Here is a 119,654-nt window from a genome sequence, read left to right as displayed (position 1 = left end):
CCGTGCCCCGTGTCCTCGGCTCGCGACGACCACCTCGTCCCTGGTGTCCCCTCAGGGCCACGGATCGCGGCCGGATTCTGAACGTGTGTCCAGACGCCTTTGCCGCGCCCGTCACACGGGATCGAGGCACTTTTTCCACGTGAGAATCTATTTTTAATTTGTGACGCTTTTTCTACAGGGTCCGCTGTGTCTGAGCTGAGAGTGTTCCCCCCCTTAGGGAGACGCGAATGCAAGCTGGGGGGTTGTTTTCTTTTCTGTCCAAATCAGTGAAAGGGAAAAATAAAAGTCTATTTAGATGTTGAGTCTCTGTCTGTATGTGAGTTTGTGAAAGGTCATGAGGGGTCACTGGCTTTGCTCTGAGACCTCCGCGGCCGGGAGCTGGGACGGCTTTCGTTAACGAGGAACAGCTTCACGTTCGGTGAGACGTCGGGTCCCGCGGTCCGGGTTCTACACGTCACTGCAGGGGACGAAGGGCCGGGGAGCCTGTGTTCCGGCCGAGGCTGTCTCAGCGCACGCCGCGAGGTGTGAGGCCAGAAGCCCAGCCATCCCCGGGCGCCCTCTTAAAGCTCCAGGGATTCCGGGTCTTTGCCCACCAAGCCTTGCAGTGCGCGCTGCGCTGACCTTGGCAGTGGCCCCTCTCCCGGTCGCCCCAGCCCTCAGGGCAGCCTGCGAGGAGCCTGGGGGCCTTTAAAATATACATGTATTGTTATTGATGTCAGACAGGGAGGGAGAGAGAGAGAGAGAAACATCTGTGATGAGAGGGAATCATGGATCGGCTGCCTCCTGCACGCCCCACACTGGGGATGGAGCCCGCACCTGGGCATGTGCCCTGACCGGGAATCGAACCCTGACCTCCTGGCTCATAGGCTGACGCTGAATCACTGAGCCACACCGGCCGGGGGAGCCTGGTGGGTTTTTATTCGCATTCACCATCCAGCACGGTGAGGAGTCTAGAGATCAGTCGGAGGGAATACTCGAACCCCCAAAGGGAGACCCACAGCCTGGAGAACGGAGGATTGTTGCGTGGATGGCGGGAGGGCTGGGAAGAGGGGAAGGTGTAGACAACAAGACAGCCATGTCTGTTCCAACAGTGCTGGGGGGGCGGGGAGGGGAGAGAAGCATTTAACAACCTCAGGTAAATCATCTTCACACCGAAATGTGGGGTCTGGTCTTGTCTGTCCGCCTCTAATCTGTCCACCCCTTTGAGATGGTGCTTTTCCGTGTCTGCCCAGCAGAGGGCAGCAGACCGCACCTTATGAGCCTCAGGTGTGCGGACAGCGTGTCCCTTCTCCAAACGCGCTCTGGGCCCCCGTGGATGCAGCAGGAAATACGGCGGAGGGGGGAGAGGGCACAGGAGGAAGCCAGCGAGACCAAACCACAGTGACCGGCTGAGCGGGAACAGACGGCAGCGGCTCGGGGAGACCCGGCTCTGCGGGGCCTCAGCGTCCAGGGTGGAGAGGCCGGACCACAGAGCTGGCCTGAGGGGGCGGGGGTAGCGGGAGGGAAGGCGTGAACCCCTCCCGGGTCCTGCAGCGACCCCAGGACACACGTGTGGCAGGCGTGTTGGCTGCAGAGAGGGCGGCTCCCCCGGGGGATGGGCCGAGACCCCAGCGGGGGCCTGGCCTCCGGTGCTTGCCTCTGTGTCTGCTGCCCTCCTTCCCACGGTCACGGTCATGGTCACGGGATGACAGGGTGACAGCGGGGATGGGACGCCCAGCACGGGGTGGGGTGGGGTGGGGTGGGGGCGGGGCTTAGCCAGCTGAGTGACAGCCCAGTGCACGTGGGTCAGCGCGGTTCCAGGCCACCTTTTCACGGTCACTTTTCTCGATGGGGCGGGAGGTGGGTGTGGTCCACTCGAAGGTGTTTGCAGGTGCTTCCCGGGTGGGGCACGTGCCGCCTCGTTAGCTCAGGACAGGCTAGGCCCGTGGTCGGCAAACTGCGGCTCGCGAGCCACATGCGGCTCTTGGGCCCCTTGAGTGTGGCTCTTCCACAAAATACCACGGCCTGGGCGAGTCTATGTTGAAGAAGTGGCGTTAGAAGTTACGTTAGAAGAAGTTTACGTTTAAAAACTTTGGCTCTCAAAAGAAATTTCAATCGTTGGACTGTTGATATTTGGCTCTGCGGACTCATGAGTTTGCCGACCACTGGGCTAGAAAATGAGGCATGAACTCCCCCGTTAAGCTTGCTGTACCTGCATGCCTAGCAGGTGAAGGATAGGCGATGGATAGAGATGATGAGAGATGGATGACATAATAGACGGATAATAAATAGGTGAGGGGTGGGGGGAGTCTTTTTGCTGTGAGGCCTGGACACCCCGTTTGGACCTCAGTCTTCCCGAGGCCTCTCCCTCAGCTCTGGGCATCCGTGTGTTGGCAGCATCAGAGGGCCCCCCAGGAGAGCCGCCTGCACAGGGAAACCTGGGGGGCCTGCGTGAGTCCCCGTCCCGCGGGCTCCTGGTCCCCGTGCCCCGCGGGAGGGCTGAGCTGGCCCAGCCGCTAGGAGGCCCGGCCACACCTCCATCAGCAGCCTCCCCACCCTCTCCCTGGTCCCGGAAAGTAATCAGGGCTCTTTAAAAAAATATATATACATATTTTTTATTGGTTTCAGAGAGGAAGGGAGAGGGAGAGAGAAACATCAACGATGAGAGAGAATCATCGATGGGCTGCCTCCTGCACGCCCCCCAATGGGGATCAAGCCCACAATCGGGGGGTGTGCCCTGATCGCGAATCGAACCGTGACCTCCTGGTTCATTGGTTGATGCTCAACCCCTGAGCCCCGCGCACATGGCTCTTTAAGGAAGAGAACAGCCCAGGTGTGGGTTGTGGAGCGGCACGTGGCCTGGGCGAGGGCTGCCGGAGGGGGAGCTGGGGGAGGCACAGCGCTGGTGGGTGCCTGACCCCGAGGACTCGGCCAGTGTGGGCCCCCGAGGCTGCACGGGGCTCCTTCGGAACAATCTGAGGAGCTGTCGGGGGGGGGGGGGGAGACAGGCCCCCTCGCCTGGGCCCCTCCCGCTGGCCGGGCACACCAGCCCCAGGCCGCGGGGAAGAGGGAGCGCCTTCCGGAGGAAGGACATGATCCGGGAAGAGGCCGACTGGAGGGGGAGAAGGTGGACCCCGAAAAGGTGAGGGCGGCGGGCAGCGGGCTCTCCCACGCTCCCTTTCCTCCCCGCGCCCCACGCAGCACAGAACCAGACGGAGCCCAAGGACACGCGGTCCAGCCACAGGGGGTGGGTGCGGGGGGAGCAAAGGGGCTGCAGCTCCGGGGCTGGGGCTGGGGGTGGGGTGGGGGGCAGAAAGGGGCCGCTGGCCCCTGGGGAGCCCCCTCTCTAGATCTGAGGGCCTGGGGGGCAGTCCTGGAGCTCCTCCTCCCACCTCCTCAGCTCTCAGGCTTGAAACACCCCTGGAACCCACGCGTGGACCCCAAGAGGCGAACTTGGAGGTTCGGGCAGGAGATGGCCAGAAGGCGGGGCGTGGCCTGGAGCAGCCCAGGAGGCGGCAGGTGAGAGCCAGGGGGTAGCTGGGGGGGGAGAGCGGGGAGGGGTGGCTCCCAGGTGCGGAGGGGGGGAGGGTGTGAGGAAGGGGGAGCGTGCACACTGGGGTGGGAAGCGGAGCCTCTGGAAGTCGCTCGGCATTGAGTCAAATCCCTCCTCCTGGGCTTGCAACTTGGAGAGGCCCGTGGGCCTGGGCATAGTCTACGTGTCGGACATTCGACGTCCTGCCGGTTAAAGAGCACACGGGGTCCGGTTCAGGGCCGTTCCTGTCACGTCGGAGGCAGGGCTGGGCTCCGTGTAGGCGCGGTTTTACTCCTAATAATTCGAACAATTCGCAGTGGGTTGCGCCGCCCGCACGGCTGTGACTGCCGCCGCTGAACGGCGGGTGGCGGGTGTGTGTCCCAGGCCTGCCCTCCAGGAGCATGAGGAGGGTGGGCTTGATGGAGGGTGGGGTCCACTAGGACCCCGGGCTCGTCACTCTTCCTGGACGCCACGTGCCGAATGAGCGTGAAGCCGAGGAACGAGGCGAGGCGTGCAGGGGCCTCCACACAGGTGCCTGTCTCCGGCCCCTCAGGATGACGCCGCGGGAGGTTTAATGATGCCGATGTCAGCAGCTGGGGGTGTTCTAAGGCCGCCCAGTAACTGCCACAGGCTACCCCACGTGCCGCGCACACAGTCCCTCTCGTCCTGACAACAGCCCTGTGACGGAGGCACGAGGGTGACCCCTCCCTCCAGATGTAGAGACTGAAGCACAGAGAGGTTAAGTAACTTGGTCAAGAATCACACAGCCATGCCCTGACCGGTGTGGCTCAGTGGATAGAGCGTCGGCCTGTGGACTGAAGGGTCCCAGGTTCGATCCCGGTCAAGGGCATGTACCTTGGTTGCGGGCACATCCCCAGTAGGGGGTGTGCAGGAGGCAGCTGATCGATGTTTCTCTCTCATCGATGTTTCTAACTCTCTATCCCTCTCCCTTCCTCTCTGTAAAAAAGCAATAAAATACATTTTAAAAAAAAAATCACACAGCCAGGCAGTGACAAAGCCCGGGTGTGGATCGAGGCAGCCCGACCCCACGGCCCACACCCTCGGTGATCGCACCGCGTCGCTTACTCCCCGACTTCAGAGGGTGTAGCCCTGACAGCCGACAGCTGGTGCTGTCCACGGCCGGACTCTGCCACGCACTCACTCGCCTTATCCCGTGGGGTCGAGTCCGTGAAGATGCTTCGCGAAGGACTGCAGTCGTCTCCTAGGGCGGCTGTAGCAGGTTGCCCACATCTGGGCGGCTCAGAGCATCCGACACAGACTCACTCAGGTCCCCAGGCCCGAAGTCTGCGGTCCAGGGGTCGACAGGGTCACGCTCCCGCCGGGGTTCGGGGACGGTCCGCACCTTGCCTGTTCTCACCTCTGGTGGCGGCTTGTGGCCACGTCACTCCAGCTTCTGCCTCTGTCTTTATACGGTCTCATCCGAGAGCCAGAGCTCCCTCTGGCCCGAGCGGTGTGGCTCAGTGGTTGAGCGTCGAGCGTTGAGCCAGGAGGTCAGGGTTCGAGTCCCGGTCAGGGCACATGCCCGGGTTGTGGGCTGGATCCCCAGTGTGGGGTGTGCGGGAGGCAGCCAATCAATGATTCTCTCCCATCATTGATGTTTCTCTCTCTCTCTCTCTCTCTTCCTCTCTGAAATCAATTTAAAAAAATTTTTTAAAGCCCCCTCTGCCTCTCTGGGACACCTGTGGTTGGATTTGAGGGCCCTTGGATAATCTAGGCCAGTGGTCGGCAAACTCATTAGTCCACAGAGCCAAATATCAACAGGACAACGATTGACATTTCTTTGGAGAGCCACATTTTTTAAACTTAAACTTCTTCTAACGCCACTTCTTCAACATAGGCTCGCCCAGGCCGTGGTATTTTGTGGAAGAGCCACACTCAAGGGGCCAAAGAGCCGCAGGTGGCTCGCGAGCCGCGGTTTGCCGACCACGGATCTAGGACCATCTTTCCATATCAAGACCCAAATGTTAATCACAGCTGCAGAGACCCATGTTCCTCAGCTGACACAGGCTCAGGACGTAGGACTAAGGCCTTTGGCCATTGTCCCGCCTGCCACCCCCGGCCCATCCTCTGGGCCGAAAGGTGCATGTCCATCCCACGGACAACATACACTCCCCCCCCCGCCCCCAATGTCCGCCCGTCGCAGCCTCAGATCTCATCTGTCGCTCCTCAGTCAGCTCACAGTCCCCACTGGCATCATCTAAACGCCATCAGCGAGCCACGGCTGACTCATCCGGGGGATGTCCGCCCCGTCTGTGGAGCTGAGAGACTAGGAAGTAACGTCATTCCCAAAATACAAACCGGGGGGCGGGGGGACAGGCGGTTGCACGCGTTCTCATTCCACAGGGGAGAAGGAGAGGAAAAGGGGGTGCTGGCCTCAGGCACCTGGGGGCCCAGCAGGCAGATGCGAGGTTTTGAGGACGGGGCGGTGGGCTCTGCCCTGGGCCCCAGTGCAGGTGCCAGGGGTCGGGGCCGATGAGATTCAGGTCCTCGATGGTCTTGGTGGCTGTTACTGTGTCTGTCCCAAGGGCTGTGCCTTGGTCCGTTGACATTGTGGTATCAAAGTGTTTTCTGAAAAAACATATTTTTATTGATTTCACAGAGGAAGGGAGAGGGAGAGAGGAACATCAATGACGAGAATCACTGATGGGCTGCCTCCTGCACGCCCCCCACTGGGGATGGAGCCCGCAACCCCGGCCTGTGCCCTGACCGGGAATCGAACCGTGACCTCCTGGTTCACAGGTCGATGCTCAGCCACTGAGCCACACCGGCCGGGCCGAGTGTGTTTTATTAAGAGCGCGTTCAATCCTTTGCAGCGTAATTGCATCTCAGTGATTGAATCTCGGGCCGGGCGGCTCTTGTTGAACTGAGCTTCCTGGCCCTTGGTCTTCTCCTGGCCAGCAGGTCAGCCTGGCGGTGCTGGCGGGAGTGGGTGAGGACGGAGACGGGCAGGGCTGGATCTGGCTGGATCTGGCGGGGGGCTCCTGGCCGCGTCCTCGGCTGTTGGTCTTGTTCCCTCCCTGCCAGGCCCTCAGCTCCGCAGCCTCCCCAGCAGGGTCAGGCCTCCGAGTGCCCAGGAGCAGGCCAGGGCCGCCCGCCTGTCCCGGAGCCCTTGACGGATCTGCTCCCAGAGGGAACCTCTGCTTTTTCATAGACAGAGAGACAGAGACAGACACAGAGACAGAGAGACAGAGTGAGAGACAGACAGAGCCAGAGAGACAGAGCCGGAGGGAGATAGAGACAGACACAGAGACAGAGACAGACAGACAGGCAGAGAGAGACAAGCACAGAGAGACAGAGAGACAGACAGAGACAGAGGGAGATAGCGACAGAGAGACAGACACAGAGACAGAGTGAGAGACAGAGACAGAGTGAGAGACAGAGACAGAGTAAGAGACAGAGAGACAGAATGAGGGGCAGTGAGAGAGACAGAGACAGGCAGAGAGACAGAGAGAGAGTGACAGAGAGACAGAGTGAGAGACAGAGACAGAGTGAGAGACAGTAAGAGACAGAGATGCAGAGACAGAGTGACAGAGAAAGAGAGACATAGAGAGACAGAGAGATAGAGTGAGAGACAGAGATAGGCAGACAGAGACAGGCAGAGACAGGGACAGAGAGAGAGAGAGATAGAGAGACAGAGACAGACAGGCAGAGACAGGGACAGAGACAGAGACAGACAGGCAGAGACAGGGACAGAGACAGACAGAGAGACAGAGAGAGACAGGGCCAGGGAGAGGGCGAGCCTGGCTAGTGAGATGCCCGCCAGGCCTGTGAGACTGGAGCTGTGGCCCGAGAGCCTCTTTCCCCAAAACCATCCTGAAAAGAGACTCGGCGGACACGGTGCTTGTCCCGGTGGCTCCTCTGTCCCCTCCTCCTCCTCCTCTTGGAGGGAGCCCCCTGTTGGCGTGTAACACGCCTGCTCCCTCCCGGTCTTCAGGACCCTCAGGCAGCACAGAGCTGCTCAGCAAACACGTGTGGAATGAAGAACCTTTTCCCTGTTGCCAGAGCAACACACACACACACACACACCACCACCACCAAAGAGAGCCAGCTGGCTGGAGTCCTCATCACACAGGAGGGGTTGTTGAAAGGCACAAAGTTTACTTTATTGTTAAAGTCTTGATGGTTGTGTTACACAGGCCTCATTCCTCCCTGACGCCTTCTAGCCCGCTCCTGCCCCGCCCCAGCCCCTCAGCACCCCACTGTCTGTGCCCACGGGTTATGCATATGTGCATAAAGGTCCTTGGTTGGTCACCTCCCACCCTCCCACCCTCCCCGCCTTCCCTCCGAGATTCCGCACTCTGTTCCGTGCCTCCATGTCTCTGGATCCACTCCGTCCATCCGTTTATTTTGTTCATTGGAGTCCACATGTGAGTGCGATCATGGGATGCGTGTCTTTCTCTGACTGGCTTATGTCACTCAGCCTGATGCTCTCCAGGGCCCTCCATGCCGTCTCAGAGGGTAACAGACCCTTCTTTTTCACAGCCGCATAGTACTCCACGGGGTCCATGTCCCACAGCTTTTCTATCCACTCGTCTACGGACGGGCACTCGGGCCATTTCCAGATCTTAGCGATTGTGATTGTGCTGCTGTGAACACAGGGGTGCAGATATCCTTTCTGATTGGTGTTTCCGGTTGCTTAGGCTGTATTCCTAGACGTGGGGTCACTGGGTCCAATGGCAGCTCCATTTTTAATGTTTTGAGGAAACGCCACACTGTTCTCCACAGCGGCTGCCCCCGTCTGCATTCCCACCAGCAGGGCGCGAGGGTTCCCTTTTCTCCGCATCCTCGCCAGCCCTTGCCGTTTGCTGATTTGTTGATGGGAGCCATTCCGACAGGCGTGAGGCGGTACCTCATTGTCGTTTTGATTTGCATCTCTCGGATGATCGGTGACTTTGAGCATTTTCTCATACGTCTCTTGGCCTTCTGTATGTCCCCTTTGGAGAAGTGTCTATTTAGGTCCTGTGCCCATTTTTAAATTGGATTATTTTCCTTCCCTTTTGTTAAGTTGTATATTTTGGGTATTAACCCTTCATCAGGTGTATCATTGGCAAATGTTCTCCCTGCAGTGGGCTCCCTTTTTGTTTTGTTGATGGTTTCTTTTGCTGTGCAGTAGCTTTTTATTTTGATGTCGTCCCATTTGTTTATTTTCTCCTTAGTTTCCATTGCCCTAGATCCGTGGTCGGCAAACCGCAGCTCACGAGCCACATGCGGCTCTTTGGCCCCTTGAGTGTGGCTCTTCCACAAAACACCACGTGCGGGCGCGCACGTACAGTGCGATTGAAACTTCGTGGCCCATGCGCAGAAGTCGGTTTTCGGCCTGGACAAGTCTATTTTGAAGAAGTGGTTCCAACGCCGAGCCACACTCAAGGGGCCAAAGAGCAGCATGTGGCTCGTGAGCTGTGGTTTGCTGACCACTGCCTTAAGAGATGTATCCGTAAACATATTGCTATGAGAGATGTCTGAGATTTTGCTGCCTATGGTTTCTTCTAGGATTTTTATGGTTTCACGACTTACATTAAGTTTTTTCACCATTTTGAGTTTATTCTTGTGCATGGTGTAAGTTGGTGGTCGAGTTTCATTTTTTTGCATGTATCTGTCCATTTTTCCCAGCACCATTTATTGAAGAGACTGTCTTGACTCCATTGTATGCTCTTGCCTCCTTTGTCAAATATGAATTGAGAATAATGGCTTGGGTCGATTTCTGGGGTCTCTGTTCTGTTCCATTGATCTATATGCCTGTTCTTGTGCCAGTACCAGGCTGTCTTGATTACAGTGGCTTTGTAATATAACTTGAGATCTGGTATCGTGATTCCTCCAACTTCATTTTTCTTTCTCAAGATTGCTGTGGCTATTCAGGGTCTTTTTTGGTTCCATGTAAATTTCTGGAGGATTTGTTCTAGATCTGTGAAATATGTTGTTGGTATTTTAATTGGGATTTCATTGAATCTATAGATTGCTTTGGGTAGTATGGGCATTTTTATTTTTAACATATTTTATTGATTTTAGAGAGGAAGGGAGAGATAGAAATATCAATGATGTGAGAGAATCATTGATTGGCTGCCTCTTGCACGCCCCCCACTGGGTATTGAGCCCGAAACCCAGGCCTGTGCCCTTGGCCGGAATCGAACCTGGGACCCTTCAGTCCGCAGGCTGATGCTCTATCCATTGAGCCAAACCGGCTAGGGCAGTATGGGCATTTTAATGTCAATTCTACCAACCCATGAGCACAGTATATTCTCCCACTTGCTTATATCTTCCTCTCTCTCTTCATTCAACATCCTGCAGTTGTCTACCTCTTGGTTAAGTTTATTCCTAAGTATCTTCATTTTTTTGTTGCAACGGTATAAGGAATTGTCTGCTTCGTTTCTGAGAACTCATTACTGGCGTATAAGAAAGCCACCGATTTTGGGGTGTTGATTTTGTCTCCTGCTACGTTGCCAAATTCATTGATGAAACCTAGTAGTTTTGGGGTGGAGTCATTAGGGTTTTCCATGTACCGTATCACGTCCTCTGCGAATAATGAGCGTTTTACTCCCCGCTTTCCGATATGGATGCGAAGGGCAGTTACTCTAAAAGGCGGAGGATGAGGGAGAGCCGTAGCCAGCCTGGGACGGAACGGGGGCGCTCAGATAACGGGGAGACAGGTGTATGGAACTTAAATACTTCAAAAGCTGTGCAAGCACTGCCCCCCTTTCCCCACTCCGCTTTGGACTGGACGCGCGGGGTCTGGCTGCCCAGACTGACTCCAGGTGAGTGCCTCGGAGTGGCGTGACCTTGAGGTTAGCCCCTGACCTCGAGCAGGTTAATGGCTTCGAGCACCAGCCTCACCCAGCCAGCGGTAAAATGCACCCCCAAAATCACCTCACCCGTGACCGTGGGGAGACCATGAGAATGGATCTCCGGGCTTGGCCTGGCGCCTGGGACACCATAAACCCTCTACGAGCGATGACGGTTATCCTCACAGATAAGAACAAACAACAGAAGGTCAAGGGTGGATGCATCCTGGACGTGTGATAAGAAACGGCCTCGAGCAGGGCTCCCCAGGGGCAGACAGACACCCCTCCGTCCTCACACCTCCGGTCCCCCAAGAGCAAGGACAGCCGCGGCGGCCCCGGCGCCTTCTCTATAAAGCATCGTCTCTTTATTTTAAGTTAAAACAATTCTCGAGGATGGTTTCCATCTATAAAATGGACAAAGCACAAGCTCTGTACAGCAGTTCTTTTAAAAAAATCAACCGGGAAAAAAAATTACCAAACTATATTTTTGAATTTGCAAAACAGACCCACAGACACCATCGATGGAGACCCAGGAGAGACGGCCACAGGGGGATGGGGAGCGTCGCCTCGCTTTGTTCAGGGGGCTCTGGGGGAAGAACCTTCGTTTGTAAAAAGGGGGTGGGGGGGAGATGGGCCCCAAGACGACAAAAGACGCCGCCACCCACCGCAGGAAGTCGCTTTGGCACGCTGTGTCCTGTAAACATGGCTCGCCTGGGGGGGAGGGGGTGGGGGCCCAGCCGCCTCTGCTCCCAGCGCCCCCGGGGGCCAAGGCCAAGTCCACGGGGGCCTGCCCGCTGGGGAGGGGCAGGGCGTCCCCATAGATCCAAGGGCGCCGAGGCCTCTGGGTTGGGGGGAGGTGTGTGGGCGGAGGATCGGGAACCTGATGAGAATGTTTCCCGTCTGAGCCGGGTCTGTTTTCCGTCGGGGACATTGTTTTCTAACAGTAGTAACAGCTCAGGTGACAGGTCTGACCAGGGGACCCAGGCGTGGGGCCGCCCCATCGGCGCTCAACAGCCGACACGGGTACCCGACTCTCCAGGAGCCTCTGGAGACGTAAGTGTGCGAGGCCACCCCTGGCACTGCCTGGCAGGGGGCGAAAGGGAGAAGCCGGAGGTGGGGGGTGGGGGGGAGCCCCCAGCCACGCTGCCACGCCCCATCCACTGTCGGGAGCAAACACACGTGAGGAAGAGAGACCAACCGTGCTCCCTCTTCCAAAAGAAACCATCAGGCCCGGCCGGCCTGGCTCAGGGGTTGAGCGTCAACCTGTGAACCAGGAGGTCGGGGTTCGATTCCCGGTCAGGACACATGTCCGGGTTGCGGGCTCCATCCCCAGTGGGGGGCGTGCAGGAGGCAGCCGATCCATGGTTCTCTCTCATCACGGATGTTTCTCTCTTTCCCTCTCCCTTCCTCTCTGAAATCCATTAAAAAAAAAAAAAAGATGAACTTTGATCTTAAAAGAAAAGAAGGAACTGAGCAGGAAAGAGGAGCCCGTGGCAGTGTCGACTGGCAGGATCTCCCGGGGCCACGTCCCTGTCCCTCCCAGAGGGGCCTGGGGATGTCCCCTCAGGAGGCACGAGCCATCCTGTGTGTGTGGGGGGGGGGGGGGGGGGGCGCTGCGGGCGCGGCCGGCCTGAGACCAGGCGGGTGTGGGAGGGCGGCCAGGGGGGCGAGAGGGGAGCGTGGCCAGGTGACCATGGCGCCTCCTTGGGGCTGGGGCTGGCCTGGAGGCTCCACAGGGCACCCCGCCCTCCAGGGGACGCCTGGCCTCTCTCCCTGTGGTTACTTTCGTTCGTCACTGTCCCTGGTTCACACTGACGCCTGCTCCCCGACCCCCGACCCCCGGCCGCTGCTCAGGCCCCGGGCCTCCGTGTCACTGAGCAGGCAGGGCCGTTCCCACCGTCCTGACAACGACCCAAAGCCCCGAGGCGTCACCTGGGTCAGGAGGGCCGGACAGGCCGCCAGCTGCCAGGACACGCACCCTCAGCCCGTCGCCAGCCTGTGACGGCCCCCGACAGCTGTGGGATCAGTTTTTCTTGTTTGTTTTTCCTTAGAGAAAAGAAATTTCATTTAAAAAGACCTAAAGCAACATTTGTCCAAACAAGTCCAGGTTTACAGGTGCCAGGGGCACGCCAAGTGGACGCCAACACGGAGCAGTGACTCCCGCGCTAGAGCCGGACAGAGTGGGGGCCGCGGCTGGCATCCAGCCTCCGGGCACAGCTGGCTCCTGGCGGCGGCAGGAAAGGCCCCAGCCGGCCCCGGGCACGGCCGCTGCTCCGTGGGGCGTTTACGGGGGAGGACCTACAGAGACCACCGGGCACGCCCGTGCGCTCTTTCTATCTATTTATAGTGAGTGCCCGCACACACGCTCACGGTCAGATACGGCAGGTCCTTCGCGGCGTGTGGAGGCGGCGGGAGATGGACCTGCAGGTGGCCGTCGGCGCCGCGGGCTTGCGATGGGGCAAACGGAGGTTTCCGGAGAGTTCTCCCGCCGCGATGGATGGAGCCACGTGCCCCTTCCCCCTCCCGTCCTCCAACCGCACGTCTCGGAGCCTGGGCTGTGACATCCCCTGGGGATGCTCCTGGGCATCCGGGCAGGACCAGGAGGAGGGAGCCGCCAGGAAGGGGCAGGGGGCCAGGCTGGGCCCGTGACTGGAGATCAGTCCTCTCCCCTCGCCGCGGAGTCCGCCGCCCCGTCCGTGCCGAGGAGCCGGCCGCAGACGGGATGGGATGCTGAGGTATATGGTTTCGCGGAGAGTTTGAGAGACGCCACCGATCCACGTGACCCCGACGGCCTGCGGGCGCGGCGGCGCCTACAGCTGCAGGTTCAGCGAGAACTTCCACTGCTGGGACAGCGCCGGCCCGCACACCTCCACGCTCAGGCCGCCCGCCTTGGCCCCGCGGCTGTCCAGGCACAGGTTGCTGCCCACGTGCCGCAGCTTGGAGTTGCCCTCGATCTGCTCCCATTTCTGCAAAAGACAGGAGAACGCCTCGCTGTGAGCGCCGACACGACCACAGACAGCCCGGCCGGCGTGGCTCCGTGGCTGGGCGTCCACCTAGGAACCAGGAGGTCACGGTTCGATTCCCGGTCAGGGCACAGGCCCGGGTTGCAGGCTCGATCCCCAGTGTGGGGCGTGCAGGAGGCAGCCGATCCATGACTCTCTCTCATCATGGATGTTTCTCTCTCTTCCATGATGAGAGAATCAACCAACCAAGCTCAACCAACCTACCAACCAACCGAACTCAACCAACCAACCGAACTCAACCAACCAAGCTCAACCAACCTACCAACTAACCAAACTCAACCAACAAACCAAACTCAACCAACCAACCTACCAACCAACTGAACTCAACCAACCTACCAACTAACCGAACTCAACCAACCAACCAAACTCAATGACCAATCAACCCCTCACCCAACCAGCCAACATCAACCCATTCATCCACCTACCAGGTCAGAAAACCAAGCCCAGAACCAGCCCGAATGAAATCTCACCCTGCTGTGTACCCCCATGTCAAACTCTCTCCTGCTTGTTCCTTAAAAAGGGGGTTTCCTCCCCGAGCTCTGTGATGCCGGCGCCCATGCCCCTTCTGAAGTCCTGCAAATCTGATAGCGTGGAAGGGAATTTCCTTCCTCCTGCTCCCTTCTCCCCCCGTCCCGACTCTGCAAATGTGCTCACCACACGAACACGCAGACGTGCCTGGAAACCAAATATTCCAACTGGCAAGACGGTGCGGCATTGAGATAAAAATAGCCGAGGAACCTCTCCTCCAAGGGCAAAGGGGTGAGGCCTGGAGGGGGGTAGGGGGCAGGGGGAGCAGAGCAACGAAGAGCCCAGCACCCCAGGTCTGGACCTGCCACACGATCTGCGACCCTGAAATTCAGGGCGATCAGATGAGCTGGGGAGGTGACTGCTGCCTGCCCATCACCCCTTCACTCTGGCTCCCTCTCGGCTGTCACCCCCCGCCGCCCGCCCCGCCTGCCCCTGCTGTTCTCTCCATCGTCATGGAGAGTGAGTGGCCAGCCATCAGCTGGACAGAGAAATCGGATGAATGAAGTCTGATTCCCTTCTCGGCAAGGGCCCCTGTCCCGTGCCTGCTAACCGGAGGCCTTAGAACGCCGGCCAGCCCCCTGCTGTCTCCGAAGGCCCTTCATCAGCTCGGACTCCGTCTGGGAGGAGGACGGGGAAATGCGTTCAGGAGCCTCACCTTCTAACGAGGAGCATCCCTCCCTAACGGGCTGAGCCTCGGGCTGAGCGGCCTAACAGGTCCCCCGCTCGCCACACTTCCAGGAAAGCCCAGTTGGCAGCGCTCTCCCATCCACGACCTGGGCCTTTAGGGGTGCCCTTAGGGTTCCCGGGAACCGGGGTCCCGCAGCAGCAGCGTCCCCCGCTGCGATAAAGCAAGCCCTTCCCCTAAGGTCACGCCTCCCTAGACGACGCAGCCCTGGTCTTTAAAAAGGGTTGGAGACCCACTCCCGCGGCCGACCCGCCGGACGCCCGGGCCGTGCTGCAGGCTCCCGGTGGCCTCTCTGTGTAACCGTCATTTCCTCGCCACACAGGTCCCACCCGTCAGAAGCCGCCTCGTCGACACGGGTGAGTCCCCGGGACCGCCGGCCGCAAGCAAACGTCCAGGCGCCACACACGGGACGGGGCACACGGCGCCAGAGAGAGCTCTGGAGAGGGACCACAGCACGGCCCCCGGCGGACCCCGCGAGGGCGGGCCCTCCCCCTGCCCGGCCCAGAGCCAGGCTCACCAGCCTCCACAGGAGCCCTGCCTCGTCAGCCTGACGGAGAGGACGTGGGAAGACTCGGCCCCGGACAGTGACCCCAGGGCAGGGGCCGAAGATTGGGGGGGGCGGGCAGAGGGTGCTTCCCAGGGCGGGTGCCGCGGGAGACCCACCAGCCTTCAAGCGCCCACGCCCACCGCTCCGCCCAGGCCCACCGCTCCCCGACATCAGGATCCACACCCGCCCGGCACAGACCTGTGTGTCCCCCCCGCCCCCCGCCAGGAACCCCGCCATGTGGGGGTGCAGGACACAGAACCCCGCCATGTGGGGGTGCAGGGGCAGCAGGAGTTGAGTCCAATGAGGCGGCTGGACATCATCATGGGAGCGGGCGATGCGGAGCCCGGGCGCGGGCGGGGGGAGCTGGGCGGCCCCTCGGCGTGGGCACCGCGGGGGGTGGGGGGGGGGCGCACCTGTCTGCTGTCGTTCTCCCGGCAGCCCTGCAGCTTGATGAGCGAGCCGGGCGCCCGGTCCACCACCGTCAGGCACAGGTCCATGTGCTTCACCGACTTCTCCTTGGTCAGCGCCCACTCCTGCAACACACGTGGGTCGGGGCGTGCGCCGGGCCGGGGGGGGGGGGGGGGCAGGTGTGTGTGTGTGTGTGTGAGTGTGTGTTTGTGTGTGTGAACCTGACCAGCCCAGAGCCATCAGATGACTCTCTGCCTCAAGGCAAGTCTACCACTGGGGGGCATCGGGGAGCCACAGTCGGCACTTGGAGAACCTGACTGAGAGGAACTGCTTTAGCCCTGGAGGGTGGGCAGGGCCTGGCGACCCCCATAACCTCCCGGCTTCCTTCCCTCCTGAGGGGACCTCAGGCTAGGCCAATCCCCTCACCCCTGGACTGGGCTCCAGGCACCGGTCAGAACCTGGGACACCCCGTCTGCCCCCCAGGGCTGCAGGAGGGTGGCCAGCGGGAGGGTGTGGCCAGGAGGAGGAGGCCAGCGGGAGGGTGTGATCAGGAGGGGGTGGCCAGCAGGAGGGGGTGATCAGCAGGAGGGGGTGGCCAGCAGGAGGGGGTGGCCAGCAGGAGGGGGTGGTCAGCAGGAGGGGGTGGCCAGCAGGAGGGGGTGATCAGGAGGAGGGGGTGGCCAGCAGGAGGGGGTGGCCAGCAGGAGGGGGTGGCCAGCAGGAGGGTGGGGCCAGCAGGAGGGGGTGGCCAGCAGGAGGGGGTGGCCAGCAGGAGGGGGTGGTCAGCAGGAGGGGGTGGCCAGCAGGAGGGGGTGGTCAGCGGGAGGGTGTGATCAGCGGGAGGGTGTGATCAGGAGGAGGGGGTGGCCAGCAAGAGGGGGTGATCAGGAGGGTGTGATCAGGAGGAGGGGGTGGCCAGCAGGAGGGGGTGGCCAGCAGGAGGGTGTGATCAGGAGGAGGGGGTGGGGCCAGCAGGAGGGGGTGGGGCCAGCAGGAGGGGGTGGCCAGCAGGAGGGGGTGATCAGGAGGAGGGGGTGGGGTCAGCAGGAGGGTGTGATCAGGAGGAGGGGGCGGTCAGCAGGAGGGGGTGGTCAGCAGGAGGGGGTGGTCAGCAGGAGGGGGTGGGGTCAGCAGGAGGGGGTGGTCAGCGGGAGGGGGTGGCCAGCGGGAGGGGGTGGCCAGCGGGAGGGGGTGGCCAGCGGGAGGGGGTGGTCAGGAGGAGGGGGTGGTCAGCGGGAGGGGGTGGCCAGCGGGAGGGGGTGGCCAGCGGGAGGGGGTGATCAGGAGGAGGGTGTGATCAGGAGGAGGGGGTGGCCAGCGGGAGGGGGTGGCCAGCGGGAGGGGGTGGTCAGCGGGAGGGTGTGATCAGCGGGAGGGTGTGATCAGGAGGAGGGGGTGGCCAGCAAGAGGGGGTGATCAGGAGGGTGTGATCAGGAGGAGGGTGTGATCAGGAGGAGGGTGGGGTCAGGAGGAGGGGGTGGCCAGCAGGAGGGGGTGATCAGCAGGAGGGGGTGGCCAGCAGGAGGGGGTGGTCAGCGGGAGGGGGTGGCCAGCGGGAGGGGGGTGGCCAGCAGGAGGGGGTGGCCAGGAGGAGGGGGTGGTCAGCGGGAGGGGGTGGCCAGCGGGAGGGGGTGGCCAGCGGGAGGGGGTGGCCAGCGGGAGGGGGTGATCAGGAGGAGGGTGTGATCAGGAGGAGGGGGTGGCCAGCGGGAGGGGGTGGTCAGCGGGAGGGTGTGATGAGCAGGAGGGTGTGATCAGCAGGAGGGTGTGGCCAGGAGGAGGGGGTGGCCAGCAGGAGGGGGTGATCAGCAGGAGGGTGTGATCAGGAGGAGGGGGTGGCCAGCAAGAGGGGGTGATCAGGAGGGTGTGATCAGGAGGAGGGTGGGGCCAGCAGGAGGGGGTGGTCAGCAGGAGGGTGGGGTCAGCAGGAGGGGGTGGCCAGCGGGAGGGGGTGGCCAGCAGGAGGGGGTGGCCAGCGGGAGGGGGTGATCAGGAGGGGGTGGCCAGCAGGAGGGTGGGGCCAGCAGGAGGGGGTGGCCAGCAGGAGGGGGTGGCCAGCAGGAGGGTGTGATCAGGAGGCGGGTGTGATCAGGAGGAGGGTGGGGTCAGCAGGAGGGGGTGGTCAGCAGGAGGGGGTGATCAGCAGGAGGGGGTGGCCAGCAGGAGGGGGTGGTCAGCAGGAGGGGGTGGCCAGCAGGAGCCACGAGCTCCCTCCCAGACCTCCCCCAGGGCAGGAGAAGGGGCAGGGAGGACGCGTCGCCTCAGGCCCCGCCCTGCTCCTCGGCCCGGGTGCCCGAGCTCCGCGTGCACCGACCTGGTTGCCCCCGGCGTTGTGACACTCGTACACGCCGACGACGCCGTTGGCGAAGTGGCCCAGCGTGTCGAGGCAGTTGGTGCCCTGCTGCAAGGCGCCGAAGGCGATGTCCTGGTGGTCGGGGACCCTGGGGGCAACGGGGGGTCGTCCGCTGAACCCCGAGGGACCCCGGCCCCACGCCCGGCCCGGGCTGGTGGCTCGTCTCAGGCGGCAGGAACGGGAAAGGAGGGAGGCCATGGGCAGGCCCCGCAGCCCCCAACTCCCACCGGGGGCCCGCGTCTGCACTTCTACCCTCACTGAAGCACAAACCCCAATCTTTTCTCTTTTTTAATTTTAATTTTTGTTGTTAGTCCTCATCCGAGGATATCTTTCCATTGATTTTTGGGGAGAGTGGGAGAGAGAGGGAAAGACACATGGATGTGAGAGAGACCCGTCGATGGGCTGCCTCCTGCACGTGCCCTGACCAGGGCCCGGGCCGGGAGGAGCCTGCAACCGAGGTCCGTCCCCTTGACCGGAATCGAACCCGGGACCAATCGGTCTGCAGGCCGACGCTCTGTCCACGGAGCCACACCGGCCGGGGCACAAACCCCAGTTGACGGCGAGAGCCTGCCACCTGGCTGACCCCTGCAGCCCCCCAAACCCGGAAGGGGAGACCCCGGCCCGGCCCCGGGACCTACCGCAGCTCGGGGTACACGTTCTCCAGGTACCAGCGGAACGGCTTGCAGCTGAGCTGCTTCCTCAGCTCCAGGCGGCTCTGGATGCTGAGAGGAGGGGAGCGAGATGCTCGCACACAATCCGGAACGCGGGGGCCCTCCCCGTCCCCCCGGGACACCTGCCCCGAGAGCAGGGCCGGGCAGGCGTGGAGCCGGGATCGCCCGCGTCCCTGGGGCCCCGCCCCCGCTCCCCACGCCCTCCCTGCAGCAGAGAGAGGTCCCCCCTTTGTCACCGGGGCGGCTGTCCTCAACTCCGTCGGTTCTCGGGGTTCAGGCTAGCCCCAGCTCCCCCGCCACGCCCCTCCCAGGACCCCCAGCCGAGCACGTACTTGCCGTAAGGGACGTTCCTGGCGGAAGGCACGGCGGCGTAGTAGAAGTTCTTGTATTCGTCCATCCACACCTCCGCCGCCCGGCGGGTGTTGCTGGGGACAGAGCGAGTCTCCGTGAGCTCGGTTTGCTCTCCGGCCGGCAGCGCCCCTCTGCGTGTCTGCGTGGGGGGCCACGCGGGAAGGTCCCCGGCGCGGGGGGCGGGCTGGCCCTGCTCAGCACCGACAGGGTGCGGCCTGGGCGGGTCTGTGTCCCCCGCCCCGTCCCCCAGGCTCCGGTCACTCCCTGCCCTCCTGCCCCGTAGGCGTGCCCCGGACCCCCTTCATCTCAGCGCCTGGACGCGCTGTCCTGTGCCCGCAACCCCTCCCTCCTGCTCCGGGCACCCCCGTGCCCGGCCGCAGGGCCACCCCCACCACCTCGCGGCCGGGCTGACCGGCGTGCACACAGCGTCATCGTTAGCGTCTATGGGTTCCCCAGGGACAAGCGTGGTCCCCGGACGTCCGACCGCCTTGCTATGTTTCTTCTAAGGCCCCCAGGTCGGTGAAAACGGACCCATTTTCTATCCCGGGTCACAGCTACAGAGCTCGGGGTCCTTCTGGCTGGAGTTCCCTGTGGCTGGACGGCCGTCCTACCCACACGTTGTTCCTTGAGGAAGAGCGTAAGTTCTCTCCCCTAACGGGGCTGGCTCTCCCTGACCGGCCCCTCGGGCATCGGGACAAAGGACATCCCGCCCCCCCATTGTCACACGGGCCCCACCCCCAGCAAGTCCCCATCGCCATGGGCGTCGGCAGAGACTGCCCTGCCAGTGGGACGGCACGGGACGCACCCCTCCGAGACCGGCCCCCGTCACGCAGCCCCGTGCCCCGGAGAGGCGCCCGCGGGGTCTGTGGATGGACAGCGTCCCCCGTCCCCGCCGACGGGCCCGCCGCTGAAGGCCACGCCTCCCCAGGGCCACGCTGGGCCCCCGTCCGGGTGGCGGGCCGCGGGGTCCCGGTTCCGCTCCCGCTCCGCCTCGCCGCCACTTACCGGGCGAAGATGGTGCCGCTGCCGCCGGGGAAGGTGTAGGGGTGCTGCTTGCGGAACACGTGGCCCACGCGGCTGCAGGGGATGATCTCCAGGCTGCCGCCACACTGCCACACGCGGAAGGAGATCTCTGCGGGAGAGACGGGCTGACCCCGGGCTCCCTCTCCCTTCCTCGCCGACACCAATACAAACACATTTTAAAAAGAAACTACGGCCCGGGCGGCGTGGCTCAGGGGTTGAGCGTTGACCCAGGAACCAGGAGGTCTCGGGTTCGATTCCCGGTTGGGGCACAGGCCCGGGTTGGGGGCTCCATCCCCAGTGTGGGGCGTGCAGGAGGCAGCCGGTCCATGATTCTCTCTCATCATGGATGTTTCTCTCTCTCGCTCCCTCTCTGAAATAAAGTGTGTATTTCACACACAAACAGGATAAAAGGGCGGCCGTTTATACTGACGTGGGGACCAATCATGCCCGAGGAACGGTCCCTCTAGTTTTTTCCAACTGGCACCCTGCACGCCACAGGGTCTCTTCGAGGCCGCCCTTCGCCAGAACCGGGAACCGCTGGGTGGCGGCAGACGCGCGCGCGTAGTACGTACCCAGGTTCTCTCCGCCCCACACGTCCATCATCATGTCGTACTTCCCCAGCTCCTCAAAATAGACCTTGTCCATCACGAACAGCCCCCCGGCGATCATGGGGGTTCTACCGAGGCAGAGGGGGGGAAGGGGACAGAGGGAGAGGTCAGGGTCAGCTCAGCGGCGCTGTTACAGATGCCTCTACGTGTCCAACCCTACACGCTGGCCTTGTCCACAGCCCCACGGCACGGCTCTCTGCTCAGAGCCCTGGGTGCCCCTCGCGGCTCTGCCACGGTCTTCACGCGCCTCCCCGCCCGCCCTGCGAGGCGCCCCGCAGAGGGAGGGCTGGTCCGGGCCGCGGAGAGCGTGACCGCGGTGGCTGGGCTCTCACGGACCAGCGGCTCCAGGCCCGTCCTCGGCCTTCCTGTCCCAGTGTCCCTGGAGGAGCACAAACCCCACCAGCACCCTGGTCTGGCCACGGGGTCGCGGCCACGGGGTCAGGGCCTCTGTCTGACGGACCTGCCATCGTCTCGCTCCCAGGAGCCTGGGAGGGGCTGACGTCCACGGAGCCCTCCTCCCTCCCTCCCTGCAGAGATGCCATGAGGACTAGCCCAGCATCCTGTCTGGGAGCCCCGGGAGAAACGCTGGGCCCCAGGGAGGGTCCCTCACACCTGCTCGGAGGGGCAAAGGGCACCCCGACTCTCAGCGTGGGAACCTCAGCGCCAGGTGTGACCGAGGACACGCTGCCTCCTCTGTGGGCAACGGGAGCGCCGATCGGACAGGGAGAGGCAGCGGGGCCTCCGCCAGGCCCTCCCCTCCTCCCGGTCCCTGAGGTCGACCCCGCGACCCGCCGGTCCCTGAGCACTCGCATTGGGAACGGCGGGCACCCGGAGCGGGTGGGCCTGCCCGGCGGGGCCTCACGGGGACAAACATCTCCACGTACTGCGCTCCGTGCTCTCCGGCAGGTACCGCGTGAGCTCAGCGGGGGACACGGGGCTTGGGGGGGGGGGGGGCAGAGGGCGCAGAGCTCGCTGGGTCTCCAGGGCGGGGCCGGAGCCTGGGGACTCCCCTGCGACCCGGCACTTACTTGATGGGGGCGACCGGGTTCCCCTGCCGCGCGCGCCTCTGCTCGGGCGTCATGTAGTCCCATTTGAACACCAGGTTCCAGTCGAAACCTGCCAAGCACAGACGAGGAACACGGCGCTGACGAGAGCCGGCCGCCGGCTCCGGCCCCCGGCCCCCTCGGCTTAAAGATGCGAGATGTTTGGATAAGATTCACTGAAAACGAAACAACGCCACACACGCAACAAAACACGCGAGGGCGCCGCGGGAGGAGAGGGAGGCTGGGGTGGGGGAGGGGGCCTTGTCCCCGAAAGCTCCCCCAGAATGCGACCCGCGGGCCAGGCGCTTCTCAAATTAAAACGCCCGAGAATATACGTGAAATGGGAAGAGGAATGGGGGACCCCCGGCGCATCCAGGGGCTGGAAGGAGGCGAGAAAAGAGTGGGGTAGTCTGCCCCCTGCCTCCAACTTGCCCCAGGGCAGGGGGCAGGGGGCAGGGGGCAGGGGCCGGTTCCCCGGCCTGCAAACGTCTCTCTGCAATCTCTCTTTATATTTCATTGATTTTTTACAGAGAGGAAGGGAGAGGGAGAGAGAGCTAGAAACATCGATGAGAGAGAAACATCGATCAGCGGCCTCCTGCACACCCCCCACCGGGGATGTGCCCGCAACCAAGGTACATGCCCTTGACCGGAATCGAACCCGGGACCCTTCAGTCCGCAGACCGACGCTCTATCCACTGAGCCACACTGGTGAGGGCTTCGATCTCTCTTTAAAGAAGAAAATCACTTGTGGGTGGGAAGAGAGTAACGGAAGCACGTGTAAGCGTGACTCATGGAGCCAGGTCACCGGACACCGAGCGGGAGCGCGTATGGACGCCGCGCAGACGGGGGGGGGGGGACCCTGAGCGCACCTACCCCCTTTTAAGTCGGCGGACGCCCCCACGTACTGGAAGTTGTCCATGTTGATGACATCGATGATGGGCGACACGACCCGGGTCCTATCCTGGAACAAAGACAGACAAGAGTCGGGGTCAACACACACCGAGAACCCGGCCCCCCTAAGCGGTTCCCGTCCCTCCGCCGTCAGGCGGGGCGGCCGCCGGGTGGGAGGTCATGGGCAAAGTGCCCGGCACGGGGTGAGTTCTCGACCGGCAGCCGGCGCTGCGAGGACCGTGATGCCCGCGGCGCGTGGCCCCGGGCGGGTTCCGGGACGTCCTGCCCGACAGCTGTCCGCAGAGAGGACGGCCGGGGCACCGTGCGGCTCCCGGGACCTCCATCCCGCCTGCCTCTTCCCTCCGAGGAGGCGCTTTGCTGGTGGGGAGGGAAGTGGACAGACAGGCCGGAGGCCGGAGGCAGGAGGTGGGGCAGAAGGCCCAACACAGTACCCGTGGTGATGTGTGCAGATGCCCCACATGTGCCCGTGGCCCCGGGACAGCCCCCCCGGCCGGCACCGGCCCTCCACAGCGGCCGGCGCTCACAGGCGAGATGCCAGGCAGGGTCCACGCACTCTGCCCCTTTGACTCAGAGCGCGGCGCAGAGGTGCACGGAGTAGATCCCGAGACGAGGTCCTACCCCACCGGGTGCTCGCCCCCTGCGCATCCCGACCCCCCACCCCCGTCAGGTGAGCTGGCCCTGCTGAGGGTCCCTGGTGAACACCTGTCCCCGCGGCCCCGCCCTCCCAGCACCCAGGAGAAGCCCGCCCGCACCTCGGCCGCCCTCCCAGCACCCAGGAGAAGCCCGCCCGCCCGCCCGCACCTCGGCCGCCCTCCCAGCACCCAGGAGAAGCCCGGCCGCCCGCCCGCACCTCGGCCGCCCTCCCAGCACCCAGGAGAAGCCCGCCTGCCCGCCCGCCCCTCGGCCGCCCTCCCAGCACCCAGGAGAAGCCCGCCTGCCCGCCCGCCCCTCGGCCGCCCTCCCAGCACCCAGGAGAAGCCCACCCGCCCGCCCGCCCGCACCTCGGCCGCCCTCCCAGCACCCAGGAGAAGCCCGGCCGCCCGCCCGCACCTCGGCCGCCCTCCCAGCACCCAGGAGAAGCCCGCCTGCCCGCCCGCCCCTCGGCCGCCCTCCCAGCACCCAGGAGAAGCCCACCCGCCCGCCCGCCCGCACCTCGGCCGCCCTCCCAGCACCCAGGAGAAGCCCGGCCGCACCTCGGCCGCCCTCCCAGCACCCAGGAGAAGCCCGCCCGCCCGCCCGCACCTCGGCCGCCCTCCCAGCACCCAGGAGAAGCCCGCCCGCACCTCGGCCGCCCTCCCAGCACCCAGGAGAAGCCCGCCCGCACCTCCGCCGCCCTCCCAGCACCCAGGAGAAGCCCGCCCGCCCGCCCGCACCTCGGCCGCCCTCCCAGCACCCAGGAGAAGCCCGCCCGCACCTCGGCCACCCTCTCCAGCAGCGGCTCCAGCCAGTGCTCGTTGCACTCGCAGTGACTGTCCAGGAACGTCAGGACCTTGGCCTGGGCTGCGTCGGCGCCACGGACCCGGGAGCGCATCAGGCCTGCGGGAGAGAGTTCAGACGCACATCAGGGAGGGCGGGGAGGGCGTCTGGAAAAAAGGCAGGAACTGCACAGCCCGCACCTGCACCCGCTCTGCACCCACTCCTGCATCTGCACCCACTCCTGCACCCACATCCACATCTGCACCTGCACCCGCTCCTGCACCCACATCCGCATCTGCATCCACATCTGCACCCACTCCTGCATCTGCACCCACTCCTGCACCCACATCCACATCTGCACCTGCACCCGCTCCTGCACCTGCACCTGCACCCACATCTGCACCCACTCCTGCACCCACATCCGCATCTGCACCCACATCCACATCTGCACCCACTCCTGCACCCACATCCACATCTGCACCTGCACCCACACACGGCTCTGCAGCCCCCCACACTGGGATTCGAGCCCGCAACCTGGGCCTGTGCCCTGACCGGGAATCAAACCACGACCGCCTGGTTCACAGGTCGACGCTCAACCATGGAGCCACGCCGCCGGGCAGGGCGCGGCCGTCTTGTACGTCCTCCGGGGACCCCAGTGAACTGCCGGGCTCAGGACGGCCGGCACAGGAGCCCGAGCTCTGACGGAGCCGGAGGCGCCCCTCCTCTGCCCGGTGTTTTAGGCAACCGGCGTCTCCGTCTCCTAGTGGCACCACTCTGAGCCCTGGCGTAGATGGTTAAATGCATGGGCTCCACATACATGCACATACACACACACATGCACATACACACACACATGCACGTATGTTGTGTGCGCATTTTCTCACCGACCATCATGCACTTCATCCGCTCCACAGACACCCCGCCCCCCCATAACCTGGCTTCACACAACTACGCATCCTCACCCCTTCCCAAAACAATGCATCCACGTGGGTTCTGACCCAAAGGAACGGCCGAACCTATGGCAACAGAGAGCTTGTGTTTGGAAACTTCTTATTTGTAAGAGGTTGAAAGGGACTAACGTGGCCAGCAAGTGATGTCTCAGTTATAAAATGCAACATGAAGAACATCTTTCTGTCTTTTTTTTTTCCCCCTGCGCCAGCATGCACTTTGGGTTTAAATTTACAAAGTTGTTATGGCCCTGGCTGGTGTGGCTCAGTGGATAGAGCGTCGGCCTGTGGACTAAAGGGTCCCGGGTTCGATTCTGGTCAAGGGCACATGCCTGGGTTGCGGGCTTGATCCCTAGGAGGGGGCGTGCAGGATGCAGCCGATCCATGATTCTCTCTCATCATTGTCTCTCTCTCTCTCTCTCTCTCTCTCTCTCTCTCTCCCTCTCTCTCTCCCTCTCCTTCTCCCTTCCTCTCTGAATCGATAAAAATATATTTTTTTAAAAAGTTATTATATAGCTCGTTCAGGGCCAAATGCAAATCCAGCAGGCAAGATTTTGGCTGGATCCCAAGATCTGCGTTGAGATTCTGAGCTTGGCAGGCAGACGGGCCTCCAGGGAACAGCGCTCCCTTCGGGGCGAGGCTGAGGCCGCGGTGGGTGGGTGCGCGGGTGGGTGGGCCAGCCGGGAACATCTGGACGGATGATCTTGGCGTTGGCTACAACGCGGGGCTGGTGACGTGGCCCCACGGGCTGAGTCACTTTATCGGCCGATTAGATTCCTGCTACGAACACCCGCATCCCTCGCCTGCCGCTGGACCACACGGACCAAAGAATGCAGCCCGCCCGGGCCAGTGCCGCTCAGTGGTTAGAGCCAGTCCGCACACCGAAGGGTCTCGGGTTCCATTCCCGTCAGGGGCACGTACCAGGGTTGCAGGTTCGATCGCCGGCCCCGGTTGGGGTGCATGTGGGAGGCAACCAATCGATGTGTCTCACATCGACGTTTCCGTCTCTCTCTCTCTCTCTCTCTCTATCTCTCCCTCCCCCTTCCACTCTCTCTAAAAATACCAACGGAACCCGGACAGCGTGGCTCAGTGGTTGAGCATCGACCCATGAACCAGGAGGTCACGGTTCGATTCCCAGTCAAGGGCACATGCCTGGGTTTCAGCCTTGATCCCCAATAAGGGACGTGCAGGAGGCAGCCGGTCCATGATTCTCTCTCATCATTGATGTATCTCTCACTCTCTCTCTCTCCCCCTTCCTCTCTGAAATCAATAAAAATATATTTAAAAATATCAATGGAAAAAATATTCTCGGGTGGATAAAAACAAAACAAACAAAAAAACACAGCCACCAGGCCAGGATGGACCGTCGGCCATGTATGAAGGCTCTGCCGTGTCTCCGAGCAGAAAGACTTTGAACTCCGGGCCTCGCACTCACACCCTTTCTTTTTTAAAATATATTTTATTAACTTTTTACAGAGAGGAATAGAGAGTTAGAAACATCGATGAGAGAGAATCACCGATCAGCTGCCTCCTGCGCACCCCCTACTGGGGATGTGCCCGCAACCAAGGGACATGCCCTTGACCGGAATCGAACCTGGGACCCTTCAGTCCGCAGGCTGATGCTCTATCCACTGAGCCACACCGGTCAGGGCGACACACCCTTTCGATGAGCTAAGCTTTCATGTCTTTCCTGTGTTGGCAGGAAAGGGTCCCAGGAGGTGCTGGGAGTGGATGGACAGACAGCAAAACTACGTGGTTCATTGTTCTTTTAGCTGTAACCTTTCTTTCTTTCTTTTTTTAAATGTATTTTTATTGATTTCAGAGAGGAAGGGAGAGGGAGAGATAGAAACATCCACGATGAGAGAGAATCACTGATCAGCTGCCTCCTGCACACCCCACCCTGGGGATGGAGCCCGCAACCCGGGCCTGTGCCCTGACCGGGAATTGAACCCTGACCTCCTGGTTCCTAGGTCACTGAACCACGCTGGCCGGCCGGGCTGAAACCTTTTTTTTTTTAAGTCGTTCCCGGGCTCAGGAAAAGTCAGAATTGGTTCCCAAGCGCCTCACCTTCTCGCCGATCGTTTCTGAGAACCCGCACTTTCTCGATTTTCCCCAGGAGCGCCCCGTCCTCCGCTGGGGAGAGAAGAGAGGAGAGCGTTGGGCCCTCACGTGTATCGGGGCTCGGCGTTCGGCAGGGATGCTGGGTCACCTGCGGGCGCCACAGAGGCAGGCGCCCCTTCCTCCCGCGGCCCCGGTCCCGCCCTTCCCGAACCCGCCACCGGCACGTTGGCAGCCGCGCTGAGGAGGGCTTGGCGCCCGGGGCAGGGCCCGGCCCGGCCAGCGCAGGGGGCACACGGCCCGGTACTCACGGTCATCGCTGTAGTCGTCCACCAGGATGATCTCCCTGATGAGGTGGGGCGGGCTTTTCTTAAGCACACTGCGGAGAGAGCCACACGGAGGCTGTCCCTTGGGGTGGGGAATTCTGTCTCTGCCCCCATCCTGGCCGGCCCCTCCTTGTTCTGCACACTCAGGGGATCTGCCTGCAACCCCGGACGGCCCCGCCCTGGCCGTGCAGGGGACACAGCCCGCGTGCAGGGTCCCTGCGAGGGAACGTCACGTCCCCCCCCTCCCCCCGCACCGGGACCTGCAGCAGGCCGGCCATGAGGGGCCGCTTCCGCCTCACCTGACCACGGTCCTGAGCAGGGCCGACCGGGCCTCGTTGTGAAAGGTGATCACCACGCTGGTGGCCGGCAGGTCCTCCCGCCACTGCTTCCGCTGGCACCTGAGGGAGAGAGAAGCGTGTCCTCTGAACCAGGGACCGGGCCAGCCGTGCCAGGCCTCCGGGGGGCACGGCGTCTGCAGGAGGCTCCGGCCATCCCGAGATGCGGAAACAGGAAAACGCTCCTGGAAGTACGTGTGTGTTTGTTTTAAATATGTTTGTATGGACTTCAGAGAGGAAGGGGGAGGGAGAGAGAGAGAAACATCCATGATGAGAAACATCGACCAGCTGCCTCCTGCACGCCCTCTACTGGGGATGGAGCCTGCAACCCGGGTGTGTGCCCTTGACCAGAATTGAACCACGGCCTCCTGGTTCATAGGTCGATGTTCAACCACTGAGCCACGCCGGCCGGGCAAAGGTGTCCCCGTTTAATGGGAAATCCATGGGAGAGGGAAGGAGATGCGTTAAGATCTCCGGAGCGCGGCCATGGCTACAAGCATTAAGCAGCGAGGACGGAGGGGGAGGCTCAGGCGGCTGCGGACAAGGACCAGGGGGTCTGTGCGACCAGCGCGCTCCCAGGGAAAGGGCCAACAGACACTGGTTTTCCTTCCTGGCTGAGAAAACCGCTCCCGAGGAGCAGATCCTGCAAACGAGCAAGAAAATCGGTGCAACTGAAAAGGTCCGAGGCCCAGCAACGGCCTCGTTTGTTGATCTGAGGTGTATGCACGGCGTCGCTTAAGGAATCGCGAGGACGCGGCGTGATGTGCCGGTCGCTGCGGTTGGGGAAGAACGCATTCTGGAATTAACGTCATCCTTCATCTCAGCGCCTGAGGCCAAGTCTTCAGGGACAAGCAGGCCGACGGGACGGCATTTCCTCCCGGGTTCAAGAATCCGCTGATGGTCCGACGGAGGAAGATAATCTACAGGGTCAACTGTACACAAACCACCGGAGAACGGAGAACGTCGCCCCAGAACTGGGTCCGTGATGTGAAGCCTCCTGTTGGGAGGCCGCTGCCCCAGCAGGGAGTCCCTCCCCGCACAGTGGGTGCGTGGTGGGTGCACAGCGGGCCTGCTGGGCCCGGCAGACGCCTCCATCGCGTCCCCAGCCCTGGGGGAACCAGAAAAGGGAGGAGGAAGCTTTTTTTCAGGCTCACGTCGTAGTCAGCTTAACCGATCCAATCTCGCCCTGTTCTCTCCTTTTCCTTTTCTCCGTGGGAAGCCCGGTTTCCCGGTCTCCAGAGCCTTCGGGAGCCTCGGGGCCGGGCGGCATTCCTCAGAAGGCACGTCACACGTCACGTCGCTCCATTAAAATTCCTCCGCGGTCCTAAGGCACCGCGTTGTGCCCGGAATGGGCAATCAGGACATGGGGGAGCCATCCTTCTCATTTTTTAAGTAAAAAAAATAATGAGGAACAGGCTCCGGCCCATGTGGTCAGAGGGAGTGTGTGTGTCTGTATGTGCATCCAGAGCCTAAGTGCTCCCCGGGAGCCAAGCAAGGAAGGCAGAATTTCTTTAAAAGAAACAATAAATCTTACGTCTAAAAGAGCCACATCCGTGCCAAGCAGTCTTGACTGCCCCAGAGCCAGTGAGAGACGCCCAACATAGACATTCGCGGGGGGGGGGGGGGGGGGGGGGAGGGGGAGGGGGGAGGGAGGGCAGGAGGGGGGTCTGGCGGCCGGGACTTTCCTACTTCCCTCTTGGGGAGCTGAGCACAAAGTGCGGCTGACCTGAAGTCAGCGGAGGAGGCGCGTGCAGGACCGGGCTGCGGGGTCAAGTTCACCCCCCTTTCCGAGGCTCCGGTACGGCCGCGGCCAAGCTGCTGACGTCTTGTCCAGCAAAATGAAGACTTGAAAAGCCGGGCACACAAATGTGTGTGGGTGTGTGTTTTTTAATCCTTAATTTAGTTTTAAATTCCCCCGAGAGCACAAGGCCGGCGATATCCGACCTCTCGGCTGGATGGAAAACGAGCCGATCTCCATGGCAACGTGGAAGGACGCTCTGGGGCAGGCCCGCCTCTGAGGCCGACGTCATCCGAGAGGTGGATCAAGACCCCGAATGAGCCAATCACCTGTGTGTCTTCGGACTGGGGGGCTGGGGCTCTGTGTAATGACGCCGAGGGCTGCCCGGCCGGCGGGGGTCAGGGGTTGAGCGTCGACCTAGGAACCAGGAGGTCACAGGTTCGATTCCTGGTCAGGGGCACAGGCCCGGGTTGTGGGCTCGATCCGCAGTGGGGGGCGTGCAGGGGGCAGCCGATCCATGATTCTTTCTCATCACTGATGTCTCTCTCTCTCTCTCTCTTCCTCTCTGGAATCAATAAAACTGGAAAGGCCCCCGTGACTCTAACACAGGTTGTAACACGCATGTGGCTGTGTGTCCCCGGTGACAATCGTCACGAAGTCAGAGTGAAACTCTCAGTCCCCCAAGGCTGCGGCCAACGGGACGGGCTGAGACGCGCTTCCACGCACACACGGGTCCGCGCGGAGGACGTCTCGGTCACCGCCAGGGCGGGACGCTGCTGGGTTTGCAAGAAGCGCTCACGTGATGGGTGGGCGAGGGGAGCGGAGGAGCACACGCTGCCACAGGAGAGAGAGTTCCAGAACCAGAGCCTGACCACAGAGCAGGACCGCACTTCCTGCCAGAGCCGCAGTGACCGGCGGGGCCCCCGGGAGGCAGAGCCAGGCAAACACGCCCTCCCCCCGACACGCCCTCCTCCCTCAGCCTTCGCCGGGACACGTCTAAGCGTGTGATTCGCCGTGAAGGCTGCTATTGTGGAAATGCGCGCTCACTTTACATACGTGAGTGAGTTTCTCCGCACGACGGACCTACATAGGAAACGGCGGGTCCCAGATCATGCATCTCTCTCTTTTTTTTTTTTTTTTTTTAAATGTATTACCTATTTTTTTAAATATATTTTATTGATTTTTTACAGAGAGGAAGAGAGAGGGATAGAGAGTTAGAAACATTGATGAGAGAGAAACATCGATCAGCTGCCTCTTGAACACCCCCTACTGGGGATGTGCCCGCAACCAAGGTACATGCCCTTGACCGGAATCGAACCCGGGACCCTTGAGTCCGCAGGCCGACGCTCTATCCACTGAGCCAAACCGGTTTCGGCTCACGCATCTCTTCCACGTGACGGGATGCAACCCCACTGCCCCCCCCCCAGCCGTGTCTCAGGGCCACGCCCACCCCAAGGACAGGAGGTCACACGTCTCCCCGTTCTCGCCCCTCCTCCCCCTCCGACGGAGTCAGATTTCTTAATTCTTCCAACCGCACTGGTTTGCAATAGCCTCTCGCGATTCTAATGTCCGTCCCCCTGGTTTCGAGAGGGGCATCTTTCCATAGGATCATGAGCCGGCTGAATTGTTTGTTCCATGAACTGACCGCTCGTATTCTGTCCACTTTGTAATGAGGTTTTTGCCTCCTTGTTATTATTTTTTTTAAATATATTTTCATTGATTTCAGAGAGGAAAGGAGAGAGGGAGGGAGAGAAACATCCATGATGAGAGAATCATGGATCGGCTGCCTCCTGCACGCCCCCCACTGGGGATGGAGCCCACAATCTGGGCCTGTGCCCTGACCGGGAATCGAACCCTGACCTCCTGGTTCACAGGTCGACGCTCCACCCCTAAGCCACGCCGGCCGGGCTCCTTCCTTCTGCTTTTGATGTGTATTTGCCCTGTGGTTCCTCTCCACCTTCTTGAGTCACGGCGCGGGCCTGGGCTCAGTCTGTGAAACAAACCGGCGGCTTTTACTCTGATCCACTCGATAGAGAAACAAGGGCAGTTCTGTGCTCCATCACGGGGGGGGGGGGGGGGGGGGGAGGGAGGGCAAAACGCGGACAAGTGCCCTGAGGTGCAACGATCAGCTGCCAACTCTGAGCGTGACGTGGCCTTTCCCCCGTCCTGTGCCAAGGTACACGCCCAGGGCCGGGCCGGGAGACGGAGTGGCAAAGGGCGCCCTGGGGCCACTCCGACCTCCGTCTCCCCTGCAAACCCAGCACCTGAATGGGTGCCAGGCTCCGCGCGCACCTGCGGGCCAGGGAGACGGGCCGGGAGAGCCCGCGTCGGGGTCCGGCTCAGGTGGGAGGGCCGAGAGAATCCGTTTACAGAGGTCCTGCCGACCCCCAGCTCCCCCGTGCCCTGCGGGCGCCCCCTGGTGCGGGTACAGCAGGTGCTGACACTCAGGGCCCTGGGAGGAGAGCTCTGACCAGCAGGGGGCCCCAGGGAGGCGCTGATGCCCGGCCTGGCCCCTTGCCCTCAACCACGGAGACCGCTGACACGATTTCCGCTTCAAAGGAAGAAGTGGGGCCCGGCCGGAGTGGCTCGGTGGTTGAGCGTCCACCTAGGAACCAGGAGGTCAGGGTTCGATTCCCGGTCAGGGCACAGGCCCGGGTTGCGGGCTCCATCCCCAGTAGGGGGCGTGCAGGAGGCAGCCGATCCATGATTCTCTCCCATCACTGATGTTTCTATCTCTCTCTCCCTCTCCCTTCCTCTCTGAAATCCATACAAAATTATTTTTAAAAAGAAAAAATACAGCAGACGGAGCGACGTGATCAGCGACAGCGGTTCCTGAGGAGGGAGCGGTATTGGCCTCATCCGAGGAACGTGGACCCGCACGGAGGTTAAAACCTCTGCCCCCCCACGTGGCTCTGGCTTCCCATCCCCTGCCCCCCACGCCTGAGCCCCAGCGTCCAGCACACACGAGGGACCGGCAGGCTGTGCTCCTCAACCCCTACCACGGCTACGAGATGCACCCCCACCCCCAAAGGCCACCCCCAAAGATCCAGGCTTTCGAACCAGACCTCGCCCACAACCGGAGTCGGGGCTCGCCATAAGGTGGGGGGAGGGGAGACTCGAAACAGGCGGGCCGTGACCCCCCCAGGGCACAAAGGACACTGAGAGCCCCACCTGGGGTGGGGGTGCCCCTCAATCCCAGGCACTTCCGCTCTGACCCACCCAGAACCGGGGCCCAGCCTGCGGGGTCACTGCGCGATGCATTGGCGGTGGGGACCTGGGGAGCTGGAGAGGCCCTGGAACAGGGTGGGGGCTGCAAATGGAACGGGGAAAAAAAAAAAAGAAAAAAAGAAGCAAGCGGCATCGCTGCTAATTTTCATTTAATTAAAACACAGTTAATAATCCTCCGAACAGTGATAGCGGCTCGCTACTCCACAGTCCACGAGTTTCTGATCACAGCTCGAGAGCGTACCCTACGGAGGCGTTTAAAATGGAAGCGAACCGAACCCCGAGCTATTTCAACCCCCCCGCAGGCCCCTCTGGAACGGAGCTTCTTAAGCCCCTCGCCGGCGGGAGGCCTGAATAACCCCCATTCACCAGCCCGGGTCTGTCTCTCCCCCACGGGTGAGTCGGAAGCAGCAGCGTCCCGCGTCCCCCGGCCCCCGCATCCTGCGCGGCGTGCGAAACAGAAGCCGGCGCCCACGCTGCTGACCCTCCCGGGCCAAGCCCCGGAGCCTCTCCGGTCCACGCGTTCCCTCTGAAGTCCCCGATCCCCGCCGAAGCCGAGCGTCCCCGAGGGGGAAGCGCGCACACGGGGCGAGCGGACAGCCTGGGACACGCTCCGCGCCCACCAAACACGGCGCGTGTCGGCTGCGGCCACGGATATTTTTTTATTGGTTTTAGAGAGAGAGGAAGGGAGAGGGATAGAGAGTTAGAAACATCCATGATGAGAGAGAATCATGGACTGGCTGCCTCCTGCACGCACCCACACTGGGGATCGAGCCCGCAACCCAGGCATGTGCCCCTGACCGGGAATCGAACCGTGACCTCCTGGTTCCTAGGTCGACACTCAACCCCTGAGCCACGCCAGCCGGCGGAAGCGCTGGGTGGCCGCCGCCTCTGTCGGCCGAGCACCAGCCGGCGTGGCTCATGGAATAGAACTGCACCGGCTGATGGGATAACACTGCTCTGCATTCTCAGAGCATCCTCTGCCCTTTACCGCCTCCAGTTTACAGACACGGGGTTTTAACGGACCACTTTCTCAGGAGCCGAGAGCTACTGGAAGTCGAGACAATGACAGCGGTGGAGGAAGCCATCTGAGCTTCAGCCCTCCCCTCCTGCTGCCCACGCGGGGGCAGGCGGTGCAGAGGGAACCCACACTTTAAACCATCAGCGCCCCCTCTCGGGACGGGAGCCCACTCCCGTGAGACCACGGGAACCCTGGGTGCCATGTCTGCCCCCGACCTGTCCACGGGACGCAGGCCACCAACAGCCCGCCTGGTTCACAGGTCGATGCTCCACCAGTGTCTTGAGGAGACGACCTTAAGAGTGCCACTCGCTGGGGTCACTCGGGCAGTTGGCTTTCTGGTCTCCCTACATCCTCCTTCATCCTCCTTTCAGTCCCCCCCACGCTCGGGCCAGACGATGGAGTCCGCGTGGCCACGCAGCCGCGGTTCTGACCGTGAAAAGCCACGGACGGACGCGGACGTGCCGTGTTCAGGGCGGTGCTGGGGGACCACCTGCTGCAGAAACAGGTGGCTCCCTGGAGGTTCTGGCCTGTTGAACGAAGCTCCGCCTTTCGCTAACGACACCGTCCCTCGTCATCAAGGGTCGCGTTGGACCCAGGTGCTCGCCGGGACCAAAGGCACGCAGGCGGCCCCGCTCCTGGACGAGGGTAAGCCGGGGACCCCGAGGTGGGCGCCGCGAGGTGAAGCCCTCCCGCGGCCTATCAGCTTTCGAAACAGAGACCGAACAAGTCTGAACCAAAATGGCACACACACCCCAAAAAAAGGAAGAGAAAAGGAGAAAAAGAAACCCTAAAGAAAAAGAAGCAGCCCTGACCGGTGTGGCTCAGTGGATAGAGCGTCCGCCTGCGGACTTAAAGGTCCCGGGTTCGATTCCGGTCAAGGGCATGGACCTTGGTTGCGGGCACATCCCCAGTGGGGGTGTGCAGGAGGCAGCTGATGGATGTTTCTCTCTCATCGATGTTTCTAGCTCTCTATCCCTCTCCCTTCCTCTCTGTAAAAAATCAATAAAATATATTTTAAAAAAAGAAGAAGAAAAAAACACCTAACGGAAGACAAAAATATATCAAGAATAAGCGAAGTAAAGTGGACGAACGTCAGACAAAGTGAATGAATGGCAAAAAGGGAAAAATGCAACGCCAGAGGGTCATGTACGTTAAGAAAGGCAGAACCATCACGAATCTGTCATGTCTACTTCCCGGACCACAGTCCTCAAACATGGCGAGCGACCGCTCTTCGAAATACGCAGAAACCCGTAACACTGGAGCAGCTTCGAATTCTCCCACCAAGCGGACGTTATTAACGGGGCTCAGGAGGTTTGAGTGCAATTCATCAGGTGTGCGCAACATGCAAATGTTGAACTCTGAAACAATTATAGACACGACCAGCCACTCAAACAGCCCCATCCGATAATTATAGAAACGAGAAGCCACGGCAGTCGCCTGGGGCGGGACGTGGGGGGATGTGTAAGCCCGCAGCATTGAGGCTCGGCCAGTGCTGAGTCATGCGACCCGTGGGGGCTCGGTTTCTTTTCTTTCTTTCTTTTTATTTATTTTAAAAAATATATTTTATTGATTTTTTACAGAGAGGAAGGGAGAGGGATAGAGAGTTAGAAGCATCAATGAGAGAGAAACATCCATCAGCTGCCTCCTGCACACCCCCTACTGGGGATGTGCCCGCAACCAAGGTCCATGCCCTTGACCGGAATCGAACCCGGGACCTTTCAGTCCGCAGGCCGACGCTCCATCCACTGAGCCAAACCAGATAGGGCATCTTTCTTTCTTTTTTAAAAAAAATATTTGTATTGATTTCAGAGAGGAAGGGAGAGAGAGAGAGAGAGAGAAACATCCATGATGAGAGGGAATCATGGATCGGCTGCCTCCTGCACACCCCACACTGGGGATGGAGCCCGCAACCCAGGCATGTGCCCTGACCGGGAATCGAACCACGACTTCCTGGTTCACAGGTCAACGCTCAACCACGGAGCCACACCGGCCGGGCTGGGCTCAGTTTTTTCATCGATGAAACCACAGGGTCCATAGTGAGATGACCGGCCGCCTGGAGGCTGTGGTGGGAATGACGCGTCGGGCTCCGGTGCCTGGAGAACCACGTCACTGATAGACCCTCCCTTCCCCCCACTGGTGGGCGGGGTGACGTACCTTATAGGGACCATACGTTCAGCCACCAATCAGCGCCCGCCGAGTGCCCTGAGCCCCCCTCCTTTCCTCATTCCTCCCCTCGAAAGGGGGGCTCACCTCTGCCAGGGCCGCTGCGCTCCCCTCGCGAGACAGCCCGGCAGGCCTCTCCTCTAACAAAGCCAGTGTAGTGTCACCCCGTTTTCGGCTCCCGGCTGGTCTTGCAGCCACCACTAAAACCCTCCTAGATGCCGAGGAAAACCATCACGCTGGAATGTCTGCCTACATCGCAATCCAGTGAGAGAGGAAAGAAAAAAAGACTTAAGTTTAGACAAGACAAAGTAAAAAAATAAAAGATCCATTTCCTGCCCTTTTGCAACTCTCTTCTACATAAACATAGTATTAAAAAGGAAACCAAAAGCACAATTCCAGACGAATGAGATAGAAGAGTATTTTGGTAATTTAAAAGTGGGTTGGAAGATAAAAATCATAACGCTGCACTCAGAAACCCATTTAATCAGCATACAGTAAGCATTACGTTCCGACGAGAGGGAGAAGGGGATGAGAACATGAGCTCGCGCCTTTAAATCTCTCTCGACAGCGTGTCCCCAGCAAAATGTACACACACACACACACACACACACACACACACACACACACGGTCACAGCAGCCAGCTCGATTTTGACAGTGAAATGTATTTTAATCAACACCGCCTTTAGAATTATTCAAAGTGTGTGTATGCATTTTTTTTTTGGGGGGGGGACACTCTATTTGTTCATTTACAGTGAGATATAACAGAAATAAAGAATTCCATAAGCCCTGACTGGTTTGGCTCAGTGGATAGAGCATCGGCCTGCAGACTGAAAGGTCCCAGGTTCAATTCCAGTCAAGGGCATGTACCTTGGTTGCAGGCACATCCCCAGTAGGGGGTATGCAGGAGGCAGCTGACCGATGTTTCTTCTCTCGTCGATGTTTCTAACTCTCTATCCCTCTCCCTTCCTCTCTGTAAAAAATCAATAAAATACATTAAAAAAAAAAAAAAAAGAATTCCATAAGTGGATTGAAAAGCAGAATAGATATATTCAAGATAGAGGAGCGGGTCCGGGAACAGAAGGAAGGCCAATAGAATTGCATCTAGATCGTAGCTCAGGGAATCACCAATACACTTAAAACACGGACGAGAGCATGAGAGGGATGGGGGGAGCCGGGGACACCCCTGACGAAGTTGCAATTAGGGGCCCAAAGGGAGAGGGGAGAGAAAGCGGGGCCCAAGCAAAACGGACAAAGACGTGATGCTGCCGACTCAGAAACTCCTGCAAACCCCAAATAGCTTCCATATAAAAAAAATAAATAAAAATCCAGGCACGTCGTCGACACGCTGCTGGAAACCAGAGGAAAAGAGAAACACCTTCCAGGCAGCGGGAGGAAAAAGCCCAAGTGCCGTCACACGGCAACAATAAGATCAGGTTGATATTTCACCGGAACGAGGGAAGCAGAAGACAGCGGAACGGCAGTTGAGAAGCGCCAGGTCACCGTCAGCCCCAGCGCCTCACGCAGGGACAGGACCCTTCAAGAGTGATGGCGAAATAAAGATGTTTTCAGACGGGAAGAAAAAAAAAAAAGAGCACTGAACTTGCCGCCAGCAAACTGTCACTGAGCGGAAGATGAAGACGTGCTCAGACGGCGAACTGGGAAAGCGATCGCAGGCGGGGCACGGAAACATAAACATGTGGACAGAGCTGAAACCTACGGACGGACGGCATGAGACCGTGAAAGCGGTCCCGTGGAGTTTACACATCAACCGTGTGACGCACAAGCATCAGGGCAGAGGAGCGTGGGTGGAGGGTGAAGGGTTGGGTCTGCACCCTGTACGGGAAATAATACGAGTGCTCATTGATATGAGACTCTGATAAGCCAGGAATGCAAGGAGCCGATAGAGGGGCAATACTTAATCCAGAAGAGGCACGAAAGGACAGGAAGAGGAACACAAAACAGTAACATGCTGGTGTTTAACCCAAAGACACCGCCCATACCTGCAGGGCACAGCGGCCGGGCATTCACCTGCTTACGCACCACTGAGTGGCCGACGAACAGGGGAGGCGGGCTGAGCACGTGCAGAAGACACGGCTTTCCTTAGCAAAACGAGAAGTGAGAACAAGGCCCCGGGGCCCCCGAAACGAGACCCCTCGCAGCGCCCACTAACGCAGAGCAGAAACCCCCTCCCAAGCCAGCTGAGCTTCTTTACGTTTGTCTGTTAATCCTCACCCGAGGGTATTTTTCCGTGGATTATTTTAGAGAATGTGGAAAGGAGGGGGAGAGAGAGAGAGAGAGAGAGAAACATCGATGTGAGAGAGACTCATCGACCGGTTGCCTCCTGCACAAGCCCTGACCAGGGCTGGGGGTCGAGCCTGCAACAGAGGTACGTGCCCTTGACCAGCATCGAACCCGGGACCCTTCAGTGTGTGGGCCGACACTCTATCCACTGAGCCACCCTGGCCAGGGCCTGAGTCTGCTGTTTTCCCCCCCGATTCCGCTCCCCTAAAAATAAGACTCCGAGTCCCATAATCACTGCCTTCACCCAGGCGTCCCTCTGCGGGGCTGCGTTTATGCTAACTTTTTCTTGGCCTCAGCAGTGTTTATTCTTCCTCAGTCCCGAGGCGAAGCTGGCTGTGTCTTCCGCCACAGCCCTTAATCCTGCTTAGCCCCTCTTTTCAAACAGCTGACGTCAACCCTGCCACTCTGGCCAGGCTCCACAGCGCCGCCCAGGACTGAAATGCCGGCCCTCAAGTTGGAATTTTGTAAAAAAACAAAACCAAACAAAAAACAGCAGAGAGGCCCTCGCCGGTTTGGCTCAGTAGATAGAGCGTCGGCCTGCGGACCGAAGGGTGGTGGGTTCGATTCTGGTCAAGGGCACATGCCCGGGTTGCGGGCTCGATCCCCAGTGTGGGGCGTGTGGGAGGTAGCTGATCTGTGATTATCTCTCATCATTGATGTTTCTCTCTCTCTCCCTCTCCCTTCCTGAGAGCAATAAAAAAAAAAATTAAAAAAAACTAGATTATATCTATAGTTTTAAAAAAGAATGGTGTTGTAGGGCTTACGCTCTGAGGACAGGACGCCCTGGCATCCAACCGACTCTGGGGGGGACTTTAATTTAGCCCGAACCCAACACACGTGGCAGGCGGCCCAGCTGCGCCTTCATTCACACATGCAAATGCACCCGACAGTAGCTGGCACTAAAATTAAACCCACCTAAAACGCACCCCACCAGGGGATGAACAGTCAAACATCTGCTCGGATCAACTCCCTATTTCAGGCACTGAAAAAAAAATTATGCATATAGAGTTTTGGGGACGTTTAAGGGACTCGCGAGAGAGCGAGGGTGACGGCCGTAAGAGAGCCCACCGCTGGCTCTCAGCTCCAACAGGACAAGCCACAGCAGGGACACCGGCCCTTAAACCGAACGGAGAAACGCGACTCACACCATCTCACGGAGATGGAACCAAGCCGCGTTCCCGGCACCAGGCAGGGTCTCTGCGCCCCAGTCGGCTGGGACTTCACCCCCCTCCGGAGTTTGGGCCAAGCCCCTCTTCACACCCACACGGACCTTTCTGCTCAGGGCAGCTGCTCCCAATCACTGGGCACGCTGTTGCCGCCGTGGGGACCGCGGGTCCCTCTCTGTGCAATGGGGGGAGGGGGGAGGCGTGTGGCACAGTCCAGGTGCCACATGCCCTGAGGGGAGGGGGGGATGCACGCACCTGGGACCCGCTCCCCAGGTGTGCAGGCACGTGCGGACCCGCGGCGACTGAAACCCCGGGACCCACGCACGGCACCTGAGCCTCAGCAGACGTCCCCCTCGCTCCCCTCTGAGCACGACCGGCCGGCTAAGGGCCCAGGGACCCGCCTCCCAGGCAAAGATTCCAACCAGCGAGACTCAGAGGCAGAGAGAGGACATCACTGTCCCGCGGTGACACAGCTCGGGACAGATGCCTGGAGACCTCCTGAGCCGAGTCTGCAAAACCCGGGTGTGCCCTCCACCCGGTGGTCCCCAGTGAGGGACGCGGACAAGAGCTGTCCCTGTCAGCACACCGGCTGGCGAGAGAGAGAAGTGTCCCAATACGCAAGGATTTATGATTTTTTCCCTTCCCACAGGGCTGGGAAGAATGGACTTTTAAGGCCCCGGCTGGTGTGGCTCAGTGGATAGAGCGTCAGGCTAAAGGAATGAAGGGTCCCGGGTTCGATTCACATGCCTGGGTTGGGGGCTCCGTCCCCAGTAGGGGGCGTGCAGGAGGCAGCCGATTCATGATTCTCTCTCTTCATTGATGTTTCTCTCTCCCTCTCCCTTCCTCTCTGAAATCATTGAAGTATATATGGAAAAAAAGAAAAAAAAAGAATGGAAAATGATGCTTTTTGTGTGAGTGTCTTTTAACTCAACTTTCTCCTGCCCGTTCCCACGTTCCCGCCAGCAACCCAGCCTCCAGGTCCGGCCACGGGCACCTGGGCTAGAACCCGGCCCCGCCCGGTTCCTCGCTCCGGCGGGGGCAGGTCCACGGCCACACGCCTCGGAGTCGGTCCACCCTGACCGCCCCGCGAAGACGCCACCGTGTCCCGTTTCCCGGAGCGGCCGCCCGCGGTCAGCATGGCCGCCGGGAGAGCCCCTGCCCGGGAGGGGCTGCGGGAAGCAGGGGCCCCAGGCCAGGCCGGGCCAGGCCACCCCCGCGCGGTACTCACTGGTCGTGCCTGGTGTCGGGGATGGCTCTGTCCATCCGCAGCTTGTCGCTCTCCACTTGGTTGAACTTGTTGCGGGCGTAGGGGTCCTGCCCGGAGCGGACCATGGTCCCCTCGACGTACGCTTCCTGGTTGAAGTCTCGCCACCGCACTTTGCCTGCGAGGAGCGGAGCAGAGGGCGTGGGACGGGGCACGGGGACCAGCGTGAGGGCGCGCCCCGGGGACAGTGCCACATCCAGAACCAGCGCCCAGCCCGGCCGCCCGGCGTGGCTCCGTGGTTGAGCGTCGGCCTAGGAACCAGGAGGTCAGGGTTCGATTCCTGGTCAAGGGCACATTGCCCGGGTTGTGGGCTCCATCCCCAGTGTGGGGCGTGCAGGAGGCAGCCGATCCGTGATTCTCTCTCATCATGGATGTTTCTCTCTCTCTCTCCCTCTCCCTTCCTCTCTGGAATCAATACAATTATATTTTAAAAACAAATAAAGAAACAATGATGCAAATCTATGAAAATGAATCTTCCAAGGATGAACACCACAGAACACACGGACACCCAAGTGCTCAGAGACACACACGCGGTTCTCAGGTTAGAGACCTCGCGGGTGTGGACAGACGCCCCTCAGCAGACCTCTGGTCATACACCGGCCACCGCCCGCAGCTGGGCCAGGGCAGGGAAATGCCTTTGCCGGGGCGGGTCCCACGGGGCCGGGGCAGCGGGAGACTCTCGGTTCTGCCCTGGCCTCCCCACTGAGCTACGAGTCCTCACTCCAACCCTCGTGGGAAGACGGGCTCAATGAACGGCAAACCCCGTGCACAAGGAGCAGCCGCTCCTGGGAAGGTGGCCAAGCAGGGAGAGAGAATACATTTTAAATCAAAGGACAAAGCTCTCAGATTTATTTATGGCCTCCTGGTTGGCGTCCAATTGAATGCCATTTCACTATGCTTAAAAGGGGGGGGGGGGGGAAACCGCCCAATATTCTCCCTCTAAAAGGTCATTACGCTCCAGCATGAAAGAGACGCCAGGATCACAAACAAATATCTCCATGTAAATGACGGAGGCCGGCGCACAGCACTTCATTATGTGTCACGGGGTCTCTGGCGAGATGGGGAGCTCTGCTCGCCCGTGAGAAACTGTCTTGTGAAAGACGGACTCCTGCCCAATTCTTTTCTTTCTTTTTTTTTTTAATTGTCAGCTGAGGATATGTTCCCATTGATTTTTAGAGAGAGTGAAAGGGAGGGAGGAGGGGATGAGAGAGAGAGAAACATGGGTGCGAGAGAGACACATCGATGGGTTGCCTCTCACGCGTACCCTGACCCTGGGCAGGGGGATCGAGCCTGCAACCGAGGTACACGCCCTGGACTGGGAATCGAACCCTTGGATCTGAGGGCTGACGCTCTAACCACTGAGGCAAACCAGCCAGGGCCGCAATTCATTTTTAAGGATGAAAAAAAAAATAGAAAATTCAAAAGTGGCTAAAAGATGTTGAAAAGGAAACATAAGACAAAAAAATCGATTTTTTTGTTACGGGTTAAATACTCGCAACGTATGTAAAATTATTCGTGCCATCAAAATAACTTTAAAAAAAAAAACCCACCACAACGCGGTCTGGCTTGAAATCAAGGAATAGCCAGACCTTTCTTTTCTAAAGTTTAAATAGTGTCTAAATGTCGTTGTCAGCCCGGCCAGCGTGGCTCAGGAGTTGAGCATCAACCTATGAACCAGGAGGTCATGGTTCGATTCCCGGTCAAGGGCACAGGCCCGGGTTGCGGGCTTGATCCCCAGCGTGGGGTGTGCAGGAGGCAGCCGGTCCATGGCTCTCTCTCATCATGGATGTTTCTCTCTCTCCTCCTCCTTTCCTCTCTGAAATCAATAAAAAAAAATATTTTAAAAAATTGTGACTTGGTACATACCCTCCTATATGTTCTATTTCAGTCTACTTTTTCTTCCAACAAATTTTGGTGACCTCCCCACGGACGCACGTCACCGCCGGGCCCGAAGGAAGTCGGCAAAACCCTGCTCTCCGTGTCCCCCCCTGCCCCGTGAAACCCAGTCTCCACCCCACAGGCCACGTGCTCCCCTGCCACATCCGGCTCATTCCCGGCTGGTGGCAAAAGGACGTCCCGCCGCCCGGCCGCGGCGCGGTCGTACCTGGGGGCAGGGTCTCCACGCTCTGTGCCTTCTCCTCCACGTTGCTGTGGTGCAGGTCTTTCTTCTTCACCGGGTCAATGTCATTCCAGTCGTCCTGGCGGGACAGAGACACCCAGTGAGGCCTGGGTTCCCCAAGCACACCTCCCTTCTCCAGGCCCACACGCACGGAGTCTGAAAGGTTTCCGTCTATAACCCAAGTCAGAACTGCCCCACGGCTGGTCACTGGCCCACACAGATCTGGGAGCCCAGTGCAGGCAGCCGGCCGTCTCCCCGAGCGGATGCTCACAGGACGGTCTGCAGCACGAAGCCCGCCGGCAAGGGCAGACCCCGCCAGCTGTGCAGGCTGGTCAAGGGCCATTCCCTCCGCCGGCCGACAGGGGCCGTGTGCTGTGATGTGCACAAGCTGACCACTGGCGGCTTTGGGGCTCTTTAAAATGGAAAGGGAAGCCCGGCGGCCTGGCTCAGGGGCTGAGCGTCGACCTATGAACCAGGAGGTCACGGTTCGATTCCCGGTCAGGGCACGTGCCCGAGTTGCGGACTCGATCCCTAGTGGGGCGTGCAGGAGGCAGCCGGTCCATGATTCTCTCTCATCATTGACGTTTCTCTCTCTCTCTCCCTCTCCCTCTCCCTTCCTCTCTGAAATCAATAAAAGAAATCTATACTAATAAAAGCTTAATATGCTAATTAGAGCGGACAGCTGAACGACATTCCGGAGGAAGCCGGGGCTGCGAGGGCCGAGCCCCTTGCATGAATTTCGTGCACCGGGCCTCTAGTATACATATGCATTAAAACAAGAACGTGAGCAAGCCCCAGCATAGCAGCCACCACGGGCCCCTCACCAAGCACCCCGAGTTCACGTGGGACGGGATCTGGGAGGTGTATGGCTTTGCCCCCTATGAACCGCTCAAGGTCACTAAGGGCAAGAGGGCCCCGCAGTTCCCCGAGAACAGGGTGGGGACACACGTCGGTGCCAAGAGGGAGAGAGAGGAGCCGAGCCCCGTCCCTGCAGCCGCGAGGAAGGCAGCAGCCGGGAAGGACGGAGCCCCATCCCCTCTGGGGATACAACCTATTCAGAGAGAGAGAGAGAAATAAAACAAGAGCCCGGGGCCACTGGCCCAGATCCATGCTCTGCCCACCTGCCAGGCCAGTGCTGGGCTGGACGGACGGCCCCAGGGCCCAGCGGGGAGGGAGAGTAACTAAATCACAGGCATATATACTGGTGCCCGCCACCGTGGATTCAACAGTCACGGGGAGCCGCCAGCCAAAATGTCTCCTCCCTCTTCTCTCTCCTCTTCCGCTTCAGAAAACTGTACGCTCACACTGATATTTGCTTCCAAAGGTTGCTCCTCCCGCCCACACACTGTACCTCGGCGGGTCCTCCTGGGGAAGTTTGGGGGGAAGGTGACTGGCCACAATGGACTCGGGCTCCGCAGGCAAATTCCGGTTCCTTCCCTGGCGCTCACAGCCCACAGGAAGCAGGCCTCCCGCCCGCGGTGCTGCGGCCAGGACTACACGAGCTAACAGGCGACGAGGACGGGGCGAGGCGGGTCTGGCGCGCAGTAGGTTCTCAATAAAACGTGACCTCCCTGTCCCACACCATCCACAGCCTTGGCCGTTCCGAGGCATCCAATGGACCGCAGAGGAAACGAAGGCCCAAGAAATCGCCTGAAACAGCGTGGGGAATCTCGGGGGGGAAGGCGGGGGGGGGAGCGTGGGGGGAGGTAATTAACCAAGGACCCTGTATGCATCTACACGGAGTGGCCAGATGATGATGATCTCTGAACGCATAATCATCTGGCCACTCAGTGTATATCCTATAGAATAAAAGGCTAAATATGCAAATTGTCCCCTCGACCAGGAGTTCGACCAGCAGGCAGGCCGGCCAACTGCCCATGTCCCCTCCCCCTGGCCAGGCTGGCCGGACCCCACCCATGCACGAATTCATGCACCGGGCCTCAAATGTATGTATACACACACACACACACACTGAGTGGCCAGATTATTATGCGTTCAGAGATCATCATAATCTGGCCACTCAGTGTATGTATAACCCATGGACACAGACAATGGGGCCGGAGCGGGCTGGAAGGGGTCCGTGAGGGGGAAAAAGGGGACATATGTAATACTTTCAAAAAACAAAGAATAAAAATAAAAGAAATGAAGCAAGGGAAAGAAATCGCCTGAGTTTCCCAGGATCCCATAGTTCCTGGTGACCCGTCCCGGGTCCTCTTCCACCCGCAGACCCCGAGTCTGGACCGCGGGGATCACGCCAAGACGCGCAGACTCCACGGGGTTCGGCCCACCTGCTGCCCGTCTCACCTCCACTGCACGCTAAGCTGAGATTTTAACGCTGAGTTCCAAAGAGCCTGCGTCCTGTTCATTTCTCTCTGTGGGTCAACGACTCGTGCACCCACCGGCTTTGAAACTAGGAAGGACTAGCCCGGTCCGGTTTGGGCTCTTGGCTCAGTGGATAGAGTGTCGGCCTGCGGTCCGAAAGGTCCCCGGCTGGATTCCGGTCAAGGGCACACGCCTGGGTTGCAGGCTCGATCCCCAGTGGGGGGCGTGCAGGAGGCAGCCCATCGGTGATTCTCATCATTGAGGTTTCTAGCTCTCTCCCCCTCTTCCTTCCTCTCTGAAATCAATCAATAAAAAATGTGAGCCGTGGCCGGTTTGGCCCAGTAGATAGATCATTGGCCTGCGGATGGAAAGGTCCCAGGTTCGATTCCGGTCAAGGGCACATGCCTGGGTTGTGGGCTCAATCCCCAGTGGGGGACGTGCGGGAGGCAGCCGATCAATGGTTCTCTCTCATCATTGATGTTTCGATCTCTCTCTCCCTCTCCCTCTCTGAAATCAATAAAAATATATTTTAAAAAAAATTCTGAACAGGGCTCGGAGAGGCTATGAAACTTGTGTTATTTCCATTGCGTGAAAAAGAAAAAAACTAGAAAGGACTAGACTCAAACCCAGCTTCTAAACCTTTATAAATGGTGCATCTAACTCTCAGTGGCATCATCCAGAACGCTAAGCCGAGGGGATTAGAGAAAGGGTGTGAGACGCCTGGAACATCGCACCTGTCCGCTACGGGAGCCTCATCGCAAGACCCGGAGGCCGCCTTAAACCGGATTAAGCGCCGGAAGGAGCTCCCTGGGAAGCTGGGTTTGCACGGTGGTGAGTGGACACGGTTGTGACACAGCCAAGTTCACTGGAGTCGAATCAAGCGGAACGCACACCCTCCCTTTCATTCCTGTCCCCACGAGCTGATGCAATTGCACCGTGTCCGCCCCGCCCCCCCCCTGCAAAATCAATGACCCGGGAGGGAGTGGCAGGATTTTCACTTAAAATGATAAAAATAAGAACAATCTTGATGCCGAGTGTTACCAAAGCTTTAAAGCCCACATTCTTCCTAAGGGGATCAGGGAGCTGCAGCAAACAGACTAGAAATACAAAAGAAATGGGACGGCCAGACAGAGGAAACGGGGAAGCAAAAATGCCACGGGCCACGTGCGCTTTGACGCTGAGCTTCCCGGAAACAGAAGGAGAAGAAGGAAAAGAGCGACAGGAACGAGAATTAAGATGCACGGAGACTCGGTCGGTCGGGGTCAGGAACTCGGTCGGGGCGAGTAACCACAGGTACCTGAAGAGAGGGGGGATTTCCGGCGGAAAACCCTACATGTCCCACAGCATCAGCAGTGTTATCGCCACTAAAACCCCAACACTGATCGCAGTGCCGTTTCGCCAGGACAGGGAGCAGCAGTGAGGAGGGACCGTTAGAAGACGGTGGTCCCCAGAAGACACGAGGTCTGACGAGTGAGCAGAGACTTGGGGCCCTGGCCCGGGGGGGGGGGGGGGGGGAAGCACGGGATGGCTCCTGGGCTGTGCACATCCCCCACAGAGCTGTGACTTCACCCCTCTCTCCCCCCGCAAACTCTCGACAGCCATTCGGGTCAAAAGGCAGGAATGAGCGGCACGTCGGCCAAGACCTTCTGAGCCCAGAGCAATCTGGCCAAGCAGGCTGGGCCCAGGGCCGGGAAAACGCATCTCCCAGGATTCCGTTCCCAGAGGCACGTGGTCCCACTGGTCCCTGGTGGAACCGGGACCGGAGGAGGAGGGAGCCCTGGCTGGTTTGGCTCAGTGGATAGAGCGTCGGCCTGCAGATTCAAGGATCCTGGGTTCGATTCCGGTCAAGGGCACATGCCCAAGTTGTAGGCTCCATCCCCAGTGCGGGGCGTGCAGGAGGCAGCCGATCCATGACTCTCTCTCATCACGGATGTTTCTATCTCTCTCTCCTCCTCTCCCTTCCTCTCTGAAATCAATAAAAATATATTTTTAAAAAAAGGAGGGACACTGGGGCTGGAGCCAGGCAGCCTGCAGGTGATGGGCAGACGCCAGGGTCCCTTCCGGAGCCGAGCAGCGTGCGCCTGGCCCCGCGCCCTGGGATGCGTCCAGCTCACACCTTCGCCGCGCTCAGGAGGCAGCCGCCGTGAGAGCCAAGGTGGCCCCGAGCCATGCGGCTCCCCGAGGCCACGGCCACCCCAGGGCTCCCGCGGACTCTGTGTGTGGTCTTCACGCGGCCCGGAGCCCGGAGCCCAGCACAGAGCAAGTGACCACCCCTCCTTCTCGCCGGGGAAAAGCCCGGCCCCCCCTGGCCCCGAGGGTGACTCCAGGTTTCAGTGTTTCCTTCAGGACCGGCCGAGATGCAAACAAAGCAAGGGTCCAGGTAAAGGAAGGAAACGACGGGGTGAAACTCTCCTGCTGACCCCGTCTCACACTTTCTTGTTCTTTTTTTAAAATGTATTTTTATTGATTTCTAGACAGAGAGGAAGAGGGAGAGGGAGAGAAACATCCATGATGAGAGACTCATGGATCGGCCGCCTCCTGCACACCCCCACCCTGGGGATGGAGCCCGCAACCCGGGCACGTGCCCTGATGGGAATCGAACCAGCGACCTCTCGGTGCACAGGGTGACACGCTACCCACTGAGCCACACCGGCCAGGGCTGAACGTCACCTTTCGTGAGACCCTTCTCACACATGCAGCGGGGCCCTAGCGTGTTGGGAGGGACGCACCGGCAGGATTTGGCGTTGCGTGCAGACACGGGAAGTCCTGAGCGTTGCACGCTGCGTGGAGGGAGGAGAGTGGGAGAGAGAAGACAGTCCCCTCGGTCGATAAAATACCACGTGGACGGCGGCCACGGTGAGTGGGCAGTGCGCCCCCCCGGGCCAGCATCGGAGCCGCGCGTGCAGACCCAGGTTAAAGGGTGCCTTCGGCAGAGCTCCGTTTCGGCCCGCTGGCGGGGCTCAGTGCATGAGCGCTGACCTAGGGACCAGGAGGTCACGGTTCGAGTCCCGGTCAGGGCACAGGCCCGGGTTGCGGGCTCCATCCCCCGTGTGGGGCGTGCAGGAGGCAGCCGATCCATGGTTCTCTCTCATCATTGACGTTTCTCTCTCCCTCTCCCTTCCTCTCTGAAATCAATACAAAAATAGATTTTTTTTTTTTTAAAAGCTCTTTTGCAACCGCTACCGTCTCGTCTAAAAGCCGTGTCGCAACCGCGCCAGACACATGGAACCTGCCCCGTCCCCCCCCCCACTTCACACAGCGGGTGGGAGAATCAACCATCGCCGCACCGGCCGGGAACCTGGCGTGGGCTGGGCCCGTCCCCTCTGAGGCCACTCCCCGCTCTGTGTACACGAGCAGAGCTTTCGGGGGGCATTCGTCCATCCCCCGAGCTCGGGGCCTGCGGGGACACAGTCTTCATCGGGGACCCCAGGCCCCCTGCAGCGGGGCCCACGGGATGATCTCATTGCCACTGGATATCCCTGCGAAGACCTGTCTCCAAACCAGGTCCCCTGCTGAGGTCCCAGGGTCAGCACTCCACCCTGTCCTTTGGGGAGGGGGCAGGTAGGGGCCCCTGTCACATTTCCTCTCTCCCGGGGGGGGGGGGGGGCGGAGACACGAATCGGAGCTGGACACCTCTCCCTCGGCCTCTGCTTTTCCCTCGCATCTGGGACATTCCTTCTGTCCCATCTGCTCCGAGGCTCCTGCTAGAGGCCACGCCCACCGTGGGAGAGCCGCAGCGGGGTCAGAGAGCCCCTAAAGAGGCGTCCCCCCGAGGAAGATGGCACCCCCGTGCGAGGAAGGTCCCACGGCCGTTACTCCAAGCACGGCATGCTGGGTGGCTGGGTTTCTGACAGCCTGAACAGCGACAGATTGGGGAAACACACACACACACACACACACACACACACACACACACACAACCCCCCCCCCCCCCCCCTCCGCTGCCCATCCGGGGCCGGTTCCCGGCGTCACACCCGACAGACACTCCGATTAAGCAGCCCTTTTCAAAGCGCCCCGGCCTCCACGAGGCTGAGCAGACAGAGACATATTCTTCTCTCCGAAGAATGGGGGGAGAGCCGCCCTTTCTGGGTCTGTGTCAGACAGACGGCCCGGCAGACAGGCCGCCACAATGCGTCTGCGTGAGCGCTGGGCAGGGGCCCGGGCACCGCAGCCTTTGTCCGCCTATCGGTCCCCGCAGACGGTGATGCAGGAAAGAGGGTGGGTGATAAGGGCCCGGCGGGCGGGAGGTCCCAGGGGCCGTGGCCTCCTGCCGGCGGTGGGGGGGCTGTGTGTGGGGGGACCGGGTGAGAACAATGGCTGCATGCATCTCACGGGAGAGGGGAGTGGGGAGCGGGCCGGGGGCCAGGAGGCTGAGCTCACTGTCTGACAAAGGAGACCCCGGGGAGGGGAGATGGAGAGGAAGCCGGGTGGGGCCGGAGGGCCCTCGGGAAGACTGGGTGCTGGTGACCTCAGAGCCACACCGGGCGCTCTCTACCCACGGTTTTCCAGGAGGTCTGGGTGCATCAGCACGTGTTTCTAGGCAGAAAGGATTATGGGTATGTTTTCTCTCTGTTTCCCAAACAGTCGTAGTGGTAGTTGTGGTGGTGGTGGTGGAGGAGGAGGAGGAGCAGGAGGAGAAGAAGTAGAAGAAGAAGAATCCTTAAAGTGCTAAAGAATGAGCCTTCAAAACTTACTGTTTCAGCCCACTCAGCGTGGCTCAGTGGTTGAGTGCTGACCTATGAACCAGGAAGTTACGGTTTGATTCCCGCTCAGGGCACAGGCCCAGGTTGTGGGCTCCATCCCCAGTGTGGAGCGTGCAGGAGGCAGCCGATCCATGATTCTCTCTCCTCATCGATGTTTCTCTCTCTCCCTCTCCCTTCCTCTCTGAAATCAATAAAAAATATATTGCTCGTCTCACATTCAGTTCTTATTAGTATATCTCTAGTGACATATGATCTCGCTCATCTAGGGGAAATGATGAACAACATAGACTGAGGAACAAGAACAGAACCAGAAGCAAGGAGGCATCGATCGGACTATCGGGCCTCAGAGGGAGGATAGGGGAGGGTAGGGGGAGGGTGGGGGGAGGGGGAGAGGTCAACCAAAGGACCTGTATGCATGCATATAAGCCTAACCAACGGTTAAGTTCAACAGGGGATTGGGGCATGCGTGGGGAGGGGTGTGGGATGGGAATGGGGGGATGAGGACAAATATGTGACACCTTAATCAATAAAGAAATTTAAAAAAAAAAAAAAATATATATATATATATATATATATATACATATATTGGGAAAAGCAAGCGATTTGGTTCATGTCAAATGTCAGCTGACTGTCTGAAAGGCCGAAGAGGAGATGTGCACGGAAGGAAGGAAGGAAGGAAGGGAGGAAGGAGAAGCGAGGTCACCTCGGGGTAAGACAGGACGCACCTGCCTCCGACCCCAGCTCGGCCGCCAGCAGGGACCCGCTGCCCCGGAAAGAGCTGGAGGCTCTGGTGCCTTCTCCACGCTGCTCTCGGCAACGGGCTCAACGTGAACACGAGGACTTTTGTGTGTTTCACCCAAACCTCTGCTCCCGGGAGCCGTGGGGGCGCAGTCTGGACCCGCAGCCCGCGAAGCCGCTCTGGGAGCGCGGCTCGGGCTTCCCGGGGGAGGGGCAGGGGTGCGTGTTCCGTGCGGAGAAACGAAAGCACCGAGTGGGCTCCCCGCCCGCCGGCTCCGAGCCCAGAGGGAGAGCCGCCCTGCAGGGGGTCCCCGACTCGGTGGCTCCCGCGCCGGAGCCGCCACCGCCTCCTCCTCCGGGGCTGTCACCCCCAGTGGCTGTCGCGCTGCAGGACGCCGTCGCCAGGTAAGACGCCAGCGGGTGCACCGTGTCCCGAGGACTGAACCCGGAGGGGGAAGCCGCACAGGCACCCGCCGCGCCAGGACCCACCGCTCCGACGGCCCCCCGCCTCCCCGCCGCCACGCTCATTCCACCACCTGCCCGGGGCGGCCCTGCCCGTCTCCAGGGACAAACCCCGACGAGTGGGAGACGGGCAGGGTGTCGTGGGCGGTCCGGCCCCCACGCTGTTCTAAAAGCGAAGCCGGCCGGCGGCCCCGAGCCACTCCGGACGTGACGCTGTGCCATGTGTCTGTCTGTTTCCATGCGCACGGCTGAGGTGCAAACCGACAAAACCAAGACAGGCCTCCTCGGATCCCATGAAGCCGACCGGGGCGGCACCTCGGAGCAGGACGCACACATGCACGAGCATACATACATGTGTGCACGTGCACACGCACAATGAGCACACACGTGCACATGTGCACACACATGTATATGCACAGAGAGACAGATACGTGTGCGCACACATGCACCCACACATGAACCCTCTAGGTTAGGGGTGGGGCGCGTCGGCCGTGCGCCGATGTCTCACGTCCGGCTGCAGACAGGCAGGCATGGCTGTCTATTCCCACCCGGGAGGAGGAGGCGAGAAGGTGCTTGCATTCAGCCTGGCCAAGGAGACGCGCCCGTACGGGTCAGCGGGCAGCCGCGGCGAACAAGGTGGGAGGGACGGGGCCGCAGGAGCACCCCGCAGGCAGCACCAGAGGCGCGTCGCGGAGCCCCGGGCAGCCAGAGGAGGACTGCGTGCCCTCTCTCCTCGGTTAATCTCAGGAGAATGGAAGCGCAGGCCGTGAGCTTCCGGAAGATGGGGGGTGGGGGGGGGGGCGGCTGACTCCTGGCTGCCCTGTGATGAAGGTCTCCGAAGAGACCCGCCTTCAGGCGCTCTCTCCCAGTCCAGACGGAGCCGCCACGGCCGCCAGGAAGGCGGCTGGCTGGGGGCTCCCCCGAGGCCGGAAACACCAGCCCACTTCCTCCTGTCCTTGCTGCGGGGAAGCAGCGCCCGGCACCCGCGGCAAACCCCACACGGCACCGTGCGGGGGGGGGGGGGGGGCTTTACCACCCGCTGGGAGTCCGGCACCTTTTTTAAAACATGGAAGAACCTAGGCCGCCTCGGCGATGGGAGGACAGCTGGTTCCCCGGTGCCTGATGAGCTCAGAACTCCTGACGGGGCTACGATTTCTCACCGCGATTTATTTTTTTAAATTGATTTCAGAGAGGAAGGGAGAGGGAGAAGAGAGAGAGAGAGAGAGAGAGAGAGAGAGAGAAACATCAATGATGAGAATCATGGATCGGCTGCCCCCTGCACGCCCCACCCTGGGGATGGATCCTGCAACCCCGGCATGTGCCCTTGACCGGGAATCGAACCCTGACCTCCTCGTTCATAGGTCGACGCTCCACCGCTGAGCCACGCCGGCCGGGCCTAATTCTGCATTTTACAAAGGAGAACACCGAAGCCGCACAGACCCTCTGGGTGGCCCAGTGACCCCCCGGGGGCCGGGGGGCCGCCGGCTGGGGAGGCACCTGCCCGGGGCTGCCTGGTCCCTCAGCTCCGACACGCTGATGCTGAGTGACAGGAGGACGGCACCGCCCCGGCCGCGCCTGAAGGACACGCTGTCTCCTCCGGCAAGAAACAGATGGGCGGGGGTTTTCTCCCCAAATAGCACCCGGGCTACAGGGGAGGAAGGAGGAAAAGCACCCACTTAGGAAAAACGCGCAGCGTGCCTGCAGTCAGAGCGTGGCTCCGCGCCGTGACAACATCGTCTATTCTGAGCACGAGACGCGTTTGCCAATTCCTAATGAGCCAATTAGAAGCAGACTGCAGACCGACAGCAAGCCCATCACAGAATTATGAGTGCGCCCAAAATACTCTGCATTCCTTATGCACGGCTGGCGGCGGCATGTGGCCACGGAGTGCGGGCTGTGGCGTGTGGCCAGAGTGCGGGCCGTGGCGTGTGGCCACGAAGTGTGGGCTGTGGCACAGGAACCTCGGGGCGTCCTGCTGACCTTCTTGACACACTCCGTGACTCTGGTACCCAGAACAGGCCCAGCTGAGCTGCTCTGGAAGGTGCTGAGGCCCGAGGAGGCCCGACGGGGAGGTGCATGCGCTGTGGGACGGAGCATGGGGGTGCAGGCCCAGATGTGGGAAGACGCAGGCTGGAGACACCGTCCTGAGCGGGGGCCCCTTCGGGGTCCAGGGAGGAGTGCCCCGGCAGAGGGAAGAGGGGATTCCGAGCGGAGGGAGACTGGAGCATGGAGAATCTAGATAAGACGCCGCCCGGCCACAGCTCAGCTACTCAAACCATTCGGGTCAAACACCCCCAGGAAAGAGCGAAGTCCCACAGAGTCCTGATCACGTCCCATTCTCTCATCTAGGACAGTTTCTGCTCTCTCTCCCCCTCGCCTCCCCCCACCGCCCCCAAGAAGGGCCCGCTCTCTAGACACGACCGGAGGACACGAGGGCCACCTGGGACCTTGATTCCACAGAGGGAGACGCAGCCGCTGGGCTCCCTGCCACAACCGAGGGGGCACCCTGGGGCGCAGGCAGAGCCGGCCAAGTCCCAGCGACGGAGGGGCGGGCGCTGACGGCCCCCGTGACGTCCATGGAGCCCCGACAGTAACTCCTGATCGGTGACACCCCGGCTACTTCCAGACACAGCTCAACCCGAGAGAGTCTTTCACTCCATGGCCAGCTCTCTGTTTTGTTTTGTGTTTCTTTTTTCTTTTTTAAAGTGACACTCAGTAACCCTGGTGACACGCGTACATTTCGGCTGGCACAAGCCCACGTCAGCCACAGCCTGGCTCCAGGGCCCTTGGTTGAGGGACAGTGTTTCACTGAGTCGACCGACAACTTTCTAAAGAGCTGGTGTCTGCCCCGCTCCCATGAGAGAGAAGGAAACAGGAAAATTAACTCCAAGGACGTCCCTCTCGGCAACTTCACGGCACCGAGCCCGGCCGGCGTGGCTCAGTGGTTGAGTGTTGACTTAAGAACCAGGAGGTCAGGGTTCGATTCCCGGTCAGGGCACATGCTGGGTTACAGGCTCCATCCCCAGTAGGGGGTGTGCAGGAGGCAGCCGATCACTGATTTTTCTCTCTCATCGTTGACGTTTCTATCTCTCTCTCCTTCTTCCTTCCTCTCTTTCTAAAAACCAATAAAGGAACCCTTAGCTGGTTTGGCTCAGTGGACAGAACATCGGTCTAGGGACTGAAGGGTCCCGGGTTCGATTCCCGGTCAGGGCACATGCCCGGGTTGCGGGCTCGATCCCCAGTGTGGGGCGTGCAGGAGGCAGCCGATCCATGATTCTCTCTCATCGCGGATGTTTCGCTCTCTCTCCCCTCTCCCTTCCTCTCTGAAATCAATAAAAATGTATTTTAAAAATAAAAATAAAAATCAATTAAGGAAAAGTATTTTTTTTAAGGTCACGAGCCACAGCCCTGGAGAGCAGCTGGCATTCCGTGGTGGGTGCTGGCCCGGAAGCACCCAGATTTACCGCTCACCCCCCATCATCCTTAGTGGTTTTATCCTGCACATCTACAATAATCTATAATAACAAAAGCCTAATGTGCTAATTAGACCGGACAGCCTAACAACCTTCCGGACGACCTTCCGGACGAAGCCGGGGCTGCGAGGGCCGAGCCCCTTGCGTGAATTTCGTGCATCGGGCCTCTAGTAGATAATAAAGTCAATGTCAGCCTCAGGCGAGACCTTGAAAGTCCCCGAGGCGGGGCCCGCGGGGCCCACGTCAGCCACGTAGACCGTGTGTGATGGGCTGGGGCCGTGGCCGCTGGGAAGAAATTTACTGAAGGCTGTGCATGTGCGTGCATGTGTGCATGTGTGTGTGTGCGCGCACATGCACGCACACACGTGTATATGTACACATGTGCGCACTGGTGCATGTGTGTGCCATGTGCGCGCACACGTGCATATGCATGTGAGGGAGGAAGAGAGAAACCTTCTCCCAGGCGGCCTGGGAAAGAGAGGACCGTGAGTCATCGCCGGGAAGGGCAAGTGAGAGGCTGGGACCATTGCCGCGTCTGGCTCTGAGCCAGGTGGCCCCGGACAGCAGTGTCCAGCTGGCCCGGCGACACCGGCGGGGAGAGGCGCCCGGATCCGTGTACACATGGCACAGGCGCGGGACACACTGGCGGAGCTGAGCTCCAGGGGACACGCCCTTGGCAGGACCCTCCTCCTTCCCAGGAAAAGTCCCGGTCGGTCGGTCGGTCGGGGCTGATCTGGCCGGGGCTGATCTGGCGCCGGCCACGGCCCCCAGGCAGGCCAAGCCCTAACACCCCCAGGGCTGTTTCTGAGCGGCAGCCCCGGGACCCCCCACACCCTGGGCCATGGGCTGGCTGCCTCCCGCACGCCCCACACTGGGCCCGAGCCGCAACCCGGGCACGTGCCCTGACCGGGAGTCGAACCCGGGACCCTCCAGTCCGCAGGCCGACGCTCTATCCACAGAGCCAAACCCTGGCCGATCCGTCTTCCGAGCCTGCAGTTGCCAACCCCGTTTAGAAAGGGGGAGCTGCGGGCGTCCTGTGTGGCATTTCCCAAGCCGGCTGTGACTCAGCCCGGCCAAGCCCCAGCGCGGGGCGGCCCTCTGACCCTCATTAGCTCACGAGCGGCGAGGACCGGGAATGGGGGCCAGCGGCTGCTCGGGGCTCCCTGGCGGCCCCTCCTGGGCCCTTCCTCCCAGCTCTGCCAAGTTCAACCACATTTTGAAGCAACAGGGGGCATGGGCGGAACCCGTGGCCGGTGAATCATGCATTCCGGGGTTTGCCCATGAAGGAAGGAGCCGAAGTGGGCGGGAGCCCGAAACAGCGCCCCCCACCGGCTCCCCACCCCCGCACTTGGCATTTATTTCACGACTCAAGGCAGGGGGTGTAAAGCTTCCCGCTTCCGTTTCCAAAGCTACAGAGCCTGGGCCTTTGGCTAAAATGACAGCCTGACAGCCACCGCCCTCTGGGGCCACACAGCCGGTTCTGATAACTATTCCACAGAGGGGAGGGGGAGGGAGAAAGAGAGAGAGAGAGAGCAGGAGAGAGAGAAGGATTGCCGGCCATCTAGGCCCAAATCCCCAGACGACAGGATTTCAGCTTTTCAGACAGAGATTCCTGAAGCTCTGGAGAAAGGAGCAAATAGAGGCCCAGCAGCCTCCGCACGCCGCCCCGCCGTGCCTCGCCTGTGCAGGCCGCATCCTCGCCCCTGACCTGGAGCACCCGGGACGGAGCCTAAGGATGCTGGGAGCCGGGGGTACTCACCCAACAGGAGCACAGACAGGGCACTGGCTGAGCGGGCTCATTCACTGAACCCCACGCGTGGCCCTGGGGCGTGAGCACCTCGGCCTGAGAAAGGAGGGCGCTGGAGGAGGCCGCGGTCCATCGGGAGACGCTGAGCGGACAGCGAGGGGTCAGGTCGGAGCAACGCGCTGAGTCAATGACTGCGCGAAGGGAGGAATCCATCGCGAGCCACTGCCGGGGAAGGGGTTGGTACACCAGCTAACTCGGTCCAAGATGGAGGCCCAAATCCGGGTAACTGCAACAGGGCCTCCATGACAGTGACGTGGATCCCACGGGGGAGCCCACGCAGGACCGTGGATCCCGTGGGAGTGCAGCACCTCCTGCCGCCCCGGCGCCAGGGACGCTGCAGAACACGTGGCCTCGAGCCTCAGAACCCCACCAGACACCCCGCAGGTCACGTGTGCGCGCAAGAGAGTGAGTGTAAAGCGTCTGAAATTTCTGGAAGGACAACGTTATTCTGGAAGATCTCAACTATCAACAACATCCGCTTCCCCAGAAGGCAGACGAGAAAAGCCAGAATTCATCCTGGTTATTAACGACTAACGTTTATACACATCTTTTTTACAAGGTACACTCACCTATTCTCTCATTTTTAACCCTGGAACCAAAGTAGAATTAGCATTAACCCTAAAGACTCAGAAGTATAGGTTGCACTACATCGCCAACTGGTGAAGTGTTACTGATACAACGTATAGTTGATACATTACTATATGTTACCCTAACTGGCTGAGTGTTAATGATACAATGTATAGTTGATACATGACTATATGTTACTCTAACCGGTAAAGTGTTAATGATACAATGTATAGTTGATACATGACTATATGTTACTCTAACCGGTAAAGTGTTAATGATACAACGTATAGTTTATACATGACTATATGTTACCCTAACCGGTGAAGTGTTACTGATACAACGTATAGTTGATACATGACTATATGTTACCCTAACCGGTGAAGTGTTAATGATACAATGTATAGTTGATACATGACTATATGTTACCCTAACCGGTAAAGTGTTAATGATACAATGTATAGTTGATACATGACTATATGTTACCCTAACCGGTAAAGTGTTAATGATACAACGTACAGTTGATACATGACTATATGTTACTCTAACCGGTAAAGTGTTAATGATACAACGTATAGTTTATACATGACTATATGTTACCCTAACCGGTGAAGTGTTAAAGATACAATGTATAGTTGATACATGACTATATGTTACCCTAACCGGTAAAGTGTTAATGATACAATGTATAGTTGATACATGACTATATGTTACCCTAACCGGTAAAGTGTTAATGATACAATGTATAGTTGATACATGACTATATGTTACTCTAACCGGTAAAGTGTTAATGATACAACGTATAGTTTATACATGACTATATGTTACCCTAACCGGTGAAGTGTTAAAGATACAATGTATAGTTGATACATGACTATATGTTACCCTAACCGGTAAAGTGTTAATGATACAATGTACAGTTGATACATGACTATATGTTACCCTAACCGGTAAAGTGTTAATGATACAACGTATAGTTGATACATGACTATATGTTACCCTAACCGGTAAAGTGTTAATGATACAATGTACAGTTGATACATGACTATATGTTACTCTAACCAGTAAAGTGTTAATGATACAATGTACAGTTGATACATGACTATATGTTACCCTAACTGGCTGAGTGTTAATGATACAATGTATAGTTGATACATGACTATATGTTACTCTAACCGGTAAAGTGTTAATGATACAATGTATAGTTGATACATGACTATATGTTACCCTAACTGGTTGAGTGTTAATGATACAATGTATAGTTGATACATGACTATATGTTACTCTAACCGGTAAAGTGTTAATGATACAACGTATAGTTGATACATGACTATATGTTACCCTAACCGGTAAAGTGTTAATGATACAATGTATAGTTGATACATGACTATATGTTGCCCTAACTGGCTGAGTGTTAATGATACAATGTATAGTTGATACATGACTATATGTTACCCTAACCGGTAAAGTGTTAATGATACAATGTACAGTTGATACATGACTATATGTTACCCTAACCGGTAAAGTGTTAATGATACAATGTATAGTTGATACATGACTATATGTTACCCTAACGGTAAAGTGTTAATGATACAATGTATAGTTGATACATGACTATATGTTACCCTAACCGGTAAAGTGTTAATGATACAATGTATAGTTGATACATGACTATATGTTACTCTAACCGGTAAAGTGTTAATGATACAATGTACAGTTGATACATGACTATATGTTGCCCTAACCGGTAAAGTGTTAATGATACAATGTATAGTTGATACATGACTATATGTTACCCTAACCGGTAAAGTGTTAATGATACAATGTACAGTTGATACATTACTATATGTTACCCTAACGGTAAAGTGTTAATGACACAATGTATAGTTGATACATGACTATATGTTACCCTAACCGGTAAAGTGTTAATGATACAACGTATAGTTGATACATGACTATATGTTACCCTAACCGGTAAAGTGTTAATGATACAATGTATAGTTGATACATGACTATATGTTACCCTAACCGGTAAAGTGTTAATGATACAATGTATAGTTGATACATGACTATATGTTACCCTAACCGGTTGAGTGTTAATGATACAATGTACAGTTGATACATGACTATATGTTACCCTAACCGGTAAAGTGTTAATGATACAATGTACAGTTGATACATGACTATATGTTACTCTAACCGGTAAAGTGTTAATGATACAATGTATAGTTGATACATGACTATATGTTACCCTAACCGGTAAAGTGTTAATGATACAATGTATAGTTGATACATGACTATATGTTACCCTAACCGGTTGAGTGTTAATGATACAATGTACAGTTGATACATGACTATATGTTGCCCTAATTCTCTACTAGAAAATTGTTCAAAATGTCCTGACGTATCTAAGACAGATTAAATTATGTTTCATTTTTTTAACGTTAAAATGTAAGGAACAGCATTACTCACAATAGCCTAAAGGTCAAAGCAACGCAAGGGTCCATCGGCGGATGATAAAGGGTAGAATGTACATGCCAGGGGACATGATGCCGCCTTAAAAAGGAGGAAAATTCTGACACATGCTACACCCCGGATGACCTTGACTTTATTCTTAAGCGAAATAAGCCAATCGCAAGAGGATACGTGTTCTATGATTCCACCCGTATGAGCTTCTGAGAGTAGTCAAATTCATAGAGACAGAAAGTAGCATTGTGGTTTCCAGGGCTGGGGGGGAAGGGGTAATGAAGAGGTACTGGTTAATGGGACAGAGTTTCAGTTTTACAAGGTGAAAAATTTCTGCAGGTGGATGTGGTTATGGTCACACAACAATGGGAAGGTGCTTCCTACCACTAAACTGGATGTATGTACACTTACAAATGGTTCAGGTGGCCCGGCCGGCGTGGCTCCGTGGCTGAGCGTCGACCTGTGAACCAGGAGGTCTCGGTTCGATTCCCGGTCAGGGCACATGACCAGGTTGTGGGCTCCATCCCCAGTGTGGGGCGTGCAGGAGGCAGCCGATCCATGATTCTCTCTCATCATAGATGCTTCTCTCTCTCTCTCCCTCTCCGAAACCAATAAAAATATATTAAAAAAAGAGTCGGCCATGTCATGTGACCGAGGTCTCCGTGACCCTGGGTCTGAACTCTGAGATGTCCCATCAGTCCTTTCTCTAACTGTCCGCCCCCTCCTCCTGGCCGCGGCTTCGATCCTGCCGTCCTCGGGGCAGATGGCACAGGCAGAGCGAATCGCTGTTTGCTCCTGAACAAGCCGCCCGGACAGACCTGCGGGGTCGCTCATTCTGCAGCATCGGTTTGCCGTCGGGGGCCTTCAGGAACGAGAGACCGGCCTGCAAGGCCGTCCAGGGAATGAAAGCAAGAGGAAAGAGGCGTCCAGGCTCAAGGCTCTTCGATCCTGTGATCGTACGTAGCTCAGACCAACGGATTCGGTCCGTGAGAGAAGAAATAGATGAAGGGAGAGTCGACGTGGCCAGCGGTCCCCAACCTGGGGCCCGGGGGCTGCTAAGGGTTACGGGGGGAGGGGGGAGGGGAAGACGGAATTAATCACAGATTAAGAAAGACGTTGTCTAACGGATAGAAGCGGCTTTCAGATACGATGAGGTTACGAAATGCAGAAGCATTCAAGAGGCCTTGGTGGGAAGGAAGGAGGGAGAGAGAGGGAGGGAGAGAGAGAGGGAAGGAGAGAGAGAGAGAGAGGGAAGGAGGGAGGGGATGGAGGGAAGGAGTGATGGAGAGAGAGGGAAGGACAGAGAGAGGGAGGGAAGGAGGGAGGGAGAGAGAGGGATGGAGGGAGGGAGAAAGAGAGGGAGAGAGAGAGGGAAGGAGGGAGAGAGGAAGGAGAGAGAGGGAGAGAAGGAGGGAGGGAAGGAAGGAGAGAGAGGGAGGGAAGGAAGAGAGGGAAGGAGGGAGGGAGGGAGAGAGAGAGAGAGGGAAGGAGGGAGGGAGAGGAAGAGAGGGAGGGAGAGGGAGGGAAGGAGAGAGGGAGGGAAGGAGAGGGAGAGAGGGAAGGAAGGAGGGAGAGAGGGAGGGAAGAAAGAGAGAGAGGGAGGGAAGGAGGGAGAGAGAGAGAGAGGGAAGGAGAGAGGGAGGGAAGGAGGGAGAGAGAGAGAGAGGGAAGGAGAGAGGGAGGGAAGGAGGGAGGGAGAGAGAGAGGGAAGGAAGGAGAGAGGGAGGGAAGGAGGAAGAGAGAGAGAGGGAAGGAGAGAGGGAGGGAAGAAGGGAGAGAGAGGGAGGGAGAGGAGGGAAGGAGAGAGGGAGAGGGAGGAAGGGAGGGAGGAGAGAAGGGACCCTCAGGACTAAGCAGGCAACACCTCTCTTCCTTCCCTCCTGATTCCCTCGAACAGGACATGCCTATTAACAAATTCCATATTGAAATCACTTAGGCCAACGACTGCGCCGCACTGATCAGGCGTTCCCTGGTGGTGATGATCACAGATGAGCACTTGTGTAGCGTGTTCGGTGCCGTAATTAAAACCCTCCTGAGGGGGGGAGCGGTCTATCGCGGCTCAAGCCTCCGCCGCAGGCCCCAGAGTGAGAACACGCCCCACGCGCAGGCCCGTGCGCGGCCCCTGAAACGGAACGGAACGCGCAGCCAGCGGAGCTGCTGTGGCTCCGGGAGCAGAATGACTACGGCAACACCTTCCGACGGCTGAGCGACCGGCTCAGGCTCAGCCACATTCCTGCACAACCCCCCCCCCCCCCCCCCCCGTCCCCCTACACGCAGGGCTTCCACCAGGACTTGCTGTGTCTCGGGGCCTTGGGGTTGGGGTTGCTGTGGTGAGGGTGGGGGTGGTGGTGGGGGAGAGAGCAGTGCTTTTTATGTTATTTCATTGATTTTAGAAAGAGAGACAGGAGACAGGTGGGGGCCAGGGGCAGACATCCACGTGAGAGAGAAACATCGATTGGCTGCCTCCATCACGTGCCCCGATCGGGGGATCGAGCCCACCCCCTGGGCCTGTGCCCTGACCAGGAATCGAACCATGACCTCCTGGTTCACAGGTTGATGCATGCACTGAGCCACACGTAAGCATTGGGCCACATGCATGCACTGAGCCACACACATGCACTGAGCCACACGCAAGCACTGGGCCACACGCATGCACTGAGCCACACGCAAGCACTGGGCCACAGGCACGCACTGAGCCACACGCAAGCACTGGGCCATACGCACGCACTGGGCCACACGCAAGCACTGGGCCACACGCAAGCACTGGGCCATACGCATGCACTGGGCCACACGCATGCACTGAGCCACACGCAAGCACCGGGCCACACGCACGCACTGGGCCACACGCAAGCACTGGGCCACTGAGCCACACGCAAGCACTGGGCCACACGCATGCACTGAGCCACACGCAAGCACTGGGCCACGGGCTGTTCAAGGACCCTTCAATGGAAGTCCACACCGTGCCTGCCACGTGCGACGGCGAGAACACGCCTGTCCCTCCGGAGGAAGGAACGGCTCCGCGTGATGAGCAGACAGAACAGCGCGCTTCCTGGTTTGCCGCAGCCACGGGGACGCGGTTTCGGGTTCCTGCACAGGCTGCCTGGTCCGGTGTCAGCACCGCTGCCGGGAAGGCGTGGCCCTCCCTCGCTCAGCCACGGCCGTGCCTGCTGTGCGGGGGCCTTCCCGGGGCACAGGAGGGGGACGCCCAGCCGGGACCTGGCTGTGAGGGGGAGGACACACGTGGCAGCGCCCCTCCGTCCTGGCGTTCTGCGCCCACTTCTTTCTCCTTCTCCTTTTTCTCCCTCTCCTCGCCCTCCCTCCCCCGACAAAAAGGTCACATCTGAGCCTGGACTTTTTGTTGCTGTTGATATTTCCCCACTGAGTTTTAGAGAGAGTGGGAGGGCGGGGGGGGGGGGGGTGGTGGCCGGGAGAAGAGAGGGAAACATCCATACGAGAGAGACACATGGATGGGTCGCCTCTCGTATGCGCCCCGACCAGGGCCGGGGAGGAGCCTGCAACTGAGGTACATGCCCTTGACCGGAATCGAACCCAGGACCCTTCGGTCCTCGGGCCGGCGCTCTATCCACTGAGCCACACCGGCCAGGGCCGGCCCTAGATTTGTAAACTCCCGTTTCCGTTGAATCTGTGTGTGCACGTCACACACACACACACACACACGCTTTTTCTTACAAGCTGCCTCCCGTCTCTTTAGAACCACGACCCCCACGGAGAAGTGGGGGGAACGTCCGTTTCAGACGGTGGCACAAGGAACGGAGAAAATAAGATCGGACGCTGTGCCCCTCCCCGAATAAAGCCGACAGGAGCCAGCAGAGGAATGGGCAACCTTGGGTACCTGTGGCGACCTTTCCGGGAAAATGCCCCCCCTGGTGAGCTGCGGGGGGGGGGGGAGTGGGGGGGCAGACCCAGGGGGTGCCGGCGAGAAGGGGGCACAGCTCCCGTCTCGGGGGAGCCTGGAGCAGAACCCCTCAGGAACACAGGTCGGCCGCCATCTAATGAGGCCGCGGTGTCTCGGGAACGCGTTCTGCTGAGCCATCACCGAGGGAGAAAGAGTCGATGAATCAGCCGGGATCCGATTTCTAGACGGCAGACACTCCCCGAGCTTTTGAACGTAGAGGCTTTGGTGTCCATTGTGAACCGGGCAACAGAAAGGGCACCAAAGAGACGCCAAGAAATCGGGGGGCCGCCCCGGCGGGAGCAGCCACCGCCCCCCCTCGCCCCCCCAGGACTGAGGGACAGAGGGACGACGACGCTGAGTTACTGAACGCAACGAGCTCAGAGGAAGGGGCCCCGGGCCCTGACCAGGCCCCGCCTCTGGCCCCGTCACCGTCCCCGCTGCGCCCTGCACGGCCTGCCAGGGGGCAGGGTCCCGGCTGGGGCACCCCGGGGCAGCGTCTGGGAGGCTGGCGCCGAGACAGTGGTTGCACGCGGGGCTGTTTGAAAAACGAACCTCCACCCGGACCCTGGGGAGCGGTACTGATTCTGTGCACAGAAATATGCCCGGATGGTGGGGGCCGAGCCATCGAGCTTCCACCACGGAGGGAAGTGAGCCCCAGGACCCCCCCGGGGAGGGGGCGCTCGCCTGGCACCGCGGGGGCTTCCTTTGCACCTGCGCCCGCCCGGCAGCCCCGTGCGCCCAGGCACGCGCTCGTCACCGATGGCCGGACGCGCTCGTGTGCCGACAGCTCGCAGCGCACGGTCCTGCAAACCCGCCTTCGCTTTTATTTTTTTTGCCAACCACTGGGCTAGGGCAAGGGGCCTCGTATTTTCATTGCAGGTTTGACCACATGAGATTTACACACTGGGAAATTCATCAGGTCTTTTAAAGAAAATAGTCATTTTAGCCTTAACGGTGTCCACACAGGTGTCGCTCTCTCTCTCTCTCTCTCACACACACACACACACACACACACACACACACAGCCCCTCCCAAAGCTCCCAGCAGAACCGGGTCAGTGGGTGAGCGTCAGGTCGGGCTGGAGACAGACCTTGTTTATTTCTCCCGGGAGGCGAGAGGCTCCGGGCCGTGAGCGTCCTTTATCGTGACCAAGTCCCCGCACGCCAGTGAGCGGGCGCAGGATCCAGACCAGAGCGGGCGAGCGACCACGTTTCCCCGACAATCGCATCCCCATGGTCACTGACTCCCACTCACACGTGTGGTCCAACCTCCCCCCTCAAAACAACAGCACACACACCCCCCCCCCGCCAACTGACATAACAGAGAAACAGTAAAATCCGCGGCGGCTCGACGGCCGACAGCCCGTCCACGCCCTGCGTCCGCGCAGTCCCCAGCCCGGAAGCGGCGCCGCGCGCTCTAAGCTCTGCGCTGCCGTGTTCGTATCCGCTGCTCCTCGTTCTTCGTGTCCACGGCAAGCTGCTCGGAGCTTCCAGAACAACAACCCGGGACTAAACGCACCCCTGGGTCACTCAGCGGCACTCCGTCACACACACACCCCCATGTTCCCTTCCGGATGGAAAAGCAAACGCTACGCCTTCCACAGGGGAAGGGGGGCCTCGCTCAGCCCCGAGTCACAGAGCAGACAGACCGGGCAGACACGCGACGGAGTCGTGCCGATTTGTAAAAATGTATTTGTATTGATTCCAGAGAGAAAGGGAGAGGGAGAGGGAGAGAGAGAGAAGCATCCATGATGAGAGAGAATCATGGATCAGCTGCCTCCTGCACGCCCCACACTGGGGATGGAGCCCGCACCCTGGGCATGTGCCCTGGACCAGAATTGAACCCGGGACTCTTCAGTCCGCAGGCTGATGCTCCATCCATGGAGCCAAACTGGATATATTTTTTTAAATTTGTTTTATTGATTCTTTACAGAGAGGAAGGAAGAGGGATAGAGAGCCAGAAACATTGATGAGAGAGAAAACATCGATCAGCTGCCTCCTGCACACCCCCTACTGGGGATGTGCCCGCAACCAAGGTACGTGCCCTTGACCTGGAATTGAACCTGGGACCCTTCAGTCCGAAGGCCGATGCTCTATCCACTGAGCCAAACCAGCCAGGGCCAAACTGGATATTTTTAAAATCCGCTATTTTTAAAATCTCCCCACATTCCTAAAGAGGGGTGCGATCGCGAACCACTGGCCCACCGTCTGGATGGCAGGGGTCGGAGCGGGGAGGGGGGCGGGGCTCGGAGGAGGGAAGGGAGGGAAGAAGCAAGCTGCGAGGGAAACCGCTAAGACACGGGGAGAAGGGAAGGGGCAGGCGGCAGGCGGCTGAGGCCACTGCGGTCCCGAAACTTCCTTCTCCCGCAGTCCGCCTCACGCATCCACAGCACATCCCTCCGCCCCGCGACCCTCCACGCGTGACATTCCGTCACCAGCAGCTCCGAGAGCAGGGAGAGCGAGCGTGCCCTGACAGGCCAGGGCTCTGTCGGGAACCGCACACGCGGGCCGGCAGGGGCCGTGCCAGACGCCCGCCGGGACCTGCCCCGGCAGGGAGCAAGCTGTCCGGGCACTGGCCCAGCGCCATACATACCTTCCTGTCTGGGATGGATGACGCGTGTGCTGACCTCCACAAAACCAGTGTGCAGTGCTAATGACATGCCCTACACACCCTCTTCCCCATGTGCACACGCGTATGTGTCTGTGGCTGCAGACAAGAAATGATATTCCAGCCCGGCCGGCGTGGCTCAGTGGGTGAGCATCGACCTGCAAACCAGGAGGTCACGGTTCGATTCCCGGTCAGGGCACATGCCCAGGATGCAGGCTCCATCCCCAGTGTGGGGTGTGCAGGAGGCAGCCGATCCATGATTCTCTCTCATCGGGGATGTTTCTCTCTCTCCCTGCCTCTCTGAAATCAATAAAAATATATTTTTTTAAAAAAGAAATGATATTCCAGCCGAGTTAAGGAACACACAACAGGCACACACTTTACTGAGCCCTTCCCACCTACGTGCCTGACAGGTAACATTTAATCGTGGTACGAGCCCCGGCTCTGCCCCGAGGGGAGGGACCAGGAGAGCTCACGGGGCGGATGGAGCTCCAGGGGTGGCCGCATGGAGAGGATCCGTGTGCGTGTCTGTGGGCCTGCGGCGGCTGAAGCCAGACCCCGAGGAAGGACCGCCCCACCGCTCACCCCATCACTCCCCCGGCTCAGCCTCCTCTGGGGGCCCGGGAGCGCACACCGCACCCTGGGCAATGACTGTGTCTCAGAAATGTCCCCCAAACACGACACGGCTGGCCCCGGGGCCACAGCTTCATCTCAGAGGAAGACACAGCGGCCCTGGCTGGTGTGGCTCAGTGGATAGAGCGTCGGCCTGCGGACCGAAGGGTCCCGGGTTCGATCCCGGTCAAGGCCATGTACCTGGGTTGCAGGCTCCTCCCCAGCCCGGGCCCTGGTTGGGGCTCATGCAGGAGGCAACCCATCGGTGTGTTTCTCTCACATCGATGTTTCTCTCTGTCTTTCCTTCTCCCTTCCACTCTCCCTAAAAATCTATGGAAAAATATCCCCGGGTGAGGATTTAAAAAAAAAAAAAAAAGAAACAGGGACCTTCCCAGGACCATGGCGACTCCCTAAGGCCCGAGAGGGACACAGGCCACAGGGAAGGGGAGGCTCGAGCACCACTGCCGGCCCTTCCGCACCTGATTTACGTCCCTGGTGCACGGAGCCACACCATCCTGTCTGTCACCAGGGACCTGGGTGTCTGCCCCGCGAGCCCCCTTCACTGGCGGCACCTGGGGGAGGAGAGTGGGCACAGGTGCGGCAGACACCGCGTGACCTCTCCCCGACCCCATCAGCATCCGCTCCATCATCTCCCGACTCCCAGCCCGCCCTCTACGGCGGAGGCCTTGAGGCCGACGAGCAGGGAGGGGGTGCACGGGTCCGAGGTCCCAGCCAGGCCCGTAGAGCTGTCACAGCCCGTCATCTGGGCGTTTACCTGGCAGCTTCTTCCTGAAATCGCCGCGCAGCCCGTCCGCCCACCTGCCGCCGAGGGCCGCGTGCTCCCAATCAGCGGCCCGCCGACTCCGCGCTGACGGGCAGCGGCCTCGGCCCTCCCACGGGCTGTTGCGCGGCCCCAATTCCGAGGGGCCCCCCAGGGGTCCCTGACCTACAGCTTCGAAAGCCGGAAGCCGAACTAATGAAGCTCCAAGAAGGTTTACTGATTACAACCAACCGGGTGGGGATTTTTCCAGAAAACACGCCGGGTCCAGACAACAACAGCTCAAAATGTTGAAAAGCCAATTGCAGTTAAAAAAAAAAACAAACTAACTAGTCCCCTAGTTAACAACCACACCCCGATGAATGCTTATGGCGTGTAAATGGCTAGTTATTTTGTATCCACAAGCTGGTTATAGACTTATCCTGTACGTTATAAAAACACAAATAAATAAAAGCCCACTCCCCGGTGTAACTTTCAAAGACGCGTTACAAGGGATGAGGGGGCGACACTGGAAAGTAACCCCGCGGTGCCACCCGCTGGGGAGGGGTTCTGGCCCCCCGCTTTCTGCCCCCCGCCCCCCTCCCAGCAGGACCTTGTCCCCAGGAGCCCACACGGCCGCCCCGGGCCCCTCCCCAGCTCGCCGCCCTCCCCGGGGCTCAGTTTCCTCACCGAGGCAGGAGCAGGCGCTGGGCGAGTCCCTCCTGACCTCACACGTCCGCCTTCCCGCACGCAGGCGGCGGTCCCAGGCGGGTGCCCGCGCTGCGGGAGAGGTGCTTTCTGGGACGCGGGCTCGTCGGCGTGCACGCAGCCTCAGAGGGAGGCGGCTCCCGGGGGCGGAGGAGCCCCAGCTGGCCAATGGCTCCACCCGGCCCGGCCTCCGCCCAGCGGGGGCGCCAGACCTCCTGCTCACCCGCCGGGGCGCCCATCGACGCCAGCTGTCCGCACTCACGCCTGTGCCTGGCCCCGCTCGGATTCCGTCCTCAACGAGCATCCCGCCGATAGGTAAACGGGGAAACCGAGGCACGGCGGGCTGGAGGCGCCTGCCTGAGGTCACAGCGCTAACGGGAGAAGCCAGATCTCAAACCCAGCCCCCCCCCCCCCCGGCCCCGCCGCCCCGGAGCCGGCTGCCCCGCCAACGGCTCTTGCTGGCCGACCCACGAGGCCGGGGCCAGGACGGGCAAGACGGTTTCACAAAGCTCCCCCGTGGGTTACAGAGTTGCCCCGGGACCCCGCACCCCGCACCCCGCACCCCAACACCAGCACTTAAGAGCCTCAGCCCACATCACGCACGGGGCCTGCAGGCAGCCCATCGCAGCACAGACCGGCCCTCCTCCCCCGGCACACCAGCCCCACGGCACTGAGCAGGGCTTCCCTTTCCAGCCAGCCCCTGGCACAGATGGCGCCCTTGGCACAGAAGCCGGCGCTCCCCGCCGCTGAGCGAGACGCTGGACTCATTCGATCTCCAGGAATACCCTCTGGGCGGCCCAGGCAAACACCGCCACGGGCCCCCACCGGAGACCGGAGACGGAGAAAAGCTCTTCAAGCTAAACGCCGCGTCTGAAGCACCGTCGCTCCGGTCAAAAGGTCAAAATGCCTCCGGCCGAGGCAGACGCATCGCCGGGGACAGGCAGGCTTCATCTCCCTTCTTTCCCTCTTTATTTATTATTGTTATTATTTTTAATTTTTGTGAGTTTATTTGAGCCAAACTGTCTACAATTGCTGAGAAGCAGAATCCCAATGGATTGGGATAGTGCTCCCAGCGCCGCCCACCCCCCGCCTTTTTTTAAATCGATTTCAGAGAGGAAGGGAGAGGGAGAGAGAGAGAGGAACATCCATGATGAGAGAGAATCATGGATCGGCCGCCTCCTGCACGCCCCACACTGGGGATCGAGCCCACAACCCGGGCCTGTGCCCTGACTGGGGATCAACCGTCACCTCCTGGTTCATAGGTCCACGCTCACCCACTGAGCCACACGGTCCGGGACACCCGTGTTATTCCTTGCTGCTGACCTGGGTGCAGCCCGTGAGCCGCCCGAGTACAGACGGAGGAGCTCGGCAGTCCATGCATAGGGGTGCCCCACCTGCAGCCCCGCCCGCCCCCACCTGCCCGCTGATGAGGCCTGGACAGCCACCCTGTGCCCCTCCTGCCTCAGGCCTGGAGCTCAGACCACCCAAGGACCCAGACGAGGCCCCTCCCGGCCCCCCATCGGCAGCGGGCACTAATGACGGCCCAGCCCCCGTAATCAGCACCTTCTAGGCCCGAAGCTGCCGCTCAGCGTCGACGAGGGAGGAACCTGCCATTTGTAACTTGCCGATGACTCAGGGACCACGGCCCCAAAGCCGGCTGAGGATGCGGGGAAACTGACCCATCCCAGCCCGCTTCACTCCCTCAGGACCCGCGGGCGCGTGAACAGCACTGGGGGCCGCGGGACACTGTGGCTGCGGGAGGTTCTGACCCATCTCCCAGGAGCATGGACATAAACACAGACCAGCCCTGGCCGGTGTGGCTCAGCGGACAGCGTGTCAGCCTGCGGACCGAAGGGTCCCAGGTTCTATTCGGGTCAAGGCCGCGTACCTGGGATGGAGACTCGATCCCGGGCCGTGGTCTGGGCTCGTGCGGGAGGCAACCAATCCACGTGTCTCTCTCACATCGATGTTTCTTTTTCTTTTTTAAAAAAATATATTTTATTGATTTTTTACGGAGAGGAAGGGAGAGGGATGGAGAGCTAGAAACATCGATGAGAGAGAAACATCGATCCGCTGCCTCCTGCACACCTCCTACTGGGGATGTGCCCGCAACCAAGGTACATGCCCTTGACCGGAATCGAACCCGGGACCCTTCAGTCCGCAGGCCGACGCTCTATCCAGTGAGCCACACCGGTCAGGGCTCACATCGATGTTTCTCTCTCTCTCTCCCCCGCCCTTCCACTCTCCCTAAAAATCAATGGGAACACATCCACAGGGGAGGATTAACAGACAAACAAAAGACAGACTGGCAATGGCATCTCAGCGACAGGGCGGGCGGGAATTTGACCTGTGGGATTTGTGGGAAGCAGCAGGAACTGTTTCTTACCGAAAACAGGCAGTACTGAGGGGGGTAACGAGAATGGTACCAGGTGTCTGACCCATGGGGTCAGACTGGACCTGGGTTCAGCAACCTCAGTCCTTCGGTTCTGGTGAGGGAAGAATTCAGAGCCAAGACTCCAACTATGAGAAGACATCCTATATAATGCTATAAAATAAAAGGCTAATATGCAAATTGTCCCCTCGACCGGGAGTTTGACCATGGGGGGCGGGGCTGGCCGGCCAACCGCCCGAGGCCCCTTCCCCTGGCCACCCCCGCCCCTGATTGGCCCTCCCCTAGCCCGATCGGGGGCAGGGCCGGCCAGACCCCACCCGTGCACGGATTTGTGCACCAGGCCTCTAGTTTATTTATAAAATCACAAAGGTGGCCCCGGCCAGTTTGGCTCAGTGGGTAGAGCATCGACCTGCAGACTGAAGGGTCCCGGTTTCGAATCTGGTCAGGGGCACATGCCCGGGTTGCGGACTCGATCCCCAGTGGGGAGCGTGCAGGAGGCAGCCCATCCATGATTCCCTCTCATCATGGATGTGTCTCTCTCTCTCTCCCTCTCCCTTCCTGTCTGAAATTAGTAAAAATATACATTTTCTTAAAAAAACCACAGAGGTGGAAGAAGTAATTTGTCGAAGGAATGGGCTTAGGAAACAAGTTATAGAGGCAAAGGAAGGCCCTTGGAGCTTAGAAGTGAGGAAGGTCAAGGTGGCCTGCCTGGGGGGCGGGGAGGGAGAGGCTCGGGCGTGCAACTGGGAGGAACAGTGCGGAGGGGGAGGGTGCTGGGCCCTCATCCTGAGGGTTTAGGGTGGAGATTTAGGGGACGTCCCAGGGGAAGGTCTCAGTAGCTTTCCAGGGGTGTCCTTTCAGGATCTGGGTCCCCACTGGCACCTCCCCTTTGCAGAGGTTGCTCTCGGCCGTGTGGGTAACGCCGAGGCTCTGTGACCTGGAGGCCCTGTGTCCTGGAGGCTGTGACCTGGAGGCCCTGTGACCTGGAGGCTGTGACCCGGAGGCCCTGTGACCTGGAGGCCCTGTGACCCGGAGGCCCTGTGACCCGGAGGCCCTGTGACCTGGAGTATCCGTGGGAAATGAAACGGACATGTGACCTCACCGCCCGCCCGCAGCCGCTGTGGGGAGGCCTGGGAGGCGGGGCGTGGGAAATGGCAGTCCTCCCCGGTTCTCGGGTGTCGGCCGCCGGCCGCCCGGCACAGGAGCTGCTGGCATTTACGAGGGTCATTAGACGCTTTATGGGGACGCTTTATGGGGTTAGGGACCGTGCTGGACCGAACAGCTGGAACGTTACAGGGAGGCCGGCCGGGAAAGGGGATGGGAAAGACCCGCAGCCGCCGGAGCAGCTGCTGGAGTTGGGCCTGGGCTCCGGAGGCGCCCGGGGAGCGAGCGTGGTGTCCCGAAAGGAGGCTGCTCTGGACAGCGAGGCACACGCCCCAAACGAAGGGTCCGTCTGAGCCGCGTGGCCCTGGGACAGCGTGGCGGGCGGATGCAAGGCAAAGGCGGCGTGGGGAGATGCCCGTAAGGGAAATGCTGTCACCAGGGCTCGGGAAGTGGGGAGCTCTGTGGCGGGGGGGGGGGGGGGGGGGGGGAGGGTGGGATGGCTGCCCTGGGTGAGGAGCGGGCACCGGACGCCCTGGGTCCCGTTGCCTTGGTCCTTCCTGCCTCCAGGGCTTTCCCGGTGACCTTGATTGTGAGCGTCAGCTCTGGGACCTGCCAAAGGCTGACCCCCTTTTCTCTCTTCCCGCTTCCCGCTCTCGTCCCTTCCCATTCCCCTGAGCCAGTCAGCTCACCCGCTCGTTTTGCTTCCTGTTACTGAGGATCACTGATCTCCTCGTGTCTGGAATCTACCCTTTTTTGAGAGCGAGAGGAAGGGAGCGCGCTGGGTAAAGTGCCCGGAGAGCTTGCTCCCGGCAGGGGCAGGTCCCAGGAGGGCGGGCATCTGCAAGGGGAGGCCCCGGTCTGCAGGGGGAGGTCCCGGTCTGCAGGGGGAGGCCCCGGTCTGTGGTGGGAGATTTCAGTCTGCAGGGGGAGGCCCCGGTCTGTGGTGGGAGACTTCAGTCTGCAGGGGGAGGCCCCGGTCTGTGGTGGGAGACTTCAGTCTGCAGGGGGAGGCCCCGGTCTGTGGTGGGAGACTTCAGTCTGCAGGGGGAGGCCCCGGTCTGTGGTGGGAGACTTCAGTCTGCAGGGGGAGGCCCTGGTCTGCAGTGGGAGGCCCCGGTCTGTGGTGGGAGACTTCAGTCTGCAGGGGGAGGCCCCGGTCTGCAGGGGGAGGCCCCGGTCTGAGGTGGGAGACTTCAGTCTGCAAGGGGAGGCCCCGGTCTGCAGGGGGAAGCCCCGGTCTGTGGTGGGAGATTTCAGTCTGCAGGGGGAGGCCCCGGTCTGCAGGGGGAAGCCCCGGTCTGTGGTGGGAGATTTCAGTCTGCAGGGGGAGGCCCCGGTCTGCAGGGGGAAGCCCCGGTCTGTGGTGGGAGATTTCAGTCTGCAGGGGGAGGCCCCGGTCTGCAGGGGGAGGCCCCGGTCTGTGGTGGGAGATTTCAGTCTGCAGGGGGAGGCCCCGGTCTGCAGGGGGAGGCCCCGGTCTGTGGTGGGAGACTTCAGTCTGCAGGGGGAGGCCCCGGTCTGCAGGGGGAAGCCCCGGTCTGTGGTGGGAGATTTCAGTCTGCAAGGGGAGGCCCCGGTCTGCAGGGGAAGCCCCGGTCTATGGTGGGAGACTTCAGTCTGCAGGGGGAAGCCCCGGTCTATGGTGGGAGACTTCAGTCTGCAGGGGGAGGCCCCGGTCTGTGGTGGGAGACTTCAGTCTGCAGGGGGAAGCCCCGGTCTATGGTGGGAGACTTCAGTCTGCAGGGGGAGGCCCCGGTCTGCAGGGGGAGGCCCCGGTCTGCAGGGGGAGGCCCCGGTCTGTGGTGGGAGACTTCAGTCTGCAGGGGGAGGCCCCGGTCTGTGGTGGGAGACTTCAGTCTGCAGGGGGAGGCCCCGGTCTGCAGGGGGAGGCCCCGGTCTGCAGGGGGAGGCCCCGGTCTGCAGGGGGAGGCCCCGGTCTGCAGGGGGAGGCCCCGGTCTGAGGTGGGAGACTTCAGTCTGCAAGGGGAGGCCCCGGTCTGGGGTGGGAGACGTCAGTCTGCAGGGGGAGGCCCCGGTCTGTGGTGGGAGATTTCAGTCTGCAGGGGGAGGCCCCGGTCTGCAGGGGGAGGTCCCGGTCTGCAGGGGGAGGCCCCGGTCTGCAGGGGGAGGCCCCGGTCTGCAGTGGGAGGCCCCGGTCTGTGGTAGGAGACTTCAGTCTGCAGGGGGAGGCCCCGGTCTGCAGGGGGAGGCCCCGGGCTGTGGTGGGAGACTTCAGTCTGCAGTGGGGGGGGGGGGGAGTGTGTGGGAGGATGGGTGCCCTGCGTACCCAGATGAATACACACAGCACCCAGGACCCCGTGTGGACAAGGAGATTCCCACGTGATGGGGAGACTCCGCCCCCGACAAGCCAAAGGCAACAGCCTCCGGGAGAGAGAACCGGCTCCTGCGTTCGGCAAAGGAAACCAAGGCGCGTGGCGACCACCAGGAGGCAGGCACACTGCCAGGAGGGGCCGAGGTCCGGAAGCAGAAAGGTGGCACGGGAAGTGCCCGGTACCTCCGCACCCGGGCTCCTCCTGCAGGGCGGGCCCTCGGCCAAAGGTCAGAACCCTCGCCGGGGAAGACAGCAAGGCCGAGTTCCCCTCCGAGGGGAGGGCAGGAGAGTCGGCCAGAGTGCGGGCCGAGAGGTCCGCCCCAGGAAACCGCCTGACGACAAGGCGGCCTGGAGGCGGGGATCCAGGACCGCAGCCCGGGACGGAGGATCGCCCGAGCAACAGACAACTAGGGCTTCCTCAGGGCCACGGCGATCTTTCAGGTCACGGAAGGGAGACCCGCACGGCACCCCTTCCACCCTCCGGCAAGTCACCGAGGGACCCTCAGCGCGCGTGGGCACGGAGCCGGGGTCTCAGGGGCCACCGTGGTGGCAGGTTCCATCCAACTCTGTTGTGCTGTTAATCCTCCCCCAAGGACGTGTTCCCGTCGGTTTTTAGGGAGAGGGAGGGGAAGAGACGGAGAGAGAGAAGCATCGATGTGCGGCAGACCCATCGATGGGTTGCCTCCCGCATGCACCCCAACCAGGGCCGGGGATCGAGCCTGCCACCGAGGTACGTGCCTCCTTGACCCAGAATCGAACCCAGGACCCTTCAGTCCATGGACTGATGCTCTATCCACGGAGCCACACCGGACAGGGCAGGTTTCGACTCTTCAGTTGCTGATCGTGGAGGAGGAATCCCGAGGGAAGACCAGGGCACGTGGGGAGGCGGCGGGGGGAGGGGGGGGTGCAGGGCCCTGGGGGGTTCAGGGAGCAGCATGTATGTAACCACCTGTCTGCTTTCCTCTGAGCGGCTGCCCCAGCGCCTCCAGCCGGACAGCTGCCGCGGGAACGTCTCAGCCTCCCACTTCCGACACACCTTCCGAGCAGGGAGCCCAGGAGGCGAACGGGCCAGGTCTGGCTGGCTGCTCAGCTGGGAATCCTGCCGGGCCAGCTGTTTCCCGGGAATACCCGCCTCCTGCCCGGGACCTCCGCCAGGACCTCGAGTCAGCCCGCCGTGTCCCAGCCCCAGCCAGCTGCCTCTGGCGTTGCTGGAAGTTAGGCCCCACAGCTTTGAAATCGATGCCTCTCAGACCGACTTCCTTCTCCCCAAAGATGTGAGACAGCCGGCCGGCGTGGCTCAGTGGTTAAGCATCGATCTAGGAACCAGGGGGTCACGGTTCGATTCCTGGTCAGGGCACATGCCCGGGTTTCAGGCTCGGTCCCCAGTGTGGGGCGTGCAGGAGGCAGCTGATCCATGATTCTCTCTCATCATTGGTATTTCTCTCTCTCTCTCTCCCCCTCTCCCTTCCTCTCTGAAATCAATCCTATATAATAAAAGGCTAATATGCAAATTGTCCCCTCGACCAGGAGTTCGACTGGGAGTTTGACCAGGGGGCGGGGCCAGCCCACCAACCACCCACGGCCTCTCTCCCTGGTCGGTCCCACCCCCAATTGCTCCCCCGACCCTGATTGGGGGTGGGGCCAGCTTACCAACCGCCCACAGCCCCTCCTCCCAGCCGTGCACAAATTCATGCACCAGGCCTCTAGTAAAACTATATTTAAAAAAAAATCTGAGAAACATGAATGGGAGCAATGAGGAATTAAGTGTATGCAGAAATGCACATTGCCCCAGCCCCACCCACATTTCTGACCACCTGCCCCATACCTCTTCCTCTGATCCGAACAGGACACACTCCTCTCGGCAGGAGCGGGGAGGTTTACAGGGGCCTGCAGCCCCCACCCACTCCGCCCTGGGGACCACAGCTTCTCCCTCCTTTCTCCCGGGGTTAACAGAAGAGCCAGTTAGTTTTTGCTCCGTTTATCAGCCACAACCGGTTTCCATTCTGGGTGAGTCCCCGGAGGAAGCCACAACATCACTCCAGAAGATGGAAACTTTGTTTTCTTTAGAGGAAAGCTGATAGTCCGCAGCCACTGTGTCAGAGTCTCTGGCTATACAAAGTCTTCCCCTGGGCCAGGCCGGCCGGGGTGGCTCAGCGGTGGAGCGTCGACCTATGAACCAGGAGGTGAGGGTTCGATTCCCGGTCAGGGCACAGGCCCGGGTTGCGGGCTCCATCCCCAGTGTGGGGCGTGCAGGAGGCAGCCGGTCCATGATTCTCTCTCATCATGGATGTTTCCATCTCTCTCCCCCTCTCCCTTCCTCTCTGATATAAAAAAACATATTTGTATTTTTTTAAATTTAAAAACAAACAAACCCCCCCACACACAAAGTCTTCCCTTGCTACTGCCCTCCTTCCCGCCACCTCAAGCTGTCACCACAAATGGAATGTCTTCCAACTCCACAAGGATTAGAGGTGCCGGGTGGGGTACGGAGCCCCCCCCCCCCCGTGGCACCCACCCACGGGCACGCCCAGCCCTGCTGATGCCCGTTGCCGCGCGTGGCAGTCTCGTGTCCAACCTCAGCCCAGGCTCACTTGACTGATGATAGCATCTCCCTCCTCCCGCCGGGAGGGGCCGGGCTGCAGGGACAGGGGAGGCCCCAGCGCCTGGGCGGGGAGCAGGCGGGGGGACCCCCACGGAGGGACCCTCCACAGCCACACCCCGACTGTGCACACAACCGCCACAGGGAGGGGGGATCTCAGCCCGCTCTCCTGCTGGCCGCCCACCGGTGGGAACCCCACGGTGACACCACAGGCGGGTACATGGGCACGGCGTCTGGACCGCACCCCACCGGGGCGGTCCTGGTGTCATTCAAGAGGGGGGGTGCAGGCCCAAAGGGAACGACCACGTCTTGGAGGAATGGGTGAGGGAGTGGGGGGGAAAAAAAAGAAAAAAGAAACACTCCAACCATTTCCCAGGAATCAGGACGCCGCACACGGTTCCTGGCCCGCTATCCTTTCAAAGGGATATTTAGGCTTTTCCACCCCGCCCCTCCCCCGCCCCAGCCACCCCTCACGCCATTTATTCGGCACCTGGGACACGCCAGGACCTGCTCGTGGCACTTCGTTCTCTGCCACACGGTGCAAACGGTTATCCTCTCAGTGGAGAGGAGGAAGCCGAGGATCGGAGGGGCTCAGAAATTAGCAAAGGTCCCTACGCGGAAGGAGCAGACAGTCACGCCCCCTCGAGGCCCATGCATAGATCTGTACGCTCCCCTTCATTCAACGCCCCCCACCCAGTGCCAAAGCACGGCTGCTGCCCGAAGGCCCACCGAACGGCTCACCACAAAGTCGGCCTGGCACTCGGAGCGCTCTACACTTCAGTCCCAAACTCCCTCTCCAAGGTGGCACCCCGATGTTCTCCCATACAGGGACCTGCTCTAGCCAAGTGAGGCCCCTCACCGGTCCAAAAAGGGGGCCCTCCGCCGGCTGGTGTGGCTCAGTGGATAGAGCGTCGGCCTGCGGACTGAAGGGTCCTGGGTTCAATTCCGGCCAAGAGCACACGCCCAGGTTGTGGGCTCGATCCCCAGTGTGGGGCGTGCAGGAGGCAGCCGATCCATGATTCTCATCATTGATATCTCTCTCTCTCTCTCTCTCTCTACTCTCTCTCTCTCTCCCCCTCTGTCTCTCTCCCCCTCTCCCTTCCTCTCTGAAATCAATCAAAATATATTAAACAAACAAACAAAAAGAGGACCCTCAGCCGGCTGGTCTGGCTCAGTGGTTGAGCAACGACCTATGAACCAGGAGGTCACGGTTCAATTCCCGGTCAGGGCACATGCTTGGGTTGCAGGCTCGATACCCAGTAGGGGGCGTGCAGGAGGCAGCCGATCATGATTCTCTCTCATCACTGATGTTTCTCTCTCTCTCTCCTCTCTCTCTCTCTCTCTCTTCCCCTCTCCCTTCCTCTCTGAAATCAGTAAAAATATATTTAAATTAAAAAAAGTTAGGGTGCAGAGAAATCTGCTAAATAAGGAACGAGAGCCTTGACTCGAATACAGGAAAGAGGAGAATACAAGTCCACTTACACCCTAAACACTGTGGCCAGGGTTTAAATCCTGCCCGTGCGTGCACGCCACGGTCTCTCTCGGCGCCCATCCTTTCCAAGCTGAAAATACTGCGTACGTCCCCGTACCTCGAAGAGGAGCTAAATCCGAAGGAAGAGACTTGCTCGTCTCTAAATCCATGGGAACAATTCAGACGGCGGGAAGCCTGCGCCGTTTCATACTCCAGGTTATTCGATTCAGGGCGGCGGGGTTCTGTGAAGTCCAGAGAGCCTCGGGACTCCCACTTTTACAGCGGGGTCCCCCTACCAAGTTCACGGGTCTTCCTCCTGCCGCTTCAAAAGCTGCTACGACTGCCTCGGCACACCTCGTCCCCAGCCCGCCCGCCCGCCGCTGACCCGTTCCAGGGCCAGGATGCACTTTGACGGCTGGTTGACAGAAAGAACGGAATCCCAGATCCCCAACGCACTACACTCGTCCATTTCCCACTCTTTTTTTTCCTACACGCTCTTTGTTCCTTCCTACTGCCGGTCCATCAGAAGTTCTTGGATTCTTTTTTTCAACTAAGGGTCCTTTTTTTTTTTCTTTCTTTTTTTTCTTAGAGATAGTTGGCAGGAAGGGAGGGGGAGAGCCAGAGAGAGAGAAACATCCATGTGAGAGAGACCCACTCATTGGCTGCCTCCTGCACGTGCCCCGAGCAGGAGGCGGGGAACAGAGCTTGCAACCGAGGTACGTGTGCCCTTGACCGGAATCGAACCTGGGACCCTTCAGTCCGCAGGCTGACGCTCTATCCACTGAGCCAAACCACCGAGGGCTCTTGGATGATGATGGTGATGATGATGATTTTTTTAAACTAAGGATCACTCTTCAGAGATCAACCCCGTCCCCCAGCAGAAGCTCACCCCCCACCAGGGGTCCGGCCTCTGCAAATGCCAGGCTCACACGGCGGCCCTTTCTAATCACATGCGCTCACGCACGAGGCCAACCAAGGAGAGAGAAGCACCAGGCCGGCCTATGCGTTTGGTTTCCTCGTGTGTGGCAGGCAGACCGCCTGCAGGTGCCACCAGCACGCCAGGCCACGCCGACCCGCCCAGGCACAGGGGCCGGGGCCGCAGGTTTGAAATCATCCCGGCACAATGTGCCCACGGTTTCCACTCTGGCAGCAGCTGCACCGCTCCTCCTGGCTCCCTGGCCCTTTACCGCCCAGGAATCACGGGGATTCCGTGTACACACACAACCGTTCTCTCATGAGAGAGAGAGAGAGAGAGAGAGAGAGAGAGAGAGAGAGAGAGAGAGAGAGAGAATAACAAGGCTAAGGGTACACTATTGATGCAGAACCGAGCCAGGGAAAGAAAGAGAGAAAAGGAAGGGAGGGAAGGAGGGAAGGAGGGAGGAAGGAAGGAGGGAAGGAAGGAAGAAGGGAGGGAAGGAGGGAAGGGGAGGAGGAGGGGAGGAAGGAGGGAGGAAGGAAGGAAGGAAGGAAGAAGGGAGGGAAGGAGGGGAGGAAGGAGGGAAGGGGAGGAGGAGGGGAGGAAGGAAGAAAGGAAGGAGGGAAGGAGGAGGGAAGGAAGGAAGAAGGGAGGGAAGGAGGGAAGGGGAGGAGGAGGGGAGGAAGGAGGGAAGGAAGGAAGAAGGGAGGGAAGGGAGGAAGGAGGGAAGGAAGGAGGGAGGAAGGAAGGAGGGAAGGAGGAGGGAAGGAAGGGGAAGGAAGGAAGAAGGGAGGAAAGGAGGGAAGGGGAGGAGGAGGGGAGGAAGGAGGGAAAGAGGGAGGAAGGAAAGGACGAAACCCCTGACGCAGCCAACTCCACGCTGACATTTACAGGTCAGACTTGAAGGCTCAGGTCGGTTCATGTCTAGTGATGCGGGTCCCGCTGGTTCCTGGCCACCAGCCCCTGGTTCCAGCCCAGCCCCGCGGTCCACCTCCATGAACTCAGAATTTCCAGGGTTTGCGGCGACACCAAACGTCACGGGAACGGGGGCTGCAGCATTTTGGAGAAGATAACGCTGCTTTCGAACCTTTCAACCACCCAACCCCGCCCGCACCGCCGGCAACACGTGCCCCGCGCCCCGGCCCCTCCCGGCCCAGCGGGCGCGCGGCCCCAGCACCGCGCCGTGCGGGCTTCTCGGGGGGCCCGGCGTCCTCCCCAAACGCCGGGCTGTCTGGAGCGCCCCCCGCGGTCCCCAGGGCCCCACCGCTCGGCCCTCGGGGCCTGTGCAAAGCGCAGGGACCATCCCCGCGTCACCGGGCCGCGGGGGAGGCGCACGGCGCGCAGGGGGGCCGGGCCCAGCCGGGCGCGGGGTAACGCGGGGGCCGGGAGGGAAGGTCGGGACAGGGCCGGCGCCGGCCTCGCTCGGGGCGCAGAGACGAGGCGAATGGAAGCGGCAAACCAGGGCGCCCACTCCAGCGGAGGGGAGTCCGTTTTCCCCGGCCCCGGGCTGGCCGCGTCCCCCGCCCCCGGAGGAACGGGCCGAGCGAGGGGCAGAGTCCAGGCGTGCGCCCCCCTCTCCACGCGGGGCTGGAGAGAAACTTGGACTCCTCTCTCCTCCTGTACACGACACGCTGGAGAGCCGGCCGCCTCCTCCCCGCCTCCCCACCCCCTTTTGTGCCTCCCCACACCCGCACCCCCAAACTTCCCCGCGCAGGGGACGGGGCTTCGGCGGCGGGACAGGACGCCGCTGAAATGGTGTGCAGCCGAGGGGGCGTCTCCGAAGGCGGTGGGGGCGCCTTGAGGGGGGGGGCCGGGGGCGACGAGAAGGGCGTCCGCGGCCCCCGGCCAGTGGGGCAGCGCCGGGTGGCCTCTTCCGAGCCCGGCGAGCGCGGAGGGGCCGATGCGCCCGCCGCCCCCGCTGCCCCGGGGACTCGGGGAGGCCCGAGGCGGGGGCCCGAGCCGAGGTCCGGACGGAGGAGAGCGGGAGGCGCGCGGAGCCCCCCCCTCGGTGCCCGGCGGCCACGTCAGAGCAGGGCCCCGGGATGCTTCGAGGGCCGGAGGGCCGGGCGCGGGGGTGGCGGGGGCCGGGCCGCGGCGGGCGCCCACTCACCTTCCTGCCGGCGCCGCCCGCGCCCGCGGCCAGCGCGGAGCCGCCCCCGGAGTACATGTAGTAGGCGATGCCCAGCACCCACAGCAGCGCGAAGCACAGCAGCATCCGCGAGCGCCGCCGCATCCTCGCCTCTCGGCCGCCGGCCGCGGCGCCGCGTTCGCCTGAGCAGCCTGGGCCGGCGGGCGGGCGGGCGGGCGGGAGGCGGCGGGCGGCGTCGCGGGCGCGGGCGGAGGGAGGAAGGGGCGGGCGCAGCGCGGCTCCGCCCCTTGGCGCGCGCTCCCGCGAGGGCGGCGCGCGCCGGGCGCCCAGATCCGCCCGGGCCCGGAGCGCGGCGGCGGCGGCGCGCGCGCGAGCAGGAAGCGGCGGCCTCGGAGGCAGCCGGAGGGGGACGGGTCAGGGAGCAAAGGGCGACCAATGGGCGGGCGGCGGCGGCGGCCGGGGGCGGGAGGAGGCGGGAGGAGCGCTGTCTCCAGGCTCCGCGCGCCCTCCGCGCCCCCCGTGAGTGACAGGTGGCTGCCTGGGCCCCGGCGGGGAGCGCGCACCCGGGCGCACGGGCACGGGCCCAGGGACACCTGGTCCCCGCGTCCTGGCGCTGCTCTGCGGACATTGTCACCTCCAGTCCTTGGCCTTTGAGACCATCTCAGACCCCTTTTTTCCTCTTTTTATTGATTTCAGAGAGGAAGGGAGAGAGACAGACAGACAGACAGACAGAAACATCATTGAGGAGAGAGAATCACGGATGGGCTGCCTCCAGCACGCCCCCCACTGGGGGTCGAGCCTGCAACCTGGGCCTGTGCCACGCCGCGGGACACCCGTCTCAGACCCTTACCAGGCCCGCGTGGGCCCACCGACCTGAGCCTTGTGCTGCAACCGCCTCCTGCACCGACCTGGCTGCTCCTCCCGGCAGTTTTCTTACTGATCTTGCAGCAACATGTCCCTGATCCTCGGGGTCCGTTGTATTCGTTCACTTGGGCCGAGGTGAGGGCCTGCAACATTTTCCAGGAGCGAACACAGCGCCTCACAGCAGGGAGGGTGTTGCATTTCGTGGTGGTTGTTGGGGTGTGTGTGTGTGTGTTGTGTGTGTGTGTGTGTTTAGCAAACATGAAAGGAGGAAAAGGGAAACAGTGTATCCCTGTGTCTTTAAATCTTTGTCACCGGTCGCTTTCTTCAAAGGAGAAGCAAGAGTTTGCACACTCAACATCTATAAAGATGCGGCGAGACGGATCCGTCTGGTAACAGAATCTGTCTAACCTTGACGCCGCCCTTCTCAGCGGTTTCCCAGCGGCTCCCAGACACGAAATAAATGTGACCTAGCACTGGATATTTTAAAATGACTTGGGAGCCCCCACCACTGTAGAGGGTAATGACAGCTGCCTGCACCCGAGTCTGCTCACATCCTCAACGAAACGCCGGCACACGCGAACAGGCCTTCCGCGCTCACACCTCCCGAAGGCCGGGAACTGAACTCCAGATTACTTGTTAAATAGAAGAAAGAAAGGACTTCCAATTCCAGCAGCGCTCCCTCCCACCGTGGCCAAGGGCTTACGTGAAGCCGGGGCTTAAATCCCTCCATCGAGAGAAGGCCCCACGCCAAGAGCAAAACACCCAACGCAGGTCTGGCCTTTATTTGGCTTCAGAAAGAGAAGAGGTCTGAAGGATGGTGGGGCAGGAGGCGGCAGCCTCAAGGAAACCTGGCGTCTGGGGAAAGTCAGAGAAACGGAGAAAGGGCCATGCCCTCCGGAGGCCTGGCAGTGCAGGGAGAGAAGGAAAAGGAAGGAAGGAAGGAAGGAGAAATGAAAGGTCCCGCGGACATGGAAGAGGGTGACTCCCGGCCGCTGTCAGCTATGAAAAACTGCCCTTCCCCACACGGATGGAACACGCTGGAACCACGAACCCGGCTTCAGAATGCCTAGTAACGAAAACATCACATCCGTGGCACACAAAGCTATTGTAAAACGAAAACAGAAAATCAACCACATTTCTTTTTTATAATAAAAGGAGTTGTGTGTGTGTTTGTTTGTTTTTAAAGACCAAGGACATTTTAAATATATTTTTATTGATTTCAGAGGGGAAGGGGGAGGGAGAGAGATAGAAACATCAATGATGAGAGAGAACCATGGATCGGCTGCCTCCTGCATGCCCCCTATTGGGGATTGAGCCTGCAACCCGGGCATGTGCCCTTGACCGGAATTGAACCCGGGATCCTTCAGTCTGCAGGCCGACGCTCTATCCACTGAGCCAAACCAGCTAGGGTGAAAAAAAAATTTTTTTTAAATATTCTATATGAGATGATGGATATTAACTAAACCTATTGTGGTAATCATTTCACAATATATGTTAGTCAAGTTATGCTGACACCTTAAACTTACACAGAGCTGTATGTCAGTTACATCTCAATAAAACTGAAAAAAAAGCTATAATCCCATAAATAATCCAGAAATAAGAGAAAACTTAAGTTACATATTTAATGTACCTCCCACATACACACACATTGGGAAATGGGTCTGGAATAATCTTAGTACTATATCGTAGTTAAACTCTTAGATTTTCTTTTTTGGAAAAAAAATATTTTTTTATTGATTTCAGAGATGAAGGGAGAGAGAGAGAGAGATAGAAGCACCAGTAATGAGAGAATCATGGATCGGCTGCCTCCTGCACGCCCCACACTGGGGATCCAGCCCACAACCCAGGCTTGTGTCCTGACTGGGAATCAAACCGTGACCTCCTGGTTCCTAGGTCACCGCTCAACCACTGAGCCTGGCAGGCTGGGCAGTAAAACTATTCGATTTTAAAAACAAAAAGATCCAGTTGCTCAGAGAGTCTTTAGTCTGGCATCAGTCTTCCCCACAACACAAGGCAACAGCAGGGCAGCATTTACAAGAAACGCCGAGAAGGAAGGTTCCAGCTAAGGATTTCTGTGTCCGGACTTCAGGGTCAAGGTCACAGACACACAGGTGCGCACTGAGGGCCAACATTCAGAGGTCACTTTCCTTTCCTGGAGAGCGAGCTTCCTCGACCAAGAGGTCACGGCGGAAGCCAGGAAAGTGAGCGAGAGCATTCACTGATCGGCGGAAGAGCAGCACGCACCGCACGTGGTACTTTCTGAGAATCTAGAACAGATGCCACTGCAAACAACTGAAGGAGCGGGCAGAGAAAACGGAGGGCAGGATTGCTGAATAGGTAACACGGGGGAGTCCAGGAAACCATAGGAAACGGGCAGACCAGGAATTAAAAGGTTAAGAAACAAAGAAAGGATAAAGGGTAATATAAAAATACTAGAGGCCTGGTGCATGAAATTCGTGCACGGGGCGGGGGTCCCCTCAGCCCAACCTGTACCCTCTCCAATCCAGGACCCCTCAGGGGATGTCCTACTGCCGGTTGTCAGACATCCCTCTCACAATCCTGGACCGCTGGCTCCTAATTGCTCACCTGCCTGCCATCCTGGTCGCCCCTAACTGCCCCCTCCCCCGCCCCCCATCTCTCCCCCCCGCTGGCCTGGTCGCCCTCAACTGCCCCTCCTGCTGGCCTGGTTGCCCCCAACAGCCCCCCGTGCCAGCCTGGTTGCCCCACACAGCCTGCTTGTTCAGTCATTGGGTCATCCCTCACTAACCCCCCTGCCGGCCTGGTCAAAGGCAGCCATCTTGTGAGGGTTAATTTGCATATTACCTCTTTATTATATAGGATAAGAACTCCACTTGCCCTAACCGGTTTGGCTCAGTGGATAGAGCATCTGCCTGCGGACTCAAGGGTCCCAGGTTCGATTCCGGTCAAGGGCATGTACCTTGGTTGCGGGCACATACCCAGTAGGGGGTGTGCAGGAGGCAGCTAATCGATGTTTCTCTCTCATCGATGTTTCTAACTCTCTATCCCTTTCCCTTCCTCTCTGTACAAAATCAATAAAATATATTTAAAAAAAAAAAAAAAAGAACTCCACTAAAGCAAAATATAAATTTCCGGAATATTGGAAACCCTAACCCCCCCCAAAAAAAAACAACTATTTTAAATAGCAAAGCATAGTGATAGAAACACAGTAAGGAGACCAGAATACATACATTCATTGTAAGGGAAAATAATATGGTGGAGTTGAGACCAAACCAATTCAGTCCATCAATTTAGGAATGGGCTTCGTCTGCCTATTAAAAGATTTTCAACTTTGGTCAGAAAAGAAAACCCAAGTCTACAAAGCAGAAGCCGCCCGGCTGGCGTGGCTCAGTGGTTGAGTGTCGACCTGTGCACCAGGAGGTCACGGTTTGATTCCCGGTCAGGGCACATGCCCAAGTGGTGGGCTCCATCCCTAGGGTGGGGTGTGCAGGAGGCAGCTGATCCATGATTCTCTCTCATCAATGTGAGAGATTTTATTGATTTTAGAGAGAGAGGAAGGGAGAGAGAGAGGGAGAGAGAGAGACATCGATGTGAGAGAGAAGCATTGATCGGTTGCCCTGACTGGAGATCCAACCACAGCCGAGGTATGTGCCCTGACCAGGAATCGAACCTGAGACCTCTTGGTGTACGGCCGTGGTCGGCAAACTGCGGCTCTCGAGCCACCTGCGGCTCTTTGGCCCCTTGCGTGTGGCTCTTCCACAAAATACCACGGCCTGGGCGAGTCTATGTTGAAGAAGTGGCGTTCGAAGAAGTTGAAGTTTAAAAAATGTGGCTCTCCAAAGAAATGTCAATCGTTGTGCTGTTGGTATTTGGCCGTGCTGACGAATGAGTTTGCCGACCACTGGGTACGGGATGATGCTCCAATCCGCTGAGCCTCCGGCCGGGGCATGGATGTCCTGTTCTCAGGACAGAACCCTCAGGCTTTTTCTCGACTGCACAGTCCGGCGCCAACAGCCACACACGTTCGCGGCGTGAGCGGAGCGTAGGTCACACTGCTGCCGGGCGCTGTCCCGGCTCCTGGCACCAGAGGTGTCGGGAGCCCTGCCCAATGCGACGATACATGGGATCTCTGTACAACCAAAGCTTTCTGGTCATCTAATTGTCCAATTCTCCCTTTCCCGCAATGCAGTGGTTTAGTGGCGGTCAAACTGCCCAATTAGGAGAGAGAAGAAAAACACCATTAGAACGGCTTAAATAGGATCAAAATATTTCACACGGGGATTAGATCATCAGAACTCTTCCCCCCTCACTCCCCCTCCCCAAGTAATGGAAGCACATTCATAGAGCTGCTGTGGTAAAAAAAAAAGAGAAGATCTAAAAGCCCTAGCCCAGTGGTCGGCAAACTGCGGCTCGCGAGCCACATGCGGCTCTTTGGCCCCTTTGAGTTTTTAGCAAAGGCCAGCTTAGGAGGACCCTAATCAAGTTAATAACAATGTACCTACCTATATAGTTTAAGTTTAAAAAATGTGGCTCTCTCACGTGAGCGAGCCGGGGTGTGCAGGTGGCCTCGTCCGCTCCAGCCTGAGAGAGGCCGGGCAGGGCACCTCTCTAGTCTTTCCCAAATTTGAGGGCCACGTTTGACGCCAGGATGCCAAAAAAAAAAAAAGAAAAATTGGCTCTCAAAAGAAATTTCAATCGTTGTACTGTCGATATTTGGCTCTGTTGACTAATGCGTTTGCCGACCACTGCCCTGGCCGGTGTGGCTCAGTGGATAGAGCGTCGGCCTGCGGACTGAAGGGTCCCGGGTTCCATTCCAGTCAAGGGCACGTGCCTGGGTTGCGGGCTCCATACCCAGTAGGGGGCGTGCAGGAGGCAGCCGATCCATGATTCTCTCTCATCATGGATGTTTCCGTCTCTCTCTCTCTCTCTCTCCCCTTCTCTCTGAAATCAATAAAAATATATTTTTTTTTTTAAAAAAAGAAGACATTAAAGAGTGCGGGCTGGCTTTAACAGGAGGGGACACTGGGATGTATGACGGTTCCGTCCACAGAGAGTCGCCACCACGGACCCTCAGGAGGGCCCTTCCGGGTGCCATGGCTCCAGACTCACGAGGTGGGGCCCACTCTGCTCACCCTGCAGGGCGACCTGAGGCCCGGAGAGCTCCGGTAAGTTACCTAGAAGCATCCATGCGGGAGGGACCATCATGCTGAGGGAATCAAGCCCGTCAGAGAGAGACAAGCACCCCACGCTCGCACACACATGTGGGATCTAATGAGCAAGATAAACGGGAGCACGAAATCGACCCAGAGACGGGGAAGCACCAACAGACTGTTGAGCCTCAGAGGGAAGGCGGGGGAGGGTGGGGGGGGGGGGGTGGGGGTGCACACATGAACTTGTGTGCACATAGGCATCAGCCATGGACCCAGCGATGGGGTGGGGAGGGCCTGGGGAGGGGGCCGGGGGCGGGCTACAAGGGGTCAATGGGCAAGAAGAGGGGACATCTGTAATACTTCCAACAACAACGATTCAATAGATAAATAAATGAAAATCATGTTGAGTAAAAGAAAACAATAAAAGAAAATAAGATAAAAACCATCCATGCAACATGCACAGGACAGCGCCGAGGGCGGGCCGGCTCATCGCACCCCGCGCCCACAGCCTCTCTCCCCCCCTCCGCGCCCCGCTTCAGCTGCAGGGCCCCCGGATGGGTTCAAGTGGGTGGGGGGGGACGCTCCGCGGAGGCCTCCCGTGTATTTATAGTTGACGCTCCACTCACATCCCCAGATCATCGGAGTCGGCATACAAAACCCACAGGCGCACAGACAGAAGGTGCGCAGAGCTGTGCTGTGTGGGCCGGCCCAGCGAGGGGGGGGAGGAATGGGGGGTTCCGTGCCCCGCCCCCTGCCAGGCTCTGATCCTGGGGAGCTTTGCAATTTCCTGAGTCCCACCCTAGGCCTACGGAAGAGGGATTGCCAAAAGCAGCGCTGACTCATGGATAGAGCTTTCTTTCTGCAACGCAGTTCATCAAGGAGGCTAGAAACCCATGGGGGCGGGGGGGAGGGAGAGAGGGGAAGAGGGGGGAGGAAGGGGTGGGAGAGGTAGATTGATCTTATATGGTATGGGTGTAGGAGCTTAGAAACTCCATCAGCTACGTGGGCCTCTCAGTGTGTCAAAATAACACCCCCCTGACCTTGCTTGGGGGTGGTCTGTTCTTGACACAGCCCATCCTTGGGGCCTGAAGAACCCTTGACCGTCCCAGGACCCCAGAGGAGGCAGCTGTTTTCTGGGACCAGAGGTCTTTTTTTTTTTTATTTAATATAGTTTATTGATTTTTTACAGAGAGGAAGGAAGAGGGATAGAGAGTTAGAAACACCGATGAGAGAAACATCCATCAACTGCCTCCTGCACACCCCCTACTGGGGATGTGCCCGCAACCAAGGTACATGCCTTTGACCGGAATCGAACCTGGGACCCTTCAGTCCGCAGGCCGACGCTCTATCCACTGAGCCACACCGGTCAGGGCTTGATGACGCCAATGAACCCGGTGGGTTTACAGGGAACAAGGACCAGAACTCGGTTTTGGAAAGCAACGTCAGCATCCACAGGCAAATGTCTCCCATTCGGGAATAAGCGAAAGGGTATCAGGTTCTACTTCGAGATCATTATTCGTGTTTAGCTGTGAGAACGCTGTTGTCGTTACGTAGAAAAACGCCTTCCTCCTGGCCCTAGCCGGTTTGGCTCAGTGGATAGAGCAGCGTCAGCCTACAGACTGCAGGGTCCCTGGTTCCATTCCGGTCAGGGGCGCATACCTTGGTTAGGGGGCTCCGTCGCTGGCCCTGGTCTGGGGCGCGCATGCGGGAGGCAACCAACCCATGTCTCTCTCACGTCGATGTTTCTCTCTCTGTCTCTCCCCCTCCTTTCCACTCTCTCAAAAAGCCGATGGAGCCCTAGCCGGTGTGGCTCAGTGGATAGAGCGTCGGCCTGCGGACTGAAGGGTCCCAGGTTCGATTCCGGTCAAGGGCACGTGCCCGGGTTGTGGGCTCGATCCTCAGTAGGGGGCATGCAGAAGGCAGCCGATCAATGATTCGCTCTCATCATTGATGTTTCTCCCTCTCTCTCTCTCTCTCTCCCTCCCTCTCCCTTCCTCTCTAAAGAAATCAATAAAGATATATTTAAAAATAAATAAATAAAAACCAATGGAAAAAATATCCTCGGGTGAGGATTAACTCAATGACAAAAAAGAAAATAATTTAAAACGGGGGGGGGGGGGGGGGGGTTGGGAGTACCGTGCTTGTCCAGGTCTTCACTTACCCTGGGCGAGCGACTGTCTAGAAATCTTGGTTCACTCATCTCTACATTGGATATCCTCCTGCTTGTCCTGCCTACCTCTCCGGCTACCCATGAGTCACCGGGGCTCACCTGGCTCACCTGGGCTCACCTGGGCTCCCCGGAAACCGTGGGTGGGAGGATGGTGCAAAGAGCAGAGTGAACACGCCCGTCCGGCCACGTGCCCCTGCGCACAGGTGCGTGTCTTTCTCTCGTGGCTTGTGCCACGGCTGTGGCTGTCGGTGGTGGTGAGCAGGCCGCCTGCCCAGCCCCGCGGGGGACGCGTCACAGGTATCTCAGCAGCAGCTGGAAGTGACAGTGACAGACTGCTCCGCACGCCGAACGCCGAACGCCGTGGCAGTTGTATCAACGAGGAGCGAGACTCCCTCTCCCACGGCGCTCGCTCCCTCGTTCGTCAGTTCACACACATGTAGGTGTTTCAGGGTCTTCTGGGGTTTTTGCTTTGGTCCCGGAGTCAAAATACCACACGCACCGAAGGTGGCACAATTCGATGGTTAAAAACTCAAATCCATGTTTTCACTTAATAAAATGAATTTTATTACTTTCTCTTTCTATCTACTCAACTATTTTTCTTTAAAAATATATATATATTTTTATTGGTTTCAGAGAGGAAGGGAGAGGTGGAGAGAGAGAGAGAGAAGAGATCAATGATGAGAGAGAACCACTGATTGGCTGCCTTCTGCACGCCCCACACTGGGGATGGAGCCTGAAACCCGGGCATGTGCCCTTGACCTGAATCGAGCCCAGGACCCTTCAGTCCACAGGCTGACGCTCTATCCACTGAGCCACACCGGCGAGAGCATGCAAGTTTTTTTTGAAAGGTACCTTCTCCTCGTGTATTTAATTAGACAACTGATGGGGGGGGGGCTCTCATTGGAGTCCCTCCCTCAGGCCCCAGGGTCGGCCTGGGACGGGTTGAGGCGGTTATTTCGGTCAGTGATGTGGGGACAGGGACAAGTCCCGGCAGGCAGGCGGCATTAGCACCACCAAACCCCATGTAGACGCCCCTGGACCCTGGGCTGCTGGCTGAGGACATGCTCCAGGCCTCGGGACGCTCTATCCGAGCAGCTGGTGCCCTTGGCAGGGACAGGGTGCAAATTCTCCTCCTTGGTATCCAGGCAGAGGGAGTGCTCTGCTCCGGAACCCCGGGCCAGGCTCCAAACACCTACCCTGATCAGGCCCCTTGGGGCGCACTCCCCCCTGAACACGGATGTGGCCTGGGGAGACGCGGTGCCGAGCGGCTGAAGGTGAGTTCAATGCTTCCCCGAGCACATGGACCGTGCTGGCAAGGGTTAGATACCAGAATTTCACCGGGTTTCTGGTCCTGGTCGGTGTGGCTCCGTGGGTAGAGAGCATCGGCTTGTGGACCCAAGGGTCCCGGATTCGATTCCGGCCAAGGGCACGTACCTCGGTGGCAGGCTCGGTCACTGGCCCCGGTCAGGGCACATGCCCGGGTTGGGGTGTGCAGGAGGCAGCCGATCCACGGTTCTCTCTCATCACTGATGTTTCTACTTCTCTTTCCTTCTCCCTTCCTCTCTGACATCAATACAAATATAAATAAATAAAAAACCCCAAACACTTCTCCTTTCCCTACATCCCTGCACTGTGGAGGGGAGGGAGGGAGAACGGAGGGAGAACTTGCTTTTCGGGACGCCTTTCATCGAAGAGCACTCAGGGAGAGGGTGGAAAGAAAACCTGTCATTTTGAAAGGAGCAGGCGTTTGCTTCAAAGGCAACGATTCGCCTGTTTCGAGAACAGCCTTGTGGGACCCATGGGGCCCTGGTACCGACGGGGCTGGATTCAGAGGCGTCACCGACAGGCCTTTCCGGGATTCTCTCGCTGACGGGCTGACAGCGTTCCAGAGCGGCCGGGGCAGCTCCCCCCCCCCCCGAGGCGCCCGCAGACCCCCCTCCTCCGGCCCTGGGGGAGGAACAACCGAAAGAGGGAAGAGGGGAACCCACACACCAGCTCCCCCCCCAGAGGGCTGTGTGGAGCGCTTGCATCCTGAGACGCTCTGGGGTCCAATGACACTGGACCCTGGGCTGCTGGCTGAGGACACGCTCCAGGCCTCGGGACGCTCTATCCGAGGAGCTGGTGCCCTTGGATGCCCCCCTCATACTAAATCCTTTTGCCCTGGCTCAGTGGTCGGCAAACTGCAGCTCTCGAGCCACATGCGGCTCTTTGGCCCCTTGAGTGTGGCTCTTCCACAAAATACCACGGCCTGGGCGAGTCTATGCTGAAGAAGTGGCGTTCGAAGAAGTTTACGTTTAAAAAATGTGGCTCTCCAAAGAAATTTCAATCGTTGTCCTGTTGGTATTTGGCTCTGCGGACTGATGAGTTTGCCAACCCCTGGCCTAGCCCGTTTGGCTCAGTGGATAGAGCGTCGGCCTGTGGACTGAAGGGTCTCGGGTTCGATTCCGGTCAAGGGCAGGTGCCCCGGTTGCTGGCTCGATCCCCAGTAGGGGGCGTGCAGGAGGCAGCCGATCCATGATTCTCTCTCATCATTGGTGTTTCTATCTCCTTCGCCCTCTCCCTCCCTCTCTGACATCAATAAAATTATATTAAAAGAAAAGAAAAGAAAGAAAGTTCAATTTGCTTTCACTTAAACCCAATATATTCCACACGACAGGAAGAGATGTGTGAGAAGGAAATAATTATAATAAAAGACAAATGATGAGCTTCGATGCCAACGAAAGGGTTTGATCCCTGCCCTCCAACCTCCCCTCTGGGTCTGAGGTTCACAGACACAGGAGAGATGGCCACCTTCGTTACAGGATCCACTTCCCCGGAAATCCCCCGTCCAGCCTCCCTCCCCACGGAGCAACCCTGGAAATCACCATGACAACGGCATCCCTTCTCAGGCTGAGCCCTGAGCACAGAGCCCAAGGCCGACTGTGGGGCAACCCGCCCCCGCCCCCCCCCCCCCGGGACCACTTCCCAGACATCAGAGCCTCCCTCTGCCGTTCATTCTGCCCTCGGTCCAGGGCGGTTTGGAAACCAGGAAAGGCCCCCCGACAGCACCGAGCCCGCCGCCCTGCATGAGCCGGAGGAGGCGGCACCGTGAACTGAAGAAGAGAAAATCACAGTCCTCAGCCACAGGGATTTAATGGTCACAGCGGAGTCCGTGAAACACCTCTCCTCGGCGTGGGGAGCACAGACGTTAATAATGTAATGCTCCTCCTGCCGGGATGCTGGGCTTTTAGGAAACAGACAGCCAGCAGCGAGAAGTAGCCACAGCTCCTCCCATTTTTCATTTTTATTTATTTACTTACTAGAGGCCCAGTGCACGAAATTTGTGCATGGGTAGGGTCCCTAGCGGCTGACCGGACCTGCTGCTGCCACCGGCCGGGGTGGGGCGGGGGCCGGCCAGGGGAAGGGGCCACGGTGGTGGACCGGCCCTGCCCCCTGGTCAAACTCCTGGTCGAGGGGACAATTTGCATATTAGGCTTTTATTATATAGGAATCTCTCCCATTTTTTTAAAAAAAATATTTTTATTGATTTCAGAGAGAGGAAGGGAGAGGGAGAGAGAGATAGAAACATCCATGATGAGAGGGAATCATGGATCGGCTGCCTCCTGCATGCGCCCTACTGGGGATCAAGCCCGCAACCCGGGCATGTGCCCTGACCGGGAATCGAACGGTGACCTCTCTCTCTCTCTCTCTCTCTCTCTCTAAGCATGTCCTTGGCTGAGGATTAAAATAAAAAATAAAGCCCTAACCGGTTTGGCTCAGTGCATTGGCCCGAGGTCTGAAGGGTCCAGGGTTCGATTCTGATCAAGGGCATGTACCTTGGTTGTGGGCTCAATCCCCAGTAGGGGGCGTGATTGATGCTTCTCATTGATGTTTCTAACTCTCTACCCCTCTCCCTTCCTCTCTGCAAAATCAATAAAATGTATTAATAACATAAAACAGAATAAGAGATAAAACCCTAATCCTAACCCTCACCCAAAGTCGGGCAGGTGGAGGGTGGAGGGTTGTTTGCAGTCCATCTAGCACTTTCCGGCTTAGTGCAAACGGATCAATCCCATTGGGTCCGGGACCCAGGGGGTGGAGAGGGCCTGGCCGGTGGTTGTGCTGTTAGAACTTAGCGTTCGGAACGGTTTGGGAAGCCACGTGTTTAAATCCCATCCTTTGGAGGGGAAGAAAGAGACAGATTTTTGTAGGCTGTGGCCAGGCGTACGTTTGTTTTCATGCCAGAGCTGTTCGAAAGTGGGTTTTACAATCTATAAATCCGTGTCAGCGACGGACTTAGATGTGATCTATTTTCTTCCCGCTCCTTGGCGCGAGACGGGCCGCGCTTGCCCGGCGTGACTTGGACGGCGGAGCTGAGGGATTGCGCAATCGCAGAGGCGCCCCCCACCCCACCCCCCCACCCCCCGCCTGTCAAAGCCCAATCTGTCTCGTTTAGAAACAACATCGGCGGACGGCGCTCCTCACACGTCCTGGCCACTCCTGGGCACGGGCCTCCCTGTCCAGGGCCTGCTGCGTGGAGCCAGGTGGGCAGAGCCAGGGCAGAGAGGCGGGCCCTGCTGTCAATGACACGAGATCAAAAAGACAGAGTCCCGCCCGGCAGGCATGGCCAGTGGGTGAGCATCAACGTGTGAACCAGGAGGTCACGGTTCGATTCCCAGTCAGGGCACAGGCCAGGGTTTGGGGCTGGATCCCCTAGTAGGGGGGCGTGCAGGAGGCAGCCGATCCATGATGCTCTCTCATCACGGATGTTCCTCTCTCTCTCTCTCCCCCCCTCTCCCTTCCTCTCTGAAATCAATTTAAAATAATCTTTTAAAAAATAATTTGGTGCCCTGACTGGTTTGGCTCAGTGGATAGAGCGTCCGGCCTGCGGACTGAAGGGTCCCGGGCTCGATTCCGGTCAAGGGCATGGACCTGGGTTGCGGGCACATCCCCAGTAGGGGGCGTGCAGGAGGCAGCGGATCGATGTTTCTCTCTCATCGATGTTTCTAACTCTCTCTCCCTCTCCCTTCCTCTCTGTAAAAAAAATTAATAAAATGTATGAAATAAATAAATAAATAATGTGGGTATTGGGGTCCCAGGCAGACACACTGGTCAGGACGTCTGGGATGGGGTCCAGGATGGGGACGTACTCCACGCCCCAGGGGGGTTCAGAGGAGAAGTGAGGTCAGGGGGAAGCTGGTAGAAGGAAGCCAAAGGGACGCTCACCCTGGTGATGGGCCCGTCAACACGCATCCGGCGCACAGACAGCTCCTGAGTAACAGGGAACGTGAGAGCCGCCCCACGGCCATCCGGACAAAGGCAGCGCTTGTTCAAAAAGGACAAACGGTCCGGGGCTCCGTCCCAGGATGCTCCTCCCTCGAGCCCTGGAGCCGGAGCAACAAGACGTCGTTGTTTTGGCACAGCAGAGTGGCAAGGACGAAAACACGGGCTCCGTTTCAGCGGCCGATGCCAGGAGGCGCTCACGGCTGCCCCCTGTGGGTGGGGATGAGAACGGGCGTGATGGGGTTGGAGAGCCAGCGGGCCGTCTCCCGTCAAAATTTTGAAATGAACGTCAACATTTTATTTTTTAATTGATTAATTAATTGTTTTTTTTTTATTGATGTCAGAGAGGCAGGGAGAGGGAGAGACAGACAGAAACATCCATGGTGAGAGAGAATCATGGATCGGCCGCCTGCCCTAAGGCAAGGCGGGGCCCGAAGCTTCCCCAAAGCCGGTGTGGGCATGAATTCTTCCCTTCACCACCTGTCATCTAAGCAAGAAAATTTCCCAGCGAAACTGTCAGGGGCAGCAATGGAACAGGGGGGCCAGCGGCCGTGACCAGACACAGTCACGGTGCTCGGTTAGCCGTGGCGGCTCTGTTCTGTAGGGAGAGCGCCCTGCACCCTGGCTGGCATCGGAATGCGTCCACCCTCCTGTCCCGAGAGCCGCCCACCCTCATGGAAAGACGGACAGCCTCGAGGCCCACACGGCCCAGCCCCTACGGCTGTGATCTGGTCCCAGGGTGCCCGGCGGCCCCCGCCCTCCGCGACCCCCCTCCCAGCCCGCATGACCTGCAACCTGTAGCAACGCTCCCGTGCGTCCTGCCCCACGCCTGTCATTCCTGCTTCCCCACGTCATCCGCGTCCTCCCACCCAATATAAGCAGCTGGCTTATGGGGGATGGAGGGGAGAGCGGATGTTTGTGGGTGCCCTGCTGCTCTCCTCGCTGCGGGCAGGACTGGAATACACGCTCATCCAGGACTCAGCCCTGTCTCTGCTGAACTGGCTCAGGCGGCAGGCAGCCCGGACCCCTGGGTTGTGGGGTTAGAAAACCTGACAATGGGCTGGCTGTACAAATGTGGCTTCAAGATGGCCCCCAGCTCTCGGATGCCATCCCAACCCCCTCCCATAGAGAGGAGCTGGAGTCCCTTTGGCAGCAGAGGTGAGCTCAGCACGCTGTTTAGAAATGTCCAACAAGATCGGTGGCACCCTAACCGGTTTGGCTCAGTGGATAGAGCGTCGGCCTGCAGACTGAAAGGTCCCAGGTTCAATTCCGGTCAAGGGCATGTACCTGGGTTGTGGGCACATCCCCAGTGGGAGGTGTGCAGGAGGCAGCTGATCGATGTTTCTCTCTCGTCGATGTTTCTAACTCTCTATCCTTCTCCCTTCCTCTCGGTAAAAAATCAATAAAATATATATTTTTTAAAAAATAATATATTTTTATTGATCTCAGAGAGGAAGGGAGAGGGAGATATAGAAACATCCAGGATGAGAGAGAATCATGGACCGGCTGCCTCCTGCACGCCCCACACTGGGGATCGAGCCCGCAACCCGGGCATGTGCCCTGAGCGGGAATCGAGCCGTGACCTCCTGGTTCGTAGGTCGACGCTCCACCCCTGAGCCACGCCGGCCGGGCTGTATCCTCTTTTCATAAACTCTCTCTCTCTGGTCGATGGAGAAAGAACATGTGAAAGGCAGAAGCCCAAGTACGAGTGCTCCCCGGACATAACTGTCCGCCAGGACTTGGCTGTTCTCTGGCCGATGAGCCGGGGAGGGAGGCCCTGTGGCCGCCTGCCCACTGCCCTCCGCTGTCTGCCCCTCGGAGGGGGCCCCCCAGCTCGGTCTGCTGGGCCTCCCGTCCGACGCGCAGCACGGAGCTTCCAGAGAAAACATCCGAGACGCCCGTGTACACGGCGGCGGCGGACCTCGCGTTAGGCCAACACGGGGAATGGGACCAGAAACAGCACTGGCCGCTGCTCAGGAGTCAGACGGAAGTGGTGTCTCTCACGGCTCCTGAGTGTGCGTGTGTGTGTGTGTGTGTGTGTGAGTGTGTGTGTGTGTGCGTGTGTGTGTGTGTGTGTGAGTGTGTGTGTGAGTGTGTGAGTGTGTGTGTGAGTGTGTGTGTGTGAGTGTGTGTGAGTGTGTGTGTGAGTGTGTGCGTGTGTGTGTGTGAGTGTGTGAGTGTGTGTGTGTGAGTGTGTGAGTGTGTGTGTGTGTGTGTGTGAGTGTGTGTGTGAGTGTGTGCGTGTGTGTGTGCGTGTGAGTGTGTGAGTGTGTGTGTGAGTGTGTGTGTGTGTGTGTGTGAGTGTGTGTGTGAGTGTGTGTGTGAGTGTGTGTGTGTGTGTGTGTGAGTGTGTGTGTGTGCGTGTGTGTGTGTGTGTGTTGTTGTGGTTAATCCTCACCTGGGGATATTTTTCCCTTGATTTTTTAGAGAGAGTGGAAAGGAGAGGGAGAGACAGAGGGAAACATGGATGTGAGAGAGACACAGCGATTGGTTGCCTCCTGACCAGGGCCAGGAACCTGCAACCGAGATACATGCCCTTGACCGGAATCGAACCCGGGACCCTTCAGTCCTTAGGCCGACGCTCTATCCACTGAGCCAAACCGGCTAGAGCGGCTTTAAAAAAAATAATCCTCACGCAAGGATATGTTTTTATTGATTCTTTTTGAGAGAGAGAGAGAGGGAGAGAAACATCAATGTGAGAAAGACTCGTCAATTGGTTGCTTCCTATAAACGCCCCCCACTGGGGAATCAAACTTGAAACCTAGGTATGTGCTCTGACTGGGAATCGGACCCACGACCTTTTGGTGTATGGGGCAATGTTCCAAACAACTGAGCCACACGGCCAGGGCCAAGCTGGGCATTTAACAAACATGTATATTTTTTAATTGATTTCAGAGAGGAAGGGAGTGGGAGAGAGAGAGAGAGAGAAACATCCATTGGGAGAGAGAATCACTGATCGGCTGCCTCCTGCACGCCCCACACTGGGGGTCGACTTGAACCTGGGACCCTTCAGTTCGCAGGCTGACGCTCTATCCACTGAGCCAGACTGGCCAGGGCTCCCCTCACTTTCTCCCACGTCCACTGCAAAGGAATCATTCGCCCCGGGGCTGGGATCAAGTGTGTCCTCAAGAGACAGAGCACGCGGGGCAGCGGGAGTCAGGCCAACTGGGTGGTCCGTTTCTCCTGCGAAGACTCTAACCCTCGCTCCGTGGGTCGGGCATCCTGTGACTTTCCAGCCTCTGAGCGGGAGGCAGGTGTTTCTGGAGAAGGCTCGGCCAAGAGGCTTGACCTTTAGAAGGAAAAATAAGAAATCAGGGGAGAGGGAGGGAGGGAGGGAGGGAGGGAGGGAGGGGGGGGGCGCGGAGAGCATGTTCAAGGCATCACTTCCTGTCTTCCCTCCGGCAGGCGTCGGGCCGAGGAAGAACGGCCCAGGGAACCATCTGGGACGCGTCCCCTCTCTCCTGCCCCCCACGTCCCTCCGGGTGGGTCCTGGGAACATCTGCGTTTCCCCGTAAAAGAACCGGGGCCCGGCCCGTGCTTGGCCGCCGGTCCTCAGCGCTTCTCCAACGGCCCCGTGTTTCTCGGAAACCGTGTCTCGGAGCTTCAGAGCGTTTCGCAACCCGTGACCCACCTTTTCCCACTTCGCAGCCGCAGCAAGAGACTCAGTGGGGCCCGGCCGGCGTGGCTCAGGGGTTGAGCATCGACCTATGACCCAGGAGGTCAGGGTTCGATTCCCGGTCAGGGCACAGGCCCGGGTTGCGGGCTCCATCCCCAGTGGGGGGCGTGCAGGAGGCAGCCGATCCATGATTCTCTCTCATCACTGATGTTACTCTCTCTCTCCCTCCCTTCCTCTCTGAAATCAATAAAAATATATTTAAGAGAGAGAGAGAGAGAGAGAGAGAGAGAGAGAGGTTCAAGGTGCATTTCAAGTAGGTCTGGCCCACCTTGAAAGGCCTGAACTCATTCCAGAGGCGTGTATGGAGGGGGAGCAGAAAAGAGACGCCAAGTGGCCCTAGCTGGTGTGGCTCAGTGGATAGAGCGTCAGCCTGCGGACTGAAGGGTCCCAGGTTCGATTCCAGTCAAGGGCATGTACCTTGGTTGTGGGCACATCCCCAGTAGGGGGTGTGCAGGAGGCAGCTGGTCGATGTTTCTCTCTCATCAATGTTTCTAGCTCTCTATCCCTCTCCCTTCCTCTCTGTAAAAAAGCAATAAAATATATTTTAAAAAAAGAAAGAAAGAAAGAAAAAAAAGAAAGAAAGAGAAAAGAGACGCCGAGTTGACGCGTCTGCTCTTGAAAGTATTGCAGCTACTAAAACCCCAAGTAAGCCCTGGTCCATGGGAAGCGACATTGACTCTCCGTCCCCTCCTGCCACTCATGCGGTGCGACCGGCCACCAGATCCAACGCCAAGCGGCCTGGCCTGGGCAGGCCCACCACGGCCCGGTGTCCCAGCGTGACGTATGGGGAGTCGCTGCCTTTTTCTGATGCATCAGCAGGGAGGGCCCAGAAGTTCATCCCTCCACCCTCAACATTTCATTCACTTATTTTAAAAATATATATTGTTATTGACTTCCGAGAGGAAGGGGGAGGAGAGAGAGAGAGAGAGAGAGAGAGAGAGAGAGAGAGAGAGAGAGAGAGAGACAAACATCAATGAGAGAGAATCATGGATCGGCCGCCTCCTGCATGCCCCACACTGGGGATGGAGCCCACAACCCGGGCCTGTGTCCTGACTGGGAATCGAACCCTGACCCTCTGGTTCATAGGTCGATGCTCAACCACGGAGCCACGCCCCCGGGCTCCTTCATGTATTGTGGAACAGGTCATGGAAGCAAACGCTTGTATGGCATTTACTCTGCGCTGGGCCCGGCTCCACCCTGCACAGGTGTGCATCCACTCCGCCCTCCCCACAGCTGCGGAGGGAGACCTGGTTCCCGAGGAAGAGGAGCGGCCAGAGAGATTAAGGTTTAAAAAGGAACGGATTAAGGGATTAAGGCGCGGACGGATTAGCTCCTCCGGCTCCCGCAGAGAGCGAGGGGCGGAGTTGGGAGCGGAATGCAGGCGGCCTCGCCCCAGCTCAGCGCCCTTCACCCCGGGTCCTGACAGCCCCCTTCAACCAGCGCCTCTCTCTCCAGGCGGCTACTGTCCAGCAGTGTTTTGCTGCCACTGTCAATCGTTTTTTGCCTGTCTTTGCTTTTAAAAAACAATTTTTTTTTTATTGATTACAGAGAGGAAGGGAGCGGGAGAGAGAGAGATAGAAGCATCCATGGTGAGAGAGAATCCTGGATCGGCTGCCTCCTGCACGCCCCCCACTGGGGATGGAGCCTGCAACCCGGGCCTGTGCCCTGACCGGGAATCGAACCATGACCTCCTGGGTCATAGGTCGATGCTCAACCACTGAGCCACACCGGCCGGGCTCGGCTTCAGTTTAGACGCTGTGTTTACTTCGAGTCGGTTTGGGGGGGGGGGAGGTTCCTGGTGCCAAAGCCAGGGCTCTGTTGGGGGTGTCACTGTCACACAGGCTTGGAGAGATGGTCCGATGCCCCTTCTGTGCCAGGAGAGGTCCTGGGACCGGCCCAGCCGGGCAGGGGCGCTCGGGGCCAGCAGGTGCCCAGCCAAAGGAGACCCAGCGGACCGCGTGCAGCCGGACACGACGGGGGAGTCCAGGGGCTCCCTCCTCCCGGCAAGGGGAGGACAGAGGCTCAGGCACAGGAACCCGCACCCCAACCCCTCCAGGGGCCCGCACCCTCTGGGTGAACCCCACCCAGGTCACGCCGGCCTCACGCTCCACCTGCACCCGGCAGCCCACCCGGTGACACCCCTCCTGCTCCCCGGCCGCACTGGACTCGGCTCGGGCCCGGGACCCCAGACCGAGGTCTCCTCTGTCCCTCCCCAGCTTTCTGGGGGTGTTCCCCTCCCTTTGGATCAGAGAGAGTAAGGATGACGATGGAGCATTCGGGGGACAGCTTTCCCCCGGTGGAGAGAGCTTATCTGTTACCTAAAACCCAAAATGAGAAAGGGGGAGAGAGGAGAGAGAGAGAGAGAGAGAGGCAGAGAGAGAGAGAGAGAGAGAGAGAGAGAGAGAGACAGAGAGAGAGAGAGAGAGAGAGAGAGAGAGAGAGAGAGAGAGAGAGAGAGAGACTGTTTTGGCCTCTGGATCAAGTTTTCCCAATTCAGACAGAGCTTTGGGATTTGCCGGTGACTTGAGCCAGTTTGAGCGGAGTCTGCGATGTGTCAGTTGAGCCCCTGGCCTCTTCCCCCCGCAACCCCCGCCCCCCATTCCTGAGGCTTGAGATGAAGGCGAGCAGGTGCAGGTGCGGGTGCAGGTGCAGGGGAGCAGCTCTGGAGCAATCCCCTGGGCTTTCCAGGGGAGCCCGGCAGAGTGCGGGGACCTCGTCGCACAGACCGAAGAACAGGGAGGAAGAAAAGAAAGACGCGGCCCGGCCGGCGTGGCTCAGGGGTTGAGCGGCGACCTGTGAACCAGGAGGTCACGGTCGGGGCACATGCCCGGGTTTCGGGCTGGATCCTCAGGGTGGGGCGTGCAGGAGGCAGCCGATCCATGATTCTCTCTCATCATGGATGTTTCTCTCTCTCTCTCCCCCTCTCCCTTCCTCTCTGAAAAATCAATAAAAATATATTTTAAAAATAAAGAAAAGCAAGACCCAGATCAGGAACAAATGCTGACTAGATGCTTTGGGGGTCTCAGGCCAAAGCCGCACAACTCACCCTGGGATGTCAGTGCCTCACACACACCCCTCTTCTCCCCCCCGCCCTCCACACCGTGAGCATGGCCCCCCTTCTCGTCTGCCTGAGAATGCTCTTGATTTGACACAAATTCGATGTCAACTCTGACTCATCCGCCAGGATTCTGGTGACACCCCTGAACCACCCGCGTGTACCGGCAGCCACGCCTTGACTTCGCTCCACAAAGCACACCCGCCGGTCTAATTGAATTGACCTTTGGTGACATGACAAAGTTAATTATAGGTGCAGACAATCCAATTACACACATCAACACGGCCGGTAATGAACTCGCACCGTCTGCGTCTGCGGCAGGTCGCATTTCAAGTAAGTTCCTTTTCTCCACTCCCTCTTCCCCCCTAGACCCGTGGTCGGCAAACTCATGAGTCCACAGAGCCAAATATCAACAGCACGACGATTGGAATTCCTTTGGAGAGCCACATTTTTTAAACTTAAACTTCTTCTAACGCCACTTCTTCAAAATAGACTCGCCCAGGCCGTGGTATGTTGTGGAAGAGCCACGCTCAAGGGGCCAAAGAGCCGCATGTGGCTCTCGAGCCGCAGTTTACCGACCATGGTCCTAGTTCATAGGTTGACGCTCAACCACTGAGCCACGCTGGCAGGACAACTAAGTAAGGTTATTTTAGAAATTCACCGGTGTTCCAAATATCAGGAAATTTACACATAAAATGGATTGCAACAACAGGTTAGAAGAGAAAAGTCATGTGGTCATGTCTATGGATGTTGAAAAGGCACTTAATCAAGTTCAGCAGCCATTTTCCCTGAATTCTAACCACGATAAGAATAAGAATCAGCCCTGGCTGGTTTGGCTCAGTGGATAGAGCGTCGGCCTGCGGTCTGAAGGGTCCCGGGTTCGATTCCGGCCAAGCGCACATGCCTGGGTTGCGGGCTCGATCCCCAGTGGGGGCACATGCGGGAGGCAGCCCATCAATGATTCCCTCTCATCACTGATGTTTCTCTCTCTCCATCTCCCTTCCTCTCTGACATCAATAAAAATATACTTAAAAAATAAAATAAAAAGCATAAGAATCAACTTAAATATGTTCCCGGCTGTTTATGGCTTTTTTAGCCAACAGCCTCCTGAACAGCAAATCACTAGAATCAGTTCGGTTACCATCAGCAACCAGACAGGCAGCCGGCCCTGCCATTTGTCTTGGACAGCGTCTTGGAGGTTTTCAGCCAATACAATTGGGCAAGAAAAGAAAAACAGTTGGCATAACTATTAGGCAAGAAAAAATAAAATTTTCTCTTGCTGATGACCTAATTTTTTTTAACCTAGGAAATGAATACAGCAAAGTAACTAAATATAAGGTAGATATACCAAAATTAACAGTTCTTCCCTCTGCTGCTTTTCATACAGGAAAAATGATTTTAAAAAATGCTCTGTTCATCATAGTGAGGAAAACTACCCGAATAAAATCCATGAACGTAAGTACAATGGCGAAAGCGTGGTATCTACATAAAGACCTTATAATGTTCGTGAAAGATATGAGCGTTCCAAATAAAGGAAAAGATATGTCTTTCATGGATGGGAAGACTTGCGGCCATAGAATTAATTCCCCCAACATTGTTGTATAAAGTTAATGTAATTTCAATTGAATTGCTGACAATTTTCTTCACCGTGAAAATTGGACAAAATTATCTTGAAGTTTATTCGGAAGAATAAATAGCTGAGAGTAAGCGAAATTGGAAGAAAACACGAGGCCTTGCTATTCCAACTATCTCAGCATAATTAAACATTACTGTACTCCAGTCAAGGTTATATTGGCATAGAAATCAGCAAATAGACCTGTCGCACAGAAACAAATGATCCAGAAGTAGATTTTTTATTTCAAATGAGAATTTAATATATGACAAACTTGGTATGTAAACAAGCTTGAAAAAAAGATTTTTAAATATTACTCTGCCCTCGCCGGTTTGGCTCAGTGGATAGAGCGTCGGCCTGAAGGGTCCCGGGTTCAATTCCGGTCAAGAGCACGTACCTCGGTTGCAGGCTCCCCCGCCCTGGCTGCGGCAAGTGGGAGGCAACCGATCGATGTGTCTCTCTCACATCGATGTTTTCTCTTTCTCTCCCTCCCCCACTCCCTTCCACTCTCTCTAAAAATCAATGGAAAAAATATCCTTGGATGAAGATTCACAAAAACAAAATAAAAAAATGAACCAACCGCCCTAACCGGTGTGGCTCAGTGGATAGAGCGTCGGCCTGCGGACTGAAGGGTCCCAGGTTCGATTCCGGTCAAGGGCATGGACCTTGGTTGCAGGCACATCCCCAGTAGGGGGTGTGCAGGAGGCAGCTGATCGATGTTTCTCTCTCATCGATGTTTCTGACTCTCTATCCCTCTCCCTTCCTCTCTGTAAAAAATCAATAAAATATATTTTTTTAAAAATTAACCAACCAACCAATCAACCAACAACAACAAAAAGCAAAACCAACAAAAGAATGTATTATTCTCATGCTCATCTCAGAATGGAGTTTCTCTTGGTCCCTGGGGCTGGGCCAGTAGGACATGGTGGGTGGGTTGTGGGGGGGTCCCAGGTGTGAGGGCCCAGCCTGCTCTCCACCCAACCGCGAGAGCCTCAAGTCCCGGGTTCCGTGTGTGACCTCACGGGCGGCGCTGACCTCACGGTTTCCATGGCACCGTCCCTAATGGTTCTCCACCAGGTACCCGTCGGTCTGGTTGAAAGCGCGAGACGGAGCGGGAGGAGAGGATGATTGGCGAGATCCTGTACATCCAGTGTGACGTGTCCTCGGTCCCCTGGGAGCGCAGCCGGCAGGTGGGCCCCGGCCGGGCATCCTGCAGGAAGGTGGGTGCACACGCACCCTCCCCCGGCGGCCCATCGCACCTGAGAGCTACCTTAGCTGTAGGGACGCCGGTGGCCTGGGGCCCCTCAGACCCACGTGCTCCTGCTCGCCGCTGAGGACAAGTTCAATGTCTTCGGGTTCTCGTCGTTATCTGCCTTCGCCTCTGGGCTCTGGGATGCTCCGTGCAGACCCTTTCCCGGTCAAGGGCAGTTGTGTTGGAACACGGTCCATGGAGAAGTCGGCGGGAGGACTGTTGAGCGCTGCTCACCGACCTCTCCTTCCAATGCAGTGACCTTCACCGAGCCGTCACGTAGACATCCCCATGGGTCCGCTCGGACACGTCCCAGACGGAGCTGCTGAGCGGGGAAAGGGGGAGGCAGAGGGGAAGTGTGGGCTCCATCCGTGGGAAGTACAAGGAGCCAAGGGGAGGGGTGAAGGGCTCTGAGACCGGAGGGCTGAGGGAATGGTACCCCGGGAGGGCGGGTGGATAGGAGCCCAGACTTCGTGGCCAGAATCCGGTCTCTCTCCCTCAGTGTTTGGCTCTTTTCTGGTCCAGGCCAAAGTCCCAGGGACTAGAGCTCAGTGGGGTTGACAAAAGCTGCACGGATCAGGCCTGAGAGGAGATGGCAGGCTGACACCCATGTATATGAAACTAGAGGCTCGGTGCATGAAAATTCGTGCACTGGGGTGGAGGGGGGTCCCTCAGCCTGGCCTGTGTCCTCTCAGGGGATGTCCACCTGCTGGCTTAGGCCCGTTCCCCGGGGGATCGGGCTTAAGCTGGCAGTCAGACATCCCTCTGGCAGCCCGGGGGAGCGGGCCTAAGTCACAGTCAGACATCCTCCTGCCACTGCCAGTCAGCCCGGCTTCTGGCTGGGCGGCGCTCCCCCTGTGGGAGTGCACTGACCACCAGGGGCCAGCTCCTGCATTGAGCGTCTACCCCCTAGTGGTCAGTGCACGTCATAGCAACCGGTCATTCCACCTTTAGGGCTAATTTGCATATTCCCTTTTCATTAGAGAGGATTATTTTTCCCAAAACTTGGCTTTTCCTCCCAGCCTCAGAGTGACGGGCTGTAAGAAAGCTTGTCTCTGATGTGGGGGAGACGGAGGGGATCCTGACTGCTATTCTTTGGGGTCCTGCTTCCTCCCGGAATGGGGAGGGTTTCCCGGGCTCCTGCTGCTGCCCCGGGGCCCACAGAATTGCTTTTGCAGCAACAGGGGACTCAGAAGTGGGGGGGCCAGCACATTAGAGCTTCAGCCAGAGCCTGGGCGAGACGGGAGGGCGGAAAGGCCCGGGCAGGCCGCGCCCAGCACAGGGACTGATTGTCCATTTTGTCCAGCTTGCTGGAATATAGTTGTTCATGGTATTCACCCCCCCACCCGCCGCCCCCCGATCCTTTGTATTTCTGTGGGGCCAGTTGTTACTTTGCCTCTTTTATTTCTGATTTTGTTTACTTGGGTCCTCTCTCTTTGTTTCTTGATGAGAGAACAAAGGTTCTGGCTAAAGGTTCATCCATCTTGTTTATCTTTGCAAATCACCAGCTCTTGGTTTTATTGATCTTCTGTATCTTTTTTTTTTTTTTTTTTTTAGTCTCTGTGCCCTTTATTTCTGCTCTGATCTCTATCATTTCCTTCCCTAGCTGAGTCCTGAGGTGACTGGCCCCCTGGCCCCCAGCTTGATGTTGACCTCGTGGGACACCCTCGTGGGACGCCACTCAGCGTCCGGACGCTCAGGAGGTATGTGAGGTAATACATGCGTCTTGTTTAAGATGCCACACGGTGGGGGTCACGTGTTACACGGCGATACATAGCTATACATAACTACAAAGGGGAAAACTCATCATGCAATTATTTTGTAAGGGGCATACCTAGCACATGCTTACAATTTTTAAAATCCCCTCTCAGTCAGCTAGGGGAGCAGCAAATGCTTTTCTCTACTAAAAACAAAACAAAAAAAAATTTTTTTAAAAAAAGTTGTCATATTTAATGGTGAAATGTTAAAACCTCCTTCTTGGAAATGAGAAATGAGACAAGGATGCTTGCTATTATCATTCTAATCGACCATTTATCAGCGTTCCTAGCCAGCAAAGTAAAGAAAGAAAAAGAAGCAAAAGGAATAAGATAGATGGAAGGAAATTAAACTGTCATTATGTGCTGATGAAATGACCGTGTTCAGAGAAAATCCAAAAGAACCTACAAATAAACTACCAGAATTAATAAGTGAGTTTAGCAAGGCCTCTGGATAAAATGCTAATAAAAAAAAGTCAACTGTATTTCTTTATGCCAGCAGCAAGGAGTAAGAAAAGAAATGTAACTCTAGTATCATCTACAATATCATTTCAGAAATCAAATCCTTAAGAATAACGCTAACAAAAGTTATGGAAAGACCTCTCCAAAAATTAGAAAGCTTAATTTAAAGAAGACATGTACACATACATAAATCACGTCTACGGATTCGTAGACAGATGTCAGTTTTCCACAGACACATACACTCAACACACTCCCATTAACATCCGAGCAGCTGCTTCTTTAAAAAAATATGCAAAACGAGGGCGGAGTGACGGAGGAGGCCCGATCATCCGTTTCCGGGGAGCAACCCTCTGGAGGCTGCCTGTCAGGATCAGCAGGGAACTTTCTGAGTGACGGGAATATTCAATATTTCCTCTGCAGCGGCAGTTACAACAACGCACCAACTTCTGGAAACCGATGGAACTTCCTAAAACGAGTGCACTCGGTTATGTTTGAATTACACCTCCATGAGGTTTTCTCATCCTTCTAGTGTCGAGTTAAGGTTTAGGCAAGAAGAGAAAAGATATGTATCTTTTTCCCCCTTTTTTTATTTTTTGAATTACATTTACTGGGGGTGACATGGGTCAATCGGATCGTGTGGGTTTCAGGTGTAGATTTCCGTGATATCAGCAAGGTCTGTCTATGGCACTGTATGCCCCCCACCCAAAGTCAAATCTTCTTCTGTCACCATATATGAGGCCCCGTTCACCCCCAAATTATATGTTTTTGGTGTGTGGTTTTTTTTGTTTGTTTGTTTTTAAATATATTTTTGTTGACTTCAGAGAGGAAGGGAAAGGAAGAGAGAGAAACATCAGTGATGAGAGAGAGTCATCGATCGGCTGCCTCCTGCACCCCCCACACTGGGGATCAAGCCCGCAACCCGGGCCTGTGCCCCGACCAGGAATCGAACCGTGACCACCTAGTTCCTAGGTCGATGTTCAACCACGGAGCCACGCTGGCCGGGCTGGTGTGTGTTTTGTTAATCCTCACCCGAGGATATTTTCCCATTGATTTTTAGGGAGAGTGGGAGGAGAGGGAGAGACAGAGAGAGACATCGATGTGAGAGAAATACATCCATTGGTTGCCTCCTGCACGAGCCCCGACCAGGGCCAGGGCCGGGAAAGAGCTTGTAACCGAGGTACGTGCCCTTGACCAGAACCAGACCCAGGACCCTTCGGTCCACAGGCTAACACTCTATCCACTGAGCCCAACTGCCTAGGGCCCATTATATGTATTTTTAATCTACCATCTTGATTAACAATTTTTTTGGTAATTTTTGAAGCACCCCTCTAGGGCTTGGCTGCATGTTGGGCACTCGAGTCTTTATATACACGGAGTGGCCAGATGATGATGATCTCTGAACGCATCATAACCTGGCCACTCAGTGTATATCCTATAGAATAAAAGGCTCATATGCAAATTGTCCTCTTGACCAGGAGTTCGACCAGCAGGCAGGCCGGCCAACCGCCCATGTCCCCTCCCCCCTGGCCAGGCTGGCTGGACCCCACCCATGCATGAATTCATGTATATATATATATATATATATATATAGACTGAGTGGCCAGATTATTATGCCTTCAGAGATCCTCATTACCTGGCCACTCAGTGTCTAACTGTTAATGTTTTTATACCACTTCATAATTTACAAGGACATTCCCCACATAACGTTATCTTCAAAAATACCTCGAGACATTTGGCATCGATTCCTTGGACGTGACACCAAAAACACAAGAGACGGAAGTAGAAATAACAAATTGGCCTAAATCAAAGCTAAAAGCTTCTGCGCATCCAAGGACACAATCAATAAGAGTGAAACGGCAGCGGCTCCTTGTCAATTTACAATCAGGACGAAATCCGAGGCCTCACACGGTGACAGGCCAGGCTGCCTGCTCCGGGTCCCCCCCCCCCTGCTCCCCCAATTCTGACGGCGGCACAACCCAGGTGCCCACGCCTCCTTGTTTGCTGAGCTCTGCCCCCCGGGCTCCCAGGATGGCTGCACAATCCAGGGATTCCTCTCCAGGGCCCACCTCTGTCCTCCTGCCCCCCATCGAGGGGGTGGGGGTGGGGGTCTCAGGCCAGCCACCTGACTCCGGAGAGAAGCCACAGGGCCTTCCCTGCTGTCCTGGGCTCTTCTGGTTTTTGTATTTCTTTCCAAGAAGCAACATACGATCACTTAAAACACTTTTTTTTTTTTTTAAGACACACCTTTTTAATATTCCAGTGCCTTGCTACAACCCGCAGAGCAACGGCTCCCAAATAACTCCGCATCTGTGATCCATAATTTATCGCCCAAATTGGTTGTGTTCAATTATTCATATCCTGCAACCGCGTGTCCCCGAAGAGGCGAGCGAACTCCAAAGAAATCCCACGAAAGGCAGAAGATGGAAAAAAATAACCTGAGTGTTGCCGTGAAGGCATCAGGATGGGTGATACCAGGCGTTTGTTTTTTAGGGTAAGAGCTCCTTCTTCTTTTTTTATTATCCTATATAATAAAAGCCTAATATGCAAATTGCCCCCTCGACTGGGAGTTGGACTGGGAGTTCGACCAGGGGGCAGGGCCGGTGGCAGGGGCAGTGCCCCCGGCCGGCAGCAACTAGGGACCCTACCTGTGCACAAATTTCGTGCACCGGGCCTCTAGTTTTTTTTAAATATTTTTATTGATTTCAGAGAGAGGAAGGGAGAGTGAGAGAGAGATAGGAACATCAACGATGGGGGAGGATCATCAATCAGCTGCCTCCTGCACGCCCCCCAACTGGGGATCGAGCCCACAACCCGAGCATGTGCCCTTGACCAGGAATCTCCCTTTTTCTCTTAAATGAATAAAAATATATTTTTTAAAAAATGCACGATACACAACACAACACACACACTCACACAGGGGGAAAACACTGCTCAGCTGCAGCCATGTTAACCCGCAGTTGGGAATGGTCCCGCCCACCCCTGTGGCGTCCCATCCGTCTTGCCTGCTGGATGCGGGCGGCCTTGTTAAATTGCTGTTTGGGGATCCCTAGCGTGTGTTTTTATTGTGCTCCATCCAGAACACCTTGGGGGGCCGGGCCCTGCCAATAGAGCCTTCATTTATCACGGCGGCGAACAGAGTTCTCCTCTGCATTTTTCTTACCAGAGCCAACGCACGCGGCCGATGACATCCAACCCAGGGAACTTCCCCTGCACATCATGTAGAGTGTGAGCAGCGACATCCCCCGAAAGCCAAATAAAGCATGAGATGAAGGCACCCTGAAGAATCTCAGAGCGGCCGAAACCGGTTTGGCTCAATGGATAGAGCGTTGGCCTGCAGACTCAAGGGTCCCAGGTTCGATTCCGGTCAAGGGCATGTACCTTGGTTGTGGGCACATCCCCAGAAGGGAGTGTGCAGGAGGCAGCTGATTGATGTTTCTCTCTCATCGATGTTTCTAACTCTCTATCCCTCTCTCTTCCTCTCTGTAAAAAATCAATAAAATATATGTAAAGTGTTCCCTAGTAACATTTAAAAAAAAAAAAAAAAGAATCTCAGAGCAAAAAAAAAAAAACAGAACCTCAGCGCACATTCTGTGATGATGTACATGTTTACCTCCGACGGCGGCTGCCTCCTTGCCATTTGCCGGTATTTGGCCTTATTTTTTTTTTCCCTACATTTTTTTTTGCCTGAAGATATTCTTCCATTGATTTTTTTTTTTTTTTTGAGAGAGAGTGGGAGGGAGGAGAGAGAGAGAGAGAGAAGCATCGATGGGAGAGAAACACATGGATGGGTTGCCTTCTGCCCGTGCCCCGACCGGGGCCCAGGCTGGGGAGGAGCCTGCGATTGAGGTACGTGCCCTTAACGGGAATCGAACCCGGGACCCTTTGGTCCGCAGGCTGACGCTCTAGCCACTGAGCCACACTGGCCGGGCTCTGCTATTTCCTTTCTGGCCCCGTCAGATTCAGACCGCCCTCCGCCTGCACTCACTCTCCTTTCCCACCATTCCTGCCCCAGGACCCTGCGTGTCAGCCCGGCCCTCCTCGCTATATTGTCCCCGATCCCTCTGCTCTAACACGTGGGCCCTGGGGCCAATTCTCCGAGCACCTTATCCTCACGGGCAGGGTGGGCCGCTGACCACGGTGAACATCGCATCTGACTCTCACGGCGAACCGGCGGCGGTTTCCCACGCCAGCGCGATCGTCCGATGGGGCTGGCAGCTAGCGCCGTTAACTCCTGATTAATTAATTTAATCGAGGCTTTGCCAACGCTTACATCGTTCCGGCACACCATTAACTCGAAAGACCTCTCGTTGGCTAATTGCTTAAGTGATTTTTGAAATTGTTTTAATGAACTGTGCTGGCTGTGCCGTTCTGGGCTTATTTTTTCCCTAGCAACAGGAGAAAGGTGCATGAATATATGAAAAAATAAATAAAGTCATGGCCTGGCCGGTGTGGCTCAGTGGTTGAGCACCGACCTATGAACCAGGAGGTCAGGGTTCGATTCCCGGTCAGGGGCACATGCCCGGGTTGCAGGCTGGATCCCCGGTGTGGGGCGTGCAGGAGGCAACCGATCCATGATTCTCATCACTGATGTTTCTCTCTCTCTCTCTCTCTCTCCCTCCCTTTCTCTCTGAAATCAATTAAAAAAAAAATGTCTATTTAAAAAAAACATGTATGACAGGGCTGCTCTGAGGACTCAGCGAATATGTTAAGGAACAGCACGATCTCAGGTCAGTGTCTGGCAGACAGTGAAAGCTCATCCGAACAGCTTGTGACACTCGCTGACGGGGGCGGGGGGGGGGGGGGGGCGGGGGGGGGCGGGGGGGCTATGGCTTCAGACAGGTGAGCCTTTGTTGGCTCTCCGACCACGTGACATTCAAGGACAGCTTGTGTCTGAGAGACTCTGATCCTGAAGACGGAGTTTCTAAATCACAGGTCGGCGGAGAAGCCGCCACGCTTTCCTCCAGGGAGGTCGGGTGACAGGAGAGCAGTTCTAGAACAGGACGTGCTGAGCTGTTAGGCGTGTGGCAGTGCCTGATTCCGGCCGGGGACCTCAGCGCGCCCCTCGGAGCTGCTCTACCGCCCGTGCTGCCCGCCCCCCGTTCTGGGCCATGGCCAGGTCACGGCTGGAAAGCATTTTACATATTTCATTGATTTTTTACAGAGAGGAAGGGAGAGGGATAGAGAGTTAGAAACATCGATGAGAGAGAAGCATCGATCAGCTGCCTCCTGCACACCCCCCACTGGGGATGTGCCCGCAACCAAGGTACATGCCCTTGACCGGAATCGAACCTGGGACCCTTCAGTCCGCAGGCCGACGCTCTATCCACTGAGCCACACCGGCCAGGGCTGGAAAGCATTTTAAAAGCTAAGACGTGCAGCCCGCTGAGGGAGTGGCGTCCTGTGCGCCGACAGGTTGCCGGTTCAATTCCCCGTCAGGGCACACGCCCGGGTTTCGAGTCGATTTCCGGTCAGGGTGACCTCCGAAGACAACCGAGCCGTGTTTCTCTCTCACATCAGTGTTTCTTTCTTTCTCTCCCCCTCTCTCTCTAAAAAAAAAAAAATCAACAAAAACACATTTTTTAAAAAGAATAATAAATAATGAAAATGATGAAGTGCAACGGGGAACATGTGCCGGGTGGCTGAGATCATTTTATTAATGCCACCTACCCGAAAATCCCTGAGGCTTCCTATTTAAAACAGGAGGATCCGAAGTCAAATGATAAGTAAGGAGTGTTTGTATGGGGCGCACGCTCGCTCACACACACACACACACACACACACACACACACACACACACCACGCAGCGTTTGCTCGCTGAAACCAGAAAGAAATCACCCCCGGCTGATTTCAACCTCCCCCCTCAGCCGCCCCCCCCTCCCCAACACCTCAGCTCCAGCACCCCCGACGCCAGCGATGCCCTGGGGTGCAACCCAGAAGGTGGTGCTCACTCACCATTTGTCAGGTCATCGTGGGGTTAAGTCATGTCTTCGTGTCTCCCAGCTTCTGGAAACAGTGTATTTCTTTTTGCAAAAAAAGGTCTTGTTGGAATCCGTGCGCGTACATGTCATCCAAGCTGCTTTGGGGGACGCAGCAGAAGAGGGGAGCAGTTGGGACAGAGACGGCATGGCCTGCAAAGCCTAACACGTGTCCGTGGCTCTGTCCCTTTAAGGAGCGAGGCCGGGAAGCTGGGGGAGGAAATATTGGGAAGGACAGGGGTCATTCTGCAAAGTGCCTGCCCGGCTGGACCCCTGCATGGCTTTGGTCCCGGAGGCAAAGGGGGGGGCTGCCCTTTAGCTGGGGGGGTGGGTCCCTTCCACAAGCCCGGAGGGTCCCAGGGCGTCTGAGGGTCGAAGGCTCTGGAACACATGACCCAGAGGCTCTCGATCACATGACCCGAAGGCTCTCGATCACATGACCCGAAGGCTCTCGATCACATGACCCAGATGTCCCCATCCCAGGTCCTTAGGTCCCAGTGTTCCTCCTCGGGCCCCTCCCCTGGGGCTGTCAAGTCAGACTCGGCAGGCTTTGGTCCAGGCCGCGGACCGATGTTCCAATCAAAACCAAATCCTGACCTCTCCGTGGTTGGCATTCAGCCACTCGAGGGTCGTGGAAAAGGCAGCCAGCGTCACAGCTACACCAGGGGGTACGACGCTGCTGCGAAAAAGATGGGACTCTTAGCATTTGCAACGGCATAGATGGACCTGGAGAGCATCACGCTGAGCGAGTCGGAGAAAGATAAATACCACGTGATCTCACTCATGTGTGGGATATAATGAACAACATAAACTGATGAACAAAAAGAGAGCCAGAGGGGAAAAATATTTTAGAATATAATAGAAGTAACCCTATACTTTGCAGATTTTTTTTTAATTTGCAGATTTTTAATTTTTCCTACAACTCATGTGATATCATACTATGTTAGTACAGTTTTTGGGAATATTATTATACTTAAAATCCCTTTTCTTCTTGCAATAGTAATGTTTATTGCATGTAATATAATATTTAAGATAGTTTTTCTTGAGTAATTGCTGTTCACTGCATGTAACATTATTACATTTAAAATAGTTTTTCTTGACATGTTAAAGTAAATAAATAAAATAAATAAAGGATTGCACCACCCTGTCAAAAAAAATTAAAAAAGGAAAAGAAAAAGAAAAGACAGCCGGCGTCACTGAATTGCAAAAACAAGCAGGTGGCTAGCTTTCGGCGTGCTCGGCATTTTTCTGAATGAAGACAGAAGCTATGACGATGAGGAAAGTTGTTGGGGTGTTTTTTGTTTAAATATATTTTATTGATTTTTTACAGAGAGGAAGGGAGAGGGATAGAGAGTTAGAAACATCGATGAGAGAGAAACATCGATCAGCTGCCTCCTGCACACCTCCTACTGGGGATGTGCCCGCAACCAAGGTACATGCCCTTGACCGGAATCGAACCCGGGACCTTTCAGTCCGCAGGCCGACGCCCTATCCACTGAGCCAAACCGGTTAGGGCGGGGTGTCTTTTTTTTTTTTAATTTGTTATTTAATTAATGGACTTCAGAGGGAAGGAAAAGAACTAAACAAGACAAGCAAGTCAGAAGCACAGGTGAGGTGACCTGCATTTCGTCCATCAGAGGCTTTTTGTCTGTTGTTGTTTTTAAATACGTTTGTACTGATGTCAGAGAGGAGGGAGAGGGAGAGGGAGAGAGACATCAATGATGACAGAGGATCATGGATCGGCTGCCTCCTGCACGCCCCACACTGGGGATGGAGCCCGCAACTCAGGCCTGTGCCCTGACCGGGAATCGAACTGAGACCTCCTGGTTCCTAGGTCGATGCTCCACCACTGAGCCCCGCTAACAACCCCCCCCCCCCCACCCCGGCACAGCCCACAGCAGCATTACAGCGTCTCATCTGTGTCATCTCGGTTCCCATCAGCGTCTCCCGCTGGACTCCGAGCTGCAGGGAGAGAGCGTGTGGACCGTTTGCCGCTGAGTCTCCGGGGGCTGGCCGGCGCCTGGCTCCCCGGGGGCACCTGCTGGATAAAGAACCGACTGGCGGGCAGACTAGCACCTGCCTCCCCAGCCGTGCTCTCCCGGGATGCCGTGCTTGTTCCTCCGTCCGAGCTGAAGAAAACAGCGCCGGCACCTGCGGAGGCGGCGGGTATGGTACCCGCTGGGAATGGAAAAACCGTCGGATGCCTTTCCTTCTGTTTGAAATGTTGGGTCATTCCCTCGGCAAGCCTAGCCAAGTGCTCACATTTCACTGAATTGATTCCGATTGAATCTCAATGAGGGTTCAGTATGATTTCCTGAATTCCACCGAGCCGTAATTCCTGTGTCTACATGAAAAATAACAAACAGTTGAAAACGAGGCGCTGGGTCAGATTTCTCCGCTTGGCATTTCTGAGCCCCTCGAATGCGTCACAGATAAATCAGATTTGCCACAGAGGGCAGTGTGTGTTTCCTGTGCTTGGCCTTGAACTGTGTTGTTTTTGTTTTTTCTTTTTTAAAAAAATGTATTTTTATTGATTTCAGAGAGGCAGGGAGAGGGAGAGAGAGAGAAAAACATCAATGATGAGAGAGAATCATGGATCGGCTGCCTCCTGCACGCCCCCTACTGGGGATGGAGCCTGCAACCCGGGCATGTGCCCTTGACCGGAATCGAACCTGGGACCCTTCCGTCTGCAGGCCGACGCTCTATCCACTGAGCCAAACCGGCCAGGGCTTGACATGGTTTTTCTAGACATTTATGACTTGTGCCTGGGGTGGAAAATGGGAGAGGGACGCGAGGGGCACCTGGCGTTAGCTGGAGACCAAAGTATCTTCCTTAAGTCCCTGGTGGGGAGTGAGGCCGGGCAGGGCGTCCCTCAGGACTCGGTCAGCGGGGCTCTGGCCACCAGGACTTGCTGGGACAGCTCCTCCGCCCACTCGTGTTTGTTGGGCGGCGATCACTCAGGGTGGCGTGGCCCGTGGCACTCGGATGCCAGCTCTGGGGATGATATTAAATCTCCCTCCCGGATCCAGTCTCCTGCTAGAGAGCCATCAAAATCATCCTCAGGAACAGGCGGGCGATAAATGAATGAACACAATCCCATCCTTCCCATTGGGCTGGGGAAGAAATTAATTCCTGGGCAGACGAGCATCCGAGAGGGGTCCCGCCTCCTGCAGCCTCTGCCACTTTGTTCTCCCAAAATCTAACGTCCGTGCAAACCCTGGAGGGGTGTGCAGCGCTGGGAGAAGGTCTCCTGGCAGGCTCGCTGATGCGGACGCCGGAATTCCACGCGAAGGAAATCTCGCCCTGATCTAAAAGCCGGGACTGCCCGGCCAGCGTGGCTCAGTGGGTTGAGCGTCAACCTATAAACCAGGAGGTCACAGTTTGATTCCCGGTCAAGGCCACATGCCCCGGTTGTGTGCTCGATCCCCGATAGGGGACGTGCGGGAGGCAGCCAGTCAATAATTCTCATCATGGATATTTCTACCTCTCTCTCCCTTCCTTTCTGAAATCAATAAAATACATATATTTGGATGCAGACTCAGCTGGGGGCATTGCACCCCCCAGAAGGTGCATATAAATTTTATTTACAGGCAAATACCTGGATAGATGTAGACAAATACATACGATCTTTATTTCCAAGAACATAAATTCTCTTCCTGCCTAGGACCTAGGATATAAATAAACTGCCCCGGGCAGCCCAGTGTCCTTTGCAGAGTCCCCAGGGCAGAGCCCTCCGCAAGGTCACCCCTGCGGCTATTTATAGCGCGCTGGCACTTGGCTGAGGCTGACTGATGGGGGCGCGGCGGCGACACTCCAGGGCGCTGCGGCCGGCCTCCCACATCACGCCTCCCGGGGTCCACACTCTGCGGTCCCCTGTCCTGCCTCGCTGGCCTCGACCGCAGGAGACAGCGCGGCTGCTTCTCTGGTTTGGGGGGGACACAGCCAGGACCCGCTCAGCCCCAGAGAGCAGGAGAGGGAAGCAATGTCTGCTGGGAGCTGCAGAGTGAATTTTTATTTTTTAAATATTTTTTTATTAAAGTGGGTTGATGCTGCCTTTGTTTTGGGAAATCCATGTGAGTGAGCGCCTGGCCACTGGCCAGAAGCAGACTTTTTAGAGCGAGACGCTGAGAACTGGGTCGGAGGGAGCAGGTGTCAAGGGGACAGGTGACGTGGCTCTCTCTCCACGGCCTCTTGCTGCTTCGGGCTGGAAAGGAATGAACCGCCCACCTGAACTTCTCCCCCCCTCCGCCTTTTCCATCATCTCCCCTCTGTCAGCCATCAGTCTGTCCTTGTGTCCGTAAGCCGGCTTCTGTTTTGTTTGTTCATTTGTGTTGTTCTGTGGATTCCCCATGTGAGTGAGATCAAATGGTATTTGCCTTTCTCTGTCTGACTGATTTCACTTAGCACAATGCCCTCTAGGTCTCTTCATGTGGCTACACATGGCCAGCTTTCATTCTTTTTTAAAAATATATTTTATTGATTTTTTTTACAGAGAGGAAGGGAGAGGGAGAGAGAGTTAGAAACATCGATGACAGAGAAACATCGATCAGCTGCCTCCTGCACGCCCCCCCACTGGGGATGTGCCCGCAACCAAGGTACATGCCCTTGACCTGGAATCGAACCTGGGACCCTTGAGTCCGCAGGCCGACGCTCTCTAGCCACTGAGCCACACCGGTCAGGGCTCCTTCTTTTTTATGGCCAAGTAATATCCCATTGGAAATGCGCACCACTTCTCTCTCTCTTGATGGGCACTTGGGTTGCTCCCATATCTTGGCGATTGCAAAGACTGCGGCAACGAATACCTGGTGGGGGGTACCTATGTTCTTGGGAGTTAGTGTTTTCATTTTCTTGGGCTGAATACCCAGAAGTGGAATGGCTGGGTCATCAGGCAGCTCCATTTTTAATTTTCTGAGGACCCTCCACACTGTTTTCCCACAGGGGCTGCGCCAATTCGCATTCCCACCAGCAGCGCACGAGGGTTCCCTTTTCTCCACATCATCGCCAGCGCTTGTTGTTTGTTGATTTATTGATGATAGCCATCCTGACCGGTGGGAGGTGATACCTCGTTGTGGTTTGGGGGATGTAAAGTACAGCGTAGGAAACGAAGTCAATAATATTGCCGAAACTGGTTTGGCTCAGTGGATAGAGCGTTGGCCTGCGGACTCAAGGGTCCCAGGTTCGATTCCGGTCAAGGACATGTACCTTGGTTGCGGGCACATCCCCAGTAGGAGGTGTGCAGGAGGCAGCTGATCCATGTTTCTCTCTCACTGATGTTTCTAACTCTCTATCCCTCTCTCTTCCTCTCTGTAAAAAATCAATAAAATATATTTAAAAAATAATAATATTGTAATGACTGCATGGTGTCAGGTGGGAATTAGAAATAGAAATATCAGGGGGTTTTCCACTATGCCGTACACCTGAAACGAATACAAAAAGGTATCAAACGCATACTGTGAGTGAGAAACATAAAAGCGAACGAAAAGGAAAGGGATAAATAAAAATAAACTCGGTGTTGGATGGAGAGGAATATAAACGGCTCTTTTTATGAACAGCTGCTCCCATGAGTCAGGACCAAGGACAGCGTCCCTGGGTGGCTTCCCTTTCTTCCTGTTCACACCCTCTCCTGCCGCTCCCTGGGATCAGGAAAGACCTGGTCTCTGGCTCCTGGAGCCCAGGCAGAGACCCAGGGAAGAGTGGATGGGTGGGTGGGTGGGTGAATGGAGGGATGGATGGGTGAATGGAGGGATGGATGGATGGGTGGGTGGGTGGGTGAATGGATGGATTGATGGATGGATGGATAGATGGATGGATAAATGGGTAGATGAGTGGATGGATGGATGGATGGATGGATGGATGGATGGATGGATGGATGGGTGGGTGGCTGGGTGGATGGGTGGATGGATGGATGGGTGGGTGGATGGATGGATGGATGGATGGGTGGGTGGATGGATGAATAGGTGGGTGGATGGATGGATGGATGGGTGGGTGGATGGATGGATGGATGGATGAATGGATGGGTGGATGGATGGATAATGGATGGATGGATGGATGGATGGATGGATGAGTGGATGGATGGATGGGTGGGTGTGTGGATGGATGGATGGATGGGTGGATGGAGGGATGGGTGGGTGCTGGGTGAGATTACCATGAGCCCCATCATCCTCGTGAGAGATCTCTGCTCATTCCTGGGTGTGGACTGGGCCTTCAGCTCTTCTTGGCTTCCGGGCTCCAGCTTCCTCCAGGGCTGCCTCAGCCCCTGCCTATGGTCCCAAACATAGAAGTCTTGGGGACCACCGGCTGCATTGCAAGGGCAGGAAGAGCCCGTGGGGGAGGGGGGACAGAGAGGGGCGGGAGCTCTGGGTCCTGTCGCTCCTTTTGGTCCCAACCGATGGGTCCTTTTTTTAAACCACTTACAACATTGAATGGATGGGGGCGGGGAGGGGGCAATACAATTCTTAGTTTAACGCATGCAGGCGATTTGGAAGACGGCATTGCCCCAGAGCCAAGTGTAGAATATAGCTGAAATGAGGGATGCTTCTATGCCGTTGCTGCTTGGACGTGAGGAACAGCACCATAGTTGGAGGAGGAGGATCCACCGAGTGTGCAGGAGAAACCAAAATTGTTATCATTATCACGAATTGTTAGTCAACCTCCTAATGCAGGAGCACAACGGAGCCAAATGACACCCCCTTAAAGGGAATCTGGTTCTCCTCCCTCGCTTTGTTCCACTGTCTCCTCCCTGATCTCCATCCCCCTTCCCCTACCCCCACGCCAAACTCACGCCTTCCCCTCCGAGCCCCGATGGCCTGGCTCACAGCCCGTTTCGCCGTCTTTTTCTTATTAAAATTTAATAGACGTGCATCGAACACATTTGATCAAACACATTCATCGAGGAAACGCGAGAGGAAGAAAATAAGACTCATCTGTAATCCTCACCGCCTGGAGGCAGCAGGAAGGCTGTGGTGTAGGGAATTCTCTTTCCTGGGATGTGAAATGCGTGCACAGCTAGTAACCAGCTGGCACCAGAGTGGTGAGTGGCTTCACAGGACAACTACTTGGATAGGTCCTTGAAGCAGATGAAGGTTGGGGGAGACCCCACCCCCAGCCCTGAGAGCCAATGGGGAAGCTGCTGTAAAGCATCCCTCAATGTGGGGGAGTCACAGAGAAAGGACAGGCACAGGGCTGGGCGACTTTTCATGACACCCCAACTCCCCAATAAAGTTTGTTGGATTAAAAAAAAAAAAAAAAGTCTGGATATGCTCAGTGGTTGTGCGTCGACCGATGAACCAGGAGTTCGATTCCTGGTCAGGGCGTATTCCCTGGGTTGTGGGCTCCATCCCCATGCGGGGCGTGCAGGAGGCAGCCGACCCATGGTTCCCTCTCTTCCTCTCGGAAATCAGTAAACATATATCTTTAAAGTCAAATATCTGGATGAGATTTCGAAAAGCTAAACGGAAATCTGTTATCTGAGAAACTTCATTCTTGCCCATCAGGCCCCGGGAAGAGGGCGAGAGTAGGGGGAGGCATCAGACCCCCAGATGCGGGCTCTGCTGAAAACAAGCAACAATGGCTGGGACGATTCCTTTTTGTTCTCTTTTAAAATTTAAATTAGAATTCCACACGAGCTTCTGTACCGGTTAGTTTGTTGTAGCTCAAGTGCTTTTTGCCCAATCATCTGGGCCAGTGGATGGCCAACTCCTCAGTCCACAGAGCCAAATATCCACAGGACAACGATTGAAATTTCTTTGGAGAGCCACATTTTTTAATCTTAAACTTCTTCGAACGCCACTTCTTCAAAATAGACTCGCCCAGGCCGTGGTATTTTGTGGAAGAGCCACACTCAAGGGGCCAAAGAGCCGCATGTGGCT

At 57.9% G+C, this 119,654-nt stretch overlaps 1 protein-coding gene across 1 annotated transcript; it reads right to left on the bottom strand.

The window, feature by feature from the left end:
• Nucleotides 1-10,651: 10,651 nt before the first annotated feature.
• On the bottom strand, nt 10,652-80,792 carry GALNT2 (polypeptide N-acetylgalactosaminyltransferase 2). Its single transcript, XM_054713002.1, has 16 exons — nt 80,600-80,792; nt 42,526-42,619; nt 40,386-40,539; nt 27,507-27,605; nt 27,193-27,260; nt 26,891-26,956; nt 23,875-23,996; nt 22,422-22,509; nt 21,534-21,621; nt 20,470-20,573; nt 19,880-20,006; nt 18,856-18,948; nt 18,491-18,574; nt 17,814-17,940; nt 15,505-15,624; nt 10,652-13,274 (listed from the first exon to the last, which is right to left on the bottom strand). The coding sequence occupies exons 1-16, from the start codon at nt 80,720-80,722 to the stop codon at nt 13,119-13,121; spliced, it is 1,713 nt and encodes a 570-aa protein (XP_054568977.1). The 5' UTR covers nt 80,723-80,792; the 3' UTR covers nt 10,652-13,118.
• Between the last annotated feature and the right edge of the window lie 38,862 nt (nt 80,793-119,654).

Source organism: Eptesicus fuscus, chromosome 24 (assembly GCF_027574615.1).
Source record: "Eptesicus fuscus isolate TK198812 chromosome 24, DD_ASM_mEF_20220401, whole genome shotgun sequence".
Lineage (NCBI taxonomy): Eukaryota > Metazoa > Chordata > Mammalia > Chiroptera > Vespertilionidae > Eptesicus > Eptesicus fuscus.
This window is presented reverse-complemented; position numbering and strand designations above follow the sequence as displayed.

Excerpts from the sequence above, each read along its gene's own strand:
- GALNT2 (XM_054713002.1), bottom strand. The coding sequence starts at position 80,722 with ATGCGGCGGCGCTCGCGGATGCTGCTGTGCTTCGCGCTGCTGTGGGTG. Across the intron at positions 42,620-80,599 it reads CGGGCGGCGCCGGCAGGAAG|GACGACTGGAATGACATTGA; the intron begins GTGAGTGGGCGC and ends CTGTCCCGCCAG. Across the intron at positions 27,261-27,506 it reads CTGCTCAGGACCGTGGTCAG|TGTGCTTAAGAAAAGCCCGC; the intron begins GTGAGGCGGAAG and ends CTCTCTCCGCAG.